We start from the raw sequence: 144179 nt of genomic DNA, 5'->3' as shown, positions 1-144179 counted from the left end.
TACTTACCTCCAATAGACTCCTGTGCCACAAACATTAATAAATTGTATCAACGGACACCGATACAGTTGATTACACGGTCGGATTGGAATGGAGGCATATGGGCAAATATTAGCCGTTGGGCTCCCTTGTAGCCTCGGGCTACAACCCATTTGGCCTTATTATAATCCACTTCTTCTCACACTAACTGGGCCCATTGTATCTGAGGTTAAACAGCAGGCAACACTGCCTCAGAAAACTGGATCTCTGCTTTGGCTTTCCACCACCAGTTCCACAGTATTTGGAGAGGAAATTGCGGTGGAAGAGCACATTAAATTCCTCTCCAAATTCCTCTGTGTGAACGGTCTGAACAGGAGCTTCACCTTCTTCAAGAAACTTTTTATCACTACATCATTTTGTAATGAAATTTATACTTACTGTATATGCGATGTTCTATCCTTGACCCAAGAATTTATATACACCACCAAGGAATGCTAAGACCTCTTTTGAGACGACCACCCAAAATGACATGATAAAGTGGTCTCCTATAGACTTTTGGAGAGGATTCTCTCAATATTACAATAGTATCTACTCCCTTCGAGTGTTGTTGAAAGACAGAAAACAAAAAAAAAAGTTACAATGACAACAAGACGGAACTTTCCGCCCACGCAGTTTCCAGAGACTCGGCACAATAGGGAGGAGTGATATTGTTTAACAAGGAAGGAAGAGAAGTTTACCTCTCCTGATGACCTTTCAGTGACAACCTTCTCAATGACACCCTTGAGCCATTGCAGCCATCGCTCTTTCCTGTAATCAAACCAGAAAGCTGCCTTTCAAGATAAACTTTCTAACATGCTCGCGGGCCGGTCCCAGCCTTGGATTACTTTATGGCTTTTGCCCATCTCGTGAAGACAGGAAATAATAAAACGAAATTATCATCAGATGATATTTTATTGTTTCCATTGTCGCTTTGAGGAAATGTCGAACAATTAGATAGCAACCGGATAATTCATCATAATGGAGGCTTTATTGTGGCTCTTGGCTGCACAGTATCTGGATAATTGGATAAAGCCTTTGAATTTTTATGGCGTTGTTAAATTTTTGCAATTAATGTAATGATGTTTACCATGGAGAACCATTAGTTGAGTAATGGACTCTCCCATAGAAGGTTTCGAGAAGACGTCCTAGAAGATGTCCATATATAACGGTGGACGGATGCCAAAAGCCATTGAATGTTTAACTTACTCTAAGACATGATTTATTCTATTCATTACATTACGTCCAACTCTAGTCAACCCATAGTAACCAATCAAATATTGACTCTTAAGAATTGTGTGTGGTCAACAAGCTAAATGTTATTGGTTGCAATGGATTAACATAAGTCACTTGGCTTTGTGTTCGGGGCCCATTGTTTCCTGGGAACACAATCCATTGGCCCGTGGTGACCTGTATTATTCCCATAGCCCTCCCTTAATTGCCTTAATTGTGTTGAAGCACTTGACCCAAAATGTGTACTTTGTATGACCTATGGTGTCCTCCACAACAATGTGTCGTGTGTAGATTGACCCTTTGTCCTGTGGTAGAACTGTTTTCCATTAACCCCAATTGATTCTGTGGTCACCAATTGAAAGAAAGCCATAGAAGAAGTGGAGAACGCTAAAAATGAGAGTGGTGAAGATTCCAGACTCTACATTCTATATGTGATACGTATGGTAAAATATTGGGACTCGTGGACACTTTATAACAATACGCTTGGGTCTAATTGCTTGTCTCCTGGATTAAGAAGTTCTGAGGAACGTAGTTGTAAGATAGTTTAGTAAATACAAAAGGCTTTAAAATCATAGAATTATCTAGAACTATCTATCTATATATCTATCTATTATCTATCTCCTATCTATCTATCTATCTATCTATCTATCTATCTACTCCCTATCTATCTATCTATCTATCTATCTATCTCCTATCTATCTATCTATCTATCTATCTATCTATTATCTATCATCTATCTATCTATCTATCTATCTATCTATCTATCTATCTACTCCATATCTATCTATCTATCTATCTATCTATCTATCTATCATCATCATCTATCTCCTATCTATCTATCTACTCCATATCTATCTATCTATCTATCTATCTATCTATCTATCTCCTATCATCTATCTATCTATCTATCTATCTATATATCTATCTATCATCTATCTCCTATCTATCTATCTATCTATCTATCTATCTATCTATCTATATATCTATCTCCTATCTATCTATCTATCTATCTATCTATCTATCTATCTATTATCTATCTCCTATCTATCTATCTATCTATCTATCTATCTATCTATTATCTATCTCCTATCTATCTATCTATCTATCTATCTATCTATCTCCTATCTATCTATCTATCTATCTATCTGTCTGTCTGTCTGTCTGTCTGTCTGTCTGTCTGTCTGTCTATCTATCTCCTATCATCTATCTATCTATCTATCTATCTATCTATCTATCTATATATCTATCTCTCTATCTATCTCCTATCTATCTATCTACTCCATATCTATCTATCTATCTATCTATCTATCTATCTATCTATCTATCTATCTATCTCCTATCTATCTATCTATCTATCTATCTATCTATCTATCTACTCCATATCTATCTATCTCCTATCTATCTATCTACTCCATATCTACCTATCTATCTATCTATCTATCTATCTATCTATCTACTCCATATCTATCTATCTATCTATCTATCTATCTATCTATCTGTCTGTCTGTCTGTCTGTCTGTCTGTCTATCTATCTCCTATCATCTATCTATCTATCTATCTATCTATCTATCTATCTACTCCATATCTATCTATCTATCTATCTATCTATCTATCTATCTGTCTGTCTGTCTGTCTGTCTGTCTGTCTATCTATCTCCTATCATCTATCTATCTATCTATCTATCTATCTATCTATCTATCTATCATCTATCTATCTCCTATCTATCTATCTATCTATCTATCTATCTATCTATCTATCATCTATCTATCTCCTATCTATCTATCTATCTATCTATCTATCTATCTCTCTATCTATCATCTATCTCCTATCTATCTATCTATCTATCTATCTATCTATCTATCTATCTATCTATCTATCTATTATCTATCTGTTAAGTTCCCATACTGGATTCTCTAAACAGTTAGCACTCAGTAGACTGGAGAGCAGAAAGGAATCCTCCCGATTTTCACAAGGAGGTATGATTGTCCTAGCGAGTGGTCCCCAGAATATTCACTTATTGAGAATCTATTTAAGGCATCTTTAAGAATAACTAAACTTGACCAAACTATTTTAGCTGCAATACCTAATTCAGCCTATAGACACGAAAGGCGCTGTTCCTAATAAAGCTGTCTTTCTCTAATCTCATACAATCCCTTATTTCAGTAGTAAACCTAGAGATCATATTTCGAGACTTACAAGGGGGTGACTTCGACCTAAATCATCTCGTTGTACTGTTTATAAGCAGCGGCTCAGGCTCTGTTGATATCTGAGACATTGTATATATACAGTTTGTTATATAGTGGAGAAGATCAAAGTCAACCATGTGAAATACTGCAGGTCACAATGAAACACGACCTTCATATATTTGTCATGTGAATAGTAAATTGTTCCATGTAGTGGGACCTACAAGTCTTACAATCCCGGGGCAGTATCCACTCACATCCAGTCATGTTAGATCTCCAGACTAAAAGTCTTGTGATAGATGAATTAGAACTCAGAGAAGTTTTTCGGAAGGAGTAAAGTTTTTGGGTTATGGTTTGTTGGTCTTTGGGTTTTTCAATTTGGAATTTTTTTGTAATGTAACTTTCTGAAGAGCTATCAATTTTTCCCATTGTTTTCAAGGTTCCAAAGCTGGAACTGATGGACTTTGCTGTGTTGCGACTTGGGGTCTGGGTTGTGCATTTGTTTCAGGGGCTGAAGCTTAATATCACAGGAAGAAGACCAAAAATTAGGGAAATTAGTGCACCCATAGACCTGGGATAGTCCATAAACAACATATTTAGTACTGGTGTACCAGGGTTGTCCAGTAGATAGGGGACTTACATATTGATGTCCTGTCCTTAGGGATAGGTTGTCAATATGTGATCATTTGGGGTACAACTAGTACCCTCACTGGTCAGCTGTTTGAAGAGGAAGCTGCACTCATAAGTGTTGCGGTCTCTTGCCTATGCTGATGACTTTACGTTCATCAGTCACTTGGTAAAACAGCAGCTCAGTCTTGTTAAAGTGGTTGAGGCTAAGCTGTAATACCAAACACAGCCACTAGACTATGTACGGCGCTGTGCTTTGTATTCAGTAAAGACGTTGCAGCAATCATGTACGGCCTCTTCAACCATCTGATCTTCGAAGGTCCCCAGTGTTAGACCCACCAAACAAATATTGATGACCTATCCTAAAAAAGATCCCTTTAAATTTTCTTTTCCATTAGATGGTCTTCTTCAGCCATTGATGATTTCCATATAAGATGCACTGTCAGTCACTCAGAAGGACCGCCCACTGGACTCCAAAAGAGTTCACTTCAAAGACAAGCTGTCATGTCGATATGGGACACTAAAGATCCAAAGGTCCTTATAGACTGGGAGTTTAGTGTCCCAAACGTCCTCTTTTAAGTCCATCTGTGCCTTAGACTTACTTAGAGATGAGTCCAATGAAAGTCATCAGACTAGGGTTGAGCGATCAGTATCGGAAAAGATTAGATCCCGATCGGCAATCGAGCAAATTTCACGATCGCAATCGGGATTGGCTGGAAAATGATTGAAAATCGGATTTTGAAATCTCAAGATCGGCTCAAACCTAAAAGTGATTTTTCCCACAGAGAAGCATTGACTAGGGTTGAGCAATCGGGATCGGGAAAGATCGGATCCCGATCGTCGATCGAGCAAATTTAATTATCACGATCGGGATCAGCTGGAAAATGATTGGAAATCGGATTTTAAAATCAATCCTGAAATCTCAAGATTGGCTCAACCCTACATCAGACTCATCTCTGGTGCTCCCAGTTCTTCAGTAGACATGGGCAAACTGATTTGTTCCGAGCCGGATTATTCTGAAGAGACCCCATAGTATAACAATTTCACTTATGGTTCGATCCAAACTTATTTGACCCGAAGCAAATCAGGGACCCGAGCCACCTGAAATGAGTCTTGTGAGGTTCACCCATCTCAACATACACCCAAGCTTGGCTATGTAAGTTCTGGAGATCTGGACTGAAGTCGAGGTGGACTCCTCTTGCTTCGGTGAAGAACTGTGTCGGCATTGTAGCACGGAGGAAGGGCAAGTATAAAGCTTTTTTGTTTTTAATGCGGGCACGGATGGCTTTACAACGGGGCAATTTGGGACACTAAACCCCTGCCCTATAGGTAGTAGGAGCCTATACCTGCTGCCAAATAACTAGAACTGTCCATCCATGTCTGCATTGTCCACCACTGTATTTCCAGGTCCCATTGGAAAACTGCTATAAAACACGAGCAAATATTATTAGTGGAAAATGGAGATAACTATTACAGGAAAGTTTATGATGCGCCCCCGTCGCCCTCATCCATATAGACAGCGCTATGTACTGTATAGTGAGCCCGGATTCTCCCCTTTGCCAAACACCTGTGTCTGGTTGTTTGAACAACAAAGGTCTGTTTGACCAGACTATGACCAACGTGAAGACTGCGTGGGCTGGTATTCCTGTCTGGAATTCAGAAAATAGACATAGACACGTCGTCTTATTTATACATCTTCTAAAAACTTCGATTTTTCATATGTGAATGTTGAGTCATGTTTTCTGTAAGCTCATCTCAATTCAAACTATTTATGATACACGGAAACTCCATTTTTTTAATTTTTTTTTTTAATTCATTGCAGAAAATGTTACACGTACTTTATATGTCTGTGTTCATCCGCCATAGTTATGTAGTAAGTGCTACAAGGAGGTTGAGGTGGCTTGAAAAAGATCTGCAGAATGTTCATTGAATTTTGCCTTCCTACAGTGGAAGACAAATATAAATAATGAACATAAGGACATCATGATGGGTTATCAGGAGGATACAACATGTATGAGAAGATAACCCGACCACAATAAGGACATCATGGCTGGTTATCAGGAGGACACTACATGTATGAGAAGATAACCCGACCACAATAACGACATCATGGCTGGTTATCAGGAGGATACTACATGTATGAGAAGATAACCTGACCACAATAAGGACATCATGGCTGGTTATCTTGAGGACACTATATGTATGAGAAGATAACCTGACCACAATAAGGACATCATGGCTGGTTATCAGGAGGACACTACATGTATGAGAAGATAACCCGACCACAATAAGGACATCATGGCTGGTTATCAGGAGGGAACTACATGAATGAGAAGATAACCTGTCCACAATAAGGACATCATGGCTGGTTATCTTGAGGACACTACATGTATGAGAAGATAACCTGACCACAATAAGGACATCATGGCTGGTTATCAGGAGGACACTACATATATGAGAAGATAACCTGACCACAATAAGGAAAACATGGCTGGTTATCAGGAGGACAGAGAAGATAACCCGACCACAATAAGAACCTCATGGTTTGTTATCAGGAGGACACTACATGTATGAGAAGATAACGCGATCACAATAAGCACAACATGGCTGGTTATCAGGAGGACACTACATGTATGAGAAGATAACCCGACCACAATAAGGAAAACATGGCTGGTTATCAGGAGGACACTACATATATGAGAAGATAACCTGACCACAATAAGAACCTCATGGCTTGTTATCAGGAGGACACTACATGTATGAGAAGATAACCTGACCCCAATAAGGACATCATGGCTGGTTATCAACAGGACACAACATGTATGAGAAGATAACCTGACCACAATAAGGACATCATGACTGGTTATCAGGAGAAGACACTACATGTGAGGGAAACTTCTTAGCTCCTCCTGCTTTATAACCTCCAATTTTCCGACTAGACTGTATTTTCCCTGTGATGGTGCCCTTTAAACCAGGTTTCCCCTTCAACACCTTCATCTAGACAGAATATAGTGACTGGAGGACCCAACATTTCTGTGACGAGACCAATGATTTTTATAAGCACTGTGCAATACTTCATTTTCCCTGCGGAGGCGCTCCAGGGAGACTGAACACTTGTTATCGGTTTCCCATAAAGAGTATGGCTGATCACTTGGGGGGATCCCAGCACTGAGATACCCAGAGATCCTATTATCATGGGTGAATTGTACATACTGGACGGCCCCTTTAATAGTAAATAATCTTTATATCTACAGATAACATCTCGTAAGTAAATTCCATGTTCCTCGCATCCTAAAAATGGACATAATAAATTGCATTCGCCAAGTGAACCTATCACAGCGTCTTCTTCCCACAAGCTTCAATCCGGTTTCCACAGCAGTAAAGTATTTCATAATTCTTGGAATGCCTGGTATTCCGAAAATGATATGCAATGCAATGGGAAAAGACTCGACCATTGAAAACAAGCAGGTTGAAAACAGTGCGCTGAGAAAATATCTCCTACCTTGAAAACAATCCAGGAACATCAGAAGGAAAACCTTAAGCCCCAGTCCTAAGGCGCATACAACATTCTGTGAGAGCTTAGACAACCCCAGCTGTCACTCACCGGGGGCATTATCAGTCTTTAATGGTGCTTTGGCATTCATCGTCTGTAAGAACTGTCTGACATCCTCCGAGTCATTAATCCATTGAACGGTCTCACGTAAAGCACTTACTTGCAGTCTACATGGCGGCTGTCACTATAGGACGGGTTCACCTTTATCTTAGAACCTTTACAAGTAAATTATGTGATGTACGAGTCTCTGAGATACCCCTGCTTGTTCAGTGTCTCTATAGGGTTGTTTCACAAATTCAGGGGTGCTGTAGAAACTGGTTAGGGGAGCCCTGACAATCTGCTGGTAAAATGTATGCATACCTCCCAACCGTCCCGATTTCCACGGGACATTCACGATTCCGGTGACGTGTCCAGCGGTCCCGGTTGGAGGGAGGTATGTCCTGATTTCAACTCAGATCTGCGTCCAGAGGACGCAGATCTGAGTTGAACACATACGCGGCTAAAGCAAGGAGCTGTCATAGCTCAGTTCCTTGCTTCGCCGCTGCACGCCGCCTACTGGCTATGTAGACGCGATGTGATGACGCCACATCGCGTCTTCAACTGTGTGAGAGAGAGAGGCGCAGAGAGAGCAGCGGGGGAGCGAGGAGAAGGTAAGTGTAATGTGTACACTGAGGTGGAACGTGAAACTGGGGGCAGATGAAGGAGAGGACTGCATGGCACTGGGGGCAGAGATGGAGGGACATGAATCTGGGGGAAGAGATGGAAGGGACATGAATCTGGGCGCAGAGATGTGGGGACATGAATCTGGGGGCAGAGATGGAGGCGACATGAGTCTGGGGCAGAAATGGAGAGGACATGAATCTGGGGGCAGAGATGGAGGAACATAAATCTGGGGGCAGAGATGGAGAGGACATAAATCTGGGGGCAGAGATGGAGAGAACATGAATCTGGGGGCAGAGATGGGGGGGACATGAATCTGGGGGTAGAGATGGAGGGGACATGAATCTGGGGGCAGAGATGGAGGGACATGAATCTGGGGGCAGAGATGGAGGGGGACATGAATCTGTGGGCAGAGATGGGGGACAAGAGTCTGGGGGCAGAGATGGGGGGACATGAATCTGGGGGCAGAGATGGGGGACATGAATCTGGAGACAGAGAAGCTGTTAGCTTCCTGCTCCACCATTCAGGCTGCAGCTAGTGATGTCTCTGGCTCAGAGCAGACCCACCACATTGAACCAAAGACAAGAAGAGGAGAGCTTTAGAAGCTCCATGGAAATATTCTATATGCACAATATGCTATTATTTGGTAACAGTATTTGAGCACAGAATGGCAGTACTGTATGGGAAGTATATGACATGTTATATGGCACTATTATACTATATTAGTGTGTATGTTTTAGACAAGTTGTAGACAACTGGTAAGAGTAAATATAGAACCTTACAGTACCAGGAGTGGTTGGACGAGACAAAAAATGGGCAATTGTCTTGCATCCAAGTTACTTATAGGACGTATTTGGGCATTGTATAGCGATATTAGTTGGACATTGACTGGCATTACTGTGTGATAATAAAATAAAGAAATAAAGCCTCAAGCCGTCACAGATGGTTGTAGATGTCAATCTGAATAATTGCCCCACGACCATGTTTCCTATGGGATCTGGATACCCAGGAGCAACCAGAGAGCGGAATCTTTATACATTGTAGAACTGAATGATCTTGTATGATGTCAGAGGAAGTCTACCATCTTAGGGTCATCTAAAGCCAATGTCCTTTTGCCCTTTCAGATTGGCGCCGTTTCCATTCCTCACTCCTTGCTATGATTGACAGGGCCAAACCATATACACAGAATCTCGACTGGCTCGGTCAATGGCTCTGGGAAGTATATGTAGAAAAATTTGGATATCTTAGGAACCGAGCCAGAAATCTGGAAGTGGAGAAGAACATTGGCTTCAGGTGACACTAAGCTATCTAACTGTCCTGTTACTTTTATATGGATGTTCTGGTGACAGACTCCCGTGTGCTGGTCAACAAGTTGCTGACTGGTTTCTGTAGCTATATCTTGGAGGCAATTTTTTCTTTTCCATTTTTCTACCTTTTCCAGTTGCGACACTAATGCTTTCCCAGGGTCCATCAGATACCACCCACTTCCCAACATGCAGTCTCACAGACACAGAGAAAATCTCCCCTAGACCCCTCAGAATATTATTATTGGTACAAATTCTGGCAGATTTTGTGGAGCGCAAGTAGGTCTATGGTAAATTACAGACAGGGAACTGGGAACTCACAGCTCTATAACAGTCTTATGGCTCTCAGACTTAACCCTAAGATACTTTTTAGGGGTTTCAACCATGAAGCATTTAGTTGGGGCCCCATAGCCAGACCAGCACCCCACCATTCCATAAACCTGCTCATAAACTCCACTTGACAAGGTTTAAGCACTTGACAAGACGTTCACAGCCAGCAAAGAGCAAGATATCGAGTGATCTCATTCTTGCCACTTGAAAGATCTGCCTTCAGACATAACATAATTGTTTAGATGAGATTTCCTCATATCTCATTGCCTTAACTGATTTTTATAAAATTTCCACCTTCTGACTTTATGATGTCATGTCCCGGCTTGACAGAGCACATTACCATTGAGGAACATGCCAAAAAGTGATAGGAGGCAAGAAGTGCCCCTATAAAGACATGTCAATCTCACTTTACAGTATACAGCACATAGACACTATATAGACAGGCACCGCTGCACAGGAGTTATACCTAAAGGGGACATCCCATGATAACAATATATCACTTATCCACAGGTAGGATGGATGGGAGTCTCACTGCTTGGACCCCCACCAAATCTGACAACAGGGGTCCTGAGCCCATTGTTTAAATGGAGCAATGTGGTGCACATCTAGGACTCATGGAGAGTATAGACCTTGGCTATCTATACCAGCCCTATAGACTAAACAGATGTTTAATATCATATTATTATTATTGTTATATCACATCACTTACAGTCCTATGAAAAAGTTTGGGCACCCCTATTAATCTTAATCATTTTTAGTTCTAAATATTTTGGTATTTGCAACAGCCATTTCAGTTTGATATATCTAATAACTGATGGACACAGTAATATTTCAGGATTGAAATGAGGTTTATTGTACTAACAGAAAATGCGCAATATGCATTAAACCAAAATTTGACCGGTGCAAAAGTATGGGCACCTCAACAGAAAAGTGACATTAATATTTAGTACATCCTCCTTTTGCAAAGATAACAGCCTCTAGTCGCTTCCTGTAGCTTTTAATCAGTTCCTGGATCCTGGATAAAGGTATTTTGGACAAACAATTCAAGTTCAGTTAAGTTAGATGGTCGCCGAGCATGGACAGCCCGCTTCAAATCATCCCACAGATGTTCAATGATATTCAGGTCTGGGGACTGGGATGGCCATTCCAGAACATTGTAATTGTTCCTCTGCATGAATGCCTGAGGATTTGGAGCGGTGTTTTGGATCATTGTCTTGCTGAAATATCCATCCCCGGCGTAACTTCAACTTCGTCACTGATTCTTGAACATTATTCTCAAGAATCTGCTGATACTGAGTGGAATCCATGCGACCCTCAACTTTAACAAGATTCCCGATGCCGGCATTGGCCACACAGCCCCAAAGCATGATGGAACCTCCACCAAATTTTACAGTGGGTAGCATGTGTTTTTCTTGGAATGCTGTTTCTTTTTGGACGCCATGCATAACGCCTTTTTTTATAACCAAACAACTCAATTTTTGTTTCCAAAATGAAGCTGCCTTGTCCAAATGTGCTTTTTCATACCTCAGGCGACTCTATTTGTGGCGTACGTGCAGAAACGGCTTCTTTCTCATCACTCTCCCATACAGCTTCTATTTGTGCAAAGTGCGCTGTATAGTTGACCGATGCACAGTGACACCATCTGCAGCAAAATGATGCTGCAGCTCTTTGGAGGTGGTCTGTGGATTGTCCTTGACTGTTCTCACCATTCTTCTTCTCTGCCTTTCTGATATTTTTCTTGGCCTGCCACTTCTGGGCTTAACAAGAACTGTCCCTGTGGTCTTCCATTTCCTTACTATGTTCCTCACAGTGGAAACTGACAGGTTAAATCTCTGAGACAACGTTTTGTATCCTTCCCCTGAACAACTATGTTGAACAATCTTTGTTTTCAGATCATTTGAGAGTTGTTTTGAGTAGCCCATGATGCCACTCTTCAGAGGAGATTCAAATAGTAGAACAACTTGCAATTGGCCACCTTAAATACCTTTTCTCATGATTGGATACACCTGGCTATGAAGTTCAAAGCTCACTGAGGTTACAAAACCAATTTTGTGCTTCAGTAAGTCAGTAAAAAGTAGTTAGGAGTATTCAAATCAATAAAATGATAAGGGTGCCCATATTTTTGCACCGGTCAAATTTTGGTTTAATGCATATTGCGCATTTTCTGTTAGTACAATAAACCTCATTTCAATCCTGAAATATTACTGTGTCCATCAGTTATTAGATATATCAAACTGAAATGGCTGTTGCAAACACCAAAATATTTAGAACTAAAAATGATTAAGATTAATAGGGGTGCCCAAACTTTTTCATAGGACTGTATATAACGAGAAGACAACCTGCTAGAATCTGTCTAGATAGCACCTAGGACCAACTTGGGCACCTTAGCTGGTAGAGATGAGCAAACTGGTTCATAACAAGTTGGGTTAGTTACAAATTTTGCAAAAAAAAAAAACAGGGGTTCACCACCCAAAAGTATAATAAGAAGCAAATATAAACATGTAACTCACCTTCGTCATCTCTTCTATACTCCATCATGGCATCTGGCTCTCCATCCCAGTCTTCTTCTGGTGTCTTTCAGCCTCCTGGGTGACATGTGTGCTGAGATTATGGAACTTTGACCCAAGTGTCATGATGTCTGCATGCTCCACCTGATCACTGAGGCCCAATCACAGGGCTCTGTACTTCACTGAGGCCTGTGATATCACCCAAGAGAATGGAAGATGATGGCAATGGAGCATCGGAGGCCGCAAGAGAGCCCAGTGTATATTATTATACTCTGGAGTCTGGATAAACCCCATAAATATCATCTGAACCCAAAATTTTGGAAAATTCATGACAAACCAAGATTATTTTGAACTATCACTCATCTCTACTACTCCGTTGTAATATACCACGTATCCCTTCCCTATGCATACATGTGCATGATAATACAGGGTGGGGTTAATCTACTTCATATTAAAGGAGTTCTCTGGTTTAGAAAACCCATTTTCCTTATACTCTATTAGGGACCTCTGATAGGATCTTTATGACTTATCTCTCTCTCTGGAGGACCTGCCTGTCCTGCATTACACAGACATCCCATTAAGATGAATAGACATTGTGTAATACCTTATGCCCCCTGTGGGAGTGCTGTAGGGAAAATGAACACTTACTACCAGGTTTTCCTGCAGATTGTAGATGAATGGTGGGGCTCACAGCTTATTGTCAAGGGACCTTTCTAACAGGTAGGGATTGTCCAAATCGGAGAACCCTTCTGAACCAGGTTATAGTTCTAATACAAAGCCACATAGGACGGGAATTTCACAACTCAGAGTATATTTTTGGAATACGTGTTACTAAGCATGCAGCCATAATGTGCTCAAGTGAATGGCCCAGCCGACATTCCTCTTCCTAGATGAGTCATGGATCTGATAAACATAGAAATACCTGCCGCGTTATTTACATTTTTATAATTTCGCACATTCATCGGTGCAAAAGGAGTTTTTATTAAACCAGGAACTGATGGAATTTACTCCACATGTGAGGTTTCTCCAGACACCTGGTTATGGGCAAAAGAGTAAGATAAAAGCAAACTACTAGGCACGAGAGAGGAGCCAACCGGTTCTCAACGAGATTAGTTCCTTCCAATTTTTTGCAAAAAATTTCAATTTCGGCCAAACTCAAAATTTGTTGTCGTTACTAACCATTATTATATGCTGGGTTCTCTTCAGGCCCAGGGGAGGGGTAGAAAAATAATAAACACTGATACTGCCTTCATCTGTCTTGGGTTCGCTCACAGTCATCTTCAGTTATCTTCTGGCCTGGATGACATCATGGGCCCTGAGGTCTTCTGATTGGGTCTCAATGGTCATGTTGAGTGTGCTGACATCATAATGTATTGCTACATGGTCCCCGAGGGCATTGACATTACCCACAGACTGGAAGAGGAGGGTCATGGAGCAATGGACGCCCAAGAGGAAGCCAAGGAGAGGTGAGGGAAGATAAGTGGGAGGGTTCATTATTAGAGATGAGCGAGTAGTATTCGATCGAGTAGGTATTCGATCGAATACTACGGTATTCGAAATACTCGTACTCGATCGAGTACCACTCGCTATTCGAATGGAAAAGTTCGATGCAGAACCAGCATTGATTGGCCGAATGCTATACAGTCGGCCACTCAACGCTGGTTCTTCTTCTACCTTTAGAAGTCTTCTCCGTGCAGCTTCCCCGCGGCGTCTTCCGGCTCTGAATTCACTCTGCCAGGCATCGGGACTGGGCAGAGCCGACTGTGCATGTCTGCTTGTAGTGCGGGCATGTGCAGTCGGCTCTGCCCAGGCCCAATGCCTGGCAGAGTGAATTCAGAGCCGGAAGACGCCGCGGGGACGCTGCACGGAGAAGACTTCTCGGAGAATCCAGCCCGACCCTCACTCGTGGACTTGGTAAGTATAATTTGATCGAACGTTGCCTACCCCTGAAACGAACATTTCCCCCCCATAGACTATAATAGGGTTCGATATTCGATTTGAGTAGTCGAATATGGAGGGGCTACTCAAAACGAATATCGAACCTCGAACATTTTACTGTTCGCTCATCTCTATTTATTATGTTTCATCACCTCCCCTGACCCTTTGCATATTATAGGGTGTGAAGAGACGCTTGAATATGATAATAGTCAGGGGCATAGCTACATTGGATGCAGTGGTAGCAATTGCAGCAGGCGCTGGACCCCGAAGGGGTATGAATGATGCCTCTGCCGCATCAAATATAGCACTATTCCAAATGGTACACATTAGCTAGGAGCCCCATTACAGATTTTGGTGGTGAAAGTTCCCCTTTAAGAAAATAATCAGGACATAAATCGAAAAACCAAGTGGTGCTCGAGTCGGACATTGCCTTTAAAGGACCTCTTCATTACGGGATTATGTATATTCTAGTAACATATCTCCTACGACCCTACTGCTAATATCCCTGCTATCACTTAACAGTTTACATAGACGCGGCCTCTATCTGTGTAGACCCTTCTAGAAAGTCAACATAACATGCATTTCTAAACATTCGTAACGTTCCCTCATATCTATAGTTCTTAAAACATTTTACAATGTGTGACACCGAGAATGAAGCCAAAGCAATTACAAAGAAATAGACTTTGCACCAGCTCTGTAAAGACTTGCCCAATGACTTGGACTTTTGCCTACATTGGGTCATTGAAAGTCAAGGAACAGGGCCCCTTCCTTCATATGATACGTGAGCCCTGATGGCTGGGGTGTTTCTGGAGACCACTGATCCAGACTCTGTGTCTCCACATATTATGCTGCATTTTAAAATCTGCTTGGGATTTCTTTGTAACTATCCTACATCCGAGCTCTGTTCATTTCCAGTAGAAAGGGGTCAAGGGCCACTTCTCCGCCCTTCTAGATTTGGCTGGTTTTTAAGCTTTTTTGGCATTTTTCTATTCGACTGGTTTTTGCTCTTACCAACAGAAAAAAATGAAAAAAAAAAAAAAAAAATCGATTTCCTTCCTGGAGTGGAAACTTTTGCAAAAATTACATAGGTAGAACTTAGAAAAATTTAGCTTACAAAACATATATATTCTTCAACATGGAAATTGCAAAACCAAGAAGAAAAGTTGTGGACTTCTGGAAAATCTGAGATGGTTAGATATGTTAATATGCAAATGATAAAAAATGGAAACACAATATTTCAAAACATTTTGATTTATTGCAAAAATCCCCAGACTTACACATTATGGCATGTTATCAATGTGGTTGTTAATTGTTGTCTGGGGAATATTCAGCCACTAACCTATCTGCAGGGCTGGAGTGATATGCTGGTTCTGGTGACTATAACCTATCTATCTGCAGGGCTGGGGGGATATGCTGGTTCTGGTGACACTAACCTATCTATCTGCAGGGCTGGGGTGATATGCTGGTTCTGGTGACAGTAACCTATCTATCTGCAGGGCTGGGGTGATATGCTGGGTCTGGTGACACTAACCTATCTATCTGCAGGGCTGGGGTGATATGCTGGGTCTGGTGACAGTAACCTATCTATCTGCAGGGCTGGGGTGATATGCTGGTTCTGGTGACGGTAACCTATCTATCTGCAGGGCTGGGATGATATGCTGGTTCTGGTGATACTAACCTATCTATATGCATTGCTGGGATGATATGCTGGTTCTGATGACGGTAACCTATCTATCTGCAGGACTGGGGTGATATGCTGGTTCTGGTGACTATAACCTATCTATCTGCAGGGCTGGGGGGATATGCTGGTTCTGGTGACTATAACCTATCTATCTGCAGGGCTGGGGGGATATGCTGGTTCTGGTGACAGTAACCTATCTATCTGCAGGACTGGGGTGATATGCTGGGTCTGGTGACACTAACCTATCTATCTGCAGGGCTGGGGTGATATGCTGGGTCTGGTGACACTAACCTATCTATCTGCAGGGCTGGGGTGATATGCTGGTCCTGGTGACACTATCCTATCTATCTGCAGGACTGGGGTGATATGCTGGTTCTGGTGACTATAACCTATCTATCTGCAGGACTGGGGTGATATGCTGGTTCTGGTGACACTAACCTATCTATCTGCAGGGATGGGGGGATATGCTGGTTCTGGTGACACTAACCTATCTATCTGCAGGACTGGGGTGATATGCTGGTTCTGGTGACTATAACCTATCTATCTGCAGGACTGGGGTGATATGCTGGTTCTGGTGACACTAACCTATCTATCTGCAGGGATGGGGTGATATGCTGGTTCTAGTGACACTAACCTATCTATCTGCAGGGCTGGGGTGATATGCTGGTTCTAGTGACACTAACCTATCTATCTGCAGGGCTGGGGTGATATGCTGGTGCTGGTGACACTAACCTATCTATCTGCAGGGCTGGGGTGATATACTGCCTTTAAAACTATATTTCGATGGTGTAACAAGAACACAAGACTGTAACCAGCGGTGGGGTCAAATTTATGGGTAGACTGCCTAATAGATAAAGTCCCTCATTCAGGAACCTCATTATCTACCCAAAGGGGATAACAGCTGGCTCTCTGGAGGACCACTTGTGTCCCTGCAATACATAAGAAGCCCATGCATTTCAGTGGCCACTGTGTAATGCTTCATTTCTCCTGCGGTGGCACTGTAGGGTAACCAAACACTTGTCTTAAGGGTCTCCTGCAAATTCCATCTGATCACCGGTGGTCCGGTAGTGATCAGATCATTGTCGGGGGACTGATATTTAAGACCTAACACCCCTAGAGTACTATTGTATAGTATTTCCCGCTGAAAACCGCACTAAAAAAAAAAAAAATTCACTCATCCAAATAAAATGTACACGGCCGAATGTGGAAAATATGGAAAAGCATTCAGGTTCCATTGAGTATCACTAGACTTCTGAGAACAATGCTGACATGAAGGATGTAAGTGTTAGTTCAGGAAAACTATTACATAACAGGCAAAAAAATACATATATCCAAATTAAATCCAAGTCAGACGAGTGAAATGAGTCATAGTGAGGCTTCTAAACACGGACAGAATCCACGGCGAGGAAGCCTGATAATACTTCAGTCATTAGATCAGTGAATTCCTGGCATGTGACATCACAGCCAGGCAGGAACTCTCTTCCATATCCCTGCAGTGGCTTCTCAGACTCCAAAGTCACATGGACCCGGGTCAATTTAAAGGGACTTTACAGTCCGAGCCAATAAGACGTCATTCGCTTTATCATAGAAAGTTCCATCATTTTCTAATATACTTTCTGTATCGAACCTTCACGGTTCTCAAGATTCCAGACTGCTATCTATTAATATCATAATAATATTCATAATTCATTATATTAGGGATGAGCAAACCTGCTAAGAATTCTCCAAATTTTTGGTTTGGCCAAAACTGAAATTTCTGAGGTTCGCCACTCTTCAGAACCCAGGGTATAATACTCACTCACTTACTCACCTCTCCTGGGCTCCATTGGAGCCGTCATGGACTACTGAGGTTTGAGGTCTTCTGGGGTGCATTGACGTCATGACACTAGCAGTTCTGATTTGGACCGAACAGGTTTGCCCCACAAAAAACAGGCAAGAAAACCCACGAATCTACTAATCTTGTGAGGGTCAGCCATTTCTATATAATTATATTAGTTATCCTTGGGACAGATTATTGATATCAGGTTGGTGGGGCCGATTCTCGACACCCCCACTAATCATGTTTGAAGGAACCGCAGCTCTTGGGATAACATTGCAACTTCTTCATTGGTCCGTCTACCTGCACACCCTCTATTTAAATGGGCTAGCCAGGACTATCATACGGAGATCTACTTCCTCTTCTCAGGAAGTGACATCATGTACCTTGGTCACATGACTATGCTACAGCTCAATATCCTGAACCACCACGTAGACAGCGTGCAGATAGATGGACCGATGTACGCAATAAAGTCACTGCAACCTTCACCACAGCCCTTGAAACAATGTTTCAGAGAGAAAAAAGTTGCATGCCATCAGTTTGATATTGATTGTGATTTGGTATTATATCCTAAATATAATATTTTGAAATCGGAAAACTCCATTAAAGGGCACATGACATCAGAACCTCGTATGCGGGAGCTGACTTTTTCCTAAAGGAATGCATTGACCAGCGTTGATTGGCCAGTGTACAGCATTTGGCCAATCAACGCTGGTTCTGCCGGAGGAGGCGGAGTCTAAAATCAGACCAGAATGGAAACTGCTGTGGACCGATTTTAGACTCCGCAAAGTCAGCTCCGGCATATCGCAAGCTGATAGGGGATCTCGACATAATAAAGCTACTTGATGCCCCCAGACATGCTTCCCCTGCTGTCCCAGTTGTATTCCAGGGTGTTGGTATCATTTCCTGGGGTGTGATAGTGGACTTGGTGACCCTCCTGATTCGAATGGTGGGATCCCCTGTAGCGAAGCATTTTCTCCCAAAGACTATAATGGGGTTTGATATTTGTTCAAATAGTCGAATATTGAGGGGCTATTCGAAACGAATATCGAATATCGAACATTTTACTGTTCGCTCATCTTTAGTTTTACACTTTGGAAAACCCTGTTTTGTTAGAAGAGTCTCCTGGACATAAACTGACTGCACAGCTCCTAGATCTGGGATCTCTAAGTGGTCAGTAACTCTGCAGCGCCACCACAGGCAAAATGTGGCATTACACTCTTAGTATTAAAATTGACTATGATAGTACCAAACTCAGCCAACATACAATATACGGCAGTGTACTTGATAAGTACTGAGGAGGCCACAGCAATAAATATTAAAGAAAACCCCAAAATCTTTCAATTTAATTCATGGACATGACAGTTCCTCCAGCATTAGAGATACTTTTTAAGAACATAGAGAATGTATAAGATGTCCCAAATTAGTTATTTATCACTGTAGATTTTTTATTCTATTTTCTGTACATTATTATGGGGCGGCCATCATGTCTGACCTTCTCCTCTTCTCTGTTAACAGCGTTTAGTGATCTTCTTTACAGCATAGTCACGGCCATAGACAGCACAGACTGGAGTTGACACATTGACGACTATGGGAGAGTTTTCTAGACATGCTCAGTGCAGGGAGGGGGAGGAGATAACATGTGACATCACTTATAATCAGCGACGGATGTAACGATAGCTCAGTGGTGTATATAGAAGTGTTATCTTCTATAATGTAATCATATAAGGCGGCTGCTACAAATAAAACCCCTACAGCAGGGGTGTCCAATACATTGATCGCGATCTACCGGTCGATCGCGAAGGACGTATGGGTCGATCGCGGGATCGGTGTTTGCTTGTTGACAGCGCAGGCTGAGAATCATCTCCGGACACTGGCAGGCCGGGGCCTTGCACTCGTTCGCAGTCAGGGCTGCAGCAGCCCCGCCGGCCAGTGTCCGGAGATGATTCTCAGTCTGCTTTGTGAACAAGCAGACACCGGAGAGCTGTCTCCTGCTCTCATGCTCCGCCCCGCCCACAGGCCCCGCCCCTGCCCAGCCCCGCCCCTGGCCCTCCCCGGCCCCACTCCACCCCTGCCCACAAGAAGTGGGTAGTAGATCTTATCCCTTGGTCAGTTTCTAAAGTAGCTCTCATGGTCAAAAAGTGTGAGCACCCCTGCCCTACAGAATTGGCAAGTTTTTATTATTAGGCTTAGTGGCCAGAATGAATATTGCGGCGTGTGATACTTAAATACTTACCATAGTGACATAACAAATGTGACAAAAGTATCAAAATGACACAAACCCCCCCCCCCCTAAAAAAAAAAAAAAACTAAAAACATCATGCTCACTTTATTAATCTCCCAACATTCCCATTTTGATGTTTCCCATGTCCCTGGTGGTCTCTTGGCCCATAATAATTGACCACTTGGGCGGAGTCACTGCGGATCCCAGTGATTGGCTGAGCAGTGTGTGGAGAGGAAACAGGAAGTGGAGACCACCGAGAACCCAGGGATGGGGATTATGGGAGGGATCAGAAAAGTATCAATTTTTTGAATATTTTTGCATTCCATTCTGACCCATCAGTTCCCACCCGGACCTCTCCTTTAATACCAGATTATAGGACTGCTCCATTGTGCCCTGTAACGTCTTGAGACATGGACGCGTTAGGTGTAAGGTGGACTATAACATTACAGGGATGCAGAAGTGGAGCGTGGGGCGCTGGATTTCGCCTGTGAGATCTAGGTTAACAGAACTGTTTTCACAACAAGCAAGATGACTCATTTGCACCATTCATCTATACGGCCGGCGCGTCCCATCTGGTTTAACAATCTACATCACAAAACTCCACATTTCCTGTTACCCTGGGTAAGTTAATTTCAAGCCTAAGGGAAAATGTTACCAATTTTCTCCGAGTATCTTTACAAAAATGAAAGAATAATGTGATTTTAAGGGAGAGAAAAAAAAAATGGGAAAAAAAAAAATGCCGCCATCCCATAAAGCTCCGAAAAAGCGGTTTATTGAATTAGAAGCTAAAAGCCTGAGAAATAATTACAATGAAATGTATTCTGCTATACAAAGAGAACTTTCCAGACCGCAATGCAAAAACCATACCGGGGCTCCCATATATCTGTCATCACACAAGACGGATTTCTGTGTGTACAGGTTGCAATGGGCTCCTCGTGCCGGACGTACCTGACCTCATTGTCTTCATCCCAAATCTATGTGAAAAGTGAACTGTAATCTGCTACCGGCGACTCAATCCGATCCCGGTTACTTCATCTTTATGGATTTTAAACTAATGGTCTACTAAAAATGTTATCCCCGAGACTCCGTCTTATCATTTCTTTATCTTTGCTCCAAATCCCACATGACTGCTCCTTAGCAGGATCTGTATATGCTTAAAGGGATATCCAGCTAAAGTAAGTTACCCCTTATCCAAAGCATAGGGGGTACAATACAGCAAAACAATACAATACAAAGGTGCTTTATTAGCATGGCCGAAGAAAAACATTTGGGGTTGCCAAAGCAAAGAATGGTAGGGGGTGGGAGAAGGGGGTGTGGGGGTTGGGGGTTTGTGTGTCCTTGGGGTCTCATCGTTCTTCTTTGGGATGTGTGGGTATGGGTGGGCAAGGGGTAGATGGGTGATGGGGTGGCTTAAAGGTGACGGGGGGCTTAAAGGTCTTTGGGTGATGGGTGGGGGTTTAATAGTCCTTGGGGGTCTCATCTTCCTCTTGTTTGGTGACAGCTGGACACATATTGGGCAGCGATCTCCATAGTGGCCTCTTCTTCTCCCAGTAGGATGTAGAGTTTCCTCTTCTCGTCTGCAGATATGAAGTCTGGGATGTGGGCAGAGAGTCTTTGGTAGTAGACGGCCCTCACAGCTGAGTATTTGGTGCAGTGTAGCAGGAAGTGGGCCTCGTCTTCTAGGGCCCCCTGGTCACAGTGTTGGCACAGTCTGTTTTCCCGTGGCTTGTACGTCTGCCTGTGTCACCCCGTTTCAATCTCTAGATTGTGGGCGCTCAGTCTTTACCGGCTCAGGGTTTGTTTTGTGTTTGGGGTGGGGTATTTTCTCCAGGTAGGTGGCCATGCAGAGATTGGTACATGGTGAGTTTTTTGGAGTTGTTTAAATTTGTTTCTCCATTCTACAATGTATTGCTCTTTGTTTGCCTCTATGGTTGCCTTTATTTGGGTAACTTGATGATCGGTGGTTTCCATCTACTGGGACCCCCACTAATCTTAAGAACCAGGGTGTTTTGAATTCTTATCTATCTTTGGCAGTCCTCATTCAAATGAATGGAGGGGCCTGCAGGCGCTCTGGTCAGAACTGGGATCTTAAGATCAGTGGGGGTTCCAGTGGCAGAACATCCACCAATTATAAAGTTACCCCCTATTCTTTGGATTGGTGGTAACTTACTCTAACTGGAATACCCTTTTAAGAGATTCCGGTCTGTATTTGGTTAAAGGGTCTGGTCTGGGTTCTGTATTTGTTTAAGGGGGTCTGGTATGGAGACTGTATTTTTGAAAGGGTCTGAGATATACAGTAATGGGTGAGCCTTGTTAGATTAATTTTGCAAAATTTGAGAGATTCATCCTAAAATTTCAGTCCGGGACAAACTTTTTGTTCCTAACCAGAAGTGCTGTTATCATACCTGGGGGTCTCTTTAGACCCCCGAGTATAACAATTAGATACCGAGTGAAGGTGTTGCTACATAATGAACACTTTTCCTCTGCTCCTCTGTGGCATCTGGTCATCAATCCAGGACATCTCCAGCATCTTCTGGCCTCCTTTGTGACATCAGTGGTCCTGGGTCAGGCGAACTGGTTTGGTATGAACCTGGCATGGAGATCTGATGGATGAGCGTTGGACTTTACTTTCATGTGCTACTTTATGTGTCATGTCTGGAATTTTACATCTTCTACGTTCAATGGTCAACACTGAACCCAAATGTTCATTTTCCACCAATGTTTTCAAAATCCGTATGTTACGTATATGCAGACACATGTCTGATTGGCTGCAAACTAAAAATTTTCTAGATTTTTAAAGGTTGGTATAAGAATTGACACTACTGTTTTTGGCACCATGTCTAGTGATGCCCACCCCGGTCAGAACCGTCGGATCACCTTTTTTGGCCCGGACCTCCAGGCGTTTGACGGGAATATGAGTTGTTAATCCTATTTTTATTTTCCCACCAGAACATTGCGTTCTCTGGTGTAATATATTTTTATGGTCTTCGATTCGCTGATGCAGAGACATCCCTGGCATTTTTGACATTTTTAAGTAAGCATTTGGTATGTGTTTAGTTTCAGGATACCTGTCTAATGTGTCGGCATCGCAGACCTGTGGCATTCTTGTAATTCTTCCTGGCAATGACTACTCAATTGTCCATTGTATGCAAAAACCGTGGTGGTGTTGCAATGGCATGTTAGATATTAACTTTGAGGCTTGAGGAAGAACGTTGGCATTGTGTTCGGTAGACGTCATTATTTGATTCCCATCCAATCCTTCTTACAGGTGTAATGTGTCGAAAACCATCCAGGTAATGAGATAGAACAACTAAAGCGGAGAGGTTAATGGGTTCAACTCAATTGGACAACACCGAGTTTCCCTTTTAGGGTAGAGAGACGTGACCAAGGAGAAGGATCCAACCACTCCTTTACCCAACTAGTGACTAATGCCCAGAGGAACATGGCACAACCATGAGTTACAAGACCACTCCTTGCTCCTTACTCTGGCCTGGTAAAAAAATGTAAAGCAAACTCATCTGTGTTTGGTGCTACATTGTCCATCACTGGTGTCCTTTCAGAAATCGGTGATGTTTGGGCGTGATGTCACCAATCCATCTCCAACAACCATTGATTGGACGCAATGGTCACGTGAATCTCAGGACTTCTGGCAATTCGACAACAGCACGAGACTCAAAGGACATCGACAGTGGACAACATAGCATTGGGGACAGAGGAGTACACATTTTGTTTATTTTATACCCTCCCCCCTACAGCCCCTTTAAGGTTTTCCAATGTCTGGAGAATACGACAGACTATAACTCAGACTATGATGCCATATAAAGATATCCTTTCATTGTGTCAATGTTTTTCTCAGCGTTCTAAGGACTTGTAGATCATCGTAGACTTAAGTTATTAGATTTCCGTTGCGTGGAATAGACTTCTGCTGACATTATGGCTATTTATGGGGTAGAGAAAACCAGAAAATATCCCATTGGGGGTCAGTGCTGAGGTTTACTCTATACTATTTGAGTCCTGGTATTTTTTTACATACCATTAATATGACGCTAAATTTTTCACGTTGCTTCCCACATATAGTAATGTTTATCTTGAAAGTCTCGGGTTTGGCTCTTGTACAACGCGCGGTCCCTGTGTGGCCTGATCATATCGTGATTTGTTGTGTGATACAGTAGCTTTATTTATTTGTATAGCGATTCGCTGGAATCCATAAACTTGATAACATTACCCTTGTATTTTAGTAATACAGATGGAGCGAGCTCTCGTCATGGCTGTTATTGTAACACTACATACTTCTCAGGGTACTTTGATCCTGGAATAATTTATTAATCAATGACATTAACTTATACACGATCTCACTAACCGCAGGATTTCTTTGACCAGAAGAATATAAGCCAAGTTCTCTCCAACAAGTAATGGAACTGACAGATGAAAATGTTCCTATGAAGAGAAGCGTACTATAATATCATTTACCTTACCATATAATATCTACTGTATCTTATAGAACTCCAATGACACACACAACAAGGGTATCTTCCCCATTGTTCTTGGTGAACAATAGTCCACTGTCCTGAATACAGTAAAAGCTATAAATTCTAATCTATGGCCATCTCTCCTCTAAGAAGAGCGACCATGAACTCCACTTTTTCTGGATTGTTTGAGATCCTAGCATGTGTCAGTATCAAATTATAATAGTGTAGCACCAGGATAGATTTTTCAGGGAAAAAGATATAACTACCATAATACTGCCTCCTATATACAAGAATATAACTACTATAATACTACTCCTATGTACAAGAATATAACTACTATAATACTACCTCCTATGTACAAGAATATAACTACTATAATACTGCTCCTATGTACAAGAATATAACTACTATAATACTACCTCCTATGTACAAGAATATAACTACTATAATACTACTCCTATGTACAAGAATATAACTACTATAATACTGCTCCTATGTACAAGAATATAACTACTATAATACTGCTCCTATGTACAGGAATATAACTGCTATAATACTGCTCCTATGTACAAGAATATAACTACTATAATACTACTCCTATATACAAGAATATAACTACTATAATACTACTCCTATGTACAAGAATATAACTACTATAATACTACCTCCTATATACAAGAATATAACTACTATAATACTGCTCCTATGTACAAGAATATAACTACTATAATACTACTCCTATGTACAAGAATATAACTACTATAATACTGCTCCTATGTACAAGAATATAACTACTATAATACTGCTTCTATGTACAAGAATATAACTACTATAATACTGCTTCTATGTACAAGAATATAACTACTATAATACTGCCCTCTAGGTACTAAAAACTAAGTATTATAATATCTTGAGTGGTTTATAAGCAGTTGGAGCAAGGAAGCATGACATATACGAGTTACCCTGTACCTGATGCAGTTTATTATGAGGGCCTGCGCTCAGTCCATATAGGAAACACTGAATGTACCTTATCTACACATGCACATTACCGCACTGTATTACCAGCAATCTGTATTCCCAAAAGGTTCCGCTTAGGAATTCCAGTGAAAAGCGAAGTATTTTATCGCGCTCTCCGTCCAGATAGTATTAATGTAATAAACTCCTTATCACCGCTGCCAGTCCGGCTTTGCTTCCTTTTTGGACACCAGTTAAAACAATGTTCCAAAAAGTTGATTCTTCTTCAGACAAAGCTGGAGGAATGTTATCCGTCCATTGACTTCAATCACGTTCATAATACAGTTTAATATCTGTAATTGTTGTGAGCTGAGACTGTAAAAGGCCGAACACGTTGAAGGGTCTACTCATTGTTTCAGAAAAATGTGCTTTATAATGCGGCCAACAGGAAACATGGACACATTCGATGATTCATACAGATATGAAGCCTAAAATCTGGCCGACCTTCCCCCCTTGTAGTCAGGCTTGACCCGCTGTCCTTCACGCCATGTATTACAAGCAGACCCTGTGAGAAATGATCAATGGCTGCAGTTCAAAGGAACATATCAATGCAAAAATACAATGGAGGGAGAGATGGGCGTAAGGGCCGAACCTATCTTATTTACACTGGACAAGTTCAGGTTCAGAGCTTAACGCTGCTGTCAGGAACAAGGAAATTTAATTACAGAGGAGAGAGACCAAGAATAACAAAACTAATTTCTTTTAACAAGTGTTGGGAAGAACATGAAGAACATTGGCCTCCTGAAAAGATTCAAGTATTTGATGTGTCCTTCAAAAGATTCTGGACAGTCAGAAGATATTGCGAAATGCAATTCATGGACTGCGAGGGGATTTGGGGAATGTGTAATGTATACCAGGATGTGTCTCAAACGTATGGAAAAGACCAAAATAAACGCAAGAGCAATTTGGAGAAAAATCAAAAAGTTAGATAAAATTGAGAAAAAATCGAGTAAAAAAAAAAGTTAATGGATAAGTTTTTAATAATGGGTCAGAATGGCATAAAAAAAACTTACTGATCCCTGTTGTCCATCATAACTACTCAGGTCCATCCCAGCCTCTAGTTCATGTCAATAACAAACCGAGATGGGTCACTAATACGACAGAGATTGGTCATTTCCTATGTGTCGGGAGGGACCAGAAAATTGGGCGCCCAACAAGGGACCGGTAAGATGATACAAGTTTACCAGCTAGACACAGTAGTTGAGTCCTGTTTGCCATCCAGCTGAATTTTGGGGGGGCGGGGGGGAAATTGTGTCTGTTGTAGAGTAATGATAACTTTATACGGTACATTTTCTAATAAAGAGGTATCATATCATACAGTGGTGGCCAAAATTATTGGCACCCCTGCAATTCTGTCAGATAATACTCATTTTCTTCCAGAAAATGATTATAAGCACAAACTCATTGGTATTATTATCTTCATTTAATTTGTCTTCAATGGAAAACCACAAAAAGAATTGTCAAAAAGCCAAATTGGATATAATTCCACACCAAACATAAAAAAGGGGGTGGACAAAAGTATTGGCACTGTTTGAAAAATCATGTGATGCTTCTCTAATTTGTGTAATTAACAGCACCTGTTACTTACCTGGGGCACCTAACAGGTGGTGGCAATAACTAAATCACACTTGCAGCCAGTTGAAATGGATTAAAGTTGACTCAACCTCTGTCCTGTATCCTTGTGTGACCACATTGAGCATGGAGAAAAGAAAGAAGACCAAAGAACTGTCTGAGGACTTGAGAAGAAAAATTGTGAGGAAGCATGAGCAATCTCAAGGCTACAAATCCATCTCCAAAGACCTGAATGTTCCTGTGTCTACTGTGCGCAGTGTCATCAAGAAGTGTAAAGCCCATGGCCCTGTGGCTAACCTCCCTAGATGTGGATGGAAAAGAAAAATTGACGAGAGATTTCAACGCAAGATTGTGCGGATGGCGGATAAAGAACCTCGACTAACATCCAAACAAGTCCAAGCTGCCCTGCAGTCCGAGGGTACAACAGTGTCAACCCGTACTATCCAGTGTCAGCGTCTGAATGAGAAGGGACTGTATGGTAGGAGACCCAGGAAGACCCCACTTCTTACCCAGAGACAGAAGCCAGGCTGGAGTTTGCCAAAACTTACCTGAGAAAGCCAAAACCGTTCTGGAAGAATGTTCTCTGGTCAGAGGAGACAAAAGTAGGAAAAGGCATCAACATAGAGTTTACAGGAAAAAAAGAGGCCTTCAAAGAAAAGAAGACGCCCCCTACAGTCAGACATGGCAGAGGCTCCCTTATGTTTTGGGGTTGCTTTGCTGCCTCTGGCACTGGACTGCTTGACCGTGTGCATGGCATTATGAAGTCTGAAGACGACCATCACATTGTGCAGCATCATGTAGGGCCCCGTGTGAGAAAGCTGGGTCTCCCTCAGAGGTCAGGGCTCTTCCAGCAGGACAATGACCCAAAACACACTTCAGGTCAGCACTAGAAAATGGTGGTGAGAGAAAGCACTGGAGACTTGTAAAGTGGCAGCAATGAGTCCAGCCCTGAATCCCATAGAACACCTGTGGGGGAGGGGGAGAGATCTCTTGGTGGCAGTTTGGAGAAGGCCCCCTTCACATCTCAGGGGGGACCTGGAGCAGTTTGCCAAAGAAGAAGGGTCTAAGATTCCAGCAGAGCCTTGTAAGAAACTCATTGCTGGTTAGCGGAAGCGGTTGTGTGCAGTTATTGTGTCTAAAGGTTGTGCTACCAAGTATTAGGCTGAGGGCGCCAATACTTCTGTCCGCACCAGTTTTGTAGTTTTGTGTAAAATGATCAATGATGTGACTTTTTTTTCATTCTCTTTTGTGTTTTTTCATTGCAAGCAAAATAAATGAAGATATTACCAAAGAGTTTTTCTGGAAGAGACTGAGTATTATCTGACAGAATTGCAGGGGGGCCAATACTTTTGGCCAGCACTGTACATGGTGATAACATGGGTGTAACTATAGGGGATTCAGAGATAGCAATCTCTACAATGTCCTGGAGTTTCAAGGGGTCACAGCCTCTCTACTATATAAGATACCAATATTATAGAGAACAAATGATAAGTGGGGCGCCATTACATATGTTGCCCAGCACTTTCAAGTTACGCCTCTGGTTGGTGTTAAGTCCACTGGAGAGGGAGCATTTCCTATGGCAGCTTTCTACATGACTAGAAGAAGAGGAAGGTCCTTGTCTGGATACAATTGAGATCTATTTATTTGGCTTTGATAGTAAGTTCGGGTAGTATGTAGGGTTGAGCCGATCTTGAGATTTCAGGATCGTTTTTAAAATCCGATTTTTGATCATTTTCCAGCCGATCCCGATCGTGAAATTTGCTCAATCGCCGATCGGGATCCGCTCTTTCCCGATCCCAATCGATCAACCCTACCCGCAATGTTTGGCCAGTAGCCAAGCATTGTGGGAACTAACGTGAGACCTCAATCCCGCCGAAAAAGATGGGGATCGGAATTCCCATAGTGAAATTTACTCAATCGCCGATTGGAATATGATCTTTTCCAATCCCGATCGCTCAACCCTAGTAGTATTATATACATACATACAAAATATATATTTGCACCCTCCTTCTAAAACACTAACCATCTCGTAAGTGGATGGAGAATTTTTGGGTTCTAGTTGTGTTTCCGACCTCTATAACCTCTATTGCTGTGCCGAACCAATCACTTACATCATATATGATTATATTAACAAAATACTATGCCCAGGCCCGCAGAACGTCCCCCTTGCCAAGAAATAGTAAACTATCCCATCGTAAAAGTTACGAAATGGAGAAGGAACTCTTTTCAACTTACTGTAACGTGCCTTGAGAAGAGGCCTACTCGACATGTAAAATAACCTAAGATGATATCATCCGATAGAGATGTTTTATCTAGAAACCCACATGTAATGGGTTCTCACATCTCTAGAACACAATGTACTGCTTAATTTATGTAGTCTACAACTCCGCCAAAACATGGCGAACAGCCAAAACATGACACAAGCCCAAAGTAACTAACATCGGTAACATCCAGCATTGGAAACGACAGACTGGATACTTCTGCTAAGTCCCAAAACAAGGACGCTAAGATGTAGAGAGTCCTGGTTGTTAATCCTATGCAGGCCATTCCTTCCGTACAATGGCCGGTGGCTGTATTTTGGGCAGGTTAAGCGTAATTTTACCCAATTTCTGGAACTGCAGTATGGTTCTTCACAAATAGCAGCCCTGATGGTTAGAGGTGAATCGAGGTTCTTGGGCTCCAGTGCCCACCAAATCATCAATAACATGTGACGACGTTACACTTAGGGTTGAGCGATTGGAATGGGGAAAGATCGGATTCCGATCGGCAATTGAGCAAATTTCAGAATTCCGATCCCGATCTTTTTAGGTGAGATCAAGGTTTCACATTAGCTAGTAGCCAAGCATTGTGGGAAACGCTAACATTGGGGTTGAGCGATCGGGAAAGATCGTATCCTGATCAGTGGTCGAGCAAATTTCACAATTGAGATCAGAATCGGCTGGAAAATGATTGAAAATCGGATTTTAAAAACGATCCTTAAATCTCTCATCCCTAATTACACTGTATAGCTGTATAGTATATAAAGTATTCAGCGAGGTCATCGAAAACTAAACACTCTATTTAGCGTACACGTGTATCTAGACTTTCCTACTCAGGGCCATGTGATGTCCACGATGTGTGAAAAAAATAGCACATGCTCTACTTCTTCACAGATTGCTCCCAAGGGTCTATTTTCACAGCCCATTGATGTGAATGTCTCTGCATCTGAATACTCTTACCGTGTCAAAGTGGCTTCTTGACGCCAGCCGGCGCCCAGGGCTCGCGCCACACAAGAACTCTTAGATATGAACTTTTTTATGTGTTATCCATCTTGAGGATACTCTCTGGTCTAAGGGATTGGTTGCCCTATGCCGGATGCAAACATGCGCCCTCTGATGACTTATTTGTAATTTTTGTAGAATTTTTGGCAAAAACTGATTGTTGATGAATGGTTCCACATTAATGGATGATGGTTACCAAACCAGTAGGCCATGATATTACAGGTTGTGGCTCTAGAATGAGCATATGGGTTCTGTTGGGAACATCTCATCTGCATTCAGTTCCTTTCAATCTTCTTCTGACACTTCAACAAATAAATTGCTGTTACACCCAACCCGTGACAAGCCAAATATATGACTTCATTGGACATATTCAGCCACAGCTGAGAACACACACGCAGCTATTCTCATTGTACAGTCACATGGCCACATTGGCAAAAAGTGAAAAAAAACTGAGTATAATCCATTGCTCACCTTATTGAATAGGACAACATTAGAGCTCATCCTCCTCCTTAGGATGGTCGTCCAGCCACTGGAATTTTTAAATAAATGCTCAGTATGCCTTAAAATAGTAACAGAAATAATAATCATCTTACCGATTCCCGCCACTCCTGAACTAAAGCTTTCTGGTTCTCCTTCTGGTCTCCAAAGCATCAACTTCGATTCCTCTATTTATCCACAATATGACTCCAACTCTGACTACAGCTCTAACTCCGACTACAGCTCTAAATCTGACTACAGCTCCGACTACAGCTCTAACTCTGATGACAGCTATAACTCTGACTACAACTCTAACTCTGACACCAACTCTAACTCTGACTACAGCTCTAACTCTGACTACAGCTCTAACTCCGACTACAGCTCTAACTCTGACTACAACTCTAACTCTGACACCAACTCTAACTCCGACTTCAACTCTAACTCTGACTACAACTCTAACTCTGACACCAACTCTAACTCTGACTACAGCTCTAACTCCGACTACAGCTCTAACTCTGACTACAGCTCTAAATCTGTATACAACTCTAACTTTAAAACTCTGTCTACAGCTCTAACTCCAACTACAGCTATAACTCCGACTACAGCTCTAACTTTGACTACAGCTCTAACTCTGACTACAGCTCTAACTCTGACTACAGCTCAAACTCCGACTACATCTCTAACTCCAACTACAGCTCTAACTCCGACTACAACTGTAACTTTGACTACAGCTCTATCTCTGACTACAGCTCTAACTCCGACTACATCTCTAACTCCAACTACAGCTCTAACTCTGACTACAGCTCTAACTTTGACTACAGATCTAACTCTGACTAAAGCTCTAACTCTGACTACAGCTCTAAATCTGTATACAGCTCTATTTTTAAAATTCTGTCTACAGCTCTAACTCCGACTACAGCTCTAACTTTGACTACAGCTCTAACTTTGACTACAGCTCTAACTCCGACTACAGCTCTAACTCCGACTACAGCTCTAACTTTGACTACAGCTCTAACTCTGACTACAGCTCTAACTCCGACTTCAGCTCTAACTTTGACTACAGCTCTAACTTTGACTACAGCTCTAACTCCGACTACAGTTCTAACTTTGACTACAGCTCTAACTCCGACTACATCTCTAACTCTGACTACAGCTTTATCTCTGACTCCTTCATACATATTGACCACTGTGGTCAGACAGAAGCAGTGGAGATCCTCTAATTCTTCAAAAAGTCAGTGACAGGAAATACGTAATATTTTTCAAAAACCCATAGACTGTCATTGATGTGATTCATCCACAGCACATCACCATCACTGAATAAAAGGACGTGCTATGGGAAAAAACACTGAGATCTCAATAAATACATTGAAAAGAATGAGTAGATATGGCATCTGTGACAAATGCGGATGTGTGAGTAAGGACTAAGCTACACATTTACATGGGAGCATACACAAAAAGGGTATACACAAAAAGAAAGGGGGCACGCCCAAAAAGAAAGGGGAATACACAAAAAGAAAGGGGCTTATGCAATTTTTTTTTTCCCATTGGCAGTCAGTTGAATTGTATCTGGGAAACAAAAAAAAAAAAAAAAATATATATATATATATATTGTAATTATCACATTTCTCATCATTCCCTGTCCCGAGGAGCTGACAATCTAATCCTCATCTCAGATGCAAACCCCTTCATAGGAAACCAGCTAGTACCTGTCAGCCTTGGAGTATTGAAAGAAACCATAGAACCCAGTGGAAACCCTACAAATCCGGGGAGGCCATACAAACACCCCGCACATGTTGTATACAGTATTGTAGAGCTTTGTAACAAAGATAACTGTGTACAGTGCTGGGCAAAAAATTTAGGCAGGTGTTAAAAAGTATACACAATACTGTTCTTTCATGCAGTAAAGGGTTTTGGACCCTTCCATGAATCTTTACAGTTTTTCCTATGTAATACATCTCCACCAGTGGTCTCCGATCTGCGTCTCTCCAGGTCTTACAAAACTACAACTCCCAGCATGCCATGACAGGCTATTGTTAGACAGTACGTTAAAGGTTAAGTGTAATGGAGATGTTTCCTGACCATCCTATAGCCGTGCCCCGGCATCTGGCATTGAGCTGACAATTCTTAAAATAAACCTTCCTCTATGGCGGCTAATGGAGGCCACTTGGGCATTTTTAACACTTAAATGATGAAATAAAAATGATTTTGTTTCCTAATTTGCTTCTAATCTTATCAGCGGAGTGTTAATGGATTTCTTAAGAGGTCGGCTTATCACAGATGGCCATTGTTCACAGCCTGACGGGACCACACGCTGGTCAGACTGAGGGCCGGACGTCTTATAGAGCCCTGAAATTCTGGAAATATCTAATAGGACGTTCTTGCTATAATGGATTTCTCCTGGTTTACAGACTGGGGTCACACCAGCGCTTGCGCTACGTTCAGGGATTGCGTTCCCCTCTTCACAATTTTCGCCCTGTTCGAGCGGAAACCACACGGACCCCATTATAGTCTATGGGGTTTGTGGATTTCCTAATGCAACCGCTTTTTAAGGCAGATTAGGTTCCCCCCTCGAACAGAAACCCAAACGCTGATGTGTCCCGGGCCTTAGATTTTTATTGCATATAGTTCTGTGCAAAAGAATTAAGCATGTATGGGGGAAAAAAATTCTGTAACGTAAGAATGTTTCCGAAATAGAAGGGTTAATGGTTTATTTTTTAAGTGAATGAACAAAAGAGGAATGTAAATCCCATCGATATTTGGTGTGACCTTTGCCCTTTGGAGGAGGCCCCTACAGATATAGCCCCTGATCTCACCATCATCCAGTCTGTCTGGCATGACATAAAGAGACAGACAGATTGGAGCAATCTTACATCCACTGAAGGTCTGGGCTTAGTTCTCCAAGATGGCGGCGGGAACAACCTCCCTGCCCAGTTCTACCAAAAACTGAAACGAGAAGAACTGATGGAAGGCAAAGGGCAAAGGTCACACCGAATGTTGATGGGATTTACATACTATTAACCCTTCTATTTCTGAAACCATTCTCACTAGAGACTATTTTGTCACACCTGCCTAAAATTTTTATCCAGTACTGTACTACCCAAGGGTGCTCTCTAGGGTTGAGCTGATCTTGACTTTTCAGGATCGATTTTGAAATCCGATTTCCGATCATTTTTCATTCGAACCCGATCTCCATCCCAATTCTGATCCCAATGCAAGTCAATGGGATTTTTTTTACTATCGGAGATCGGATTTTAAAAACAATCCTATTCACTATACAGCATGGAATCTAACAATGGAACGCTTTAATTGTTAGAATCCACGCTGTGTAGTGATTTTTTTTTTAATCCTCTGGCTACTTAGTCCCCCCTGGTGTCCACTTACCTTCAGAGATGGCTGGTCCGGTGCCCGGTGTTCTCGTTCTTTTTTGCCTCGCTGCCCCCTGCCTCCCAGGTTAGGAGAGTGTGGGCGGGCACTGGGAGGGGAGACATCACATCTCCCTGCCCTGTACCCGCCCACACTCTCCTAAGCCACAAGCCCCACCTTCTTCCTAGCTCCTTAAACACTAACCTGGGAGGCGGGGGCAGCGAGGTGAAGAAGAATGAGAACACCGGGCACCGGACCAGCCATCTCTGCAGGTAAGTAACTACTAGAGATGTTAGCTAGCCTCCCATTAGAATGAATGGACACAGCCAGCGCGCAGGGGGTTAAGGCTGTGTGCCGGCTGCTTCCACTCATTCCTATGGAACCGCAGCGGAGCCTTCAAACTGAGTATACACTCCGCTCAGAATGAGTGGAGCGTATACTCAGTGTGAAGGCTAACATTGTTAGCTTTTCCCACAATGCTTGGCCAGTAGCAAAGTATTGGGGGAAATAATCACTGATCTCGATCCCACCTAAAAAGATCGTGTTCGGAATTCCGAAATTTTCTCGATCGCCGATCGGAATCCGATCTTTTCCGAACACGATCGCTCAACCCTAGTGTTTTCTTATTTTTGTTACAGATCGTACATACAACTCTAAAGATTCTCTATGGCTACGCGATAGAATTCTATGTCCTATATGATAAAACATTGGCAAAGCCCAGGAAGAAGTTGTCTAAGAAGACCTAATGGGAGTGTCGCAGTGTCAAGGCTACGTTGCAAGGCTCAGGCTCTGAATCTCCAGGTCATTCCTTTACATTTTATGCACATTCCAAGGATCAAGCTGTTATGATAGCAAAAGATATTAAAAAGATTTTTTCGATGGAGAGCAGATGTTTTTCCACGTGGTCTCGCAGAGCAGCCGTCACACGAGAAAGTTCTATTGTCGGAGTTTGGTGGATAATGTCCTCCTATTGTTGTGTACAGCCGGCCAGGCATATTTGTCTACTCACAATTCCCCGAGCGTGCTTGCCACTGGTATTTTTCCTCCATTGTGTTGTACAATACGGCTCCAAATCAGTGAGAACAGGAAAATACAAGTGCGATAACCGAAGCTGTACGGCTTGGAACGTCTGGGCATGTAGACTTGTGCGACTCAAGAACAAAACATCAAAAATAACAAGATTAGAAAATACTTTGAAGAAAGATTTAGTTTAAAAAAATCTCATTTTCTGTTGTTAATGTTTAGTGTATACAGGTCCTGTGTAGATCCAGGCGTCTCGTCTCACTAGTACTAGAAGTGAGTGACATCACCAGGCTCTCTCCAGCGACAATCAGTGGGTCCGTATGGATACCGGTCATGGACAATGGAGCTGTGGAGTGACATCATCTATTGTCAGTAGTGATGTAATGATGAGTCAGGGGTGTCATCTATAAAGGAGTTATCTCCAATTGTAATCCTGTTGGTGCTGTAAATGAAGTAATTGCTGCAAAAATAAGCACTACATAATTTTGTAATTGTCTGTCTATTATTAGGCTTAGTGGGTAGAGTAAAAAATGCAGGATTTTGTACTTTTTTAAAGGTAAACGCTATAAATTTCATTAAATATCTGACTATGGGAAGAATATGCAAATCTGTCTTCCATGATGTAATTAGGAAGTCAGGTGCCTCAGTGTTGCAAACCAATAGAGGGCGCTCACTGGAATGTGCAAGCCTGTCTTCCCTGATGTAATTAGGAAGACAGAATCTCAGTGAAAATAGCCCAATAAAGGTTTGCTCCCTTTAACATCATGCTCGACCTTCCAAGAGGCCTTTGTTTTGCAATGATGCTGGGATTATTACCAGGTATAGTCTCTCAACCGAGGACGGCCGTTTCGATGTTGTTGCATCTCGTCAGCTCGATGTAGAGAAGACTATAACCTGGTAGAGGTGAGAGGCTTAGACAGGGTAAGGGGAGTATCGTCACTCCTTGGGGAGAGACCACCATATAGGTGTGTGGAGACTTATTAAGCCTTTAGCACTCCACTTTGCAAGGGACTATGGGAAGAATATGCAAATCTGTCTTCCATGATGTAATTAGGATACATTTGCTAAAAGCAGAAGGTTTGTTCTTCCATGTTTTTGAAGAACCTTCTCCTTCTATAGTAAAGGGATCAAATACCCAAGTGGACCCGAGCTTGACAATGCAGAGGCTGAAGATTGTGAAATGCTCTAGAACAGCCACAATTACAGAGAGCCTTGAGATTTATCTGACCCTTCCAGGGTTTTCTGGAAGCGGCGAAGGGGTAAACAGAGGGCGCAGATATATTACAGTATATAGCTATTTGTGTAGGAGCTGCGGCCCATAAAGTCTTAAATGAAACTTAATCAGTCTTCCAGCCATAAAAAATGTGAGTTCACATCGGGATCTTTTTAACATTATCCCACAAACCGATGCTAAAAACATGTTTAGTCAACGGCAAGGAGATCCTGGCGGCCTGAGATTCTGTTTTTATTGTTAATGTTTTATCTTCTTCTCATCCAAAGTTAGAAGGAATGTTGACATAACAAGACTCCCGGGAGCGGAGCAAGACCTTGTGATGGAGTTTAGGGGATGGCCATTATTGTTACCGTGCTTTATGACTGCTCCTCTGCCAGTAATAAAAGTTTTGTTATATATTACGTTAATTCTAATAAAAATAAGTTTTAACGTCTTCGATTCTTTGCCCGTATCCGAGAAGTCAAAAATTTGTTAACCTCTTCAGCCCTGTACGATGCTACATAGACATTGCATATGTCCTTAAAGGGGTGGTCCAGACTAAACTTTTAAAAATAAATAAATGCTCACCTGTACTCGTTGCTCCGGTGTCGTTCCACGACTCCTGATTAGTTTGCCCGCCCAGGTCTCTTCTGGCATTGTGCTGAAGCCGCTGATTGGCCTCATCAGCGGACTCAGGAAGAAGACCTATGATGTCACAAGTAGCTATGGTCAGACTCTTTGCTGATTGGCCTCAGCAAAGGGCCTGAGCACTGAGGCCAATCAGGGACTTCAACACAACTCCGGAAAAGACCCAAAGGAACAGAAGAACCAGGAGGTGCGGGAGGACACTGGAGCAATGGAGACAAGTGAGTATACATTTTTTTTTTTCCTTGCCTCCCTCCAGATTATTTAAACTTTAAAAGCATTGCCCATTTTCGACTAGACAGCGCCTTTAATGGGTAAATTTATTCCAAAAATAGATGGACAGATACCCTAAGAGGTCGCACAGAAATGCTCATTTACTAAAGTGGGCATCACAGATGACCCATCACCTAAGACATAGAAGGATCTTACATGTTGTCCTTTGAGACTTTCTACTGGGTGTGTGTGTGTGTGTGTGGGGGGGGGGGGGTTTAGAAGCTTTATATAGGGTTTTCCAGGCTGGTTCCATCCCAGAACGGGCATCTGGCTCCTTCCTTTTCTCCCATGTTCACCACTGTGCTGTGGAGCTTTACTACAGTGACACAACAGAAATCTGGAACCATTTGACCAGTGATATAATTTTTGCTCTTTTGCCCACTGGAGTTTTGGCTTTCTGGTTCCCTTAGACATTATTGGTGCTCACCCTGGTCGTCTGCGGTCACAGCCCATCCATACATCCATAGCACTGACTATATGCTATCTATAATACTGGTGTCTTATTATGCTGTAGAGAGATCCGAGGCCCAGAAGTGATTTCCACCTCTGCACCCCCTATAGATACACCTAAACCTTTCCCTCCTTGCTGCAATGGTACAGCTAGGAAGGTGGTTTCCAACCAAAAAAATGTTCTGTTGAGGGCAGTACCTAGTGTAAAATAATAAGGAAGTGTTACCTAGCAAAACTTCCTGAGATGGCAAGGCTCGGGTCATCTCTATTGGTCTAAGTTTCCGATGCATCAGTGATGACTCCCCACATGGCCGCCGGTCTTAGTGGTCAGGAGAGTTAGCTGGTTACGTCATTGCTACAATGTGGAAATCTCTACATTGACGTGTATTCATGACCTCTAAGGCCAGCGATTGGCTACAGCGGTCCTATGGTGGGCATGAAATGGTCATTGATGTAATCACTGGGATACAGATATTGTCCTTGGCAGGATTTGAAGCCAGGACTCCAGCGATATAAGGCTACAGTGCTAACCACTGAGCCACAATGTTGCCCACACGTCCCACTTTTTTGCCTGATTTTATTTACCATATATACTCGAGTATAAGCCGAATTTTTCAGCCCAGTTTTTTGCTGAAAAAGCCCCCCTCGGCTTATACTCGAGTCAGCAAAAAGAAATGTATTTATTTATTTTTTTAGGAGGGGGGTCTATGACCAGCCACAATATTAATGTACAGAATCTCCCATAAAATAATGCAAAAAAAATAAAAAAAATTTTTAAAATAAATAAATAAAAGTTCTAAATCCTTCCTTTCCCTAGAATACATATAAAAGTAGAAAATGACTGTGACACACATTAGGTATCCCTGTGTCTGAAAGTGCCCGGTATACTGAATATAGGGGATCTGCAGTGCTCCTGTTCCATCGGGAAGGGGTTAATAGGAGCACTGCAGATCCCCTATATTCAGCCAGGCTGAATTCCAAGTGGGGGAAGAAAAAACCCCAGTCCTCAAGCTCAGGGAAGGGGCAGACAGACAACCAAAACACCCCCTCCCCTTCCCCTGCACCCAGCATCTACTGCACCCAAAAACTCCGACCATTTAAATTTTTGAAATTTTCCAGTAGCTGCTGCATTTCCCCCCCTAGGCTTATACTCGAGTCAATAAGTTTTCCCAGTTTTTTTGTGGTAAAATTAGGGGCCTCGGCTTATATTCGGGTCGGCTTATACTCGAGTATATACGGTAGATCTCTACACTGTAAAAAAATTAATTAAAAATAAAAAAAAAATCTAACAATTTTTTTTAAAAAAAAACAAAAAACACACGCACAATTGTACAACTGAAATAATTTATTTACCACTACAGCACCACGAAAAACAAACATACAATGTGTTAAAATACAGAATAATCAGTCAAAAATACAGCTGAACTGGTTGTATATTTATTTTTTATTTTTTTCCTACACGGTCTATACAGGTGTATTGTTGATGAAACGGCCAACACCGAACTTTAGTTTTCCTTTTACTGAAATTTTTTATTTTTTCATTTTTTTGAAACAATACATTAAAAAGAAAAAAAAAAAAAAACCTAATTCCAATGGAGGCACAAAAATTCTGAAGTGGTAAGTTAAAAAAAAAAAAAAAGACTAAACAATGCACTTTTGAAGAAATCCATTTCGCTCACATTTAATTGCCTCCACCGCAGGGTAATGGTTTTGACATGCAAAATAAAGAAGCCTTTGCTATCCAAAATACCACCAGTAACCATTACTCATTTGCTTCTCTCTTTAATCATCGCAACCCTTCAAAATTGCTTTACTGAAAACTTGGCGTATTTCCTGGAAAGCGGAAGTCAAACAAAAGTTCTAAGAATGGTGAAGTCAACAATATTTTATTTTTTTTTTTGTAAAAAAAAAAAAAGTTCATGTTACAAAAAAAAAAAATGAAATACACCTTGAATAGGCTGTTGCTGTTTATATGGTGCGTCTCGGCCCTTTATAAAATATTTTACACTGAAATTACTGGAATATGGCACCTTTCTAGCAAAAAAAAAAAAAAAAAATTTGTAAAAAAAATGACAATAAAATAAAATCACTTACAAGTTGTTCCTGCTCATATTTATAACTATTTACATAGTTGAGAAGAAAAAAAAAAAGGTTTTTTTTTTTTTTTTCAAAGCGTACTGTAGGTCGTAAAGAGTATTATCATGAGCTGATGCGTTGACAGATAGTTCAGTAAATTTGAGAAATATTGGGCATTGGACTGTAGGGGAAAAAAAAAATTTGGTGTAAAAATGGAAAATTGTAAGTTAGAAATAATTATTTTTAGGTTTTTAAATTGGCAAAATGTCAATGTATTATTTTGAGTTCGAAAATGTCAAATTCCGTTCGAAAAGTTTTAATTCACAAATATTTTATTGTGATATTGTTACTGTTTCCGAAAATTTCAAAAACTTCTCCAAAAAATCTTGGCTTGGATATGATAATTCCTCAGTTATTAGGGCTAGCTGGTTATTGGCTCAGTCTAGTCTATTAAATTTGATTGAGACATTCAGAGTAGAATTTTTTCCTTGGGTTGTCACTTTTCAGCCTTCACTTTTTTTTTTACACCAAATTTGCTAAGCAAACCCAGGTTTGTCTAAAAACGATATTAAAGGGGTTGTCCAGGATTTTTTTTTATTTTTTTTGCATGGCCTATCCTTAGGCCCCATAGGGATCTGCTGTTGGGGGAGGATTGTGATCCCTGCACTACACAGTACTCAGAGCCAGAAATAGATATCTCCACACCCTGTGTTGAGCCCAGGTGCAGGGCTTTCTGCTTTTGCACCATGTATAGTATGGGGACCGGATGTAATTTTGAACAGCTGATCTATCCAAGGGACCGACTGATCAAATGTTTATCTGAAGAACAGGTCATAAAAAAATTCCAGGACAAAGATTTTAAAGATGACCAAGAGTTGTAACAGTTATTTAGAACCCCCAATTTTTTGAAAAAAATTTCTATTTTGTGTCAGCAAGCATGCATTCTTTCAGAAATATTTTTGTCAAATTGGGGTCCGAAGTCATTATTTTACCTATATCAGACAAAACATGACCGAAATCTAGGAAATACAGTGAAATCCCCAATAGGTCTCAAATCCATTACCGAAAAACATCTAAACTTTTTGTCCCGTTTGGAAACATGCAGAAAATTAGAGGAGTAAGAACAGGTAGCTTACGGCGTAACTATGAGCAAGATGTAGTAACATAAAATATGTATTCTAGTGCAAGTCAATGTACAGGACTCAGCTCATACTGGCCAGCTACACAGAAAATCATCAATTTCCGAGCGATCAAAAAGAGCCCTAACCGTAAATGAAAAAATGCTATAGCTGACATTTTGTACAGAGTATAAAAATATGGTATGATTGTACATTTTACACATGATGAACAAAATTATTGGTTTTCAATGTTTACAACTGAGATCTACAGAATTGTTACCAAATAATGTTGGCTCCACAGCGCCCCCCCATCCTCCCCCTCCCCCATTGTAATACTATCGGTACAATTACATATACCCAAAAATAAACACATATAGCATAGCTATACAGCATCATAGTAAGGTCTGTCGATTAGACCAGTAATTATTAAATATTTCACTGGTTTAATTAAATGAAATTTACATTAATTCATTCATATAAATGCCTCAGACTAAGATTTTGGGGAAGGATGTGGTCAACGGCGAATTTTAAGTGAACTGAAAATTTTTCTTGAAACTCATTCACAGATGTGAAGCTCATTAGTGAATGGGGAAAAAAAAAGGTGTAATGGAGACCAAGGGTAAGAAAAACCAGTGGTAGGAAGACAGGATAAGAAAATAGAATATTAGAATATTCGATATCTCATCAGAAAAATAACAGATTTTGATTGGTTGTTATGGGCAATTGTAAATGGTTTGATACATGGTGTGTAATTGAAAGGGGACCAAAAACAGGACCTACCATAGGTCTGCCAACATGAGTCAAAGGTGGTCATGTCGTCAGATCTTCTGAAAGGACCAAGACTCAAGGTCAACGGACTATAGACCATGGAAGAACAGGACAACTGAAGAGATGGTTCCAACCAAACCAAATACAGAATATATGGTAAATGTTTTGATACATGGTGAGTAATCGAAAGGGGACCAAAAACAGGATGTACCATAGGTCTGCCAACATGAGTCAAAGGTAGTCACGCCGTCAGATCTTCTGAGAGGACCAAGACTCAAGGTCAACGGACTATAGACCATGGAAGAACAAGACAACTGAAGAGATGGTTTCAAGCAAACCAAATACAGAATATATGGTAAATGGTTTGATACATGGTGTGTAATCGAAAGGGGTCCAAAAACAGGATGTATCATAGGTCTGCCAACATGAGTCAAAGGTGGTCATGTCGTCAGATCTTCTGTGAGGACCAAGACTCAAGGTCAACTGACTATAGACCATGGAAGAACAGGACAACTGAAGAGATGGTTCCATCCAAACCAAATATAGAATATACGACTTATGGGAATTTTCCACCACAAAGGGTGAAGTATGTGTAACCGAAACGGTATAGTAGAAGAGTGGTAAGGCCCATAACAATCACTCAAAGTCTGCCATCTTCAAGTAAAGATTGAATAACAGTACAAAATGTTGTCTTGGGTAACCCATCCATTTCTAACGTCTTATATCTGACCAAAGTTTTTATAAGGAACCATCTTGTACCTAGGAAAAAATGATTAACTTCAAAAACTGGTGGTGGGAAATGCGTCAAAAACAGCCAAAATTGGGGAAAATTACCAATGTGTAGATGGTGCGTTATAGAGAAACCAAAAAGAAATCCAAGTCTTATCCAAGGGACAGATACAACTTGGCTAAAGGAATATTTCTACAATTTTCTTCTTTCACATAATAACACTAACACGTTATTCCAGTGTTTATTTTTATATTAATGTTTTTATGTTCTTCCAAGATGCTCAGACAAAATTGAGACACTCGATCCCGTTAATAGGTCGGAGACTACGTGAGGCAAAACCTTCTATGTTTATACACATCTACTTTTTTATTTCTTTTTTTAAAAATTATTTTATAGTGTCGTCAACTAGAAATACAAAAACATTTTTTCTAAAAAAAATAAAAAAAAATTCAAAAGTGGGCCATTCGAAAACTGGTTACAACACAGACATGTGAGGAAAACCAGAAAATCTCATGATGTATTCAACAGAGTACCAGAAAGGAAAAATGATGTGTCAACAAAATTAATTTCATGAGACCTGGGTTGATCCTGGCAGGCATCGAGACTGAAAAAAATTGGCCCAAATCTCTTACTCGCAACACAGGAACATCATAGCATGGGAGAAGGGGTAATGTTCCGCTCCAACTTTTATTAACAACTCTGGATAAAGCCTTCAGTGATGTATAGTTTCTGCCAGTTATTAAAAATAAACGTTCCAAAAAGTTCACACTAGTACCGTTTTTCTTCTTTTTTTTTTTTTTTTTTTTTTTAAAGAATATAACACTGATCGAACAAGGCCTATTTTTTGCTTTTTTGTTCTTTGAAAAAGTTTTTTTTTTCTGTTTTATCCCACTAAAAACATGCTGAAACGGTAAGTCTAGCCACATTTACATGATTTTACAATCATATTTGAAAGCTGTTCGATTTTCGGTGTCTTTCCAACGTAGTACAAGATGGTCAGAGATTCTAAATCTTGAGAAACGCAACACGGTGAGGCTGATGCTTCTGGGTTGATGGTGTTGTACAGACCAAGTACCTGCAAAATAAAAAAGGAACCGAAAATTGGTACGGAAATATTTGTGAGCAAAGGCTTATAGGAAGTTGTGGGCCCAGTGCAAAATCTAACTATCCCAACCATCACATGGGACAGAGGGTCTTTTGGTCCCCCTGAAGCTCCAGGACATGGATGTGACCAACAATTTTTTCAACCACTATAGATAAACCTTGAGTGTATGATGGCCGCCTGGATCTCTCCAAATGGCCGGTGTCTGGGGAAGTGAAGGATCGGGCAGGAAGATTTCAACAAGAGGCCGGATCTCATCCTGAACTTCTCAAGATTGAAATCTCCTTCAGTGGTCCAGAAGAATGACACAATAGAGCCTTAGGGACTCAAGTCTGTCGAGTGTCTGTGGTTTTATCTGAATTCATTAGTTAAAAAAGTCAGTCTGCCCCTATTCAAGACTACGTCCGTGTCCAACGATGACACGGGAAACGGCAGCTCTGCTCCTTTTACCTGAATCGGAGAAGACTGATTTTACTTCTCATCCATTGGTATAGTTTCCAGAGCCCAGAGGATGCCGGGATAGCTGATCAGTGCAGGGTCCAGATGTCAGCCCCCCCACAGATCAGATTCTGATGACCTATTGTGTGGGGCCAAAATGCACTTGGGGCCAAAAACCCACTCTGATCTGGCCATACAGCTTAGATCAAAGTCAACTGAAACATATGCTGCCATATGGTACAAAGTTCTAATGCTTCCAAACAATACTTCATTCTCCACAACAAGCAATGACTCTTCTGGATGAAGACCTTCCCAATATCAGAATGTTATGACTCTATATTACTCTATATGAATCAATGATAAAAAAAAATAAAAAATCGTTGTGGTTTTAGAACACTGGAGGTATAGAATGGGACCATAGATTTCTATACGCAACACAAATCCATACTACAGTTGCCTATCTGAGGTCTTTGGAGAACATCTACATGGAACACAAATCCATAGTTCAGTTGCCTATCTGAGGTCTTCTAAGAACATCTACATGGAACCCAAATCCATAATACAGTTGCCTATCTGAGGTCTTCGGAGAACATCTACATGGAACACAAATCCATAATACAGTTGCCTATCTGAGGTCTTCTAAGAACATCTACATGGAACACAAATCCATAATACAGTTGCCTATCTGAGGTCTTCGGAGAACATCCACATGGAACTGAGGTCTTCAAGTCAACAATTGCCCATACGACAAGAACAATACAGATATGAAACCAATATAAGATCATATAAAAGAAAAACTCTTGAGTCCAATCATTTTACGGCCACTATTTACAGTATATAATTTCTTTGACACTATAGGAAGTATATAGGTTACCTGGTGACAACGCTTATGGATTTATAAGGATGCCATTAATAGGTTAGTAAAACAGAAAGTGACCTTTTCCTACAGGTTCAATTGACTATTTATAACTAAACACAGAAGACCTCTTCAGCGTGGCTACAAAGCCTACGTTGTGTTACATTCCTGCTGGCGTCTTGTGTACCGTAAATGCCCGAAAGATATTTGTGACAGCTGAACTTCCTGAGAATATTTCTTCTGCAGAGCAAGGAGTGAGGCTTTACTGAAGTTCTACCATATAGACGAGTCATGTTTTATAAGACTCCAATGTATGTGAATTACCCCAGGAAACTCTTGAATGCTACAATTTCAGATGCATAGGACTAGGTTGTAGAGCAACAGATCCGTATGGTTCCTAATTAGAGATGAGCGAGTAGTACTCGATCGAGTAGGTATTCAATCGAATACTACGGTATTCGAAATACTCGTACTCGATCGAGTACCACTCGCTATTCGAATGTATAAGTTCGATGCAGAACCAGCATTGATTGGCTGAATGCTACCTTTAGAAGTCTTCTCCGTGCAGCTTCCCCGCGGCGTCTTCCGGATCTTCATTCACTCTGCCAGGCTTCGGGCCTGGGCAGAGCCGACTGCGCATGTCCACTTGTAGTGCGGGCATGCGCAGTTGGCTCTGCCCAGGCCCGATGCCCGGCAGAGTGAATTCAGAGCCGGAAGATGCCGCGGGGACACTGCAAGGAGAAGACTTCTCGGAGGATCCAGCCCGACCCTCACTCGTGGACTTGGTAAGTATAATTTGATCGAACGTTGCCTACCCCTGAAACGAGCATTTTCCCCCCATAGACTATAATAGGGTTCAATATTTGATTCGAGTAGTCGAATATTGAGGGGCTACTCGAAACGAATATCGAACCTCGAACATTTTACTGTTCTCTCATCTCTAGTCCTAATAGCTGCTCCTCCACTGATTCTGGCACAGCTGGAATTTTTCTCTAGCCCCTACCGTTTGAGAAATCAGTGCAGTTAGTTTTGGTGACCGGATAATCAAAATAGACTTCCAAGGGGGTAGTGTCAGGCAGGAACAGGCAAGGACGCATGACTCGGAGCTCTGGCACTGTCCACTTTTGATTGGAGCTCTGAGTCACACCTCCTGCTTGCTCCTGCTTGGCATCACCCACTTGACATTAGGGAGTCTAGTCTTTATAACAGACATCAAAACTAACTGCACCGATTGCTCAGAAGCGGTAGGGGCTAGAGGAAAAATTCCAACTATGCAGAAATTAGTGCAACCTATCAAAGGATGAAAAAAAGGCAATTGGTGGAGGCGGTAAAAGGTTTAGAAGAGATACCCAAACAGGAAACCTCTCATAATGCTTCACACTAACACTACCACATTGTAAGATTTGTCTTCTTTGGGTTATCTTTCTGTATGAGTACTATACCATTCGATTCGCTGGTGGTGGTGGAAGAAGAAATAACATAAATGTCATATATGCCAATACTTTGTGGACTTACCCGAGTGTGCTGGGTGTCGGAGCTCCATAAATAGGGACAAGCTCCAGCACAAAAGTTTGCATTATAACCTTTGGGTTCATGTATCCATTTCCATCCAAGGTCCCTCTTGAAGTCGATATACAAAGGACGTAGACAACAATTGTCCTGGACATTTCTACAAAGGATACATGTTACAGTTAATGTCTTGCTGATGGGGCAACCATTAAATATAGTATCCTTATACAAAGTTGATTCTTCTAAACATTATCTGTATCAAAATGGCGGCTCATGGACACTCGGTATAGGTTTGGCTTCCGTTCTTATATACATTTTTGTTACTCTCGAACGACAACTCTCTTGTCTCTCGCATCATCTCACAAACACTGCAGTAATGGAAAACCTGATTAGTTAAAGGAGTTGCCCATACCCTTAGGATAGACCATAAATATCTGATCAGTAAGGGGCCAACAGGCAGCACCGGCATGGATCAGCTGTTCTGTGGTGGGTCCAGGATGTTATAGCAGATAGCCCTGTGTCCTGTATCCTGGCCATTACTGCAGCTCAGACTGCTGAGTTACTTTAACACTCTTTATCTATTTATAGCCTATCCCTTTAAAATCATGGACAACCCCTTTAGAGGGATTATACAAGTCCCAAACTAGCAGCTTGGCAATGTGTTCAAGTGAACCCTGGGGCTATTTCTGGTGACATCACATATCTATCCCATGAGGCATTGCGTCATACACTTTGGAGTTGTCATCAGTTCCATCCCCTAGTATGGGCCGGTCTCTGTATTCCTTCCCCTGATATGTAATTCAGGGACTTGTTGAGTCCTCCAGAGACAGATTATCCCCTCTGGTGGTCAAGATGAAAGAACCTCATCTGTTAACGTAGAATTCTCTAATAGACTGTTGGAAAATATCTACAACATCCGTCTATTTATTGATGGTAATTTAGAATCTCTTCCCATACCTGAAACAATACGCAGCATCTAGCGCCCGTTTCCTCCGCCGACTTGATTGCTGGGATTCTTGTCTGTACGATGGTAGCAGCATCAAGAGTAGATGAGGGGAGTGGCTGTGTTGCTTTTTCTGACCAGGCTTCAGATTTTTGTTGTCCACAATGGGATATAGGAAGTTGTCATCAATACCTAAAAATATGGAGAGAGGAATCAGAATACAAATCTATTCTATCTATGTACTATTTGGGATTGAAATGCTGTAGGCTGGGATAAATAGTGTAATGGTGGAGAATGCGGGCAAAGATTTTATATAGTGTGATGTTTTATGTTACACTTGATGTCGCTTTGGGCACGTATGGAATAAATATAGCTAAGCTATGAAAATGCCAGATGGGTTGGGATTTTTTGGATTTGTGGGGTAGAGGGATAAGTATTTGATTCAAGGATATGTAGTGGAGAGGACCTTCTGATTTCACAGATGTTGGCCGTAGCTCCACTGTATAAATACACATGACTAAACATCACTGTACCTGCAAATCTGGTCTCCAACTCCTCACTCTTGTTTGGGATGATATAGTTATTAGAAGGTACAAAGGTGCAACAAGGACAATGTAAACTTATTTTAAATCCAAGATTTCGATCTGTAAAAAAAATAACATAAAAAAATTACAAATTCAAAATTTGATGAAGTCATTACAGAATAATGTTGGTCATTTCCATCCATTGTTATGACGCCTTCCCATCCTTGTGCTTTTGGATGTCATCCATACTGGATTTTCTTTAATGGGGTCATCCACCACTCGTAATCTAATTCTCAGGAGGACTCGAGTCATCCATATATTACAATGGAGTAGAATTGGGCCTCCTATGTATAAAATTGGTGTCTTGTGTGGCTGAGAGGTCTTTAGGTCCCCTTAAGGACAGGGGCCCGGAAGTGACTACTAGCTATTGTTAATATAGAACACATTATTTTTATAGCACTCATGGGGGCCGTAGTGTATAAATCATCATATATGGTGGAAATCCTTCATAGCTTGTTAAGAGTTAGGGCCGGTTACAGCATTTACACTGGAGCCCAAGTCCTCATGCCCATGACTTTAGCTTATTATAGTATCACAATTGTGGATAATATTTGGGGCCATTCTACTTCTATAGGCCCATGCACTTTGCCAAAGTTTTTGCAGCTGTGTGTCCATAGGAACACAAAATAGGGCGGACCTATACCTGTCCATTTTTGCATCTCCGCCCAAATAATGGATGGCACATGGATAACCAATCGTTTTGCCATCCATTCTAATACATTGTCGTGTGTATGAGGCCTAAGGGTTTTCCAGTCACATCTCTGGGAATGGAGGAGAGTCTTGGAGGACAAGAGAGTATTGAGCTTAACTATATCTGAAAGGTCTTCAAACACATCCTTGAAAGTCACATTCTTGGTAGAATTGTCTTGTACAATTGACCCACATCTTACAGTATTTTATTTTTAAATTTGGTAACTTTTCCTACTCTGAATCCAATGCCACCCAAAACTGGTCCCAACAGCCATGGTTTAAAATCTATCACAGATAGAGATTCATACTTTAAAGAGGAACTTTCATCACCTCGACCATTTCCAACTCTTCACATTGTTCAAAAGGTTTCTTTCCTCCGATTCAGACAACGTTGGAATTTTTTCTCTAGATCCCACCGTTCCTGAGCAATCACCACTGTTAGTTTCACTAATCAATATACTAGGTAGGTTCTCTACCTCCAGGTGGGCGGTCCCTGACTGTCTGTTCCAGCTCAGAACCACCCACCTGACAGTACAGAGCCTACTTAGCATATTAGCTGCTGAAACTAACAGTGGTGATAGCTCAGGAACAGTGGGGGCTAGAGAAAAAATTCCACCTGTGCCTGAATCAGTGCAGGAACACCTATTGAGGACGTTGGGTGTGCTGAAAGGTTCCCTTTAAAGAACCTATAGCTCTCATAACTTCCAACGGTTTCATTTTTCACCAGACTGTCCAATGAACGGTTGCACAAAAAGACATGGCCTCCAAACCTACACAAAAATGGGCATCTATATATGAGCTTGGGTACGCTTTTGGACAGGGCTACAACGTGTCGTAATTAGGGAGACCTTTTGGTGAGGTCTACAATCTCGAGGATAGGTCCATGTGCCTCACAAAACACCAAAGAGGCCCAAGAGACAAAATTTGTTTAGGAAACTGAGCAAAGTTAGATCCTTACCTCTGTGGCGGAGCCATTCCTTTATAGCTTCTGTCACATCGAATGACAACCACTCCCCCTCAGCTCTCGTTTTCACGACTTTACTGTCTATGTAGCGCTGCATCGGTGACGTTAAGTCTTTGGATTTAAGAATCTGCATGGAGAGATACAAAAAATAAAATGAACATTGCAGAGTATTTTCATGGTAGGGAACCTAAAAAACTTCCATTTCACAAAGACCTAAAACCGAGCCCCACCATTGCCTCAACCCTTGGCCGTCTGACAATGGCATCGGAGACCTTAAACTCTCAGGACAAGGATCGGTTGAGTGGTTTACCCCTTGGCCTCCTTCTGGATGTAAGCGGTGTGTGCTATATATTTTCCATAGTATGTACACATCTCTCCGTAGAGAGCCAAAAATGCTCATGGGAGCGGCGGAGGCACAAGCAGCGCCATGTCATAAACGTACCGCAGTGGAAAAAGTTTTACAGAATGTAACAATATAAACATTATTCAGACAATATACGGCAGTATACAGACAAAGCAACCGTCCCACAGACTCACCTCATCAACACTTCATTGCCTATAGAATTCCTCTCTTAATGTGGAATATGAAATAGGATTTAACCCTTGGCTGTACTAGCCAGTATTATCAGCTGTGCCGCATTCACACTGGAACTCGCATACACTCCAGGCCAGACCTCATCAGTGGAGCTCGTAGTTTTTCTAGTCTCTGTCTCTCTCCTTCCAGCTATCTCTCCCTCCATTCAGTATACACTCACCGGCCACTTTATTAGGTACACCATGCTAGTAACGGGTTGGACCCCCTTTTGCCTTCAGAACTGCCTCAATTCTTCGTGGCATAGATACAACAAGGTGCTGGAAGCATTCCTCAGAGATTTTGGTCCATATTGACATGATGGCATCACACAGTTGCCGCAGATTTGTCGGCTGCACATCCATGATGCGAATCTCCCGTTCCACCACATCCCAAAGATGCTCCTCTATTGGATTGAGATCTGGTGACTGTGGAGGCCATTGGAGTACAGTGAACTCATTGTCATGTTCAAGAAACCAGTCTGAGATCATTCCAGCTTTATGACATGGCATTGCATTATCCTGCTGAAAGTAGCCATCAGATGTTGGGTACATTGTGGTCATAAAGGGATGGACATGGTCAGCAACAATACTCAGGTAGGCTTTGGCGTTGCAACGATGCTCAATTGGTACCAAGGGGCCCAAAGAGTGCCAAGAAAATATTCCCCACACCATGACACCACCACCACCAGCCTGAACCGTTGATACAAGGCAGGATGGATCCATGCTTTCATGTTGTTGACGCCAAATTCTGACCCTACCATCCGAATGTCGCAGCAGAAATCGAGACTCATCAGACCAGGCAACGTTTTTCCAATCTTCAATTGTCCAATTTCGATGAGCTTGTGCAAATTGTAGCCTCAGTTTCCTGTTCTTAGCTGAAAGGAGTGGCACCCGGTGTGGTCTTCTGCTGCTGTAGCCCATCTGTAGCCTCAAAGTTGGACGTACTGTGCGGCGTTCAGAGATGCTCTTCTGGCTACCTTGGTTGTAACGGGTGGCTATTTGAGTCACTGTTGCCTTTCTATCAGCTCGAACCAGTCTGGCCATTCTCCTCTGACCTCTGGCATCAACAACGCATTTCCGCCCACAGAACTGCCGCTCACTGGATGTTTTTTCTTTTTCGGACCATTCTCTGTAAACCCTAGAGATGGTTGTGCGTGAAAATCCCAGTAGATCAGCAGTTTCTGAAATACTCAGACCAGCCCTTCTGGCACCAACAACCATGCCACGTTCAAAGGCACTCAAATCACCTTTCTTCCCCATACTGATGCTCGGTTTGAACTGCAGGAGATTGTCTTGACCATGTCTACATGCCTAAATGCACTGAGTTGCCGCCATGTGATTGGCTGATTAGAAATTAAGTGTTAACGAGCAGTTGGACAGGTGTACCTAATAAAGTGGCCGGTGAGTGTATGTCAGGGTCTTGTTTCATCTTTGTATCCATCTACCTTCTATGGTGATTATCTTATATGTCCAACTTTATCTTCATCTATCTATCTATCTATCTATCTATCTATCTATCTATCTACCTACAGTATCTATCTAAGGTACCTATGTATCTGTCTACAGAATAAACTATCTATCACCTATCTATCTATGTGATCTATCTATCTATCTATCTATCTATCTATCTATCTATCTATCTATCTATCTATCTATCTATCTATCTATCTATGTGATCTGTCTATCTCCTATCTATCTATCCATCTATCTATCTATCTATCTATCTATCTATCTATCTCCTATCTATCTATCTATCTATCTATCTAATTATCGCCTATCTATCTATCTATCTATCTATCTATCTATCTATCTATCTCCTATCTATCTATATATCTATCTATGTATCTCACATCTATTTATCTATGTGATATATCCCATGCAATGAATATTTTACATTTCATAAGCTGAAATGATTGACTCTTTCTACCATTACATTCTCTATTGATTTACACTGTGACTCTCCATGTTGGCGATTTCCTTCTCCCATCTCTATTTGTACAGTCCGGCCCATTGACCCGCCAGTGAATATAAACTCTCGGCTTTTATCGTAGATGTGTGACTGCCGCTGAGATCTTCCCAGTATTTAACAGGCTTGAAAACTAGCACTGAAATGTCATCTGCTGAGAAAAATTCCCATAAAGCCGCGGCCTTATCTGATCACATTCCAATAAAGTCAGCATTTGGCAGAAATCCTCCAAAACGGAGCTGTGACCCCATGTGACTTGCCAACCATTTCTCTTGAGAATCTCATTGTCCTGTTATTATCTAATCTCCTCGTATATCCCGTAACATCAGCGGGCCACTAACATTAATCCCTTGTATCCAGCCAACATCTCCCATACCGCACATCAGTGGTCGAAAGCTCAAACTAAAAAAACCTCTAAATTTCTCTTTTTCTTGGAAAACCTCAAAATCGCTAAATGTGGTATTCCCACAAAACGTTGTCATGTGAGCCTTGCTTAAATTTTCGCTGTTGGAGTACTGTAAATGTTTTTGCTCGCTCTGGGGTTGCCATGGCAGCATCAATAGACTTCTATACATGACTTCCTGTCATGTGACTTCAACTTATAACAGTACAGAGGTCACATGACAGGAAGAAGAAAAAGATTCCTAAAAATACTGCAGTTCTGACTCTGGCCACTAAGCCAAATAATAGAAAGAGGCTACCAGTTTTCAATAGCAGATTTCTTTGCAGCAGTCACCTCACTTACAGCACATAGATGATCACATCTAGCATGACCTTTCTAGTCTCAAAGTACAATACTGATGCTGTGAAGTTCAACTTTTATTTCATATGCAAATGAACAGTTTGGTGCACTTGGGGTGGGGCCTCACCTGTCGGAGCACCTATTTATTTTTGTGTTTGCCATCCAGCGCCAATCCCAAAACAAAAAGACAGACTTGTCCCATGGACAGCAAGCGGCCACAAAAGCACATAGCACCTTAGCAAGTTTGGCCCTGCCCTGAGTGCACCAAACAGCTGATTTGCATATGGAATTAAAGTTAATTTTCTCAGTAGCAAGATTGTATTTTGGAAAAAAAAAGGTTCGCGCAGAATCCCTTTAAGAACGAAACGGAGGCAGTACTGCAACTCCGCTGAAGTTGTAGTAGCGCCTCAAATTTTTTCATATGCTGTTGGTGGGAACCTTGGATCAGGCCAATGTGGCTTTGGCCCCGAGCTTGGGATTTATTCCTGGAATTTTCTACTGCTCTGCGTTCTGGACCTCTGGAGACTTTGGTTTCCAAGGTAAAATTCTTTGACAAAATGCATAAACTAGAACATGGTTCAAGTAATGAAATCTGCTCATATAACAACATACATCATCATACAATAGTAGTAAATGAATGTAGTGTGGAAGGTCAGACGCAGAAACATAGTCCTAAAGGGGGTGCAGTGCCAAAACATTGTCCCTAGTAGCCCTGTCCCAACCCTCATGTACTCCTGGTACAGTTCTTTTCTGCAGCCAGAGACCTTGGCTTCAATGCGCATGCGCAGATCCTGACGCGCATGCGCAATGAACATCACCAACTTCACTGAACAGCTGCACAACCATCGGGAGCACAGAGATGAGTCAGAGGAAACTTATCAGACTCATCTCTTGGTAAGCATAAGGCTCTGTGTACTGTATAACTGTTTACTGTATATAGTCTGCAATTACAGATCCATAATTATGGATAGTATATCGACCGATTCATTAATATGGCCCTATGCACATGGCCGTGTTCTTACAGATCAGGGTGTATGCCCCAAAAACTAAGAACATGCCCCATTTCTGTTTTTGAGGTATAGACTTGCCCTTAGAAGTCTATGGGACTCTGAAAACCACACACGACATAGCTAGGGCAACAAACCACCGCCCATAAGGACCCACTTAGTGCCAATTTTAGATCTGAAGGATTCCCTTTAAAACTCTTTTCCAAATATCAAAGTTCAAAATTCTGGGTTAATAAAGGTGGTCCCCTATCCAGGACCTTTACCTATGGGCCAAAGTGGAAAGTCCCTACATAAAAATCCCTCTTTTGGACCGACTGAGCACCTCTGTATAGAACATCAACAGCCTGTTGATTTAAATGGACACTGTGTAATACTTAATTTCACCTGTGGGGGCACTGTAGGGAAATAGAACACTAACTGCCACGCTTTCCAACAGTTCTAGCAGTGGAACATCCTGTGAATAATGATCATTGAAAGGACCCTTATAAGATATTGAGAAGCACCTAAAAATCTTTGCAAAAGGACCTTTAACCACCAATTCTACCTCTTTGGCACAGTTGGAATTTTCTCTCTAGACCCCAAGGCTCCTTAGAAATAATTTTTATTAGTTTCGGTACACAGGTTCTCTACTGTCAGTTTGTTGGTCCCTGGCTGTCTGTTTCAGCCTGTCCCCACCTACTTGACAGTAGACAGCCTAATTAGCATATCAGCGGCTGAAACTAACAACACTGATTGCTCAGGAACGGTGAGGACTAGAGAAAAGATTCCAACTGTGCTGGAATCAGCGGATCGACACCTATTGAAGAATGCAAAAAATTGGAGTTGGCATCGGCGCACATCAATCCTCTACTCACCTGATATAGCTCTATTCGTTGCTCCGTCACTCGCGCTTTAGTGTTTTGTAAACGAAACACTCTAAATTCTGCCTTCACTAAATTAGAAACATTTTTCTCCATTGCAGAGACGTCGAACCGGACGATTCTGAAGTAAGGATTGTAATAACTTAGGTGGATGGCATCTGTAAAAAAGGAAAGATATTTTTGTAAAAAATACCAATTTTTTTCAAAGATGTTTACACAATGATACAGAAGATTAGATAAGTATCTGTAACGAGTTGCTAATATCAGTCACCTTAAAGGGGTTCTCCGGGAACTTGACCATATACAACTAATGATAATGAGGGTGGGAAACGCAATGCCCCCTGACTATGTAGAAGGATTATTATGGAGGGGACGTGTTGTCCATGGTGATGTCACATCCAGTGGTCACATGGCTCCATTCTATGACCATACATATTAAAGGGGTTGTCCGGGGAGCTAAAATCACCTAAACTGATCCAGCGGACACTAGATGGTGGACCCGGGGAATGTCTTTACATCATAGTCATGGCAATAGGCAGCAATAGTCTAATGCAGGGGTGGTTCTAGAGGGCCATGCGCGCCATGATAAATTTAGCTCCACCCACTTCTCCGCTGACTCCACCTATTCTCAATCATTTTCCCATGTGCCCCACAAAGTAAAATCCCCCTACAGTCACCCTAACATTATACACCCCCACATTATAATGTTTCCCTACAAATGTCCCACAGTATTAAGTCCCTCTCCCGGGGCAGGTAGAGGGGACATTAAACTGGGGCAGCTGGAGGGGGACATTAAACTGGGGGAAACTAGAAGCAGACATGTCCTCCTCCAGCTACCCCCATGGTTTAATATCCTCCTCCACCTGCCCCAGTTTAATGTCACCCTCCATCTGCCCCCTAGTTTAATGTCCCCCCTCCATGTGCATTCAGTGTAACTGCCCCCCTACAACTGCCCCTAGTCCCCCCTCTTGCTCACACATGCTGTCTCTTCTCCCTTTATCATCCAGCAGCCCCCATAGCTGGCAGCTTGCAGGAAGCGCAGTGTCCCGTGTGGCTCCGCCCACTAACGAGTCATAGCCTATCCTGGTGATAGGCTGTGATGACATCATCACAGGTCCTTGAAAAAACTTCCACTAGCTACACGGGCCACATAGAAGTAGTCAGAGGGCCGGATGTGGCCCGCGGGATGTACATTTCCCAGGTCTGATCTTGCGTCTACTCATTTGAGGGTTTTCCAGACATGCTCTCTGCAGTGGGGGAGGAGTTAAGTTGTGACATCATCTATTGTTAGTAGTGATGTAATGATGGCTCCATGGTGTTATTTATAGAGGTTCTACCTTCTATTGTAATCCTATCTGTGATGTAAATGAGCTAACTACTGCAAAGAAAACTCCCACAGAATTGGCAAGTATCAGACTATTCTTAGGCTTGATGGTTGGAGTGAAAATTACAGTATATAGTACATATATATTACATATATAGACAGACATGGAAAATTCATTAAAATATCATCAAACATTCTTAAAGAAACATATTTGTAACACATTCCCTTTAAGGAGGTTATTCAGGTTAAAAAAATCAACTTCTCCCTAGGTGGTGTCAAGTCTAGTGAAGCAGATGGCTTTGACCTGCAATACCAAAAGCAACCTGTAGACCGGTGTGGTGCTGTTTACAGACTAGGAGTAGTAAGATTTGATCCCCGAGTCAGGAGGAACAATCCAAGAGCCAAGAAGTTTAACTCTATGTAAACCTCCACCCTCGGTAGACTGGATTGTGGGAAATTTGTACTGGCGTTCGAGTCCCCTTTAAGAAGAAGTCTTGGGTGACATCATTGTAAGGCAAAGTTTTGTTTTCCGAGTGTAGGCTTGTTGGCAAATTCATCACTGGCAACAAACATCGAAAGATTAACACGGGTGAAGAAAAAATAAATGTCTCTTGTTTCCTCGAAGGAAAAACACAAGACCGCAATCTCGGCGGAGGATGAGCTCGGCGTAATTGCCTGAATTCTGTAAGGATCAGTAGACTCTTTCCGTTGTAATTACGGCTGGTAAACAAGAGTTACCAAGATTTATTTTTATGGTCTTTTGTGTTTATGAAGCTCCTGGTCTTTGGTCTACGGCCAACACTTCACAATTTCTGCTTCCAACCTGGTCTCCGAAACGCGCCAGTCATCTAGAAAGGATTTGCAAATATTTACAGTGACATCTACTTATGAGACGTACTTGTTATCCTCCTTAGATCCCGGCCAATTGTTCTTCCCACCGGCCATTCAAGTAATTAGGCAGTCTCCAAAGCCGATCTAGCATGAAGCCCTGAATGTACAGTATCTATGCCCATGGTGACAATGCCGGGGGGCACAGAAGCGCCAAAGAAAAGAGTTGTGCTCCGGAGGCCGCACCAATATTCATAAATATTAGTACAGCTCGGAAAACCTGTCTCGCTTTATTGATGTCAGTGGCTAATTGAGAATTGATGGCGTCCTCTGGAATGTTAGCTAGGCCAAGCAAAATGGCTCTCGCTACTGTGTGAAAGTCTGTCTCCTGCATCAATGGGACCGGATTCTAATGGACTGGCGGAATTCTTGAGAATGTTCCAACTCAATGAAGAAATGGCCAATTCTAATGTATACTGGGACATAAAAACTGGGGTATAGTCAGATTGTAGAGGTAACTGGAGAACTAGGTCGTGGACATATTGATTTATTTCCCTTACAGAAAGAGGTAGTATAGATAGATAGATAGATAGATAGATAGATAGATAGATAGATAGATAGATAGATAGGAGGGAGATAGATAGATAGATAGATAGATAGATAGATAGATAGATAGATAGATAGATAGATAAATAGATAGATAGATAGATAGATAGATAGATAGGAGATAGATAAATGATAGATAGATAGATAGATAGATAGATAGATAGATAGATAGATAGATAGGAGATAGATAGATAGAAAGATAGATAGATATATAAATAGATAGATAGATAGATAGATAGGAGATAGATAGATAGATCAGAAAGACTGACAGACAGATAGATTGATTGATTGATGAGACAGATAGGTAGAACATATAGATAAAACCGATAGATACAATATAGATAGAAAGATAAATATCTGAGAAATAACACAGATATACGATAGAAACTTAAAGAGATAGCTAGATAGCTAGATAGATAGATAGATAGATAGATAGATAGATAGATAGATAGATAGATAGATGAGACAAGATAGAACAAATACATAGATCAAACATATTGTTATGAAAAAGAAGGAAGGAAAGGAGGGAGGGTGCCAATGTATAATATCAATACTAGATAGATAGATAGATTTTAAAAAAAGATAGGCAGATAATCATATAGATATGAGAAAGATAAACAGATAAAGATATGACAGATAGAAGATACATATAGGATAGAAGCCTAAAGAGATTAAAAAAAAATAATAGATAGATAGGAGATACAGTCCTATGAAAAAGTTTGGGCACCCCTATTAATCTTAATCATTTTTTGTTCTAAATATTTTGGTGTTTGCAACAGCCATTTCAGTTTGATATATCTAATAACTGATGGACACAGTAATATTTCAGGATTGAAATGAGGTTTATTGTACTAACAGAAAATGTGCAATATGCATTAAACCAAAATTTGACCGGTGCAAAAGTATGGGCACCCTTATCATTTTATTGATTTGAATTCCCCTAACTACTTTTTACTGACTTACTGAAGCACAAAATTGGTTTTGTAACCTCAGTGAGCTTTGAACTTCATAGCCAGATGTATCCAATCATAAGAAAAGGTATTTAAGGTGGCCAATTGCAAGTTGATCTCCAATTTGAATCTCCTCTGAAGAGTGGCATCATGGGCTACTCAAAACAACTCTCAAATGATCTGAAAACAAAGATTGTTCAACATAGTTGTTCAGGGGAAGCATACAAAAAGTTGTCTCAGAGATTTAACCTGTCAGTTTCCACTGTGAGGAACATAGTAAGGAAATGGAAGACCACAGGGACAGTTCTTGTTAAGCCCAGAAGTGGCAGGCCAAGAAAAATATCAGAAAGGCAGAGAAGAAGAATGGTGAGAACAGTCAAGGACAATCCACAGACCACCTCCAAAGAGCTGCAGCATCATCTTGCTGCAGATGGTGTCACTGTGCATCAGTCAACTATACAGCGCACTTTGCACAAATAGAAGCTGTATGGGAGAGTGATGAGAAAGAAGCCGTTTCTGCACGTACGCCACAAATAGAGTTGCCTGAGGTATGAAAAAGCACATTTGGACAAGGCAGCTTCATTTTGGAAACAAAAATTGAGTTGTTTGGTTATAAAAAAAGGCGTTATGCATGGCGTCCAAAAAGAAACAGCATTCCAAGAAAAACACATGCTACCCACTGTAAAATTTGGTGGAGGTTCCATCATGCTTTGGGGCTGTGTGGCCAATGCCGGCATCGGGAATCTTGTTAAAGTTGAGGGTCGCATGGATTCCACTCAGTATCAGCAGATTCTTGAGAATAATGTTCAAGAATCAGTGACGAAGTTGAAGTTACGCTGGGGATGGATATTTCAGCAAGACAATGATCCAAAACACCGCTCCAAATCCTCAGGCATTCATGCAGAGGAACAATTACAATGTTCTGGAATGGCCATCCCAGTCCCCAGACCTGAATATCATTGAACATCTGTGGGATGATTTGAAGCGGGCTGTCCATGCTCGGCGACCATCTAACTTAACTGAACTTGAATTGTTTGTCCAAAATACCTTTATCCAGGATCCAGGAACTGATTAAAAGCTACAGGAAGCGACTAGAGGCTGTTATCTTTGCAAAAGGAGGATGTACTAAATATTAATGTCACTTTTCTGTTGAGGTGCCCATACTTTTGCACTGGTCAAATTTTGGTTTAATGCATATTGCACATTTTCTGTTAGTACAATAAACCTCATTTCAATCCTGAAATATTACTGTGTCCATCAGTTATTAGATATATCAAACTGAAATGGCTGTTATAAACACCAAAATATTTAGAACTAAAAATGATTAAGATTAATAGGGGTGCCCAAACTTTTTCATAGGACTGTAGATAGATAGATAGATAGATAGATAGATAGATAGATAGATAGGAGATAGATAGATAGATAGATAGATAGATAGATAGATAGGAGATAGATAGATAGATAGATAGATAGATAGATAGATAGATAGGAGATAGATAGATAGATTAGATAGATAGATAGATAGATAGATAGATAGATAGATAGATAGGAGATAGATAGATAGATAGATAGATAGATAGATAGGAGATAGATAGATAGATAGGAGATAGATAGATAGATAGATAGATAGATAGATAGATAGATAGATAGATAGGAGATAGATAGATAGATAGATAGATAGATAGATAGATTAGATAGATAGGAGATAGATAGACAGATAGATAGGAGATAGATAGATAGATAGATAGATAGATAGGAGATAGATAGATAGATAGATAGATAGATAGATAGATAGATAGGAGATAGATAGATAGATAGATTAGATAGATAGGAGATAGATAGACAGATAGATAGGAGATAGATAGATAGATAGATAGATAGATAGATAGATAGGAGATAGATAGATAGATTAGATAGATAGATAGATAGATAGATAGATAGATAGATAGATATCTTACCACAGAAGACAATGAAAGCCAGTGAAAAGTCACTGATACATATTTTTTCAATGACTTTTCATTTGGCTTTTGTTGTCTTCTGATAGATAGATAGATAGATAGATAGATAGATAGATAGATGATAGATAGATAGAAGATGTAGCACAGTTTTCTGAATATTCGGAAACCTGTTCACCTCTCTCAAAAATCTGTGCAGAGTAATACAGTAAGTATGGTCCACAGGGAGGGGGAGGAGGGGGATGTAGGTGCAGGTTTATCTCTGTATATATCTCTACATGCTGTGGGATATGTGATGTTATGTCTATGGGGGTGTGGGGTAAACATTAGACTGTTAGCAGACCCTAACATAATGGTCAGGATCTGCCAAAACATTTGAAGCAGGTATTTGACTGTGTGTCATAAACACCGTCGCTGTTGTTCTTCATACATGTGTCATAGACATGTACCATTACCCAGGAATGAGACAACCTATACATGTATTTACACTACTGGCATGGAAGTGAATGGCTAATCTGGTTTCAACATACACAGCGTATTCATGGTTGTACATAAGCTCCAGCAGTCTTTTATATACTGTACTTTGTATACCTTCTAACAGATTTCTAGGTCTCTGCTTATGGCCATTTAATAGTCACTGTTTACATCTAGAGGCTGAAAACTGATCCAGGTCATGAGGTGGATACACAGGTGTAGGGTTCGTACATTGCTCCTGCTACTCTCTCACCTACAAATATTATCTTACACCTTCTCTACAAGCAGACCTGTCATTATCTACATTATTTCCCCATTGTGGGACTATTAAAGGAATATCTATCTATTATGGCATGGACAGGTCACTGCTTGCTATAAGATCAGCACACTCCTCTCCTGCTGCTGTCATCACTGCCATTAACTAACTGACTTCAGAGTATTTGATCCTATGACATTGCCTCTGTCACATATAACCCTGTCCTCCTAAACATAATCACATAAGTATATAGGTCACTTCCTCCTACAGGATCACCACACTCTTCTCCTGCTGCTGTCCTGATGTCCACGACCTAATTGACTTTAGAACGTTCCATTACTGTTCATGCCATTACACTGTGGATATATGTAAAAGACACTGTTCTCAAACATACCAACCCATTAGTGGTCAGGTCACTGCCTCTCACAAAAGCAGTACGTTCCTCCCCTGCTGCTGTCATCATCGACATGACATGATTGGTTTTAAGAGTATTCTGTCCTACGACATTGTCCTTGTCACATATACGGTAGTATAATACTGTACTCATGAACATAATCACATAAGTAGATAGGTCACTGCCTGCCAGAGGGTCAGCACACTCTTCTGCTGAGTTCCCCTTTCCTATGACCTATTTGTCTGTAGAGTATTCACTTTTTGTTCGAGGCCAACCATACACCAGTAAATGACAATGACACAGGTCATTGCCTCCTACATAGTCAGCACACTATACACTTCCTGCCGTCATCACTGCCCTGACCTACGCGGAGTTTACGTCACGACACTGTCCATATTTTTATAAGACTCTTCCAAATATCCTTACATGACAGTCACACAGGGCACTGCCTCCTACAGAATCATCACACTTCTCTCTTGCTGCTGTCATTATTGCCATGACCTACATGGCTTTAGCGTATTCTGACATTATTCCCTTTATGACACCGTGTGAAATTTTATGAGAATCTCTCCAAATGTCATTACAGTCACACAGGTCACTGCCTCCCATAAAGTCAACACACTCTTACCCTACTGCTGTCATCACATCCATGACCTACATGGCTTTAGTGCATTCCCTACAGTTTTCCTTTCATGACACTGTCTTCATTTTTATGACACTGTCTTTATTTTTATGAGACACAAAGGTTACTGCCTCCTACAAAGGCAGCACACTCTTCTCCTGCTGTTGACATCACTTCCATGACCTACAAGGCTTTAGAGGACTCCCTACAGTTTTCTCTTCATGACACTGTCTGTATTTTTAAAAGTCTCTCTCCAAACGTTCCTATATGACAGTAACAAAGGTCACTGCCTCCCACAAAGTCAGCACACTCTTCTCCTGCTGCCGTCATCCTTCCCACAGTGTAATATACATTGTAATGTTTTCAAATCTACAGGAGGAAAACTGTCCATGAACATGACGCTGAACAAATGTACCTAACTCCCAAGATGAGCTCATCTGCCCGGACTTCCTTGAGGGTCAAGTGGACACTTCGAGTAACGGACTAGTCAAGGTCTCGCACTCTCAAGTAAAGTAGCACCTTTCTTCGACACTTGTCATTTTCTTGGTTGCTTCAAAGGCCCCACTGTCATTGCTGCGCAGTACAGGGCGCTGGGCTAATGTTTACTATAGCTCGCATGGCGTATGTTTCCACAGTCCTGTTACGAAACGCAAACTGGCGGCTAAATGACCAATAAAAGTATGAGAATTTGGGAAAAAGGACTAATGATTCTGGCTAAAATTCCCTGCCTTATTCTCCTGGGGGAGCCGGATAACAGTAGATCTTCTGTTTTCTATTCCCTCTCTCTTGAATGCAATGAGAGACGAGCACAAGACTCAATGGTCCTGCGTTGCCAAACCACCTCGTTGTCACAGCAGCCGTGCAAATTGCCAAAATAACATGTAAATTCTGTCAAACTCGGCTGCCCGGATTATTCTCACTAGTAAGACACTGAGCAACGTTTCAGCAGATCTGACTGCAAAGCGCCGACATCCAAATATTACCACACCCTGACCATTCTTATCCACACCCAACCATACTAGAAAGAAGTGGGACACAAAAGAGATTCCTTGTGTTAGGACAGTAAGGGGGAATGTTAATACTTAGATATATATACAATAAAACATACAGCGTGCATACAATATCTACGTATCAGAGATGCTGCCATAATATTGGCCAAATCATAGTGTCATCCTAAATAATACCGCCATATGGTGGCAAAATACTGTAGAAGGTCGACATCATAAGGTGACTGCATAACAGTACCATACATATCTGCATCTGTATCAGTGCCCTATCTATCTATCTATCTATCTATCTATCTATCTATCTATCTATCTATCTATCTACATATCCATCCATCCATCCATCCATCCACATATCTATCTATCTATCTATCTATCTATCTATCTATCTATCTATCTATCTATCTATCTATCTATTCACATATCTATCTATCTATCTATCTATCTATCTATCTATCTATCTATCTATCCATGACCTACTATCTATCTATCTATCTATCCATCCATATATTCATCTATCTATCTATCTATCCACATATCTATCTATCTCCTATCTATCTATCTCCTATCTATCTATCTATCTATCTATCTATCTATCTATCTATCTATCTATCTATCTATCCATCCATATATTCATCTATCTATCTATCTATCTATCTATCTATCTATCTATCCACATATCTATCTATCTCCTATCTATCTATCTATCTATCTATCTATCTATCTATCTATCTATCTATCTATCCATCCATCCATCCATCCATCCATCCATCCATCCATCCATCCATCCATCCATCCATCCATCTATCTATCTATCTATCTATCTATCTATCTATCTATCTATCTATCTATCTATCCATCCTTCAGTCAATTCCTCTGTCTAACCCCCTATCTATGTCTGTCCAGATATACATGTACCGTATCCCTCCACCTATACACACATCTATCCTCTCCAGTTATCTATATACCAGTCTATCTATATATCTATCCATCTACCCATTTACCCATTTATGCGCCATCCATCTACGAAATGCAATAATTTCTTCCCATCATAAGAAAACCCGCAAAACAGCAGGACGCAAACCCCCTACGATGTTCTCCAGAGAGATCACCTCCGTCCCCATACCGCAGAGCCAATCTGAAGCCCTTGAAGCCAATAGTCTCAATGGTTTACATTTCTTGCGGAATTCAGTCCTTCCCACTAGATTTAAAACAGACAATGGCCAACTTTCTCCTCAAACGTCAACCATCTGTCTACAACTTGTCGAGCCAAGGCTTCAATAGAAGAAAGATGTCAGATATTACGGCCTCGGCCTCCTCTCATTGCTACTTTCCTCTTTGTGTATTCCTTGCTACCTCTGCCTCGCCCCATCATTTCTCGCCCTGGTCACTGTAACCTCTCACTGGCTGCCATTATGGGAATTTCTTCTCAATTAAATATCACTATATGGAAGTCACAATAGATATTATATCAGGCAATAAAGAGGTAACCCCATCATGAGGCCTTCTTCTACTTCCACCCATGTGATCAGTTGATCGCTTCAGAAAGTTCCATCTAGCTATGTGTTTTACCTGCAGTGACCTCTACAGGCAAAATGTGGTATTACAGGAGTGGATGTTCAACTATATAATACATGGATGGGCTGGGTCCACAAGACTTGTTTGCAGTGACTTTCTTCTCTGGTTTATGGGGGGGGAGACTTTCTCTATGATGTTTCTGTACCTTAATAGGGCACAAGTACAGGGGTGCTATAATGAGATGCCACTATATGAGATATACTGACAATAGATGATGTCACAGCTTATCTTCTTCCCTTCCCTGCAAAGAGCATGGCTAGAAAATTCTTCTATAGATCTCAATCAGCAGATAAAACTGAGTAACTTTGTAAATAATGTACAATACATAGTGTCACTTACAAATCCTAAATTACATTTTCTATCATACTCCAGAGCTGAATTCACATCTCTGCTGGTTGTCATTGGAAACAGTCAACAACCCCAAACAACTTAGCCAAACTCCAATATAGCAAATGAGACTGAAGTGACTACAGCAGCAGAATAGTGAGCGCAGCTCTGGAGTATAATACAGGATGTAACTCAGGATCAGTACAGGATAAGTAATGTAATGTATGTACACAGTGACTGCACCAGCAGAATAGTGAGCGCAGCTCTGGAGTATAATACAGGATATAACTCAGGATCAGTACAGGATAAGTAATGTATGTACACAGTGACTGTACCAGCAGAATAGTGAGCGCAGCTCTGGATATAATACAGGATGTAACTCAGGATCAGTACAGGATAAGTAATGTAATGTATGTACACAGTGACTGCACCAGCAGAATAGTGAGCGCAGCTCTGGAGTATAATACAGGATATAACTCAGGATCAGTACAGGATAAGTAATGTAATGTATGTACACAGTGACTGCACCAGCAGAATAGTGAGCGCAGCTCTGGAGTATAATACAGGATATAACTCAGGATCAGTACAGGATAAGTAATGTATGTACACAGTGACTGTACCAGCAGAATAGTGAGCGCAGCTCTGGATATAATACAGGATGTAACTCAGGATCAGTACAGGATAAGTAATGTAATGTATGTACACAGTGACTGCACCAGCAGAATAGTGAGCGCAGCTCTGGAGTATAATACAGGATATAACTCAGGATCAGTACAGGATAAGTAATGTAATGTATGTACACAGTGACTGCACCAGCAGAATAGTGAGCACAGCTCTGGAGTATAATACAGGATGTAACTCAGGATCAGTACAGGGTAAGTAATGTAATGTATGTACACAGTGACTGTACCAGCAGAATAGTGAGCGCAGCTCTGGAGTATAATACAGGATAAGTAATGTAATGTAATGTATGTACACAGTGACTGTACCAGCAGAATAGTGAGTGCAGCTCTGGAGTATAATACAGGATGTAACTCAGGATCAGTACAGGGTAAGTAATGTAATGTATGTACACAGTGACTGTACCAGCAGAATAGTGAGTGCAGCTCTGGAGTATAATACAGGATAAGTAATGTAATGTATGTACACAGTGACTGCACCAGCAGAATAGTGAGCACAGCTCTGGAGTATAATACAGGATGTAACTCAGGATCAGTACAGGGTAAGTAATGTAATGTATGTACACAGTGACTGTACCAGCAGAATAGTGAGCGCAGCTCTGGAGTATAATACAGGATAAGTAATGTAATGTATGTACACAGTGACTGTACCAGCAGAATAGTGAGTGCAGCTCTGGAGTATAATACAGGATGTAACTCAGGATCAGTACAGGATAAGTAATGTAATGTATGTACACAGTGACTGTACCAGCAGAATAGTGAGCGCAGCTCTGGAGTATAATACAGGATATAACTCAGGATCAGTACAGGATAAGTAATGTAATGTATGTACACAGTGACTGTACCAGCAGAATAGTGAGCGCAGCTCTGGAGTATAATACAGGATAAGTAATGTAATGTATGTACACAGTGACTGTACCAGCAGAATAGTGAGCGCAGCTCTGGAGTATAATACAGGATAAGTAATGTAATGTATGTACACAGTGACTGTACCAGCAGAATAGTGAGCGCAGCTCTGGAGTATAATACAGGATGTAACTCAGGATCAGTACAGGATAAGTAACACATTATATATAGACACAATTCTATATCTAAACAGAGGATCAAAGGTCATACCTATGAATATAGGCATTATAAACTCTGTACAACATGTCAGACTATGTCAGCACCATATGAGTAACATATAATACAAGGTATAAGGTAAACACTGAGCCTCTGGACTCCATACACTTCAATGTGCGTGAGTCTGGTTCATATAACATAGCTTGAAATTGACTTTCTTGCCGTTCCTTTGATGCCTTCAGAGTTAATGTATGAGGTCAGGAATATTCACCAGAGACTTGTGAAACACTGACTTGAAGGGGAGCTCTTTGCAGATGGGGAGGATGCACCTGCACAGGCCTCTTCTCTAACGCCAGTCCTGCTCCCACAGCCAAAACAAAAGGATGTATTCTCCAGGCCGCCGTAACCAGAGCTGAAGGGACGCATCCATATAACCTGCTAATTACACCAAATCACCAGCGATGTTCTCAAAGCCATCCCAATCAGTCAGATCCAGGCCTTACAATAACAAAACAGACTTACCGGGAATCTACAAAATCCACTTCAATTACAACAAATAATCTGATATTACAGGACGACTAAGCCTGACATACTGTACCTGCCAGTCAAACTAACCGCCAATATTAGCCAACAATCCCCAGTAATGCTAAGAAGTCACAGGGGTTGTCCAGAATTAGACAATGGTGTATTTTACAGAAAGAGCGCCACCCTTGTGTGCAGGTTGCATCTGGTATTGCAGCAAATCTTTAGCCAACTATAAACTGCACAGCTTCGACGTAGGATACAGCTCATCCACAAGAGTGGGAATGGTGATGGGACAAAGGAAGGCCCAGAAAGCAACTAGTAATGTCATAGAAGCCAAAAAAGATCTTGTCAAATGTACTGTTAAAAGAGAACCTTTCACCAAATCCAGAGTCCAACTCTTTCCATTCTTCAATCGATGTTGCTCCACTGATTCTGGATCAGTTGGAATTTTTTCTCTAGCCCCCACCATTCCTGAGTAATCAGTGCTGTCAGTTTAAACACCCAATATGCTAATTAGGCTCACTACTGTCAGGTGGGCGGTCCTATATGGGAGCAGATAGTCTGGGACTGCCCACCTGACAATATAGAGTCTAATTAGTATATTGGGTTTTGAATCTAACTGCACTGATTGCTCAGGAGTGGTGGGGGCTAGAGAAAAAGTCCAACCGTGCCACAATCAGTGGATGGGCACCCAATGAAAGATGCAAAAAAGTTGGTGGAGATAGTGAAAGCTCCTCTTTTATTGATCCTGTAGTCACACATCTATAAAAACATTGTGCACCCACTTGTCATGTGACATTGAGGATTTCCCCTTTAGTACCTCACCGTTAGCCAAGTAGTGTATCTCGCGATGGAGGACTACCCAACTGTCTTATTAGTCAGCCGACTTTCCTGCAATGGATATTCAACAAAATGTGTCTCAGAATAATTCAGAATTTCATCACAATAGAGCATTAGACGCTGGTGCCGAGACTTTTCATCCATATTCACATTCAACACAGAAATTTAGCCGCAATGCACAATCTTTTCCCCATCAAATATATATAATCTCAAAAAATTACACCAAAACGTGTAGAATTTGTGATGTGTCCATATTATGATGGTAAAACTAAGATCTCTCGAGCATCCACCCTAAGTATGACTTAGTACAGATACTTGAATGCACTAGTATTACCTTCAACAAGTTAGAGACAAATTTTTTAGGACAGGGGGCTTCCCTCTAATCCCTCGCGGGAAAGTTAGGGCACCTACCGTTGTTGTGAGCACCAAAAGTGATCCCTCTTATGGGTCTTCCTTGCTCTTTGTATGCCCTGGGTTGTAACCAGGGCTGTGAAGTCAGAGTCAAAGAGTCGGGTTGTAGAGTTGGAGTCAATTTTGGTAGAAGTTGGGAAAAAGTTATTCCATCTTCTCAATAAAATAATAAACCATTATTAATTTTATAATTATTGATACTTTATAATTATTTAGTTGTATAGCTTTATTGGCTGTCTAATAAATTATAGGAGACTTCCAATGTTTTGTCTGACCGTGGCCACCAGCAATTTTTGAAAAAGTTGTAGATGGGCTGTGGAAAAATAGAGGAACTAGAGTCGGTGGCTTGGCCTATTGTATTTTATAGAACCAAGACAACCCATAGCTTGAGCATGGTGCAAAAAGACCAGTTAAAAATTTTGGAAAGTCCTAAACGTCTTCTACAGGGGGTGGCTTAGGAAGAAAGCTTCTCCTGAACCAAAGGAGAAGTGGCAAGATGGGCAGATAATCTGGATTCAGCATTTCAAAAACTTTGAAAGCATCTGGCCATACGTGTCACTTGTAGTGGCCAACTTTCAGGAATGGATGGGTCCAGTCCAAAAGAGTGGAAGATTGGTTGTATCTAAGGGAAATCTCTCTATGATGTCCGTAGAATAGACGTTGTCCTCATGTACCAACTTTTTAGGTGTTTTTTCCAGTATGAAGAAGATGTTCTCCATAGTCAAGAGTTAAATATCAAACCTAGTCTTTGGTTTTGGCTCAGTTGAGAAAACAGGTCATCAATAACGCGTAGAAATAAATATTGTAACGTAACAGTCTGCCGTCAGCCCATTATACATCTTAGATTTCCAACATTTGTTTGTAAAAGCTGTATGATACCAGACGATACGTAGGCTTTCTATAGAGAGCAGGCTCCAGAGCCCATTACTCCCAGGCCAGCCCCGTGTTTACTGTACTATGGGCCGATAAAGTCCACCGAACAAAAACACACTAACATTTTGAAAGTTTTAGCATAAGCGCAAATAAACATTTCCCAAAGTCTTCTATTTTTTTGCAGGGTCACCGATGTCTGGAAGCCGTCACTTCGTACACGATAAACACAATGTTGAAGGAAATGGGGGTGGCGGGGCATTACCCAGCGATTGCACAACCGCATTCTGAATTATTCAGTACGGTATTGTGTGTCCCTACCTTGGGGCAAGGAAATTGAAGTGTAATTATCTCTCTCGCTCGCTTCTGCATAATGTCAGCGCAATAAACCCAGCTTCAGTTTTCAATTAGTCTCATTAACTCTCCAACCCATCGAGAACAAAGGAACGTGTGATAGCATATACCACTGATTTAATCCCAAACCCAAAGTCATTCAATAGACAGCGGTATTTCAATATTTCATGACACGTGATGAATGAAGTGGGTACGATGTGATGATGCCATTGGGAAGATAGAATTACAAGATGGAATGATGCAATGATGAGTAATGTAGATTATTACTGAGAGGATATGGTGGCTATAGATGGTTGACTTCTCAGCAGAAACAATCCCTAAGACATTTGCCTGATGACTAAAGAGGTCACTTACATTAGTCCCTGTCCATATTGTATCTTTCAATCTAAATCCCAATTTAAAGGGGACCTTTAACCAACTCCATCAACTCCAACTCTTTGTATCCTTCAAAAGATGATGCTCCACTGAGTCCAGCGCAGTTGGAATTTTCTCTCTAGCCCTCACCAATCCAGAGCAATCACTTCTCGTATTTTCAGTATAATTCAGCTGTCTTCTTTTAGGTGGGTGGTTCCTGATTCAGCCAAGGACCGCCCACCCGACCACAGTGTGACTGAGCTTAAAGTTCCAGATGGGATTACTCGGGAATGGTGAGGGCTAGAGAAAAAATTTCAACTGTGCCAGAATCAGCGGAGTGCCACCTATTGAGGGATGAAATTAGGTGGAGGTCCTCTTTAATCAGTCTGTTTTGTGGAGTGTGGGAGTAAACTTGAATGCCTGGAGAGAACCCATATTAACACAAGGAGAATGTACAATCTCCATGCAGATGTTGCTCATGGCTGGATTTTAAGCCAAGTTAACTTCAGTAACTACAATGGCGGAATTAATGGTGTTTTCCCCTTGTGAATCACCGCCTCCATTGCCAAGATATCACTGTTTTTGTCAATATGCTCTTTGGAGCCCCATAGCTCTTTGGAGCAATGGGGGTGTTGACATTTCTCCAACATTCTCATTATCCATAAAAGGTGTCTAACAAGTTAAAAATGCCTCCTAAACCAATGACAGTGCCATGTACGGGTTTTCAATAAAAGCAGAAACATACCATTGTGGATACAAACCAATGAAACAATGCAGAGATAATCATCTATTTCATAAGTATGAGAATCACCCGGCAAGTGCACTGGAGACGGGGCCTAATTTGCCACATTTGTCTACAGGCATGGTTATTCATGGCTAAAGGAACAGCACTAGGTAGCAATTTGAGAGGAGACCAGGAGCACTTGCAGCTGCCTGTAAGCAAACATAGCAAATCAGCCCCGCCCCTGATGCACTTTAAGGTTGAATTACATATACATGAAAAAGATGATTATCCCTCCATTGCTTCATCAGATTATGGCCATACAGGTATGTTTTTGCTCCTATTAAAGGCCAATATTATTGGTGTGGGAGGCATGTTCGACAAGACAGACTCCCTTTAAGTGCTCTACCCCATCCCCCACCCCTGCTGATTGACAGCTTTTTCTCTATGCACAGTATAGGGACAAAGCTGTCAATTAGCATCAGGACAGCAAAGCAATCTTAGTGGTGCCTTCAAAAGGCAATATATTTGAGGGTCTCCCCAGGGTATAAATCTTGGGGATTATGACTTTATTGACTCTTCAAATGTCCTCAACATTTTTCCCTTGTATCACATAGTAATACGTATAGGGCATAGCGGTCTACCCTAAAAATCCAAATCCTATGTGCGCAGTATAACCCCAATCCTCCGTCCGCCCCTCTGTTCTGCACTGCTTGACTTTTACACTGACACAATTCAAGGCTAAACAAACTCCAGATGGTAGCAGTGAATGAATATGTAATGGGTATAACAAGGCGCGCAGGAAATGCTGGGGAGCTATTATGGTGGAACCTATAATTGAAATGTATTATAGCTGGAGACATAATAAATTAGCAGTTGTGGCTGTGTCATCATCAGAGGACATGGTAACGCTACCCAGGGTTATGACATACTCCGCAGAAACTTCTAGAGGCCATGCTGCAATGCTTGCTAATGTTTTGCACATATTGGAGATTATATAAGAGCTAAAGGTCCCGGCGTGAAAACTATTCACTAAGATATCTTGAATATTTTTGTGCACGTGGCCAGAGAGGGTTTTGTGGCCCCAAATCCAGTTTACTATCCAGAGTATATGGGGGTCCTACACCTGGACCCTGCACAGATTAAGTGTTGCAGCAGTCCATGGGTGTCCGAAGCTGCTAGTGGATGGGCAGCACGTAATAAGGAATAAGAGTGCCGCAGTCCACTGCATAGTGGTGGCGCCAATGCTGTGCCGCCATACTGCAGCAGATTTTGGCACCTGGAGGCTGCTGCAATAGCTGGTGTGTTCTGGGTCTGGGTTTTGGCCCCCACATACCCCATACTGACTTTATCTTGTGGATAGGTCATTTATTAGAGGCCGGAATTTTTGATAAATTCAACGTCCAATTCTGTGTTAGATTCCAAGGCGTATTTTCCACCTCCCATTCATTTTAATGGGAATTCCCAGGCAGAATTGGCCTGAAGTATTGTATTAGTGAAGCATACAATATACACAGTATACACAGTATACACTATATTAATACAATGCATAGAGCACACACATGCAGATAATAGTACAAGGCCTATCTTGAGTGGCAACTCCTGGTTACAAACTATACTCGAGGCATAAGGGGGTTGTTTCCATCACCTTACACATCTATAACACCAGGCAGATACCACCATAACAATGGTAGTGTGCCCCACATACAGTGCCAACCAGGCAGCCCCATAAACAGCTTCAACCAGGAACAAGGCCAAACTGGGAACCTCATAAACATTGGCAGCTAGAAATCTTCCATAAAAAGTCCCAGCCGTACCCAAGTGCCAGATGAAGAGCCACCATTAACACCCATTAAGAACCCCTAAATACAATACTAGCCATAAAGTCCCCCCCAAATTACCAGACATAAACAGTGGAGACAAAATGAGCCCCATTAAAAGTACCTGTCTAGCTATGCCCCTGGCTCCACTGTTTCTGGAACAGTTGCAATTTTTTCTCTAGCCCCCGCCGTTCCTGAGCAATCATTGCTGTTAGTTTCAGCACAATGATTCTCTCTACTGTCAAGTGGGTGTTTCTTGTCTTTCTGCTCTGGCACAGGACCGCCCACCTGACAGTAGAGTCCATAACTGTGCTGAAACTTACAGCAATGTTTGCTCAGGAACGGTGGGGGCTAGAGAAAAATTTCCAACCGTGCCAGAATCAGTAGAAGGACGGCTATTAAAGGAATTGGTGAAATGCCTACATTAAGATCTGCCTCTTCATCCTTCCCGCACAGAAAATGAAACACATCAGCCTCTACTTGTATAATGCATTTCTATGTTTACTATTCCTTTAAAGGGGTTGTCCAGGAATTTTGCAAAAATAGTGACCCTGGACTCACTTTTGCTTCAATTGGGCTCAGCAGTAATACCGTCATAGTCATGGACAAGTATGGGAAAAAAAAGAAGACCCTTTTCTCTAAATACAGAGAAATCCTACAAAACATGTGGTGGTGCCCTTTAAGAGGATAGACACTGCACTATGTACAGTATCTTGTCGCTTTAGCCAAAAAATCGAGAATACTATTGAGACGTATTGAGACGTATATCCTAATGTCTGACGTGGATTCTATATACAGCGTGAAAACAGCTTTACGAGTCATGAGATGTTTCCTAAAACAAGGCACTAATTATAAATCGTCACATATCCGGATAGAACGGCTATTTCTAGAGCTACAGTAGCTTATAATGTACAACCCGCAATAAATACTTCCTGGCGTCCAGTCAAATACTAGAGTTGTCTTTCCATTTCCACGCAGCAGTGTGAATCCCATATGACGAGAAGGTCATAAAATCAGGCATGGAAGAAATAAAAGCAAATAATATGGAATTCCTGAAGCTTATGGCCTTGTTACAAAGAATCGCGACAAATAAAGTTTTTAGAATCTTCTAAAAGCTATGGAACATTTAAAGGGATTGTCGGGGTAATAATGTTAGGTTAACAATGGGTCAGCGTGGCATTAATACAGAAGAAAAGAAGTTATACTCACCTCACTGATCCTCACTGAGGATCCCCAACTTCCTGATAGTCTCTACTTCCTGTTCAAACAGGAAATAACTGATCAGCCAATAACTGGCTCATGATTGGCTGGCAGGCCATTTCCTGTGTGTTGAAAGGGAACAGGAAGTAAAGAGCAGAGACCAACCTGTGAAGCATTGGAACGGGACAGGTGAGTATCCAAGTTGTCACAGGCAGAATGTGAATCGTGGATACATACATGATATAATGTTTACCACATCAGGTGACCTCAAACTGACCTCGATTTATAGGTTATGGATAGCTTAAGCCGGTCAATTTACAGTGAGGCCTTTTTTGTGAAGTGCCCACATCATATATGATAGGGAGCTTGGAGGTTGTGGGAGCCTTCTACTGGGCCCGGGAGATTTGGCCAGGCGATCCAAGCAACCCTGCGGCCCGGACCTAACAAAACGCAGGTCGGGTCGGTCAGTTAGAAGCGCGAGGCCCTTAAACTCAACCAGCCCATAAGCAAGCAAAGAGTAAAAGAGACATAGAAATCTGTTATATTGAAATTTCTCACTCCGAAATTATTGTGTCAATGTGAAATACTTAAAGAAGCCCACAAAAAAATGGGCCGGGCCAGCGAGCGGGGCCCTGCGGTCCGGACCTAACCGATAAACACAGGTCGGTTAGAAGCGCGACCCCTTAACCAGCCCTATAAGCAAGCAGAGAGTGAATCAATGTGAAATACTTCAATAAAACCACAATCCGGTATTTATTGTTATTATTTTTTTTGTAGCGCCCTCCTGGGCCTAAAGCGGCTCGAACTGAATATAGAATGGAATATTTTTATTTTATATTCAATTCGAGCCGCAGAGGTCTAAAGAAAGCTGATTCGTAAGCGCGGGGCCCTTACCCAACTCAAGTAAACAATTGAAAGATCGGTAGGGCTACGTGTTACTGTGCTGGAAATAAAGAAATCAGTCATAAATCGAAAACTGTCAGTCAGTAAGAAGCCAAGGATATTGCCTGCAATTACTATTTTAGCTATATCGAGGTTCATTGTATTGAATCTTAAGTTTAGTAGATTTGTAACAGGAAGACTCTAATACAGTCTATTAGTTAGAACCTGGTTTCTCCAGACCTCGTTTATTCGGATCTCCAGATTATCCACATCCACTTGTAATAAAAAATCTATTTTTTCTGGAAATAAAGTATACTATTACAGACCATATTATGCACATTTAAATGGCCACGGGTTTTCAATGCTTTGCTAAAATCAATAGTAAAAGTAAAACGTCGCGATTCTTCTGTTCGTACACTGTACTGTCCTGCAGCTGTAGCTCTCGCTGTGGTACTGTATGTAGACGAGGGAGGAGTGTGTCCGTGGTGAGTCACAGCGAATGGCAGAAGGAAGGGGCAGTGACCTTCGCCAACCTTCCTCCTCCAACCCCTCTCTCCACACACACGGGCACACATTGGCGATTCACTCTCAGAATCCTGTATGCGACTGAGTAGTGTAGAGGGCGGAGTTAGTTCACATTGCGCCAGTCAGGGGCGTAACTACCGTGGTAGTAGTGGAAGCGGCTGCCACAGGGCCCGGGACATCTGAAAAGACCCCAGAGTATAATAATTGTTTATGGGTGTCCACAGTGGGGCATAATACTGTGTGCAGGGGCCACTATGGGGTACAATACTGTGTGCAGGGGCCACTATGGGGGATAATACTGTGTGCAGGGGCCACTATGGGGGATAATACTGTGTGCAGGGGCCACTATGGGGAATAATACTGTGTGCAGGGGCCACTATGGGGAATAATACTGTGTGCATGGGCCACTATGGGGGATAATACTGTGTGCAGGGGCCACTATGGGGGATAATACTGTGTGCAGGGGCCACTATGGGGGATAATACTGTGTGCAGGGGCCACTATGGGGGATAATACTGTGTGCAGGGGCCACTATGGGGAATAATACTGTGTGCAGGGGCCACTATGGGGGATAATACTGTGTGCAGGGGCCACTATGGGGCATAATACTGTGTGCAGGGGCCACTAAGGAACATAATACTGTGTGCAGGGGCCGCTGAGGGACATAATACTGTGTGCAGGGGCCGCTGAGGGACATAATAGTGTGTGCATGGGGCCACTATGGGGGATAACACTGTGTGCAGGGGTCACTATGGGGGATAATACTGTGTGCAGGGGTCACTATGGGGGATAATACTGTGTGCAGGGGCCACTACCGGGCATAATAGAGCGCGCAGGATTGCAGAGGAGGGGGTCAGTCGAGGTCTTCGTTGTCGGTGTTGGTCAGGGGGGACCCCATGTCAAAAGTTCGCAACAGAGCCCCGCCATTCCTAGTTAGGCCACTGGTGCCAGTCTTTAGTTCTCGCATTTGAGTAGTGCTGTTGACGTATGTAGTAGTGATTGTGTGAGTCGGCGTATGTTTATTCCATACCCCCCAGTAAGTAGGGCCCCGCCAAAGTCAATTGCCCAGGGCCCTGGATCCGCCACTGGAATTGCCTACTCTTTTTAGATGCCAGGAGGAGGTCACCCCTTTTGTGCAGGAGCCTCCCAGACATTTCGGAAGAATTGGCAGGTATAATATAATCCATCCACATTGGGTCCATATTGCGGCCTCATCATATGGACCCTCTTCCGTTCTACGGAACTAAACTTAGATCATCATAGGTCCAGGTACAGAAACCATAATATGACCCAATTCCTGGATGCTAAATGGGTTGTCTACTAAAGGCCTCAACTTTTATCCAGATAAGGAAAAGGTGACAAAAAACATTTTTTATTCTGGAGGACTCAACACATCCAGAACCATGTAATACTTCATTTCTCCTGCGGTGGTGCTGCAGGAACATAGAACACCCATACAATTACCCACAGATTTTTTTTAAAGCAAGCCCTTTGAGCCTGATATATTGTTCCTACAGCAGGGTGATATGTACTGTAGACAGGGTAAATGGGGGGAGGCTCCTGCTGCAGCCAGTTGTCTTACAGTCAGTTACAGAATAGGAGGAAGGGAAGGAAAATGACTAAGGCCCTATGACAGAGATTTTTTTTTTAATATATTTCTCCATTTTAATTATAATGTAACACAAATAGGATCACGAGGAGAATATTTTTTCTGCACTTTTCATTTCCTGTTTAGTTTTTTTTTTTTACAAATCTATTTTTATTGCATTTTTTTTCAATTCACATAGGAATGTTTCTCTACTTAACCAAGGTGCTTAGTCCCTATGCTCACAACCCTTGCCATATCCATACATACATCATGCATCATTCATATGTGTCTGGTTATACGGTTGAAGTGTCAATCTTTGGTAGCAGCAAAAACATTTTTCTTCAATTTTTGGATTTTTCCCAAATCATTTGCTTTGTTTTTCTTTCTGCCCTGCTAAATTATGAGACTCGACATCTGGCATTGAGAATGTGCAAGTGTTTTCTGTACCTCGGGTTGAATTAGCAGCGCCATAATTACCGGTACGTGTATCAACTTAAAATATATTTAATTTTAATCCATTTAATACCGTGATTTACGAAAAAAAAAGAAAAAGAAAGCAACACATGTAATCCTATTCAGGTGTTTGGCTTATGTCGGGCAATTATGTATCCGGCACTTAACCCATCTGTTACCAGGAAGTTCTGAACTGCGATCAGCAGAGAGACCAAGGCTATAAATGTTATATAATGAAATATATTTGTTTTATAGTCTTCTGGCCACACACCGGCTCAACTTCAGCTCATACTTGACTATGGGAACATCTGTATAGAGTTTATGTGCCCAACACGGTCTTGACTTGTTGCTTATATGGCGCCACCATCTTCTGCTGAACTGCGCAAAAATTGCCATCACCTACATCAGTTGTTATCCCCAGAAGACCTCACAATCTACTTAAGGTGGAGTTGGTGGAGGTTTTGAAAGGTCCTACTAATGGTGACGCCCATTAGAAGAAAGCTGTCTAATTCCACCAATTTCAATGTAAGTGGTAGTGTCCTCCGACAAATGATATCAGAAGGCAGTTTGGTTGGACATGTTGAAGTTCAACATGCCTGATCCTTTGTTCTCACAGAGGATAAGCAGTCACCAAAGGAGTCTGGGGTTGGCTTATCTCCCTGGAGCTGTTAGAAATACCTACTGACTAGAGATGAGCGAACACTAAAATGTCCGAGGTTCGAAATCCGATTCGAACAGCCGCAGACTGTTCGAACGGATTTCGAACCCCATTATAGTCTATGGGGGGAAATGCTCATTTCAGTGGTAGGCAACGTTCGATAAAATCATACTTACCAAGTCCACGAGTGACGGTCGGACTGCATTCTGATTGAAGTCTTCTCCCGGCACAGGGTCCCCGTGTCCTCTTCCGGGTGGAATTCACTCTGCCTAGGCATCCGGCCTAGGCAGAGCCGACTGCGCATGCGCATGTATGCGCGTGCATGCCCGCGCATGTGTAGTCGGCTCTGCCTAGGCCGGATGCCTAGGCAGAGTGAATTCCACCCGGAAGAAGAAGCGGGGACGCAGCGCGGAGAAGACTTCGGAAAGGTAAGAGAAGAACCAGCGTTGATTGGCAGAATGTATAGCATGTGTGTTCGATCGAGTACGAGTATTTCGAATACCGTAGTATTCGATCGAACACCTACTCGATCGAACACTACTCGCTCATCTCTACTACTGACCAAATGCTCATTCGGCCAATAGATGATAAAGGTGTTGGCAGTGTTACCTTATTCCTCTAGACCAAATAGTAGAAGCCATTCTACTAGGTACTCAATGTATCCTCCATTTTCCAACCAAAGACCCTTGTAGGCTCTAAACGGCACTAATAAGGTTAGAGAGTGTTCAGAAAGACAAAAATCTGTGGCTGTGAACTCCAGATGGATTGAAAAATATCGCAATCTTTACTCATCTCCAGGAATTCCCTGTCAAGCCTATTTCGATTCTTCCCAGGTCTCCCCTTCCTGTTCCTGCCTTGGACTAGTGATTTCCCAGTGCTAGACCTAATGGTTGGCTAAGCAGGCATTTTCAGTGCTTGACCCGACCAGTGCTTTGACTGGATGGGCATTGCCAGTCCTTTATTCCCAGAGTTGGCATTCTAAGTGCTCTACAGAATGGACATTCCCAATGCTTTGCCCAGTGGATGTCCGAGTTGGTATTAAGAATACTCTACCAAGTGTTTGGCAGCCATTGTCAGTGCTCTAGCCAGTTCTTGACTAAGTGGGCATTCCCAGTGCTCTAATCAGTACTTGGCTGTGCGGGCATTTCCAGTACTCTACCAAGTGCTTGGCTGACAAGGCACTGACCCGCTGTCTGACCTAGTGGGTGTCCGAGTGAGCACCAGTCAGTAACTTGCCCTGTGCTTGACTAAGTACTGGCATTCCCATCCATTTTCTATTGTGTCAAGATGGAAACTGGAAACCAGTTGGGACATGGGTAGCATCAAACAAGAAAATTGGGGGATGAGTAACGTGAGCAAAGGTTTTCTTGTATTTTCCACCAATTTTGGGCTGAAAAACCCCTTTAAAGAGTCCAACACTCCCAAACCCAAGCCACTTACCACCCAATGTCTACATAGATGTCCATTTATATAAATTACCCAATATTTTGTAGCTCAAGATACATTTTAGAACAAATAGTTGATTTTTAGGGCTTTATGCAATGTATACATGACGGCTTACATAATGGTTCACACAAGGGGCATGTAAAACGGATTGCCATCATGACAGCGCGCTCCCCGTCTAATCACCTGATCTTACGTAGATAAAGTTCCACATGTGTTTATTGTACTTTCTAACCGATGACGAATAAATCCCAGACCTCCGAGAATCCGTCATGCCGGACCTCCAACCCTCCAAAGTGACTGATCATCCATTTAACGTAATCTGTTCTAAGACTAGAGGTCAGAGGTCTTCGCTCCGGCTACAAGCCGAGAGGTGATGGGCGACATTTCTATAGAAGAACAGGTGAAGCCTGAGAAGTTGGTGGCAGCTTGACCAGATAGAGAACGACGCGGGCCCCACAACGTGCTGCCCCTATATTTCACACGTGCAGGTTAAAAATGCAAAAAGTGTCGGCAAACATCGCACATCCCTTACAATTCTTTGGAGGGCGTCTGTATCCTCTGTCAGCACATTAAAAAAATAAACCATTCTAACATATTTATAGAGGCCTTCCATTTGTCTAACCACTTCCAATGGACTTCTTTGAAGAATTTAAAAACAGGATGTCAATTCCTCTCTCGCCAGCTTCACACCCACTCGTTCAGGCCTATAACACTCCCATTATTCCTCTGTCAGCAATGGGAAAGGTGTAGGAGGAAGAGAGGAATGAGTGGTAGAGATAACAGTAATCCCTTCTGTGGGAAAACAAACAATCACTGTCTACCTTTTGTAACAACAAGATAAATATGGACGTTCTCCGAAGAGCACGCCTACCTTGTCTGCCGTCCCTATTGCTTATAGATCCTACACCTAAAGTCAATTACTGTACAACCGAATACAATCTAAAGCTGGTCATGACTGATGTTAGCCAAAGTGGTCGGCCACCATCTAATATGGGGAGTGTCCCATGGTCATACACGGCAGACTGATGTTAGCCAAAGTGGTCGGCCACCATCTAATATGGGCAGTGTCCCAATTTTCCAAGACGTTAGGTAAAGGATTCAGTTAATGAAGGGTACCTTCAAGGATAACCCTGTAATCTATGGGAGAATTTATGGTACTGTATATGTTTCAATTTCTGTACAGTGCCTCCAAAGGGCAAATTAGGCATTGCAATCTGTCCATTCATATCAATGGGTTGTCTCTGCAATGTAGGACAAGGACGGGTCCTCCGGAGCAAAGGACACTCTTTGTAATCACTGTTTTGGTCCAAAAGTAGAAAAATATGGTAATATGTTTATGGGGCTGATCCCTAATCCTACCAAGAGCTCTCTGAAAAGGCTAAAGGGGTTATCAACTGGATTAAAGTTGGTGGCTCCAAATGGATTAAAAAAAAATAAAAGAATCTATATTCAATTCACTATATCCCCTCTCGTATCCCAATTCTGCCTAACTCCCTGCTGATCTCCACTTCCTGCTTCTGTCTCAATGGTATGAGAAAGCTTTCCCAGTGCTCAATCCAGTGCTTGGCTGAATGGGAGCAGAAAATGGAGACCAGCTGGGATCCAAGCAACATTGGAATGTGAGTAGCAGGGAAATGCCCATTTTTTGCCCAATGCTACTAATTGTCCAACTATAAAACCAGCCAACCGGCTAGAGCAGGGGTAGGGAACGTCCGGCTCTCCAGCTTTTGCAAAACTACAACTCCCTGCATGCATACTTGCTCTGCTGTTCTTGGAACTCCCATGGAAGTGAATGGAGCATGTTGGGAGTTGTAGCTTCACAGCAGCTGGAGAGCAGAAGGTTCCCTACCCCTGGAATAGACTGTATAGGTTTGTCCTGAATTTCTAGAGATGAAGTGAAAGGAACCTTCATAATAAACTAAAAAAAAAAAATAACCAGAAATTGTTTCCCTGCTGTAATCTGTGGGGAAACCGACAGTACAATAAGTGTTTCATTTCCCTGCAGTGCCACCACAGGAGAGATTAGGTATTACACAATGTCCATTCAAATAATGCAGGACAGGTCCCGCAGGGTAAGAGACACTCTTTGCAACCGCTCTCCTCTCGCCCAGTGATAAGGATACTAAAAAGTTGTAATAGAGAGATTTTACCCTGAGTATTGTACAGTGACAGCCTACAACTCTCTGAAAATTATATGGGATGTTGGAATGGAAAGTGAAGGTTGGTGAAGAGTGACCTGAATACAAATCTCCACATATTATGTAACCAGCTGTTTTCTCGAAGTCACTAAACTAAAACCCATTTTAGGATTGCGCTTTGTGTATTTTGGAAGACGCCAATCTCTTGAATATTTTAATCCGTCTGTCTTCAATCCCCATGTTTTCATACGTTTTATACTGCGTGGCACTCTGGCCTGGCTCTGACGCCTATGTCTTTACAATTCGCACTGCTGCTATTTTCTAATAAAACTGCTTAACCCCTTTGTCACCGGGGTGTCATTGTGACCACAGCTAAATATGGATTCTACAACCTATTTCAGATGTCCATAATACAGCAGGATATCGGGGTGCCTACTGTACATTACAATGCTACAAAAAAAAAATGAGTCCGCGGGTGCAATTTTTGCTTGCTAGGACACCAGATAGGAATGGTCCCTGGGCAAGGATACGCAAATTGGGCCTCAAGCCTCTATCATGTGACCAATGCGACCCTGTAAGTCAATGTATGACCCATTAGAGAGCCTTAAAACATGACTAACTGTATTAGACTAGGTGCACACTAGCGCCGGGCTCTTCGTCGTTCAGGTCTGCCAGGGTACCTGAATGACGGAGAGTCGACGACTATACCAGCAGTTACACACGAACGTCTCAATGCAGGATTTTGGGCGCGGACGTGAACCCAACCTTAGTCAAACTAGAACCTCCTACAAAAGGAACAGACAGTTCTTTGGGGGTTCTTCGCCCTTGTTATGATGGATGAGAGGTCTTTCACATAGTTCTTGGGGGAGGAAGGGAGATGCACTGTTTCTCCTTGCAAAGAGTCACATGGAGAATCTTACAGGGATGTGTCAATAGGATATTCCAAGGACCAATCCTGTAAGACCCCTTCTGCCACAAGGAGAAACAGTACCTCCCCCGAGGAATAAGTCATATCCAACAAATCCATATCCTGCTCCGTGATGAGGAGGAACAAGTATGTCAAAACATCTCTCTGTACATGGATGTCTCTTGTTTTTGGCAAAAAATTCTAGTTTGTTATCCCAAGTATGGCTGCACTGCTCACAGGGAGGGGTAGTGAGCTTGCAAACCAATCATCACAGCAGAGGTCATTGACCTGAATATAAATCATATAAATGGTGATGAATTTAAACAGGATACATATTAGGAAGTGTTTTGTATTGATGCATCCTGCTATTTGGAATATATTTTAAAAAAAATGGATAACCCCTTTAAGGCAGCGTCTACACACTGGGGCAAGCCAAAGCTCAGGACAATGAGTGATACTGGTGTGAACTGTTTCCTTATCACACATGGTGGTTGGGTGAAGAGACTATTGACCTGTATATAGAGGGATGAAGGGAAGACACAGTGTCTGCCCCCCAGCAAAAAAATTCATCAATCCTTCAGCAGATTGGATTTTGCAGCGGAAGCCGAGCGATGTTATTATCACTGTATGACATAGAATCCGATGACATATCTGATGAGATTATATTTTACAATACTTGTTCTTCGTATCAGGCAGGCACTTACATGAACAACTTGGGAGTATTTTGGTATCACCAGCGCGCCCACATGTGAAATAGTCTATTCTTAGCTGCGTTGTCGTACAGACCGGGCCAGGCTTAAAGGGAATGTGTCGCCAATTCTATTACAGAGGACCTTTCATGGATTTGGGCACATGCGGTGTTATATACTGCTGGAAAGCCGACAGTGCGCTGAATTCAGTGCACTGTCGGCTTTCCCGATCTGTGCCCCGAGTGAAGAGCTATCAGTGCCGGTACCGTAGCTCTTCACAGTCAGAAGGGCGTTCCTGACAGTAACAGCGCTGTACAGTGTGAACGGGGAGGAACGTCCCCTCCCTCGGCTCACAGCTCATCCATAGACGAGTATTATCAGGAGGGGACAGGGCGTTCCTCCCCATTCACTCAGTACAGCCCGATAGGCGCTGCTGTGCAGAAGGACGTTCCTGACAGAGTGTCAGGAACGCCCTTCTGACTGTGAAGAGCTACGGTACCGGGACCGATAGCTCTTCACTCGGGGCACAGATCGGGAAAGCCGACAGTGCGCTGAATTCAGCACACTGTCGGCTTTCCAGCGGTATATAACACTGCATGTGCCCAAATCCATGAAAGGTCCTCTTTAATGTATTTATTAAAATGAGATGAAAATTTTAACATTGTATCTAATCTGTTTTTATTTTCTGATTGTAGATTTTTTTAAATTCTCTTTTCTGTCCATGCTTATGGGCCATCTTTCCTGAGCTTCCCCTCTGCTCTGTTTACAGCATTTAGTGATCTGCTTTCCAGCACAGTCATGGCCATAGGCAGCAATAGTCTGGAGCCGAGGCATTGAGGTCTATGGGAGAGTTTTCTAGACACGTTATGGCCAATGATTGGCTGAGTGAGCGTTTCGTGTCTGTCAAAAGAGACCAGGAAATAGAGACCAGCAGGAACGGTGGTTTGTCCTACCAACTCTACAACCGTGACATAGGCCGAGGCCCCATGGGTTGGAAATGCTGCAATTTGCCCACAGCGTTTTACAGTAAGTGCAAAGTGGATGGGATTCTAGCAAATCCCATTCTCACTTTGCAGTAAAAATCGCCGTGTGAACACGCTGCGATTTCCAAAACCAGCGGCGTTTTGGAAATCGCAGCATGTCAATTATACCTATGGAAACGCCAGGGTATAATTGTAACAGAAAGTTCACAGAGGAAAACTCAGCGAACTTTCTGTTTAAAGCGCTGCGGGAAGAACTGCGATGCGTTGCCGCTGCAGTTTATTGTTGCGGGGCGTCCCGTTAGGCCTTAGCCTTATAGTAAATCTGGTGGACTGGGACATCTATATCTAGAAGAGTTTTGAGCAGGTTACAGAGCAGGATTGCAACACGTTGCACCAAAGATGCGCCAACACACGTTGTAGGAATTCTGGCAGAAACACAATAGTAAATGAGCCCCACTGTGTGTAACTTGTAGTCTAGGACCTGGATTGTGTGATATTCGCTTCAACACTTCACTACAGTTTATTTTTTTCCTGTCCAGATGGAAAAAGTTTTACTTTAAGAAAAAAAAAAAAAATCAAAAATCAAGCCCAAGTTCAGAGAGTAGGCGACTGATACAGACAAGGAAGGGATTTGGAAAGGAATGGTGCACAGGGGAAATGAAAAGTAAAATGTATTCATGAATAAATCCATAAAATGAGATGAGGGAATGTGATGTGGGACTGAGGCGGCGCAAGAAAACCCGGACAGAAACAATATGACTTGTTCGATTACTGAGAGCAGCAGAGGTGAAGCAACGAAGATCAAGAACCTCGAACAGGAATAGTAATAGCTACAAATCTAATCCTCGTGTCATTGCTCTGCCTGCCAGCCTGTCTACGTGGATACATTCCCTTCGCTTGCTCTCAGCCACCTTGCTGGCCGACAGTATATTGTAGCACTGAAACACGGCACAGCACAGTTTCGAAAAGTTTCGAGAGTTCACTTTTCCAGATTCAAAAAGTCTTCTCTGTGGAATTTTTCCAACAATATACCTAAGGGACGTAGTCTCCTGAAAATAACCTCCATCTGTATAGGGTACCATGGCCAACATATAAGGGGGCATTCACACGGAGTAACGCCGGGCGTGTATCACAGCCGTACACGCCGGCGTTACGGCAGACTGCCGAACACTTCCCATTCACTTCAATGGGAGCGCTCGTAAACGCCGCTGTTACGAGCGCTCCCATTGAAGTGAATGGGAAGTGTTCGGCAGTCTGCCGTAACGCCGGTGTATACGGCTGTGATACACGCCCGGCGTTACTCTGTGTGAATGCCCCCTAAGACCAACTCCATTCATCTAAAAGGCTGCATTGTAAGGTCGGGTTCACACAATGTATTTTGGCACATAATGTGGCACGTAGACGGCGCGGGAGCATTTGCGGGCCGTATATGCTCCCATTGATATACGCGGTGCTATTTTGCAAAATCACGGCCGCAAAATAGCGCCGCATATACGGTATCGGCTCCCATTGAAAACAATGGGAGCGTATATGGCCCACAAAAGCTCCCGCGCCGTCTACGTGCCACATTAACCCTACAGGAAAAATTTCTTGCTGGCCATGACTTCCCCTGGCAAAAACAGGTGTAGAAAACCCAACTGGCAGCGCTCAATTGATCAGACTTTGTTGGGTTTCGGTAATATTTTCGGTAGCTGAATGGCGTAGTCTGCTGAGCAATTGTGTTGCAAAAAAGACAAGGCCCTAAACCCTGGGGGATAGGGACGCCATGACGGGAGGAGGATAAATGAACGGAAGGGGTTATTGGCCAGTGTCAAGAGCGGGAAAAAGGGGGGTGGGGTCAGAGGTGATTTAAGGGGAGTTAGGGACAGGAGGGGCCAGTGTGGCAGTTGACAGCGAAAGAGTTGCCCACCCACCCTCCCCTTTTTTAGCTATTTTTCTTCATTGGTGTTTGCCTGGGGGTTGAGGAGTTAGAGGCCTTGTGGCCTGTTTAGTAGGACCTCATCTGTGGAATGGGGTTCCTGGTTTGGGGAAGGTTTGAAGCCTGTGGTGTCCCCTTGTTGGGCTTGGATCCCCGGGGTCTCAGGTTCAAGTTGTGACAAGTAGTGGTAAGGCCTGCCCGAGGTGGAGTTCCGCGCCTGGGTAGATTGGGGGTTGGTTTCCTATCCCCTCGGTGGGATAGGATCTGGGGGTTCATACGCACTTTTAAGGGGTTTAATATTTTGCTACTGTTAATATGGGTTTTTCTTTAGTGGGGATTTACACCGCCCTGGTTTATGGCAGTGTTTGCTATACAGTGTTTAAAAGAACTGTGTTATTTGTTAAATAAATTGGCCTGAACTGGCCAAATTAAATCAAGTCGGTTGTACTAGTCTTTATTTACCTAAGGGTTGGGGTTGGTTACAAGTGGTAAGTGGGGTTCTCTATATTATACCTGGGAGTGAATCTAAATTCCTCCTCCCCGAGTCATGGAAACACTGACCTATTGGTATGGATTACAAAAAGGACCAGAATGGATCCAACTTTTGTGGAATGGCCCCTTTACAAGTCAAGAAGTTACTAGGACATGGAGAACAATACCTGGCCTAGTGTTTTCTAAGATAACTATAGTATATCTGGACCAGAGGCTGTAACAACTGGGAAGCCACAAGACAGAGACCAAGACTAACCTGAAATGAATCATTGACCCTTCTTTGTTCTCAGTTCAGCGACCATCGGTGTCTTGTGGAAATGGGTTCTTGACCAAGGACAACATCTGACCCGAGTTTGTATGTTCTCCACATGTTTGGGTTCTCCAGTTTCCCACTCAAACTCCAAAAAGATACTTGTTTTTCATCATTTGGCCTTATATAAAATTAGATACTATGTGACTGTTTCATTTAGGGCCATCAAGAGTGTGAGTCCCCCATGACGGTAGGGTTCTTCGAGTGATGACAACCTGTCTACATCACTAGGAAATGTGCTGTCTGACAACTCCATTGAAATCGTCAATTCTTTGATCTTCCTCTGAAGATGTTCGGTTTCAGTAATGGTAAGAGTTTGCTGCTACAACCTATTTTTGTAGAATGATTCCTTACAAGATGTGCATAACATGAGCGCCATACACAGATATGTCTGTACAGGTGCTGAGGTTGAGGACCATGCTCCTCCCTACAGGTCCTGCACTAGGTTTTATACCGTGTATCAGATTTACCAAATGCTTTCAACAATTTGATGAGTCTACTGTGCTAACCATAGACCAAAAAAATTCCCTATTTATGTATACTGGTTCTTAGTTTTGGATTGCATAGGTAGTCCCAACACGATTTTCTACTCAGACATGTCCAGGTCAATGGAATCTTCAACTTTTCACTTAAACCTGGGAAAAGATTTATAGTTTCCCCCCCATAAACAACCAATCCACCAAACCTGCAGATTTTGGCAAGACAAATGTCTATGAGGGTCTCCTGACTCAACATCCAATCTTTTGTTCCCAGGGGAATCAAGACACCATCAGAGGTGTCAGGAAATGTCTTACTGCACTCACTTTTTGGACCATACATGAACGCAACCAATCCACCAAGCCTGCTTATTTTGGCAAAACCATCTGACGAATGGCTATGAGAGCCTCCTGACTCAACGTCCAATCCCTTTGTTCCCAGGAGACACAAGACACCATTAGAGGTGTCAGGAAGTGTTCATACATGAACACAACCAATCCACCAAACTGCTGAAAGACAAAGGGCCTCCTGACTTAACATCCAATCCTTTCATTTTGTTCCCAGGGGAGACAAAACACCATCAGAAGTCTCATGAGTTGTCTTGGACCATATATGAACACAACCAATCCACCAAACCTGCTGATTTTGGCAAGACCATCTGATGAATGTCTATGAGGGCCTCCTGACTCAACATCCAATCTTTTTGTTCCCAGGTGAGACCATACATCATCAGAGGTGTTAGGAGATGTCTTACTCCACTCGCTTCTTGGACCATACATGAACAAAACCAATCCACCAAACCTGCTGATTTTGGCCAGACCATCTGATGAATGTCTATGAGGGCCTACTGACTCAACATCCATCACCATCAGAGGTCTTAGGAGATATCTTAGTCCACTCGCTTCTTTGACCATACATAAACAATGCGTGGAATCTGGATGAATATGACCACTGTGCCAACAGTTATGGAAGGTAGTAGCCCTATGAGTTTGCCAACTTGTGGTCCAACTTATGCCCCAATCTTTAACAGTACCTCCCCCTACCATATATACTTAATAATACTGATGTTTTTTAAATAACAGAAGAGCACTTGAGCACCCTCAGGCACCAGGACCCTGCGGCAACTACTACCTCTGCACTCCCTACAGTTGTAATGGCACTTAATAAAAAATAAAAAAAATTCCAAAAAAATCTAATAAACCTCAAAAAGAAATCACAATCTGTTCAGTAATCCTCATCCCCGCGCTAAATCCAGGCCAGGAGTTTTGTGCCATTTATGAAGTTATTTGCCTTTATGATTTTCGCTCATTACTGGCGGCTCTCCTCGGCGCTCGGTGCATGCATTATCTCTCGCTTTTCTCCCTTATCCTGCTCCGACTTTGCCAACTTAATCCACAATGGCAACATTCTAAGGCATTAAAAACACAGCTGTTGTCTAGAGCAGGAATGCTGCGCTCTGCACAGGCGGCTGCAGTGATTAGACTCTGGTGTTTCTGGATCAGGCTGAACCGGGGACTGGGAGCCAGTTGGAACCAAGCGAAGCATACAACAAAGATTCTCACCAAAAGGCATTTACAAAAGACGTGCTTATTTTCCTTCTTCCATGCAGAAAATAGTTGCTTTAAGTCAGCATTTGGGAATTATTGTGTGAGACAGTATGTTTAGCTCAGCACATCGGGCTTTTTATGTAGTTGTACTGGTTCTTGTGTGGAATCCTGACAAAGTAACAAAGACATTTTTGAGCAGGGGAAGAAAATATTTAGTTCTAAAAGTATCAAGAAAAGTTCAAAAAGTTCCATAAACTATTTAGTATCTATGTGTACAATGTACATGGGCAAACCTCACCAGATTATGAGGTTCGGTCCTCCGGGTTCTTAAGGACATGTTCGGGGTATCATGGGACAGAAGCGCCACGATTTTCCCACGACGGAAACGGCGCAGGAAAAATCGCAGCGTTTTATAGTAAGGACAAAGTGGATGGGATTCTAGCGAATCCCATGCCCACTTTGCAATAAAAAACGTGGTACGGTCACACCGTGATTTCCAAAGCCGGCGCAGTTTTGCAAATCGCACTATGTCAATGACAACTATGGAAACACCGGCGGTTTCACCATAGGTATAATTGTAACAGAAAGTCCAAGGAGGAAAACTCATGGGGCCTTAGCCTTAAAGTGGATAAAAAACAGCCCATGGTCATGTGATAGAGAGTCCATGGTCATGTGATAGAGAGTCCATGGTCATGTGATATACAGTCCATGGTCATGTGATAGAGAGTCCATGGTCATGTGATAGAGAGTCCATGGTCATGTGATATACAGTCCATGGTCATGTGATAGAGAGTCCATGGTCACGTGATAGAGAGTCCATGGTCATGTGATAGAGAGTCCATGGTCATGTGATATACAGTCCATGGTCATGTGATGGACACACAGGTGCACAGCTTGTTACCAGACAGTCTGATAACTATTCTGTGAGTGTAACGAGCTGTGATCCTGCATATCTATCCCATGACCATGGACTGTATATCACATGACCATGAACTGTATATCACATGACCATGGACTGTATATCACATGACCGTGGACTCTCTATCACATGACCATGGACTGTATATCACATGACCATGAACTGTATATCACATGACCATGGACTGTATATCACATGACCGTGGACTCTCTATCACATGACCATGGACTGTATATCACATGACCATGGACTCTCTATCACACGACCATGGACTCTCTATCACATGACCATGAACTGTATATCACATGACCATGGACTCTCTATCACATGACCATGGACTGATTTTTATCCACTACTAGTAAGCAGAATTAATGAAAGCAAGCAGAGATCTAGAAAACCATGAGGAATTGATACAGAAAGTATTTTGGAAAATTGTACAACTTTTCCTTATACAAACAATAACATTGGTCTCTTAGTATTGGTCTGAAAGTGGATAACCCCTTTAAGTAGGTCAGGCCCACCTTAATGTTATGCCTTCTTCCTTTTTGCCGAGATAGTCTTTTATTTCAATATGCAAATGAGCCATGCGCGCAATTGCGGCGTCAGAACTATGGCCGCGGGCATGCGCAGTCGGCTCTACTAGTGTCTCACTGGCAGAGCCAACTGCGCAGGCGTCGGAGGTGACGCTGAAGAAAGAAGAGGAGGATCCAGCAGAAGATAGAGGCGTCGCTGGAGCCTGTTTTCGAGCAGCAGTGGCGACGCCCCCATCGCATTTCCAGTGCTGGGGCCAGCCCCCATCGCTGCAAGAGAACTAATTTGCATACCGGTAAAAACTGGTATTTCTAAGGAACGGCGTGGCGGAGATCACATCTAAAGGTAAGAGACAAATAGCCTTTCTAAAGGCTATTCCGACGTCTTATCCACAAAAAAAACGGTTTTAATGGTAGAATCCCTTTAAGGAAGGGAGGGTGGAAGGAGGGCGTATTAAAGCAGTGGGGAACAAAGGTGTTATGAGAAACAGAGCCGCGCTTGGTGCTCCAGATTGCTCATTTGCATATTGTGAACTAAATTAACATCTCAGCAAATGAGTCACAAATTTTCTTGGGTGAAAAGCCATCACAGTCAGGTGAGCCTGATCTATCTGTGTAGTTGGTTTAATATGCTTCATCCTGGAGACAGGCTCCCTTTACGGCCCCACGTTGCAGAAAATCTCCGTTTTTGCTGCAGTTTCTAAGCCAAACCCAGGCCTGGCCACAAAAATCAGGGGAAATATAAAGGCCGCCATTATATTCCTTCCTTCTACTCAATCCGCTTCTGACTTTGGCTCTAAAAACCGCAGCAAAATCTGCAACAACAAAAAAGCTGCTTTTCCGAGACCTTCGGCCTAAGGCTAAGGCCCCACTTTGCGGAAACGCAGCTTTTTTTTTTTTTTTTTTTTTTTGAGCCAAAGCCAAGAATGGCTACAAAAGGAATGGAAAATATAAGGGAAGTTCTTAAACTTCTCGCTTCTTCTTAATCCCCTCCTGACTTTGGCTCAAAAAACCGCAGCAAAATCTGCAACAAAAAAAAAGCCGCCTTTCCGCAACGTTCAGCCTAAAGAAGAAATACAATGGGAAACATTGTTAACCTCATAAGCAATTTCTACAGACACTGACCAGACCTGACATTATCTACACTTACGATCCTAAATGTAAGATGTTTTCAATTTTCGATTTTTTTTTTTTTCTAATAAAGATATAAGAAGAAATCCAAAAAATTGAACGGGTGGGAGAAGAGACCATGTGAACGCAACTCTCACCATAAACAGTTTACTCCTATCCTGAAGAAGTTCACGTAAGGTGATAAAACGCTTGTGTAAAGTCTTGGCATCCTTCATTTTCCTCTCATCTACGCTTAGTATGGAGAAATTTGCTTCGCTTTTGGAAACCGGCCTCCTGGCCCCTTTTAACTTACACTTTTATTGAATTACGGCTCCTGTAATAGACACGTTTTCAGAGGTGCAGTAATACCCAATTAGGATTATGGCTAAAATTTTCCTTTTAGTGCTTTATACTTCATAACAAACCGGTCAACAACATCGAGAATCCTAAAAACGAGTCTCAAAAACAAGATCCAAAAATTCTATCAAGTTTCAAAAACAGACAAGTTTTTTTTGTGTAGTTTGTAATGAAATAAGGTAAACCTAGAGGCTCGGAGGGCTCGAAGGAGCTGGGATTTCAGGATACGAGGAGTTAAAAAAAATGCTGTGGTTTTTGGGAGGTTTCACAGATATTGCTTGTTCAGCTGGAGGTAAAATCCAGAGAATCCGAGTATCAATAAACACATGAGCCCAGATGGCCGGTGCTATAGAGTTAGATCAGGTATGGAAAGAGAAGTTCACACTTGAGACAATATATTTATGGTCATACGTGGATGTTACCCGTAAACGTGGGGATCTATACAGTATGTGATTTATGTTGGGGCCCTTTATCACCAGCTTCTCCATATGGTACTGGGGTTGAGGGTCCCAAACCTGGTGGGCTTAGTCGAGTCCATCATGGCATTCGGGAGCTTGGTCAATTTTTATTTGCCAGAGATGAATCCTCGACATATATTGGTTCAGCCAAAAAGAGTATACGTCTCTTTGTTGCGCATGTGCCATAAGGTGAGGTGTTCACACCTTGTCCCAAATATGGTAACAGGTGCTCCTTAAAGTTTACTTACACTTTACATTAAAGGGATCCTATCATTCAAACTGAATTTTTTCTGCCTACCACTTAGGAATACCCTTAAGAAAGGCTATTGTTCTCCTACCTTTAGATGTCTTCTCCGCGCCGCCATTCGGTATATAATCCGTTTTTCGTCGGTATGCAAATGAGTTCTCTCACAGCACTGGGGGCGGTCTTCAGCGCTCAAACAGCACTGGGGGCGTCCCCAATGCTGCAGGAGAACTTTCCAGCTTCTTCAGGAACGGGTCTTCTTCTGGTGGTGGCTTCAAACTTCTCGGTCTCGGGACTAGGGCAAAGCCGACTGCTCATGTCCATCGGCCACAAGAAAATAGCCGCTTACACAGTATTGTAAGCAGCCATTTTCTTGTGGCCGGCAGGCATGCACAGTCGGCTGTCAAAGGCCTAGAAGTTTGAAGCCATCGCCAGAAGAAGACGCGAAGAAGACTCGTTCCTGAAGAAGATGGAGGCGGCACTGGAGAGTTGTCTCGCAGCATTGGGGAGGCCCCCAGTGCTGTTTAAGCGTTGAGGACCGCCCCCAGTGCTGCAAGGATTATATACCGAACGACGGCACAGAGAAGACATCTAAAGATAGAAGAAGAATAGCCTTTCTTAAGGCTATTCCTATGTGGTAGGCAGAAAAAATCAAATTTTAATGATAGGATCCCTTTAAGCTTAAACTACAACATAGATCATCTCAAGTCAAAAGATTTCCAATTGCCCTGATGCAAAAGCACGCAAGGAAAAAAAAATGACATCACTTAGTGCCTGGTACGTTACAGGTCATAGGATAGATCCTACATCCTTGATGGGCTACATCCTCAGCACAGCAACTTGAGACTTCCCGTGTGTATAAGTCATGGCAGATCAGTCACTGCTGGGAATCTACGAGAAAAGTTTCCGTTTCCCTTCTGCAATTTCGCAAAGAATAAGTACAAATAAAATAATATCATCCAAACTAACACGGGAAGCAGGAAGCACACGATGGTCCATATACCCAATAAACACAAACAGGAATTGTCACTGAATCACCGAAGACTGAGGATGAAAACAGAAACAAAAAAAATATCAAAAACTTACCAAAACTAAATCATCACAGAAAGCAAGAAAGTTACCGAGACCCCCTGTTATTTTATTATAGATCCTGTCTTTCACCAAGACTTTGCATTGTGTCACCTTTTTGAATACAAGACAATGTTACAGTTCCCAAAATTTTATGTTGAAGGGTGTCTGTTACTAGACCCCAGTATATCCGCCCCAGCCCTGCAGATAGATAGGTTAAGATCACCTGAATCAAATGGTGCTTTTCTCTTGTGAATCGCTGCCTCTATTGCTGAGATATTTATGTTTTTGTCAATATGCAAATGAGAGCTTATTTGCATATGGACAAAATCTGCGATATCTTGGCAATAGAGGCAGTGATTCATAAGAAGAAAACACTGTTTGATTCCGCTAACCTATCTATCTGCAGGACTGGGGTGATATGGGGGGGTCTGGTGACAGTAACCTATCTATCTGCAGGACTGGGGTGATATGCTGGGTCTGGTGACACTAACCTATCTATCTGCAGGACTGGGGTGATATGCTGGGGTCTGGTGACAGTAACCTATCTATCTGCAGGACTGGGGTGATATGCTGGGTCTGGTGACACTAACCTATCTATCTGCAGGACTGGGGTGATATGCTGGTTCTGGTGACACTAACCTATCTATCTGCAGGGCTGGGGTGATATGCTGGGTCTGGTGACACTAACCTATCTATCTGCAGGGCTGGGGTGATATGCTGGGTCTGGTGACAATAACCTATCTATCTGCAGGGCTGGGGTGATATGCTGGGTCTGGTGACAGTAACCTATCTATCTGCAGGGCTGGGGTGATATGCTGGGTCTGGTGACAGTAACCTATCTATCTGCAGGGCTGGGGTGATATGCTGGGTCTGGTGACACTAACCTATCTATCTGCAGGGCTGGGGTGATATGCTGGTTCTGGTGACACTAACCTATCTATCTGCAGGGCTGGGGTGATATGCTGGTTCTGGTGACAGTAACCTATCTATCTGCAGGGCTGGGGTGATATGCTGGGTCTGGTGACACTAACCTATCTATCTGCAGGGCTGGGGTGATATGCTGGTTCTGGTGACAGTAACCTATCTATCTGCAGGGCTGGGGTGATATGCTGGGTCTGGTGACAGTAACCTATCTATCTGCAGGGCTGGGGTGATATACTGGGTCTGGTGACACTAACCTATCTATCTGCAGGGCTGGGGTGATATGCTGGTTCTGGTGACAATAACCTATCTATCTGCACATTACTGAGATAAATAATATCCTTTTAACATTCAAGTGAATAGAACTGAACAGCAATACCAGAGACAGCCCATAGGGAGAGGTGTTTGTGGAAAAGCAGGAGACCCTTTTTGTCTGAAGAATTTTTAGAGGAATATAAAAATAATTACCTTGAGTTAAAAAAAATTGAAAACTGGAGAACACCGCTATATAATGTACACTATTAATGTATGAACAAGATACAATGTATAGATCCAAGAGGCATATATAGATGTTGCCCTCGCCCTAGAGGGTATTATTTTTGGGCACCCTGCATTTACCCCTTTGATAGTCACATCTGACTCTATACTATTACGATATTCTCTACGATGGGTGAATGTGGCGGGTTTCTCACTTTTCAGGGTCGCTCTAGTGAATATGAGAGATTCCATTGTACACTATGAAGATGAAGAAGGCATCTTGCGAATGTAGAACCAGATTTGCTTATCAGACCCCTCATTGTCCCACTAGTGAAATCCTCTTTGTGAATCGGAAAACTCTCTGGCAAACTCGATATCTCGCATAGATGCGCTACATTTAATAGACAGACGCGCTCGACGTGCAGATTTCGGATGGTGCACAATACCCGAGTGTGAAAGACACATCTATTATAGAATTTTTTTAGGTTTGGGGATGGGGTAGCTGCGCCTTGTATAGGCCAAGTCATAGCTCAGTCATTTAGATCCATTATATATCACATCGTTACATTATCAAAATCAGCAGTAAAGTAATAAAGTAAAAAATTGCAAATACAAGAATTTCTAAAAATAGCAGGTACTGGTTTGACTTTGGGACACTCTGAAGGGTGTTGTCTCAGGAAGCTCTCCGTATTCACCCTTTAACCCCCGTACAGGCGCTGTGGGGAGACGAGCGGCTTGCTACTTCTTAGAGTCGTCCCTGTATCAGGGGTGAGCTAAGAGAGGAGTCAAGTACAGGTCAAGATTGAGGACTAGAATTCACTCAATTGTAGACAGAAGGTCAAGGAGAGGAGCATGGGTTCGAAGGTCAGAGGCAAGGCGAGGTCAGACATGGACATCAGCAAAACCAGGTCAGGATAAAACATAGAAACAAGGTCTGACATGGACAAAGGGTGGTGCCTAATGTCTACAGTCCCAGAAGGTCACGGGGACACCGGGAGGGGGGGACTAATAGTAACAGTCACAGGAGGGGACATGGATACAAGGGGTGGTGCCTAATACTAACAGTCATGGGGGAGGGGGCATGGATACAAGGATTGTTGCCTAATAGTAACAGTCACAGGAGGGGGTATGGATACAAGGATTGTTGCCTAATAGTAACAGTCACAGGAGGGGGTATGGATACAAGGATTGTTGCCTAATAGTAACAGTCACAGGAGGGGGTATGGATACAAGGATTGTTGCCTAATAGTAACAGTCACAGGAGGGGGTATGGATACAAGGATTGTTGCCTAATAGTAACAGTCACAGGAGGGGGTATGGATACAAGGGGCGGTGCCTAATACTAATAGTCACAGGAGGGGGCATAGATACAAAGGGAGTTGCCTAATAGTAACAGTCACGGAAGGGGGCATGGATACAAGGGGTGGAGCCTAACACTAACACTCACAGGGGAGGGGGAAGGATACTAAAAGTTAAAGGAAGAGCCAAAGATACGAGGGGTGGAACCTAATACTAAAAGTTACAGGAAGGGGCAAGGATACAAGGGGTGGAGCCCAATACTAAAAGTTACAGGAAGGGGCAAGGATACAAGGGGTGGAGCCTAATACTAAAAGTTACAGGAAGGGGCAAGGATACAAGGGGTGGAACCTAATACTAAAAGTTACAGGAAGGGGCAAGGATACAAGGGGTGGAGCCTAATACTAAAAGTTACAGGAAGGGGCAAGGATACAAGGGGTGGAACCTAATACTAAAAGTTACAGGAAGGGGCAAGGATACAAGGGGTGGAACCTAATACTAAAAGTTACAGGAAGGGGCAAGGATACAAGGGGTGGAGCCTAATACTAAAAGTTACAGGAAGGGGCAAGGATACAAGGGGTGGAACCTAATACTAAAAGTTACAGGAAGGGGCAAGGATACAAGGGGTGGAGCCTAATACTAAAAGTTACAGGAAAGGGCAAGGATACAAGGGGTGGAGCCCAATACTAAAAGTTACAGGAAGGGGCAAGGATACAAGGGGTGGAGCCTAATACTAAAAGTTACAGGAAAGGGCAAGGATACAAGGGGTGGAACCTAATACTAAAAGTTACAGGAAAGGGCAAGGATACAAGGGGTGGAGTCTAATACTAAAAGTTACAGGAAGGGGCATGGATACAAGGAGTGGAGCCTAATACTAAAAGTTACAGGAATGGGCATGGATACAAGGGGTGGAGTCTAATACTAAAAGTTACAGGAAGGGGCATGGATACAAGGGGTGGAGCCTAATACTAAAAGTTACAGGAAGGGGCAAGGATACAAGGGGTGGAGCCTAATACTAAAAGTTACAGGAGGGGGCAGGAATACAAGGGGTGGAGCCTAATACTAACAATCACAGGAAGAGGCACGGATACAAGGGGTGGTGCCTAATAATAATAGTCACAGGAAGGGGCATGGATACAAGAGGTGGTGCCTAAGCAAAGGTCCTCACGGTATATAGTATGTAGTCCCTATCAAATAAACATTAAAATAAAACAAAAACAGATTCGGACAACCCCTTTAAATACAAATCTCTAAACAAACAATTGTGTTACACTGCCTGGCAATAATCCCATAGCCTAATCCTCAGGCGCCCCATAGGCACGCGCCTACACACAGTAACTGGAAGTGTGTATTAGACCCGTCCCCACATAATTGTATGGTGCACTAGGAAAACACAGCGAGCCCTAACCAAGGGGAGTGCAGCGGCGGCCGGGGTGACGTCGCCCCGATGGGTGTTTAAACCTTCTTAATGCTGATAATTATACACAAAGGATTGAGCGGTTTAATTCTCTGTTTACTCTGAAAACCGCCGCTGCGGACTCTTGTTTGCTATCTTTGGGTTATCCCTTGCGATGTTTTCGAGACGTCCGGCTCTATCTCCTTAGACAAGCCGCCGAGTGATTAAGGAACGTTTCCTCCATTCTCCGACTGTATTATGACATGTGTATTTGTAAAGGCCTCGGCAGGCTGCTATTACAAAGAATGTCAAATACCTCGCTGCCACATTAACAGATGTTAAACAAACTCCGCTCCTTTGTTCGCCGGGTTCCTTTTAGCTTTTCTTAAACATTTATTGCCTCGGATATAAACTTAGGTATTCCGTTTGCATATAGTCAAGGGCTTATGCAATTATTACTGCTGAACAAACTTGCAAAGAAAGACTGAAGTGTTCTCGGGGCTACCGTATGGCGGACAGGCCGTCGGCTCCGCGCGTGTGCAGGCTGTGAAATCATCCACGGTATTCTATTTGGTTGCTTCATGGCACGTGATCTTAAAGGGTTAATTTAAAGGAATTTTTTTAAAAAAAAATTTCTTTTTTAGAAATAGGGTCATATGAATCCATAGGCATAGTACACGTGTGCTGGATCTTACGACAATCTGCATCCCTTGTATGTGACGGGGCTTCCTTAAAGGGAAAGTGTTACCAGAAAATGAATAACAGACACTTGCAGTTTTCTTTGCCGCAATCATCTCAGTTATATCACAGAGAGGATTACAATAGAAGATAACACTTCTATAGATAACTAGAGATGAGCGAGCACTATTCGAAACAGCCGTTTCGAATAGCACGCTCCCATGGAAATGAATGGAAGCGGCCGGCACGCAGACTTTGCCGTTGGCCGGCCGCTTAACCCCCCGGGTGCCAGCTAGGTCCATTCATTTTATGGGAGAGTGCTATTAGAAACGGCTGCTATTCGAAACCATTGATCCATCATTACATCACTACTCATAACAGATGATGTCACAGTTGATCTCCTCCCCCTCTCTGCACAGAGCATGTCTAGAAAACTTTCCCATAGACCTCAATGAGTCAACTCCAGACTATTGCTGCCTATGGCCTTGACTGTGCTGTAAAGCAGATCACTAAATGCTGTTAACAGAGCAGAGGAGAAGCTCAGGCAAGATGGCCTCCCCCATAGTCATGTACAGGAAATCAAATTTAAAAAATCTACAATCATAAAAATTTTAAAAAAAATACATTTAAATCCATTTTAACTCAATCATGTAATGTAGTCAGTTTTAAACGGGCCATACTCGTGTGGACTCCTTCCTCCTGCAGATGACGGCAGCCCTAGGGGTCCAATTGATATGTTCTATCATAGGGGTCTCCAGGATTTCATGTTGAGGGGCTATCCTCATGTGGGGCTATCAGTCATTTTCTGATCCCCAGGGCACCACAACCAGCAGAGCAAAAGGGTAGCAGGGTTCGGTGGGGGGTATTGCCCCTGCACAGGGCTATTCTCACCCCTGTATCCATACGTGGCACTGCAGCGAAGGAGTTGCACTCTTCGTTCAGCGGGGTCTAAACAAATTTAATTGCAAAAAATCTAAGAAATCTTGAAACTGATATACAAGGTATTGTAAAAATAAAATGTGCACGGCTTGCATCCCGTCCCTCTAGGAAAAATATACTCCTGTGTATAATGGGGACCTCTTGGAGAAAAGGGATTTCATTTTCCGTCAGGCAAAGCCGCCCATTCAGTGATAGGATTATATGACGAATGCTGTTTATAGCTGAAATATCATCTCATTGCAAGTGATCCATCAACATGGCAGCTCCCGTCCCACATTATGAATGGAAATATGGATCTCAGTAAGGCTTTTTGTTTGCCACAATCGATGTTGTGTGCTTCACCGTACAGTTACGGTCATGAAAAAGCAATAAAAGAAATAAATAAAAATAAGAACTTGCTCGCCTCTAAATCTGACGACTAATCTGGTTTAGTCACAAAAAGACCCTGCATTGTAACAAGTCGTAAGCTTAGGCAAACATGAAGAACCCGCATGGGGCCTTATACTAGTGGCGACTTATATCACGCCCAAAATTGGCCAACTCACTGGTTCATTCGGGACTAGCCGACCATATAACATGTTCATTCGGCAGACGCCAAGGATAAAAGAATAAAAAGTTGGGAATGTGGAATTTCCAGGTCGCCTGGCTTCCCCTCTCTCCACTGAGACCACGTGCACACTAGGTCAATTGGAAGAATATCTGTCCGACGACAGCTACAGGAGAAATGTCATCGTCATGACCATTAGGCTAGCTCCTTGATCCAGGAGGATCCATGTATGGATTGATAAAGGTCATGAGCTTGGGACCCATGTCCATGTTCCCAACTGTAACGTTGAATAACGAAGAACTGGTCAATTCGACAAGCAACATAGCATTGAGGGAGTTGTTGAGATTTACAAAAAATTGGTCATGGGAAGGAAAAATGAAAAAAAATCTATATCTATACCTCTTCAGTCCCCTTCGGCTCCAGTATCACTGCTTTGGTGGTCCCCATCCGTCTTCATACAAGTCAGTCACAAGTTTCAGTGGTGATGCTGGTATGTACAACATGTGGTCTGTGAGGCCAAGGACTGGTTGCAGTGGTCATGTGTACATATATGGCATATCATCTTGGTAGGCCAGTAAGCACAGACCAGTGAGGACCACCAGAATGTATGGGGATTGGAGAACCAAATCCTAGACAACCCCTAGTCAGCCTGAGCCCTGAACCAATAATAACATCAATGCCCCCCCATAAGAAGACCTAAAATAAATATTTCCTAAATGGAAAATTTATTGGATCCTACTGACTATGAAACCAATAACTCAATGAACAAACCCAATGAGGTCTCAAACGTCAAAGCAAAGGTGGTAACCTCTTCATGGGGTCTAAGGGGAATTTACAAAAGCTAAAACCTATCCAGTACACTTTTTGGGATAATATTTGACCTCAATTTAATGTGACATTGGTTGAAGAAGCTCTCTAAGGTAAGGATCGAGGAATTTAGTGAAGACCCTTAAGAAAATGACAAAAACACACTATCAATAGGATGGCGCATGCCCACTGAGCTTTACCTAAGACAAGCATAAACTCTATTTGTGGGTGGAAAACATAAAGTCTAACGTGTAGAAAGATGAAGCAATCCATCACCAAAGCCTCTGGTGAACAAAGGAGCGAGAGAAAGACAGATAATTACCGGATGAAATATCTTAAGTAGTGGAGAGAAAGCTGAGAGATTCACCAAACAGGTGAGCAAACAGACGTCTCGAAAAGCCAAAGAAGTCAATATTGTGACAATGTATCAGGAGAAAAGCAAAGAATGGTCAAAGAAGACAACCAAAGATTCGTAAAAAGGAGAATGGGTGTGTGTTTTGGGGGCTGGGGAGACAGGCAAATCTTCCGCCCAACAAACTATGACCGATGTACAAGTTATCTTCTTGTCTTCTCTACTTTTATATCACCACGGAAGATTGAGACCTGGTCGGTAACACGTAGTGGCTCTGACCCTGGGTTATCCATGTATATATCTGAATGTCCCCATCTAATGATACATCTGCAGCAAAAGTAGTTCTTCGCCTATGGACTGGGCGCCTGACCCACCATAAACAGCCATAGGTAAAGGGACCATGTGAGGTGAGACAACCCCTTTAAGGGGTAGGCCATCATTAGGACGATATACCAGATTGGTTGGGGTCTGAGTGCCAAGACCAATGACTAAAACAAACTAGATGAAGCACTCAGCTAAGTGTGGTGCCCCTTCATTCCTGCCCGGCTCACCACAACCAATCAGTCTATGAAACCATAGACTGATTGCTTGTGGCGACCAATCAGTCTGTCAATCCATAGACTGATTGTTCACCATCAGCAATCAGTCTATAGATTCATAGAAAGTTCATATGCTTTCTATGAATCTGTTTACCGCTCGTTCACAAAGCTGAGCTGAACAGAAACAACGGGCACAGTGTTGAGTCACTTTGTTGTATCCGTCAACAGGGGTCTCAGTACTCGGACCCCCACTAATCGATACTTCTGACAAAAACTTCCAATAGTTTGTGAAAATAATAAGCACTCTTTGTGTACCTGGATAAAGCGTGTGTTGTAGTTCCTCATCCATTAGGTGGCGACAGCATTGTTGTGTAGGGAAAAGGCCCACCCCTGCTCAAGGAGATCTGAAGCCTGGCCCCCGAGGATCAGGATTTAGAATACACCTTTAAATTTATTTTCTTTTTTAAAGTATCTGTAAACCTGAGCAAAACTTAAAGTCCATCCCATTTGTGGCTCTTCTAACACCCCCCCAAACATATTTACAATACCTATACTGAAATGTATGAATCAGTGCCTGGCATACTAAAGGAATGGGAGGGGGTGTACGTCATTACAAAAAGTCTGTTTTTATCCATGTTTCCAGAAACAGTGCCACTCTTGTCCACAGGTTATGTCTGGTATTGTAGCTCAGCCCCATTTCCCTTCACTAAAGCTGACCTGCAATACCAGAAGTTGTCCATGAGCGGCGCTGTTTGTAGAAATCTATTATTATTTCTAATCTCAAACAAGCTGTTAAAGTCTAATAAACGACTTAGAAGCTACTTAGGAAGAATTAAGGTTATTAAGCAATAATACCGCGCAAAGATTGAAGAAAAGATGAAGATTACGAACTCTACGAGGAAAGACGATGCAGGGAAAGCGAGATGTCTCGCTGCAGGAATGTAAAGCGAGAGATTGCTCTTCTGTTTTAGAAAGGCATGCATGAATTTCTATCCTAAGGCAAGGCTGAGAAGGACATTTTATTAGCGCCCCCCCTGCCCTGTATGAAGTGGCTTATCATAACTTCTGTCTACTTTTCAGATCGCGCTCATCCCTTATTATTTATTACTTGTATAGCGCCATCACATTCCGCAGCGCTTTACCGACATTGACAGTCACTGTCCCATATAGGGCTCACAATCTACAGTCCCTATCAGTATGTCTTTGGCGGGGAGAACATAAAAAACGGGGAGAACATAAAAACTCCTTGCAGATGTTGTCCTTGGCAGGATTTGAACCCAGGACTCCAGCACTGCAAGGCTAACCACTGAGCCACCGTGATCCCTTCTATCCAGCCCATGTACGGTGACAAATCCTAAGAAAATGACCTTACAAGACACACAAAAAGAATTCATTTTAGTAAATTTAAGGTAGTATATAAAAATAGGTCTTTGGATTCCGTGAATCGAACCACCAACTCTGACTCCGACTCTGACTCTTCCATCAACGGACGAAAGCAGCAAAGATTCTCTAACTCATTAAGAAGTTAGAGAAAGGTAATATACAATAATCTACTCAGAATGAATTCTAGAATATCGGTAATTGTAGAATATCATTAAAAATAAAAACTTTATTTTGAAGGTGGAGTTGGAGTCGGTGACTTTTTCCTGACTATATTTTGGCCTGCTGTGAAGTAGGCCCATGGCTACACTAAGGGGCAGGTGGAGATGGCGGGACCGGAGGTAAAGGCCCAACAGGAGTAGTGGCAGGAGCTACTGGGTGCCGGGAGAGGTAGATGCAAAAGGAGGGTGTTATTTACTGGTTTGGGGGAGTGGTTTACTATGATCACACATGAGCTTTCGGTATTGGGATGACTTTTTCTGAAGGAATTCTACTAAGTGATACTGATAAGTGTTTGTTGTGTTGTATGGCAGTGTGTGACTGGCGCCTATGCGGCATGTGCCCAGTTTGTGTGTGATGCCTATGAGAGATGTGTCCAATGTGTGAGTGGCGCCTTTGCAGCTTGTGTACCATGTGTGAGAAGCACCTATGTAGTGGCATGTACCCAGCATAGAAGTGGTGCCTGTGTGACCCTGTATAGAAGCGGTGCCTGTGTGACACTTCATAGAAGTGGTGCCTGTGTGACCCTGCAAAGAAGTGGTGCCTGTGTGACCCTGCAAAGAAGTGGTGCCTGTGTGACCCTGCAAAGAAGTGGTGCCTGTGTGACCCTGTTTTGAAGTGGCACGTGTGTGACCCAGCATAGAAGTGGTACCTGTGTGACCCAGCATAGAAGTGGTACCTGTGTGACCCAGCATAGAAGTGGTACCTGTGTGACCCTGCAAATAAGTGGTGCCTGTGTGACCCAGCATAGAAGTGGTGCCTGTGTGACCCAGCATAGAAGTGGAGCCTGTGTGACCCAGCATAGAAGTGGAGCCTGTGTGACCCAGCATAGAAGTGGAGCCTGTGTGACCCTGCAAAGAAGTGGTGCCTGTGTGACCCTGTTTTGAAGTGGCACGTGTGTGACCCAGCATAGAAGTGGTACCTGTGTGACCCAGCATAGAAGTGGTACCTGTGTGACCCTGCAAAGAAGTGGTGCCTGTGTGACCCAGCATAGAAGTGGAGCCTGTGTGACCCAGCATAGAAGTGGTACCTGTGTGACCCAGCATAGAAGTGGTACCTGTGTGACCCTGCAAAGAAGTGGTGCCTGTGTGACCCAGCATAGAAGTGGAGCCTGTGTGACCCTGCATAGAAGTGGTACCTGTGTGACCCAGCATAGAAGTGGAGCCTGTGTGACCCTGCATAGAAGTGGTGCCTGTGTGACCCAGCATAGAAGTGGAGCCTGTGTGACCCAGCATAGAAGTGGAGCCTGTGTGACCCTGCATAGAAGAGGTGCCTGTGTGACTCTGCAAAGAAGTGGAGCCTGTGTGACCCTGCATAGAAGTGGTGCCTGTGTGACCCTGCATTGCAGTAGTGCCTGTGTGACCCAGCATAGAAGTGGTACCTGTGCGACCCTATATAGAAGTGGTGCCTGTGTGACCCTGCATAGAAGTGGTGACTGTGTGACCCAGCATAGAAGTGGTACCTGTGCAACCCTATATAGAAGTGGTACCTGTGCGACCCTATATAGAAGTGGTACCTGTGTGACCCTGCAAAGAAGCGGTGCCTGTGTGGGTTTTAAATGTCATATAGGTGGGGATTATGTGTCATGTGTCCAATGTATGAATAGTATTTGTGCAACATGTCCATCATATAACTGGTACCTGCACAACAGAGTGTGGGAGGAGCCTGGGCAACGTCAGCCATCGATGAAGGAGTCAGTGTAGGAGTTGGAGTTGACATTGGGCTGCAGAAAACAGAGGAGTCAGAGTTGGAATCGGTGCTTTGGCCTACCAACTCCGCAGCCTTGCTCCCTCCATCAAAATTGTGATGTAAATTCCGGGTCAAAAACAAACAGTGAATAAAATATTAACCACTTCTGCACCAGACTGTACTCGTGACTGCACCGCCAATGAATTATGCCTACATAAAAAACCACATAGCGATGTGTTCCAGGCCACAATGGTGGACCTAACCTCTCCTCTCTCAGCCCTTTCATTGGTTCCTTGTACATAAATCTGCTCTATACAAGCAGGAACATTTCTACAAAAAAAATAAAAAATTACAATACTTGCAGAGCATCTGTCAAAAAGTTTTCCAAAAATACACACAAAAAAGAACAACGTTCTAATCTGACAACCGCGATGAAGGATCCGGCCAGCCAAAATATAGTCACATTGCGAAAATATCACACAGCAGCGCAGTATTAAACCCATGTGCCCATGTGAAAACCATTAATGGAACATTTGTGCTTCTGGACGAGTGATACTCAATCCGCCTGCGATGGAACATTTTCACATAGTAATGCTTTTCATCTATCATGGCACAGTATGCGGAAGGTCTTTCATGCACTGAAATTTTTAGAAATCAAATATTCCCCTGTTTATGGCAAAACTAAACCTCCCCGGGCCGGAGCATGAAGCAAACAGGCCGCTCGGACCCCGTGAACGACAGTAACAGCAACGTAATGAATCACCTTCGACTTGTATGTTAATGGAATTAAAGATTTCGCTGCGGTCGTAGATTACGGGCATACGCCATGCATAAATTTAACACTACGAGGCAATTACAAAAACAGCGGCCCATTCCAGCTTTCAACACGTTGCTGTCTTTTAGGGCGGTGTGGGTGGTAAAGCCTGGAGTCAACTGATCTATTTGGTTTAAAGCTTTACCCGGGGACTGGGGGAGGCGGTAGAAAGCCAGGTGGATCTCACGCCCAAATGGAAGGGACAAAAAGAGCTTTAAAACGGGGGATCAATAAAATACCACCTTGAGATAGGGAATCTCCATATCGTTGTTTCCTCCGGGGGAAAATTACCTGGCCTTTAAGGGCTCGTCCACACGGGCATTATGGTGCGTAATCCACGTCATAATCTGCCCCCTCACAATGGTGGCCCTTTCTTTAGGTGGATTCCGCAGCCTCCGGAGTTGGCCCATTCATTTGAGCCTACTCCGGAGGGGGAAGTCGCGACTGTCGGAAGCCGCGACAGTCGCGGCAGGCAGGTTTTGACCCGAGAGTGACGCAGCTCCCCGCGTCACTCTTGGTGCCAAAATCCACCATACTGCCTCCCTTCACCTCTTTTGGTGACCTTCACAAGGAAAATTGGTAACCTTGAAATCTAGGGGAACTACATGATATAGGTAAGAGTTATATTTAAAGAGGTTACCTGTGCTACGGGGGTTAGCCCGAATATAGTCAGCCAGCCCTGTAGCATTGGTAAATACCTGACAAATCAGGAGAGAAGAGAGAGGGGCAAGCGGCCCTGGGTTAAAATGAACCAGACCAAGACATGAAGAAACCACCAAGTATGGTGGAAACCAACTCCCGGAAACCACTATAATAGCTCCCAAATATCATATGTTAGATGCCATAACAACACTTATATTGCACTCCGAGAATGAACCTGCTTACACAGGGCGATAAGATGGATCTAGACTGATACAACATCTAAATGGCTTGTACAAGGTTAAAACGTGACCCATGAACAGGTGTAGCGTTATTTAGCCAAGAAAGTGGCGATGGTTTTCTAATCCCAGACAAGCCCTTTATTGTATCTTGTTTTTCAGGTGTTTTTCAGGCCTAATAACTGAGGACCTGCCCTTAGGATAGGTCATCAACTAATAAATCCTGGAAAACCCCTTTAATCGATTTCCCGCTGATGGGACATGGCACCTGAATTATTAAGATACTTCGGCCTCTTACTAATTCAGGCGAACAAAGGGGGGTCCCATGTGTGAGAAATAAAATCTACACCAGTCAAGGACTATCATAGATAGAATGGATACCAGCAGTGGCGTAACTAGGAATGGCGGGGCCCCGTGGCGAACTTTTGACATACGGCCTCCTCCAAGAGGGGTACATGGGCGTGCAGGCTGTTTGTAAATAAGAGGGTGATGTGGGGTGCAGGGTGTGTATAAGCAAGAGGGGAAATAGGGGTGCAAGCTGTGTGCGAGCAAGAGGGTGATTTGGGTGATTCCACCACAGTCTTGCTCACCCACAGCCTGAACCCCCATTCCCCCTTTTTTCTCACACACAGCCTGCGCCCCCAGGTCACCCTCTTTGCTCACACACAGCCTGCGCCCCCAGGTCACCCTCTTTGCTCACACACAGCCTGCACGCCCATGTACCCCTCTTGCTCACACACAGCCTACACCACCCATTCCCTCCTATTGCTCACATAGGGCAGAATGGGGGGTGCAGAATGTGAGTAGCAGGGGTACATAGGTGTATGTGAGAAAGGAAGGAATGGGGGTGCAGACTCTCACACACAGCCTGCACAACCCATGTACCCCTTTTGTTCACACAAAGCCTGCACACCCATGTACCCCTCTTCCATACCTCCCAACTTTTGAAGAACCGAAAGAGGGACAAAATGTGCGGCGTGCATAGCGCGCAGTGGCAAAATTAGCCCCGCCCATTTTTGTGTTGACCCCGCCCACTCATTAATTTTTCATGTTCCCGCACACAGTATAATCCTCCTACAGTCACCCGTAAATTATATGTCCCCCCTCTATCTCTCCCCCAGTTTCATATACACCCTTCATCTGCCCCCAGTTTCATGTCCCTCTTCCATCTCTGCCCCCAGATTCATGTCCCTCCATCTCTGCCCCAGATTCATGTCCCCACATCTCTGCCCCCAGCTCCTCGCTTCAGCCGCATGTGTCAGCGAGAGAGAGAGACGCAGCTTCGAAGCGAGCACGCGAACAGCTTCAGCCGCATGTGTCAGGGAGAGAGGCGGGCAGCGGCGAAGCGAGGAGCTGACCTGTGTCAGCTCCTTGCTTCAGCCGCATATGTGTTCAACTCAGATCTGCGTCCTCTGGACGCAGATCTGAGTTGAAATCGGGACATACCTCCCTCCAACCGGGACGGTTGGGAGGTATGCTCTTCCTCACAGCCTATAACCCATTCCCTCCATTGTACACTGATCTGTACAATCCGGGAAGCTCCGCCCACAAAAGACACTGAGTCTATGTTAGTAGATTAAAGGACCTTTGATGACGTCATGTCTCAGGTCCTTCAATCTACTAGTATAGATGCCGGCACAGGACCTGGGGACAGCGGGCAGGAGATAGAAGTTTCTCTTGCCCGATGTCACTATGCAAGTGTCGGGAGGCAGCAGGGGCCCGGACAGCAGGCAGCCCCTGCTTGGGTGCAGTAGTAAAGGCAGCTGACTTTACTACTGTTAAAAGATGGACTGTGGAGGAGGCAGCTCGTCTCCATCTTCAGGCAGCCCCCGGCGCTGCAGTAAATAGGGCCCGTTACGTGCTGGAGTTACTCCAGCAAGTAACGGCCTCTTTTTAAAAAATCTGCAGCAGTAGCAGCTGTCACTGGACCCCCTAGTGCCTCCTAGTGTTCCGGGCCCTGTGGCAGCTGCCTCCGCTGCTACCACGGTAGTTACGCCCCTGGATACCAGTCATTTGTGGTGCAACAAAGAGCCCCATTTTTTCTTACTGTTGGTCACAAATTAAGAATGCTTTCAGGAATAAAAGGGTTAATAGTTTATTTTTTTAATCAATTAACCAAATGAAGTCAATGAAGAAAAGAGAAATGTAAATCCCATCAATATTCGGTGTGACCTTTGCCCTTTGCCTTCCATCAGTTCTTCTCGGTACTTGCAGACAGTTTTTGGCAGAACTGGGCAGGGAGGTTGTTCCCGCCGCCATCTTGGAGAACGAAGCCCAGATCTTCTGTGGATGTAGACTTGTCCAATCCGTCTGTCTCTCCATGTCTTCCCAGACAGACTGGATGATGTTGAGATCAGGGGCTATATCTGTGGGGGCCATATCATCTCCCCAAGACTCGTCCTCCAAAGGTCAACACAATATATTGATGGGATTTACATTTCTCTTTTCTTCATTTCCGTCACAAAAATTAACTATTAACCCTTCTATTTCTGAAAGCGTTCTTACTGTTCTCTTTTTACATTTCCATTCACCACGTATATACTAACATGGTAGAGAAAAAAAAAAAAAAAAAAACATCAAAGGTTCCAGGGGGCTAAACATTAGGACTAGGCCCAGCCACAAGAGGTGCCAAGTAAACAATGGCAAGAATCCAAAGGTTCCGATAGAGTCGGAGTTACATTCGTTGACGCCTTGTGTGGTATCTTTAGTTTAGCCCTATGGTGTAGTATCATACAACCCTACATATATACATATAACCTTATAACATACAAAAATACAGGTATATAAAATATTGAATGTCTTGGAGGTCGAAAGCCTTTGCCAAGATATCTGAGTTTCCTTGGGTTCACCAAATAAACTGATTTTGGGGGCCCACCCTCTATCCACCCCTAGGAAATAGACCATTGTATCCTTCAAATTTGGGTGTCTTCTACTGGACAATTGTTGTGTTCGAGCCTGGGCCCACCGGAGGATTGTCTAGAACTTTAGTGGGCCACTCCAACACCATCTGAGCAACCACCTTTTATAGGGGCAGCTCGTGGGCTCCGTTCGACTCTGTGGCTGGGCCTAGGTTTAGATCCTCTCTATGGATCGGCCCACAACGTTTGACTCCGAGAACACCCCATTAATTCGCCAAAAACTGCAGTTTCACTAGGTGACAACCTGACACCTTTCAAGAGAAAAAGCGCTGGTGAGAACGTCGGCTTAAATCTGATTTCAGGCACAGAAAGGTGACGCAATCGTAAATCACAAACACGTACTTAGACATTATAAAACTCAGGCCGCAAGTTGACTAAGGGGCTTTTTTTTTAACGTGGTCCCAAACCAGAGACCACCCTCAGACAGCCTGGGATTACAGATACTTTACAAAACAACACTTACAGGCCGTAGTTTAGTGTATATGGAATGAATGGCTCTCTTGTCTCCTTGTATACAAGTGTGAGGCCAGGTCGTAAATTACAATAAACGAGACTTTTATACGACATTTTGCAGAATATTCTACAATTTAGTTATGCACGAAGAAAAAAACATAAAGCCAAAAATGAGATATTGCTGTTTTGGATGCTTCGCCGCACCGTGTACAGTATAAAATGTGCACTGTACCATTCCGCACGGTATAGCATAGCCACAAACACTGAACATACTTTCCAGGGACACTTGGCTACTGAGCCAGGGCATTTAAGGCCAGGCTGTTTCCCGAGAATTTGCTGAGCTACAAAACTGCATTATGTCAGGATTAATATATTTTGCTGAGATGCACCATTTTGTATTTATATATAGTTTCTAAGAGGACTGAAAATAGACCTAATTCCAGTGAGGTTTAACCCTTCGCACATAGAAATCTCAGCTGATCCAGAGGAAGACCAAAAAGTTACAAAAATAGCTATGGTTTGCTTAAAGGGGTTGTCTAGGTGTACTCTCTCACTCGATCTGACACTGGGCATGGAGAGATGCAACTGCATGCCGAGACATAAATTTTCCAAGGGAACCATCTGGTGCCCAATGACTATCATTCTTGGGTCCCATTAATTATAAGGTTTAGGATACTTACTTGGCATTGGAACTTTACGGCGTTGTGTCACGCCATGTCTAATGTCAAATTGAGTAGAAGAAAATGCCTGGACAATCCCTTTAAGGATGGCTTTAAATGGTCATAAAACAGATGCATTTTGGTGGCCGTACTATGACCTTAACACTCTGACTTTCCAACCTAGGTCACCAAAGAACCTTAACGTAATCTAAGTATGGTAAGTAGATAGTGTTCGAATTAAGTTCCTTGGGCCTTCCAGTGGAGAAGATTTGTTGAGTCCACCGTTCTACCTATACAGATCATGTGCATGTCCACTTTTAATTTCAAGACCTGGAAGCATCAATAAACCTTCAGTAGCTGTCCTCCCGACTGACAATACATAGCAACTTACGTCTCTCTTGGGGAAAAAGTTCAACGTGCAAAACCTTTCTCAAACTGGTCCACTATCTTATGTGCATGAAGACCTCCAAATTGTCGGGTCAGTTGGGAGGCCCCACGAAGCTGATCTCCAGTGGTTCCCTCATGCACCTGGTCCACCAAACAAACCACTGGTGAACAGTTCATACCTGAGCGAGTACATCAGAAAGTGGATTGTCCTGGAAGACCATCTAGAATACATCTGACCATAATACCTTTGTTAACAGATTCACAATTGTGACAGGATCTTCCGACAATAAAATATCCATTGGGCCAAGAAGAGCCATTTGGGAAACCAATTTCTTGAGATAACTGATGACCAATCTAGTTTGTCATAGAGGAAAGGGTCATCCAAATTACCCAGAAGCATTTCCGTGTCTATTGCTTGTCTTTGGCATTGTAGCTTGGGTGCATTCAATGGGCTGGTTCCACCAAACTAACCAAGACTTCCAAACTATGGAGAGATTTGGGAGGTTTCCATGAAGCTGATCCCCAGTGGTTTCCCTATGAAACTGACCACCTTGCACTCCATCAAACATCTGGTGAACAGTTCACAGGGAATATATAATTTGGGATGAATTATCTCCATCTAATTTACCTTAAATGAAAGGGTGAGGAGCATCTAAGTTCTCCAAAATCTCTACTGTGTCCCTAATCTTGCCTACGGGTTGTCTTAGCATCTTACTTTGTGTTTATTTAATGGGTTGAGCTGCAATACCAGACACAGCCAATATACAAGAGTGGAGCTGTTTCTTGGAGACTCTTTTTATAACCTCAGACAACCTCTAAATAATAGAAAGAACCATCCAAGTACGGGATTGTTGACATCTATTATTTAGAACCCCAGGTTTCGTTCTTCACTTCTGCCTCTCTTTAAAAGCTGTTTCAGATTAAACATATGCAGCGCTGAACATATCTTAATCTGCTAAATCTTCCTCCAACACTCTTGAAGACTGTGCTACTGTTTTGGAATAGAAAAGGTATGTCAGAAAGAACGGGTCCCGGGGGAGACCTATTGAATATGTTTATTAAATACAAAGTTGAAGACTGTAAAGACTCTTATAAAAAGCAAATAACAGACTCCAGTGTGAGAAACGGGTAAGGTACAAACTTGGAGGACTGGCACGCGGGCAAGTTGGCAGGCCCTTCACTGCTGTGGCCGGTAAGCACAGTATATTAACTATGGAGCGTGAACGATAAAGTCCACCGGTAATGTAGGTCTAAAATATCAAAAAGAAACGGTCTAATGACTTGTATACAAATACATAAAACACATATCAGAACCATAAGGGAGGTCTCCATGCAGCAGACGGGCCACACAGGGTCTACGCTACGGCACTCATACATAACAACATATCTTACTGGCTTTAATGGTGGGAGAAGAAGTTAAAGGGATTGTCCAGTCAGGAAAAAGAAGTGGAAAACAGATAAAATCGTAAAACAAGACATACTGGGGGGAATATATTAAAGTTAGGACACAAGGTTGCCACCAAAAAGTGGCACATTTTTGCTGCACAGTGCCAAAAAAGCACCACATTGTCTAGTGGATGGTGCACGCATGGCAGGTGGGCCAAGACCTGGACTGGAAAACCCCTTTAACCCATCTCATCATATGAGAAAAATCCTTCTAAAGAGCAATTGCAACATGAGGCCCCGAGACCCCAATGCAAAATCTTTAAGAAGAGCCAATAAAAATTACCAATCATTTTAGCAATGGTGGTGGAGGGCCTTATATAAGGCCTCTCACCAATCAAATATCCCTCTGACCACTCACAGCTCTTCCTCCCCTCTCACAGCATCGCTGAGAACTCCTCTTTCCTGACTACTAGGTTTTGTTTCATCGCCTTTCACCTAATCTGGCCATATAATTTGCATGGTTGTCAACCCACAGCTATCCATCCCAACACCTTCATATTTTGATACCATTCTCAATAGGGTAAGGGGAATGAGCGACTGCCAGACACCCATGATGGTGACTTAGCTTGAGAACAATTCCATCATGCCTGATCCTTCTTACCACCAACATCTATAAACGTGGATAGATGTTGGTTGGTTCCACCAAAGTCTGCTGATTTGCCTGACATTCACCTAATGAATATGACCACCCCCTCGAGCCCCTCGAGTACTACCATGAGAGATATAAGTCCCTGACCCCAGCAGGACTTGAAGCCTAACTTCTTTATCTCAGGAACTCACAATTTCCCAGGAATGGGTTGGGTTCACATCTGTATTGGTTGGGGACCCCAGGATAAGAGACCACCAAAAATCGGCAGAGAAATATAGTCATGTACGGAGGACTTCTTTCCTCTGCTGCCTTCAGATTTGAATCGGTGGACCACCGTTGGACCCCATTATAGTCGATGGGGTCTTCCACTGTCTGTTGTAGCCGTCTGGTTCCCAATTTCTTGGGTCTCCCGATGGACCCAAACGACAGAAAGTTCGGGGTTAGTGTGAACTGAGTTTTTGAAGCAGAATAAATTTTGATTTTTTTTTATTTTGTATTGGTTCACTATGTAAAAAGTTGCATGTGTGGGGGGATACTATTTTATTTTTGGAGTCTTACCTGCCACCCTGAACGACAAGACCCTGGTTATCCTAAGAAACTTAAGAGGTCAGTTTGCGGTGTCTTCAGAAAATTTAATAAAAATTGGCACCAACATGGCCAATCCCAGTTCCATGGTTTGGTGACATTTTGTGCTGAATTTTTACCAAATTTTTTTAAATCTTCACCTGACTACAATGATAAAATTTTTGTGTTTGGTTCTTAACTATCATTCTATATTTTCGATGATGTCATCCGTTGAATGGAGCAATCACCTCACCAACCACACGGCCATAAATCAGCAGAATTTCTGCTCCTTATTTCACTGTGGTTCATACTTCACCTCACACGCGGGTAGAAAAGCGCAGTGGTTTTTCCTATCCAAATAAATTTTGCTAAGCAGAATTTAAGCTGAAGAGCGCTTGACAGCTATCGCTGTTTGTTTCGTATTTCGGAAATATTTAGCAGAATGATATTTAGTATTCAATCATTTGCAGATTTCCAAAAAGTGCAGGAGGCAAGCGACAAAAACATGGCTGGGTCATGGAACAAGACGTGTTCTTATAGAAATGTGGGCATATCCAACTTGGTGTGAAGAAGTTTCCAACCATTGGCCATGTAGTAAATCCGACAAGATCAATGGTCCCCAACCAGAAGTCATGTGACTCTCAGGCGCCTTGTATATGGCTCCCCGACTCTTGGCATCTACTCAACAGTCCCAACAACGATGTTGAAGGACTAGAAATTGGTGCCATGACCACAACCATACCACCGATGGTTGGATAAGAGTCACATCAACTGGTCTTAACTTTAACGGGATTGAAATGTGACAACTGCTGTTTAATCCAAAACTTTGTTCATAGGAGTTGTCACTTTGGACAGGGAACATTGGTCGTTCCCATTGAAGGAGGAGCCATCGATGGTCTGGCACCTTAGGCTTGTGTCAACGATTAATAACTTCATGATCATTGGTGGTTCAACCACTCGCACCGATCCCAAGAACAGGAATCCTAATGGATGGCAGGTCGAGCAAACACCCGGCTGCCCCATTCATTCTCTACTGGAGCACCAGAGATATCCAAGTACCAAAGGGGTTTTTGACATTGTAATATCTCATCAATATGAGATTGGTGGAAACCTAAACTATCAACGGTATTGGGAGACTGGGCTTGGGTGAGCACTACAGCTTCTGCAATGAACACCAAGCATAGCGCCACACATTGTATAGTGGCTGTGCTTGGTATTGCAGCTCAGCCCCATTCAGTTGAACAGGACTGAACTAAAAATAGACCATGTGACCTATAAACATGACGTGGGAAGTGGAAGCGGCGCTCACACTTCAAGCAGCTGATCTGCGTAGGTTTTGGATATTGGACCCTCATTGATCATATATTGATGACTGATCCTGGGTTCATGTCAGTGCTATGGTCACAGAATGAAAAGCACAGCGCCATACATTGTACAGTGGCTGTGCTGGGTATTGCAGCTCAGACAATTCACTTAAATGGGGCTGAGCTGCAAACAGGGCACGTGGGGAGTGAACGTAATGTCACTGGTCTATGAAGTGCACGCGGCGATCACTGATCTGTGAAGGTCCTGGATATTGGAACTCCACTGATCAGATATTGATGGTCATTAATATTTAACTTCTGAAAATGAACACAATGAATCAGAATTTAGAATCCGACAAGGTCTGTGAATTCCACTAGAGAAAACTTTCACATAAAGGGCATTCCAGGAACTTTAAGAAGGACTGAAGATGATTTAATGGCTCTCTGCGCGGCAGTGTAAACACCACTATTAGGAGTCTCCATTTTGCTGCGTCCAAGGATGTTTCTCCGCACTATGTGTTCTGTAAACTACAAGCAGATGCTCTCCCGCCTGCCCTCCCTGCGATGATGCAAAACTTCCTGGGGCGAGAAGTTACGGAGGTTTTCGTACAGAAGCCTAGAGACACACAAAACAAAAAGATTCCAAACGATCTGCCAATCCCTGCAAATAATAGCGAGAAATATATAAAGATGGCTCAGGATGATTTGTTTGCCTTAAAGGGATTGTCCAGGAATTGTCCAGGAATTGATCAGTTGGGGGTTGGGCCTTGCATGGATCAGCTGTATGGGGTTGCACTATACACATCACGGAACCAGAAGCAGTTGGCTCTATGTACTGTATACTGGTCAACTGCCGGAACTGCAGCTCCCATTGAAGTCTATGGGAGCTGCAGTCCCGGCAGTTGACCAGTATACAGTACATGGAGCCAACTGCAGCACTGTCGTCAATCGGAGCTGAGCTGTAGTACCGGTACTTGTCCACTATACAAAAAAAAAAACAAAGCAACTTTTTACTGTCTTGTACAAGGGCAGGTTTGACCACTACCAGAACTATAATACTGATGGTCTGTTGTTGGACTCCGCCTCCTAGCAGTCCCAATGATCGTCTGATCAACACGGCGCCATGCACTTCCTATTGGATGTACCTGGTACTACAGCTTTTTGCCGCACAGGCCCATTCACGAAAATGGGACTGAGCTGCAGCACCAGGCATAGTCGCTATAAAAATATATGGAGCCTGGTAAACATTAAAAAGAAACTGTTAACAATTCGGAAAACCTCAACGACACCCATCTTCCTACTGGCGCTGTAACCCTGAGGAGTTTGGTGTTTTGTTTATCCAAATACGTTCAGGTATTCCAAAGATATAAGTCCAGTTAATGTTGATATAAATTAGGGTCTGCAATATTCACCCTTTAAGGGAGCGGCCATCTTGCCTCTGCTCTGTTAACAGCATTTAGTGATCTGCTTTACAGCATAGTCATGGCCATAGGCAGCAATAGCCTGGAGCCGACTCATTGAGGCCTAGGGGAGGATTTCTAGACATGTTCTGTGCAGGGAGGGGGCGGAGATAAGCTGTGACATCACCTCTTGTCAGTAGTGATGTAATGATGGCTCAGTGGTGTTATCTATAGAGGCTTTACCTTCTATTGTAATCCTGTCTGCAATGTGACGGCTGCAAAGAAAACCCTTATCGTTGTCAGTTTATTATATAGGCTTAGTTGTCAGAGTGAAAATTACAGGATGTATTACTTTTGATGGAGAATTCTTCAAAATATCATCAAGAATTAAACTTGTTTTTCAGGTGACACATTCCCCAAGAACCGAAAGAGGGACAAAATGTGTGGCGCACGTAGCGCCGTGGCAAATTTAGCCCCGCTCACTTTTGTGTTGACTCCGCCCATTCTCATTAATTTTTCATGTGCCCGCACACAGTATAATCCTCCTACAGTCACCCGTAAATTATATGTCCCCCCTCTATCTCTCCCCCAGTTTCATATACACCCTTCATCTGCCCCCAGATTCATGTCCTCTCCATCTCTGCCCCCAGATTCATGTCTCCACATCTCTGCCCCCTGATTCATGTCCCTCCATCTCTGCCCCCAGATTCATGCCCTCTCCATCTCTGCCCCCAGATTCATGTCCCCTCCATCTCTGCCCCCATATTCATGTCTCCACATCTCTGCCCCCAGATTCATGTCCCCTCCATCTCTGCCCTCAGATTCATGTCCCCTCCATCTCTGCCCCCAGATTCATGTCCCCTCCATCTCTACCCCCAGATTCACGTCCCTTCCATCTCTGCCCCCAGATTCATGTCCTCTCCATCTCTGCCCCAGATTCATGTCCCCTCCATCTCTGCCCCCAGATTCATGTCTCCACATCTCTGCCCTCAGATTCATGTCCCCTCCATCTCTGCCCCCAGATTCATGTCCCCTCCATCTCTGCCCCCATATTCATGTCTCCACATCTCTGCCCCCAGATTCATGTCCCCCCATCTCTTCCCTCAGATTCATGTCCTCTCCATCTCTGCCCCCAGATTCATGTCCCCCCATCTCTGCCCCCAGATTCATGTCCTCTCCATCTCTGCCCCCATATTCATGTCCCCTCCATCTCTGCCCCCAGATTCACATCCCTTCCATCTCTGCCCCCAGATTCATGTCCTCTCCATCTCTGCCCCAGATTCATGTCCCCTCCATCTCTGTCCCCAGATTCATGTCCCCCCATCTCTGCCCCCAGATTCATGTCCCCCCATCTCTGCCCCCAGATTCATGTCCCTCCATCTCTGCCCCCAGATTCATGACCCCTCCATCTCTGCCCCCAGATTCATGTCCCCTCCATCTCTGCCCCCAGTGTCATGCCGTCCTCTCCTTCATCTGCCCCCAGTTTCACGTTCCACCTCAGTGTAAACATTACACTTACCTTCTCCTCGCTCCCCCACCGCTATCTGCGCGACTCTCTCTTTCGCGCGCGCACAGTTGTAGACGCGATGTGATGTCATCACATCGCGTCTACACAGCCAGTAGGCGGCGTTCAGCGGCGAAGCAAAGAGCTGAACTGTGACAGTTCAGTTTGGGACATACCTCCCTCCAAACGGGACCGCGGAACAAGGTCACCGGAATCGTGAATGTCCAGTGGAAATCGGGACGGTTGGGAGGTATGCCTTTAAGGATATGTTATCTGTTTTAAGACCCTGGGTAGCCCCTTTAATTGGTCTATACCTCTGTAAGGTTTTCATGTGTTGCTATCCCGACTCCCTGCCCACCGTTCTGTGACTTCAGACAACTCCGCTCATGCACCAGGAAGATCAGGATGAACAATCCGAATGGAAGAGACCGACAGCAGAGACTTTACTATCGTAACGCACCGAACAGGGTTAAATAAACCATATTGCGAGTCCACATCTGTTACCGCGCTCTATGGGGTTTCCTGGGATAGCCCCGCAATACAGGGGAAGGCGACACAAGTTTACGCACGTCACGAGTACTGGAAATGAGATACTAGGAGGGGGTTAAGAAAATTACGGCCAAGGAAAATCTAAATCCCAAACGGGGGGGGGGGATCGGGAAGGGGGGAGGGAAAAAAAAATAGCGAAACAAAGGAATTATGTGAGGGAAACACTGGCTTTGGAAAGAATGACAGCTTTACGGCCGTACTTGTGAGAATCGAAAATTCAGTGTTTGACTTCCACAGGAAGCGTCGAAATTAAAGTTACTGAAATGAATCCAAGACGTAAAAATTCAATTATCTCTCCCAGAACATTTTAATTTCATCACTGGCAAACAACAGATGTTCTAACATCGAGGCCCGAAGATCCGAGTCAGCTTCTCTCCATCGCACGGGGTGTTATTTTTTTAAAAAAAAAAATTTTAGAAAAAAATTTCAAAAAGTTGGGGGGGGGGGGGGAAGCAGCGAAGAGAACACGAAGAGCCTCTCCATTGTTGCATCTGGCGGCTAACTAGGCAGTCTTATGAATGAAACAACGGCCTAGTCAGGAGCCCGGGACAGATGTGGTATTTCTCAATGTGGTGTGGGGTTTTGATACGGCCAGATAGAGCCAAATAAACATGGCCGGGGTCAGGGTAACAGAAGGAAGTTTTGTGCCGAGCAGAATAAAACTTCACTATTAGCTAATTGACTTAATGTTAAGTAAACAAGAAACTCCGAGTCTCCTCTGTCTTGTTTTTCAGCTGAATTTTTGGAAAAAAAAGAAAAAGAGAAAGTAAACAAAAACATTTGTCAGGATTGAAATAACACCAAAAAAAAAGGGCAAAAAAGGTGCAAAAGAAAATAGGATTAATATACGGGAGAGATGAGTCTATCAGGATGGGCAGTACGGTGGGGGTTAGAACTCACCATATTAATGGGTTTTGGGTCAAGGGTTCAAATGCAGCTTGGGCAAGAAGTGCACAATGTGTTCCCATCCTGCAAGCTGAGATCCAGGAAGGTTAAAGGCTTTGCCATAGAAAAACATTGAGGTAATCCTTATTCATTAGTGGTGGCTGATAACAGAGAACCGTAACCTGCAGATAGATAGGTTAGTGTCACCAGAACCAGCATATCACCCCAGTCCTGCAGATAGATAGGTTAGTGTCACCAGAACCAGCATATCACCCCAGCCCTACAGATAGATAGGTTAGTGTCACCAGAACCAGCATATCACCCCAGCCCTACAGATAGATAGGTTAGTGTCACCAGAACCAGCAAATCACCCCAGCCCTACAGATAGATAGGTTAGTGTCACCAGAACCAGCATATCACCCCAGCCCTGCAGATAGATAGGTTACTGTCACCAGAACCAGCATATCACCCCAGACCTGCAGATAGATAGGTTAGTGTCACCAGAACCAGCAAATCACCCCAGCCCTACAGATAGATAGGTTACTGTCACCAGAACCAGCATATCACCCCAGCCCTACAGATAGATAGGTTACTGTCACCAGACCCAGCATATCACCCCAGTCCTGCAGATAGATAGGTTAGTGTCACCAGAACCAGCATATCACCCCAGCTCTGCAGATAGATAGGTTAGTGTCACCAGAACCAGCATATCACCCCAGCCCTGCAGATAGATAGGTTAGTGTCACCAGAACCAGCAAATCACCCCAGCCCTGCAGATAGATAGGTTACTGTCACCAGACCCAGCATATCACCCCAGTCCTGCAGATAGATAGGTTAGTGTCACCAGAACCAGCATGTCACCCCAGCCCTGCAGATAGATAGGTTAGTGTCACCAGAACCAGCATATCACCCCAGCCCTGCAGATAGATAGGTTACTGTCACCAGAGCCAACATATCACCCCAGCCCTGCAGATAGATAGGTTACTGTCACCAGACCCAGCATATCACCCCAGCCCTGCAGATAGATAGGTTACTGACACCAGACCCCAGTATATCACGCCAGCCCTGCAGATAGATAGGTTAGTATCACCAGAACCAGCATATCACCCCAGCCCTGCAGATAGATAGGTTACTGTCACCAGAACCAGCATATCACCCCAGCCCTGCAGATAGATAGGTTAGTGTCACCAGAACCAGCATGTCACCCCAGCCCTGCAGATAGATAGGTTAGTGTCACCAGAACCAGCATATCACCCCAGCCCTGCAGATAGATAGGTTACTGTCACCAGAGCCAACATATCACCCCAGCCCTGCAGATAGATAGGTTACTGTCACCAGACCCAGCATATCACCCCAGCCCTGCAGATAGATAGGTTACTGACACCAGACCCCAGTATATCACGCCAGCCCTGCAGATAGATAGGTTAGTATCACCAGAACCAGCATATCACCCCAGCCCTGCAGATAGATAGGTTACTGTCACCAGAACCAGCATATCACCCCAGCCCTGCAGATAGATAGGTTACTGTCACCAGAACCAGCATATCACCCCAGCCCTGCAGATAGATAGGTTAGTGCCACCAGACCCAGCATATCACCCCAGCCCCGCAGATAGATAGGTTACTGTCACCAGAGCCAACAGATCACCCCAGCCCTGCAGATAGATAGGTTACTGTCACCAGAACCAGCATATCACCCCAGCCCTGCAGATAGATAGGTTAGTGTCACCAGAACCAGCATATCACCCCAGCCCTGCAGATAGATAGTTACAAAAACAAGAGCACTTACAGCTGTCTGTAGACAAATTTAGTAAATAATGCAGGGTGATTTTGATGTCCATAAGAATATGGTTATATCTGTATCGGTTTGTGGTCACACAGGTATATTTGTGCTCCTACTGAAGACCCCTACAAAGCAGTATTGTTGGTTTCTGGATCCCTTTAACATCCGGCATATTACCATTACTCCACAGAGGGCGCCGCACAAATTATAAGAATTTAGGGAGGAAAAAACGGACTATGAGCGATAATAGATAATAGAAAGTATCTGGCAGAGTAGGCCGGCAGTACAGTAGTGCGCAAGCAGCGGAGCGGGCGAGTCCCCTAGGCACTACATAATGGTTCACACAGAAGGAACCTATTATCTAATGAGTCACGTTATAACATGTCAAACACAATGATCCCACTATTTATGATAGCGGCCTAATAATCTGGCCGTACATTGCTCAGATATCAGGCGAAGAGCGAACGACACGCCGACTCACAACACTTAATTAGAAAAACAACTTGCAACTGGTTACGCACATGTGTGACCGAAAAACCGAGCAGCTGCAAATGAGGATATTCTGGATGTGGAGGAATGCGTGCATCTGCTACGCGGGGAGCAATCCACCCACTACAGTGTTATACATGGAAGGAATCAGCGAACAACTAGTAAAGTAGGGCTGTATAACTCTGAAAAACAGAGCTGCCTCCTTCTCGAAACAGCGCCACTCTTGTGCACAGGTTGTATGTGGTATTGCAGCTTAGTGATTTAGAGGAATAGTCACATGAAAAACATTTATCACCTACCGATACCACCCACTGGACATCAGGAAATCTAGTTCACATATTAGACACCAAAACTAACAGCACTGGCTGCTCAGGAATGGTGGGAGCTAGAGAAAAAACAATTACAACTGCGCCGTAATCAATGGAGCTGATTAAAGGATGAAAAGAGATCAAGATGGTGAAGTTGTAGTCAAATCTACAGGTACAACCTACCCATTCAGATCCTGAATGGGTAGGTTGTATGTGGTGCCCGAGGTCAACATAACCACCAGGCAAATCCTGGCAGAGGCTAAGTTGACACGTGGGGCGGTAGGGCGGATGTTGGCACTGAGAGTGACGCGGGGAGCCGCGTCACTCTCGGGTCAAAACCCACCTGCCACGACTGTCGCGGCTTCCCCCTCTGGAGTCGGCTCAAATGAATGGGTTGACCCCGGAGGTTGCTGCCGCCAGGCGGACGCCACGGCTCAGCAAGCTGCGGAATCCGCCTGTAGAAAGGGCAGCCCGCTTCTTTTTTCCGTGAGTGGCAACATGCCATGTGAACGGGCCCGTAAGGACCCACTGACGTTGGGTAGTCCAAGACCACCTGATCAAATATACTCTACACGTGTCCAGTCAAAGGTGGAGTAGACATGATCTCGCCATGACTCTCGCCTTCAGAGATCTACCCATACCACGCAACACTTCCTCTCTATGGTAAACTGGCTGTCTAAAGATCCTCCAAGATGGGTCGAAAACAAGCAAGACATGGAGTGAAATTTGCAAGAACTCAGAAAACTACGTGACGTTGACTCGATGGATAAAATTGCTAATTTTTGGCCCAACCTGGACCATGACCAAAATAATCTTCAGGCCTCAGAGCCATAATCTGAAGCCTACAGCCCAGATGTTGCCCTTTTTGCAGCTGACGACCTCTCCCAAAGGGTTCCTCAGGATGACGTAATTGTTTACAGGCCTCAAGTCCAAGTTTCGAACATATAACGTTCCCTTTATTGAAGGACTTGGACCACTCTACTCTATTCACTTGACTTTTTCAAGGCTCGACCTAAACTAACCTGGCCCCCTTTTATTTTCCTCCAGGAGCCACATACAGAACTTTCCTTTAATTGCTTTGACCTATGTGCTAATTTTTGATTTCCCGTAGCCAAGCCCTTTGCTCGGCTTTGGACAGGAGCCATTAGATGTCTGTCATTCTTCAGTCTGTAATCAATCATCAGTCCTAATTCCTAATCCCCTGCCATTGAAAGTTAGAAGACTTTTTTTGCATAGGGTATAATTATAGGCTGCATATTTTGGCGATATGTGCAGTAACTTGTATTTAACCTTGATTGTTCTTTCCGAGAGTCGGATTTACAGGAATATTTCAGGCGCTCCGAACCCTGTCTTCACACTCTGTGCAGGACTGTGGGAGATGTCAGATGGTTCACGGTCTTGGAGGACGTTCTCCTTTAAGACAGCGATGTGCATCTCAAGCCGTACCCACAAGATAAAGGCAGAGCTCAATCCTGTTAGACCGAAACTGCTCAAGGTCTCGTCCTGTCTATTTGACACCTGTTCTTCCCATGATCTATTCCCTGGAATGTGTAACATTTCTGTACATCCGACCCGGGAGATGAGATGCATCTTATTATATCCCACTGCTGAGCCACCAGTAAAGATGAACTTGAAACATAACTTCTTTTTTTACAAAAACACCACCAAGCCTGTCCATGGATTGTGTCCACGGTAGTGAATGGGGATGAGCTGCAATACCACGTACACAACCCATGGACACGTGTGGCACTGTTTTAGGACAACCTACCCTAGTTACATAGTAGTTACATAGTAGATGAGGTTGGATGAAGGCATCAGTCCATCAAGTCCAACCTATAACCCTACAATCCCTACAGTGTTGATCCAGGGGAAGGCAAAAAAAACCAATTGCCCCATTTCAGGGAAAAAATTCCTTCCCGACTCCAACCTTAAGAAAAGCTTTGTTTTTCTAGAAGTCCTAGTAAGTGGCAAAGAGCCATGTGACCCTCAGAAGAAGGCGTCTTCAGGTTGACCAGTGCCTGAACGTGTCGAGGGAGCGAACTACTTTTCGGCCCACTGAAGGCTGGTAGATCTTACCAATGTATTGACGTCAGTAGTCGCAGCCCCGGACTATAGTGAGGTCCGAGGGGTGACATAAATACTGTGATGGTGTCTCACAATGGAAACCAAGACCTACTTCAATGATACATATGATATCTCCTGATATGGATGGGCTAGATAAGGAGGCCTCTAGAAGTATGGGGGCCCTCATTTACGACCACCCAATGGTTATAGCTGTTAATAGTCTTAATGCCACCACGTTCCTCAGGTCAACATCTCGGACATCCAACCACCACCTTGGTCTCACACTCAGCTGACTTCACACTCCGGCGAAGAACTTCGAGTACGCCTTGGATAATTATTTTGTGCTGTCAGCCAGGAAGTTCTTTTGAAAACCTTCCAAAAATTACAAAAATGCAAAACAAAGCATAACGCGCTTCACACAGCCGAACAATGATGATCTTCCATTTTATGGGACATGACAGACAACCCGCGAGTTCCTGCAGACGTGTTTATACAATGTAAACCTGCCCGTAAAATGTAAATGAGCAATACAAGATAAACTTCCAGATTACACCGAATCTCATTAGCTCAACCCTCCCACCTTAAATAAATTACACGTGCGCACTATTAGGTGCCAAGATTTAGAAGCTGGGCAAATACATCGAGGGTTAAAAGGGTCTCCTGATGATAAACCTTATGCCCTTCCGCACTGTGATCAGCTGATTCCTGCGGAATAATGCCACTGAGTCCTCGTTTCCTCAAACGAAGCATTACACGCCACCTGCTGTAGGGAATTGGCTACCAGACGTCAAAATTTAGGGGCTAATGGGACAATAGGGACAAGGAAGGCCATTAAAGAGGAACTCAATCAACTCCAAATATGTGTGTCCTCCAATAGGTACGGCTCTCCTGATTTCAACGCAGTTGGCGTTTTTTCTCTAGCCCCTACCAACTCTGAGAAATCAGTGTTGTTAGTTTCAGCCTCCAATATGTTATTTAGGCTGTCAACAGTTAGGTGGGCGGTCCAGGTATGTAACAGATAGTCTGGGACACGCCCACCTGAAAGTAGAGCCCCAATTTATCATATCATCACCAAAAGTAACTGGAATGTTTGCTTGGGAATGGTGAGGGCTAGAGAAAAAATTCCAACTGTGTCAGAATCAGTGGAGCTGTGTCTACTGAAGAATTCAAAGAGTGAGAGTGGCTGGAGATGGTGAGAGGTCCTCCTTAAAGGGGATTTCTTAGAATACCAATGGCACCTATACATATAAGAGCAACTTCGGCCAAACCAGTTGACTTATCTTATGTATTTGGAGGTGTGTCAACTCTCTTCCAACAGTTCAAGACTGTCCACCAACCATAGTTCAACATGCCCGATGGTTTTGTTATCAGGAAAGATAAGCCACCATTGAGAATACATGCATGCCAAGCAGTGTAGGGGTTCTCGATGCATGTGTATGATGGGGGTCAGAAGGAATAGCCGTCAACTGAACAAGAATTGTGCATAAATTATAGAGCATGATTAAAGTGATGAAAGTCTTCACCTAGCTACAACCTAGTGGGCTGCAACCTGTGGCTGCTGCAAAACTACAACTCTAAGGGCATGATGGGAGTTGTAGTTTTGCAATGCAAATCTTATACAATCTTCAGATGCTCCTCAGGGTATTTTAGAACAATAATGAACTTTACACTCTTATTCTGAAAAGAAATCTCTGCTGCCCAGTCTGGCCACTTCCTCTCCTAGATAGCAATCCTGTTATAATGCTGGCCTTATAAAAACACTTCTATCTGTTCCCAAGAGGCGTCTCACAGCAAATGTGAACTGGTGATAAAAGCAACACAGCTCCACAAAAGAGACCAATAAAAAAGAACTGCAAAAACAAAATGTCATAAAAAGGATTTGTAACAAGAGAGAAGAAGAAAAAGTGATTCTATGGGGCTCAATGAGGCATCTAGGAAAATGTGAACTAAGATTTCAGCTCTGAAGCCTGCAGAAGTGTGAATACAGCTCTGAAGTATAATACAGGATGCAACTCAGGATCAGTACAGGATAAGTAATGTAATGTATGTACACAGTGACTGTACCAGCAGAATAGTGAGCGCAGCTCTGGAGTATAATACAGGATAAGTAATGTAATGTATGTACACAGTGACTGTACCAGCAGAATAGTGAGCGCAGCTCTGGAGTATAATACAGGAGGTAACTCAGGATCAGTACAGGATAAGTAATGTAATGTATGTACACAGTGACTGTACCAGCAGAATAGTGAGCGCAGCTCTGGAGTATAATACAGGATAAGTAATGTAATGTATGTACACAGTGACTGCACCAGCAGAATAGTGAGCGCAGCTCTGGAGTATAATACATGATAAGTAATGTAATGTATGTACACAGTGACTGCACCAGCAGAATAGTGAGCGCAGCTCTGGAGTATAATACAGGATGCAACTCAGGATCAGTACAGGATAAGTAATGTAATGTATGTACACAGTGACTGTACCAGCAGAATAGTGAGCGCAGCTCTGGAGTATAATACAGGATAAGTAATGTAATGTATGTACACAGTGACTGTACCAGCAGATTAGTGAGTGCAGCTCTGGAGTATAATACAGGAGGTAACTCAGGATCAGTACAGGATAAGTAATGTAATGTATGTACACAGTGACTGTACCAGCAGAATAGTGAGCGCAGCTCTGGAGTATAATACAGGATAAGTAATGTAATGTATGTACACAGTGACTGCACCAGCAGAATAGTGAGCGCAGCTCTGGAGTATAATACATGATAAGTAATGTAATGTATGTACACAGTGACTGCACCAGCAGAATAGTGAGTGCAGCTCTGGAGTATAATACAGGATGTAACTCAGGATCAGTGCAGGATAAGTAATGTAATGTATGTACACAGTGACTGTACCAGCAGAATAGTGAGCACAGCTCTGGAGTATAATACAGGATAAGTAATGTAATGTATGTACACAGTGACTGCACCAGCAGAATAGTGAGTGCAGCTCTGGAGTATAATACAGGATGTAACTCAGGATCAGTGCAGGATAAGTAATGTAATGTATGTACACAGTGACTGCACCAGCAGAATAGTGAGCACAGCTCTGGAGTATAATACAGGATAAGTAATGTAATGTATGTACACAGTGACTGTACCAGCAGAATAGTGAGTGCAGCTCTGGAGTATAATACAGGATAAGTAATGTAATGTATGTACACAGTGACTGCACCAGCAGAATAGTGAGTGCAGCTCTGGAGTATAATACAGGATAAGTAATGTAATGTATGTACATAGTGACTGTACCAGCAGAATAGTGAGCGCAGCTCTGGAGTATAATACAGGATATAACTCAGGATCAGTACAGGATAAGTAATGTAATGTATGTATACAGTGACTGTACCAGCAGAATAGTGAGCGCAGCTCTGGAGTATTATACAGGATATAACTCAGGATCAGTACAGGATAAGTAATGTAATGTATGTACACAGTGACTACACCAGCAGAATAGTGAGCGCAGCTCTGGAGTATTATACAGGATAAGTAATGTAATGTATGTACACAGTGACTGTACCAGCAGAATAGTGAGTGCAGCTCTGGAGTATAATATAGGATAAGTAATGTAATGTATGTACACAGTGACTGTACCAGCAGAATAGTGAGCACAGCTCTGGAGTATAATACAGGATGTAACTCAGGATCAGTACAGGATAAGTAATGTAATGTATGTATACAGTGACTGTACTAGCAGAATAGTGAGCGCAGCTCTGGAGTATTATACAGGATATAACTCAGGATCAGTACAGGATAAGTAATGTAATGTATGTACACAGTGACTACACCAGCAGAATAGTGAGCGCAGCTCTGGAGTATAATACAGGAGGTAACTCAGGATCAGTACAGGATAAGTAATGTAATGTATGTACACAGTGACTGTACCAGCAGAATAGTGAGTGCAGCTCTGGAGTATAATATAGGATAAGTAATGTAATGTATGTACACAGTGACTGTACCAGCAGAATAGTGAGCACAGCTCTGGAGTATAATACAGGATGTAACTCAGGATCAGTACAGGATAAGTAATGTAATGTATGTACACAGTGACTGTACCAGCAGAATAGTGAGCACAGCTCTGGAGTATAATACAGGATGTAACTCAGGATCAGTACAGGATAAGTAATGTAATGTATGTACACAGTGACTGCACCAGCAGAATAGTGAGCGCAGCTCCGGAGAAATCTTCACAGTGGGATCCATTCCCTACATTTACATCTACAAGGAAAGCCAAACCTATTTGATGCCATATAACAGTCATGTGACCTAACACATCATTTCTGACTGGCTACATCGGGGTTATGTGAGTTTCTACAATACATCGGTAACAGGAAACCAGTAACACATTACACTTCGCTTTGGCTGTAACTAGAGCATAAAACCTGTTACCATCAAACGAGTGCAATATAACTGTAGCACAGTATTCACCCGGTTATTAACCATCTTACGTACAATATGTCCATTAGAGGTAGAGTTCCCCTTTAACCCTATATGGCATGAACAGGACTAAACTGGATTTACATCTCCCGCAATTAAACCCTACGGGGGGAATTATTTCTCTCTCCCATAAATACTTTTCTTGCCTAATATAACCCCAGAGATTGTCCCTAAGCCCTATCAGTCTAGATTAACTCTTTGTAGAGGGTCCACTTAGCCAAAAATAATATTTAATTCAGAATAAGCCTTGGGATATTCGCGCTATCCGTCCGTCATCGCCATTCAGGCCGGCTATAAATACCCGCTATAACGGGAGACGATGTGCCATGCTGTATATATATATATAGCTCGCCAGCGCTATAACTGGGGCATATTTGTAATAGTTTGGAGCTCTCTGTGACCCAGGGAGTCTTTCCCATGGTATCGGCTTAATGGTGTCACCTACCGTGTACGGTTATACGGTATATTACAATATCGCACTATAAGGTATACAGGCTGGCCGGTTCTGGGCGCACCTCACTACGACTGTAAATAGTTCGTATAAAATACGCTTTTATTATAGGACGTTGATCAAAGCCTATTTATTCGCCATAATAATCGCATAATCGCCTTTCGATGGCGCGCCGGTTTAACGTGAAATTCATTTAGACGTTTTATGAAGATAATGACTCTCTCTAATAGAATTATACAGCACTGGGAGGCAATAATCAGATTATGCAGTCGCCGAAAAGCCACGGATACGAAAATATCTGTCGCCCTCTATTGGTCACAGAGGGAATGGCAGCCAGATTTCACTAAATCTCAAGGCATGGGGTTCGGGTTGACTTTTCATGGACACCTAGGTGGGATGTAAGTAGTAATAAATCCTATATATATATGGGGATGATGACGGAATAATGTGTATATAGGATGGCGGTGTGTGGTATATTATTCTACAGCTCCCATCACTTATTTCGCTATTATGAGTTAGGATGAAGACAAGACGACATGCACGAGAAGCGATGACTTGGCTCCGGCAGGTAACAGGCATTTTTCGCCCGGGGACAGACAAGGGTGGAGTATGTTTATCATATCCGTTATGTAATGAGCCATGTTAAAATATCATTAAGTGCAGCAGAATTCCTGGCTGGCCCGGGTAGAAAGGAAAATGTGCAATTTCTTGTCATGTCTGTGCACTGGGATTATACTCTCTATTGCATTACAGAAGGTAAAAAATTTAACCACTGCTGCAGAACCTCTTTTTTAATCCATTAACATGGCAGGGTACCGTTGCTTAGGTTAGAGGTGACAGTTTTGCTGAGCAAGAGGTTTGACAGCAGCTGAGCTTGACTTGCAACCAGATGCGGCGGACATTGGAAAGAGCGTCAAGTCAACCGGTGCCAGTGAGGAGCCATAAAGGCCCTTGAAGAGTAGGCGAGGAGTCGGCAGTGATTGATAATATGACCGAGTAAGAGGTTTGGCAGCAGCTGAGCTCCACTTGACACCAGAGGCGGCAGACATAGGGGATATAGTTAAGTCGATCGGTGCCAATAAGGAACCATAAAGGCCCCCTGAATTTTGTAATGGCAAGGATTTAAAGAAACAGTCTGCAGGTTACTTTTTAAAAAGAGGTTAGTTGTACATATACGTGACCTGACAATATCATGGGGGTGATAACAAAGAGCAATAGATAAAAAGCAACTGCCCAGCGATAATGTAAGCAATAGGAGTATAAAAACTCACCCAGGACCCTATCATGGCTGATGGCTACAAAGTGGTGGAGGAACTACAACGCTCAGCATGCCCACAATTGTCAGAGCATACTGGGAGATGTAGTGTCGCAACAGTCCATGGAAAGCAATCACTTGGATTTACATGGTACTTGCTAGTATATTAGGAGGACATCACAATGACCCCAGTTGTACACTGCACCACAATATACTACAGTACACTACAGTACAGTACAGTACAATACAGTAGACTACACTACAATATACTACAGTGCACTACAGTACAATACAGTACACTACAATATTCTACAGTACACTACACTACACTATACTACAGTACACTACAGTGCAATACACAATATGCTATAGTGCACTACACTACAATATACTACAGTACAGTACACTACAATACAATACAGTAGACTACACTACACTATACTACAGTGCACTACACTACAGTACACTACACTACAATACACTACACTACACAATATACTATAGTGCACTACACTACAATACTCTACAATACACTACACTACAATACACTACAGTGCACTACACTACAATACACTACAATATAATACACTACACTACAGTGCACTACACTACTCTACTCTACAATACACTACAATATACTACAGTACACTACACTACTCTACAATACAATACACTACAATATACTACAGTACACTACACTACTCTACTCTACAATACACTACAATATACTACAGTACACTACACTACTCTACAATACACTACAATATACTACAGTACACTACACTACTCTACAATACAATACACTACAATATACTACAGTACACTATGCTACTCTACAATACAGTACAATACACCGACACTCTGCGCCGAGTCCCAGCTTTCCTATAGTGACCTCACGGTTAACCCCGCAATTCAAGGATCTATAAAATGACCATGCCAGTAGTCACGTATGAGTTTTCCAGCCTTTCTTAAGGTGTCCCTTTAAGTGGAGGTTACTACGAGGTCCAGTCAAGGCAGGATGGGGTTAATGCTGTCACCACCAGGAGAGCTAACAGTGCATTGCAAAATTTCTCTTGGCCGTGAGTCAATTTCCAGAGCGCAGTTCACATTCTGTATTTGCTTCATTTTTTTCTTTCTCTTCTTTCACCCATGTGCAGCACCCGTTGATGCTACAAGGGGGTCACGCTGCACCCCGTAAATCCCTAGCATCTACCTGGTGCCGGGTCAACCTCTGTATTACCTGCAGCCACAAAATGGGTGGGGTGGGGGGGGGGCAAAGACTTTTGCATTCAATATCATGCAGGTAGATATTAGGGTGCGGGCCAGGTGTGTAGCGGTTTACCTGTCCAGGAGGCACTAACAGAGGACACCATGTCTAAGATCTCTATGCGGTTTACTACACACCGGTGGATTCCAAGCTGTGGCAGAACTATAACTCTCACCGTGCATGCTGGGAGTTGTAGTTCCCTGACAGCCGGAGTGCCACAAACCAATGCTATACACACGCAGAGATGTAGAGTGAAGGGGGGGGGTCACTTACTTTCAGAGGTGAAAGGAGGGGGAAGAAAGTCTATTTTATAAACTTCCTTGGCAAAATACTCCTCGTCCGTCCGCTCCTTGTCGCAGACGATGGCCCTCTGGTTGGCTTTCTCCTGCAGCAGGTCCCTTGTGCTGTTGTAAATGGCAATGACATCCTGGGATACCTCCTCGGGCTCGGGGTAATCCTCTGGGGGGCTGTTGAGTTTGAGTTTACTGAGGATCTGCCCTCTGATGGCCTCGATCCTCTTGCGCATAAACTGCTCCATGTCCAGGGTACTGCAGGTAGACAGGCTGAGGGCCAGCAGGGCCAGGTCCAGGGTCACCAACATGCTCAGGAGATAAGAAGAATAGTGCATCTTGACTTTCCTGGGGACCAGCAAATCCACAAAAGCGATACAAACGTTACAAAAGGAAACGTACAAATAATTAGAATAATAAACACAATGTGCAAAAATAAAGAAACAAAACACGACGAAAAGATTTTTTAAAAAATAAAGGTTCCCAAAAAGTTCTGCCAAGATTTTCCAAAAGGGTTTGCAAAAAAAAAAAAAAAGTTCCTGTAAAGTACAAAAAAAAAAAAGTTTCCAAAAGTTTTAGTTGTAAAAGTTTTTCAAGGGTTCCAAAAACGTTTCTAAAGGTTTCCAAAAGTCCCCAAAGTGTAACAAAGTCCTAAAGAGCAACATGTAATAGTAGAGGTGATGGGGTGGTGCAGGGGGGCAGTCATGGAGCTGGGTAAGGGCTCCCGATCACCTCCACATCCCAGCAGCAGCAGCAGCACACAGACTGGCCAGGGGACGGCTGGGGGCGGCTGACTGAGAAGGCTGGAGGTCTGACGTGTCGTGCAGGCTCATCCAGGGCTCTAGCTGGCGGCTCCTGCACACCCGGTTATGAGGCGCACGCTCTGCCCCATGTGTGACGCTCAGCCCGGACACTGGCAGCAGATAACATCACACTCACATATATAACGTCTCCTGCACCACGTGCTGCACTAACACACTGTGACGTGTGTGCACAGGAGCCTAGCAGAGCAGCCACTGCAAACCGGGGGGCAGGGGGCTGCGGGGGGCCTGTGCCAGCCTGTGCCAACCCCCACCTGACACTGGACACTCACCTCTAGTGGATATAGGACAGGGGGGGAGACCCAGGGGTTAGAAGAAGGGTCAGGATGGACAGATAAGAGATAGATAGATAGATAGATAGATAGATAGATAGATAGATAGATAGATAGATAGATAGATAGATAGATAGATAGATAGGAGATAGATAGATACTGTAGATAGATAGATAGATAGATAGATAGATAGATAGATAGATAGATAGATAGATAGATAGATAGATAGATAGGAGATAGATACTGAAAGGAAATAGATGATAGATATGAGAATATGACAGATAAGACAGATAGGTATTAGATAAGAGATCAATAGATTGGTTGACTAGATATGAGATATACATTAGATAGATTACAGATAGAAAGAGAATAAGATAGACAGATAAGATTAATAGATAACAGTTAGATAAGATATTGACAGATTTATAGGAGATAGAAGATAAATAGTAGATAAATAGACAGATATAAAATATAGATTAGATAGAATAGGTAGGTAGATATATAGAGATGGGTGAAACGGATAGATTGATCGACAGATTACATAAGGGAGATAGATAGATAGATAGATAGATAGATAGATAGATAGATAGATAGGAGATAGATAGATAGATAGATAGATGATAGATAGATAGGAGATAGATAGATAGATAGATAGATAGATAGATAAATAGATAGGAGATAGATAGATAGATAGATAGATAGATGATAGATAGATAGGAGATAGATAGATAGATAGATAGATAGATAGGAGATAGATAGATAGATAGATAGATAGATAGATAGATAGATAGATAGATAGATAGGAGATAGATAGATAGATAGATAGGAGATAGATAGATAGATAGATAGATAGATAGATAGGAGATAGATAGATAGATAGATAGATAGATAGATAGGAGATAGATAGATAGATAGATAGATAGATAGATAGATAGATAGATAGATAGAAGATAGATAGATAGATAGATAGATAGATAGGAGATAGATAGATAGATAGATAGATAGATAGAAGATTGATAGATAGATAGATAGATAGATAGATAGGAGATAGATAGATAGATAGATAGATAGATAGATAGATAGATAGATAGGAGATAGATAGACCAATATGAGATGTAAATTAGATAGATGCAATATAGCTTTGAGAGGATAGATCTATGAGATAAAGAAATATATACAGCAAACAGATATAGATAGATAAGAGATATATAGATTGGTAGGTGATAGATATTAGATATACATTAGATAGATGTGCACAGAATATACAGTTGAGTGGCCCCGGCTCGATGGATCTTTCTAGTGAAGTGACTGATTATGACAATGGGTAAACTGAGTAGAATTTCATGGCGGTGTCATCTTGGTAACTTACACCTAGACACATAGAAGAAGAAGTTCTGGCCTTTTTGGGCCTTCACTCCAGGGCGCTGTCGATGGCCCACAGACTATATCACAGGACTCTCTCTCTAGTAGGGTTAAATCTTTGGCACCTTGGTTGCAGAAAATCGTGCGGGTCTCGGAGCTTGGACCATCATTAATGAGAACTTCTCACCCATCAGAATATTCCCATAACTGGAGAGACACTTTAAGCCACTCTAATAGGACCCTTGTTCTTTAAAGTGGCTACAAAGAGGGTCTCTGACTCCGGAGGACCAGCCCTGTCCTGCATTACCTAGACAACCTATTCATTACTATTCTTTAAAGGGGTTGTCCACTTTTGACTGTACATTTTTGGGATTAGAATCTTCCAAATACACTCATTGACAAAAAAACAAAACACCAGACCCAGAAACTCTGGATTAAAGCAAACTAAGTCCTGCGTGTGGTCTGATTAAACACTCGGTCTGGCCACAAGAGGGCGTAAAAGTGCTTCCCCTTTTGTACTTTAAAGAGGCTCTTTGAGGCTACTTTGGGGTAGTGTACCTCTTGGTGAGAGATCATTGGCTGCTACACAGGCTGCTATGATGAATTTGCATTTTGCCCAGTTGACAAAATTTTAGAAGGGGCACATCATTGGACTAAGAGAAGCAGGAGCAAGTGGTGATTTGGCAAATTCAACGCCATCTAGGATGTTCTGCCCTGGCTGTTTGGCGGTATTGGGGCAGGGGTCACATTAGTGATGAATACAGGATCTGTTTGGTATCTGATGACGGTTAGATTGGAGTATGGAGGCCTAGTGGTGAATGTTTCAATCCTGTCTCTGCTGTGGGGTGACATACTGCCCCCTGCTGGTGTGATGACGTGGGCACCATTACATAGGACAGTCGGTCCCCCCTAGTAGTGCTACAAGGACACTAACAGCTCAGTGATATGTACAGGACATCCTGACACTGCCGCATGTAAGGTCTCTCATAGCAGGGCGGACAACTGGTACCAGGATAATGCTCACCCCACCCCCACACACATAATACTCCGCAATCTCCACCAAATTATAACACTTCCTAGTCCTGCCCGGCCACCAGATTTATCACCAATCCAACATTTATAGGATCAACTGGGACATCATCAACCTATGAGTGTACAGGATCTACAGGCCCAGCTGTAACATCTGTGGTACTGCTATATACCATACAGAGCCTGTATATACCTCCATGTCCTGCTGTATCTCATCTTGTATCCAGACTACAGCTGTAACATCTGTGGTAAATGTACTGCTATATACCATACAGAGCCTGTATATACCTCCATGTCCTGCCGTATCTCATCTTGTATCCAGACTACAGGTGTAACATCTGTGGTAAATGTACTGCTATATACCATACACAGCCTGTATATACCTCCATGTCCTGCTGTATCTCATCTTGTATCCAGACTACAGCTGTAACATCTGTGGTAAATGTACTGCTATATACCATACAGAGCCTGTATATACCTCCATGTCCTGCTGTATCTCATCTTGTATCCAGACTACAGCTGTAACATCTGTGGTAAATGTACTGCTATATACCATACAGAGCCTGTATATACCTCCGTGTCCTGCCGTATCTCATCTTATATCCAGAGTACAGGTGCCAGCAGGGTCACCTATACCATGAATGTTGTTGTCACTAAGTATATGACATGTAGCCACTGATCATCATCTTGGAGGATCCTAATAACAGGTGTTCGATTTCTTTGCAGCACCACCACAGGTGACATGACGAATTGCATGCTTGGCACTGAAATCAATAGACTCTCCACCTAGCACATAGACATCCCGGGTCCTCCAGAGTCGGGGACACTCTTTGCATCCATTCGATCAGTGATCTTGAGCAACCGATGACCCTCCATGGAGAGCTCGAGCCCCCTTGACACTGCTCAGAGATTCCTGATACTGATTCACACTTAAGATAACCACAAGCTTGAAATTAATTGACATCCAAGAAGGCAGATTTACCGGATCTCCTTTTTGCTGACCATGTCATAACATACTGTAATTATTTTATATATCGAATTGTGAGTTGTGCTAAATGACGATCACAGCTCAGCTACATCCTAGTATTTCTCTATCTGCCATGAGCTTGTATGTGTGCCTCTCTTGTTATATACTACTGGACCATCTATGAAACTGTATCACCGAAATTTCCCCATTGTGGGACTATTAAAGGATTATCTTATCTTATCTTATAAGTCATCGCGTGTTCCTTACCTCGCTACATTTCCGATATATAGAACCTTACCAATATGGAGACGCAGAGGTCATCGTCAAGTCAGCGGGTGAGCGCCATCTAGTGGTCAGTTATGTCATTGGTGGAGGATTCTCTCGGCACTGACCTATACATTGGACACTTATATCTGGCACATGCTCTTCCATCATTGCTGCTTTTTAGGAATACTGAGATTTTATTTTTTTAAATTTTTTACATTTATTAATATATCTCCATTTTTGACGTTTTTTTCGTATTTTCTTTGGCGACTATTTTTAGGGGCACCTCTACCAGTCATTTTGTTTTTCTTAAATTTTATGTCAAGAAATTAAAAAAAAATTTTTAAAATCAATTCATTTATTCCGTATTTTTGCGCCCATCTCCTTACACCAGTCACATTGGGGCGACCTCTGTATTCCTCTGCATCATTGCTAAAAAGCTGTTGTCGTGTCCCGCTGCTAAAGGGTTAATTTGTTGCACTTTTTCTGACACGTGGCTGGTTTCTTCCCAAAACAGCGCCATACCTGTCCACAGGTTTTGTATGGTGAGTCAGCTCAGACCCATTTTTCTGAGCTTAGCTGCAATACCACACACAACCAGTACACACATGCGGCGCTGTTTTTGGAAGAAAACGGTCAGGGCCTGGGATCCAATCAGTAAGAAGGATGAAGGAGACATTTATTACGTATATACAGCGCCACACACATGGGGTGGTTGTGCCTGGTAATGCAGCTGGGTCCCACGATAAACCACATTGACTATGTAACAAATGAACTCACTCTTCAGTCTGCTGATCGCTAGAGATCCTGGGGGTCAGCGACCTACTGGTCAGATGTTAATGGGCCACCAATATGTAGGTCCAACAACCCCATTAGAAGGGTTGTTTCATGACCAAACCCATGAACGTTGAGGGCATAAGGCATTATAGCGGGGGTCATCCCCTCAATACAAGCCAGAATGGAGAGTCACTCTACCAGAGTACAGCGCCCTCCTCTGATGAACCTGGAGCCATTGATTTGGATTGCAGGGGCCAGACGCAGCTCCCCCCAGCTAATAATAGTGGTGTGAGAAGACCCTTCTGGCAGGGCCGCTGTATCTAAGCCCAGAATGTGAGATACACAGAGAAACTCTCAGCATCACATTCTTCAAATGTTACCAAATGCCGTAAATATTTTGTAGATCAACAATTATTAACATAAGAAGAATGAGGAAATGGATTCCTGGAAATAAATAAGGCTGCAAGCCGAGCAAGGAGATATTTTTATACAGTTGGTCAGTGCAAAGAAAGCAAGAATTTACTGAGGTAGAAAACTGTGTCTGTCCCTGGAGATTAGAGACGGAAGCCAAGTATGACATAGAAAGAAGAGACTGCCAGCTTGTCAGAGAGTGCCAGAGAGAATCCGAAAGATAGATACTGTAGATAGATAGATAGATAGATAGATAGATAGATAGATAGGGAGATAGGAGATAGATAGATAGATAGATAGATAGATAGATAGATAGATAGATAGATAGATAGATAGGAGATAGATAGATAGATAGATAGATAGATAGATAGATAGATAGATAGATATGAGATAGATAGATAGATAGATAGGAGATAGATAGATAGATAGATAGATAGATAAATAGGAGATAGATAGATAGATAGATAGATAGATAGATAGATATATGATAGATAGATAGATAGATAGATAGATAGATAGATAGATAGGAGATAGATAGATAGATAGATAGATAGATAGATAGATAGATAGATAGATAGGTGGATAGGAGATAGATAGATAGATAGATAGATATATGATAGATAGATAGATAGATAGATAGATAGATAGATAGATAGATAGAAGATAGATAGATAGATAGGAGATAGATAGATAGGTAGATAGGAGATAGATAGATATAAGATAGATAGATAGATAGATAGATAGATAGATAGATAGATAGATAGATAGGAGATAGATCCTCCAGAGATAAGTGGAATGTAAGGTTTCCTTACTCTTTATACAGCACAGCCATCCATCTCTATGGCCTGGTTATGGATTCCCTAGTGCCGGGTTAGTGCTATGGGGTAAGTTACTAGATATTATCCTTGTCTTCCCTTCTATGAGAGTCCCGGAAACTTCTGTTTTATTTTCCTTCTCCTGTGAATCATCCCAAATTCCATTCAGAGACTCTTCCTTGCTGGCCTGTATGATAAGCGGATGTGAGGGTGTGTGGTATATTAGCTGAGGTGTGCGTGTGCGGTAAAGTGTTGGAGTTTATGTTTCTACGATAAGGTAGATAAGTTATTCTGTCTATGAGAAGATAAAATCACATTAAAGTTACACAATAGAGACCAAATGTGCAACAGTCTTATCAGCCGACCGATCCCTGATAAAAATAAATCCCGGCTCTTTAAGAAAAGCCTAAATGTCTGATTTGTGGGGCATTGCTCCATAGCTGGAAACCAAGTAGAGGGCTAGAAGGGGTTAAAAGCGAAACCCTTTAAGGACGGGGGTAGTTTGGGGCTTAAGGCTCGGCACCTTTTTTCATATTTTCCATCTCCGCCTTCCAAGATTCATAAGCTTTTCTGTTTTTTTGTCGACTTGGCCATAGAAGGGCTTATTTTTTGCGTGACAACTTGTTCTTGGCACTATTTTGGATACATACAATTTTTTTGATTATTTATTTTTAAAAAATTACAAAAATTACTTTCATTATTTTTTTTTTGTTGTTTTGGGGTCACCTTTGTGTGACATCTATATATTTTTTTTTTTTTTGCTTTTTTTGTTGACAGAGTTATGTGAGGGCTTGTTTTTTGCGGGATAAGTTGTAGTTGTCATCATCTGGTTTTAGTGCGTTTTATTGAGGAAAACGAAAAAGGGCAGATTTATTAAAACGGTCTAAACGAAAAACTGTATTAACTGTCCATAGCAGCCAATCACAGCGCATCTTTCATTTCGTATTCTGATCCTGAAAAATGAAAGTTGCGCTATCATTGTTTGCTAGGGGTGACTAAGGGGTTTTGCTTTTAGAACATTTTAATAAATCTGCCCCCTAGACTTACAGACTGTTAGGCTGAGTTCAGACAGAGTTTTTTGGTTGCGGAGGCCGCCTCAGGTTCTGGACCGAAAAACGGGAAGCCGCGACTGGATGCCGGTACTGTGCACCGGCATCCAATTGCGGCACTCTGCTCCGGATTAGGCCAAAATAAATCTGCCCATTGCTAATGGTTTATATAACATTATTTTTCGATAATTTTTGCTATCCTTCAGGGGGACTTGAACCTGGGGTCACGTGATCCCCTGTGCCATATGTTGTATCACATCTGTATGGCAGCTTATGGAACATTATCGTCTACAGTGTTGGCCAAAAGCATTGGCACCCCTGCAATTCTGTCAGATAATACTCGTTTTCTTCCAGAAAATGATTGCAAGCACAAATTCTTTGGTATTATTATCTCCATTTAATTTGTCTTCAATGGAAAACCACAAAAAGCCAAATTGGATATAATTCAACACCAAACATAAAAAAGGGGGTGGACAAAAGTATTGGCACTGTTTGAAAAATCATGTGATGCTTCTCTAATTTGTGTAATTAACAGCACCTGTTACTTACCTGAGGCACCTAACAGGTGGTGGCAATAACTATCTGACAGAATTGCAGGGGTGCCAATACTTTTGGCCAACACTGTATGTGTAGTAGGCCAAGGCCTACTACACATCTGTTCATATGATAATCGGGCCTCCTGGCTGCCATGGCAACCCCTCAACCCCACCGTGGAGAAACCAAGCAAGTGAAAACAGGGGTGCACCCCCAACCACCAAGATGCCATAGACGGAGCATTATCCAACTCTTGCAACTAGTCGTATGTATAACATAGCTGGAACCCAGAAGAGATGTATAATCTCAGTGTGAAGTAATAGTATGGCACAGGGCAGGAAGGGGTTAAGCAGCCGTCCACCTTTTCAGGCCACCTTGTGTGCACAGGGACGTATTAGACCATACACGCCCTGCTAATATTACATTGGGGTCACAGGTTTGTCTTTCTTTTTATAGACCCTAAAATCTTATTAGCTTTTGCAGCTGCTGCTTGACATTGAGTTCTGCTGCTTAGCTTACTTGTAACTCGAATACCCAGGACTTGTCTTGTTCTATTATCCTCGGTTATATGCCATATAATGTGTACACAGTCATAGGATTACTGAGGCCCAGGTGCATCGCTTTAAAAATAAAGTACTAAAAGAGTCCCGTGGCTTATAATAGTGACGGAGCGTTATAAGAGGAACTATGGATACCCATATAAAGATTTTAGGAGAAAAAGTTGCAATTGGATCAAAACCCTAAGACCAGTGTTACACCTTAGGTTATATTACAGTGTGCGCAAAGACAAATGTGTCCCCAGATAGTCTCCTGTGTTACCAGGTTATTTAGGGTACTTTCTCCCACAAGAAGGTGCCTGAGCAATTTGGGTTCTTAGCTCTGTCTGATTCCTTCTGAGGTGTTCCGGCGTTCCTGACCTGCATTTGTCTGACTATCCTTGTTCCACTTTTGGCCTGTTATCTGACTTTGAACCCATGATGCATGTCCCGACTAGATATGAGTGAACCTTTTCAGATGAAATCGAATTCCACCTGAATTTTTCATAAGTTTCAGACTTGACCCAAACCCTGAATATTTGGCCGTTCATCACCAACGTACCATTATTATATTCTTTGCTCTCAGAAGAAAAAGCCCACGGCACAAAAACATAAAAACCAGTCATACTCACCTACCCACACCACGCCTGGACATGGTCGTAGTGCCTGGCACTCCCTCTGGGTCTTCATGGTACATGTTATGCTTTCCAGGGGGCTTCAATGGATACATGGGGCAGACCGACACCATGACACTTGCAATAAAGCATTAAGACATTGGAGCAATCCTTATGCAGTCCAGTGACAGTCCTCAGCGGTCTCTCGGGGTATGTGATGAGAAGGAAAACCAACAATGGGAAAACAACATGCTTACTCCGGAATTATTGGAAAACACACACAACTTTATAATCAAAAAAAAAAAGTTGCGTGTGTTTTCCAATACTTCCGGAGTAAGCGCAGTGTTTTCCCATTGTTGGTTGTCCTTCTCTGCATTACCATCCGTGTGGGTGTTAGGGATCCCTGCTGCTCAAAATCTCTCCGGCTTCCAATACCTCCTGCGTTGTCATTAGAGATGAGCGAACAGTAAAATGTTCGAGGTTCGATATTCGTTTCGAGTAGCCCCTCAATATTCGACTACTGGAATTGAATATCGAACCCTATTATACTCTATGGGGGGGAAATGCTCGTTTCAGAGGTAGGCAACGTTCGATCAAATTATACTTACCAAGTCCACGAGTGAGGGTCGGGCTGGATCCTCCGAGAAGTCTTCTCCGTGCAGCTTCCCCGCAACGTCTTCTGGCTCTTCATTCACTCTGCCAGGCATCGGGCCTGGGCAGAGCCGACTGCGCATGCCCGCACTACAAGCGGACATACATAGTCGGCTCTGCCCAGGCCCAATGCCTGGCAGAGTGAATGAAGAGCCGGAAGACGCCGCGGGGAAGCTGCACGGAGAAGACTTCTAAAGGTAGGAGAAGAACCAGCGTTGATTGGCCGACTGTATAGCATTCGGCCAATCAACACTGGTTCTGCATCAAATTTTTCCATCCTAATAGTGAGTGGTACTCGATGGAGTACGAGTATTTCGAATACCATAGTATTCGATCGAATACCTACTCGATCGAATACTACTCGCTCATCTCTAGCCTGACCTATTGCCTGGAATAACAACTACTTACAATCTCTGCTAGTCCTGTCCTTGGCCTTTACTGTAGGTGACGCTCCTGCCTGATCCCTCAGTGTCCTGCACCAGTATCTCGTGACCTGCCTGGGTCCTCTGTTACCAATACCAAATTCAAGAAGACTGGTGATCTCCTAAAGTCAAAAGGTGAAAACCAAGGAACCACTTGGACAATGACCTCCAGCAGTAGCCTCAAGTCGACCTGGTTTGGTGACATAAAGGGTCCAAATCCATAGTACATAACCTAATAACAGTGCTACACAATGTCTATCTAATATGACTATCCAATAACAGATGATGCCTGGAGGAGAAAGGATAAGGCATGTGGACTTTCAACATGTCTGACCCTTTGTTCTGACAGGAGATAATCTTCCAGCAGAAATGTTTGGCCTTGGCTTACTCTTCTCTCCCCATGAAGACTCATATAATATACATTTGACCAAGTCAAGCAAGTATATAGGGTTGGAAGGAATTTCTGTTGAAGGGTATAGTCAGGCCTTCAGAAACCCATATTCAGAAGTCGGCATCTTCTACGAGTGCATACATCTCTGTGGCCACCCGACCTAGTCCAGGAGGCTTCTCGCTTTCCTTATACTTTTCCTTGAGTGTCTGCCTATTTTGTAGTCCTGGCTTTCATTTCACGAATAAGAAGGTTCAAGATGAGCCAATTTAGGAGTCCAGCTCAGATATTAATTTTTTTTTTTAGAAAGTACTGCATGGAATTGTGGGAAAAACCATGGCCAGGGTCCATGGGGCCTCCGGGAAAAATGTTGTAAAGCTACTCCAGAATTCTTCTATATACCCCTATTTGCTGAACTTTATAACACCCTTTACATTCCCTACGCCTACGAAAAATCAATCCAAATATCCCGTTACTTCATAGATTGGCTGGCCTGGGATTTCGATAATTTGGACCTCTGTTGGCTTGGTGACCATCGGAGGTATTAACGCTCTTTCAGGCACGTACGGAATTAACATGTTACATGAGATGAAAGGAGCGAACATTTCTAACAATGCTTATAGTAAAATCCGAGCCGGCTAGAAAGAGTAGTAAGCAAGTTTTTCGACAGCCACTGGGGAAAGCAAGTCATAGGGTTAAAGAGAAAGGTCGGAGCTACTCAGTTGCTCGGGGAAACATAGATTGTTTCATCAGACAACTTGTATACCATAAAAGAAAGCGAGGTCTCGCCAAGCTCCATTCAACTACTACTGAATGTTTGTGTTGGCCCGGCTTTCCGTACGGGGGAAGCGTTCAGCAGAATTGAGGACTAACAAGTTCTCTGTTGTCAAGGAGATGGGGAAGAAGGAAGCTTCTCAAGAAAAGGATCACAAACTTATGTCACCGCAAAAAGTTTTATACTTATACGCAGACCTAGGAGAATCGTCCGTATGAAGAAAATCTGAAGGATCTCAATAAGTTTAAACTGGTAATGAGAATACATATGGAAGTGAGGGAATTGTTGGACAATGGTTGGAGAGTTGGACAGGCCCACCAAAGGTCCGGTGGTGGGCCAAGGTCCTGACACAATCATGGACTCCAACCAAAGACAACACCTCAAAATGATCTCCTCTAGTAGGCCTAAGGAACATTGTTCAAAATTGGCAAAGATCTGAAGTTCCTTATTGTTATGGTCAACGGGCAAAGGGCTTGTCCACCAGGACTTTTTTTATTTTAGAAATTCTCACAAGGGGTAAAACAAGTAAAATATTTAATACTTACCTCACTGATCTGCAGACTTACCATCAGTCCCGACAAACTTGTCTTGTCCTTACCTGAAAAGGGGCGAGGGGTTTATGAAAAATTGGGCATTCTGGACAGTTTGAAGGCAGTCCTAGGGACTGGACATAGGAGTCCCTCAATTTTACCAATAAAAATGTTGGCAACTGTGTATCTCCTTCAGTTCCTGTTCTAATGCTACAGGGCACAAGTGCTATCCAGGCCCTTATTCAAGTGCTTCTCTAAGACCCGGTTCACATCTGCGTTCAGGGAGTCCACATGGGGACCCCCCTGAATGGAATACCAATTGCATTGACAAGCGCTGAGCAGTGAAAGCACACGGACCCCATAGACGGTAATGGGGTCTGT

General features: G+C 43.0%; 1 protein-coding gene across 1 annotated transcript; it reads right to left on the bottom strand.

Moving 5' to 3' along the window:
- Positions 1–39155: 39155 nt before the first annotated feature.
- Positions 39156–132540, bottom strand: TGFB2 (transforming growth factor beta 2). Its single transcript, XM_075267159.1, has 7 exons — positions 131565–132540; positions 54749–54912; positions 49601–49733; positions 47902–48012; positions 47383–47560; positions 46432–46585; positions 39156–43595 (listed from the first exon to the last, which is right to left on the bottom strand). The coding sequence occupies exons 1-7, from the start codon at positions 131917–131919 to the stop codon at positions 43437–43439; spliced, it is 1254 nt and encodes a 417-aa protein (XP_075123260.1). The 5' UTR covers positions 131920–132540; the 3' UTR covers positions 39156–43436.
- Positions 132541–144179: the final 11639 nt, after the last annotated feature.

Source organism: Leptodactylus fuscus, chromosome 3 (genome assembly GCF_031893055.1).
Source record: "Leptodactylus fuscus isolate aLepFus1 chromosome 3, aLepFus1.hap2, whole genome shotgun sequence".
Lineage (NCBI taxonomy): Eukaryota > Metazoa > Chordata > Amphibia > Anura > Leptodactylidae > Leptodactylus > Leptodactylus fuscus.
The sequence above is the reverse complement of the archived record's forward strand: the minus strand, read 5'-3'. Positions and strand labels throughout refer to the sequence as shown.

Coding starts and splice junctions, on each gene's coding strand:
- TGFB2 (XM_075267159.1), bottom strand. CDS start 131,919: ATGCACTATTCTTCTTATCTCCTGAGCATGTTGGTGACCCTGGACCTG. Junction 54,913..131,564: donor CCCTCCTTTCACCTCTGAAA/GTAAGTGACCCC, acceptor CCTTTTTTACAG/ATGCCATCCACCTAAGTTAT. Junction 46,586..47,382: donor GATGCTGCGTATTGTTTCAG/GTATGGGAAGAG, acceptor TATCCTTTGTAG/AAATGTCCAGGACAATTGTT.